We start from the raw sequence: 110,851 nt of genomic DNA, 5'->3' as shown, positions 1-110,851 counted from the left end.
CACCAGGGCTAATGGACACCCAGCACCAGGGCTAATGAACACCCAGCACCAGGGCTAATGGACACCCAGCACCAGGGCTAATGGACACCCAGCACTGGCTATGAACACCACACCAGGGCTAATGACACCCAGCACCAGGCAATGACACCACACCAGGGCTAATGAACACCCAGCACCAGGGCTAATGAACACCCAGCACCAGGGCTAATGAACACCCAGCACCAGGGCTAATGGACACCCAGTAACCAGGCTAATGAACATCCAGCACACACACACACACACACACACGCATATCTGCCTCTGACAAAATGCCTGTGCAGAACCAGCATTCACGATGGCAACCCCTTTCAGCACTTCAACACTCCCCTCCGGAGTACTGATTTGATAGTGTTCTGTATGTGCGTGTACGTGCCTGTATGTGCGTGCGTGCATGCGTGTGTGTGTGTGTGTGCACATACTTCAGTGTGTCAGAGAGTGCGAGGAGCCCATCGCCAGCACGCTACGCTCCGTGGGGTGAATGTGGGAGAGAGCGCGGATCGCATGTGTGCCGGTTCCCAGCCTGTCAGGCCGGCTGTCAGGCGGTGATTTATGGTTGTGAGACTCAGAGCAGTCTTCGCTGCCAGTTCACTATTGTTACAACTGACAGCTAATGAGGCTAGACGTGCTTCTGAGCAGAGCACTTAACAGGGACTTCGATCTCGCTCTCTCTCTCTCTCTCCCTCCCTCCCCCCCTCTCCCCCCTCTCTCTCTCTCTCTCTCCCTTCCCCCCTCTCCCCCCTCTATCCCTCTCTCTTTCTCCCTCTCGCTCTCTCTCTCTCCCCTCTTTCCCTTTCTTTCTCTCACTCTCTCTCTCTCTCTCTCCTCTGTGGTGGTAGCTATGAGTACTCACAGGCACGGAGGCAGAAAAGCCAAAATAGACACACATGGAAAAGAATCCATCCCTCCTTCTCTATTTCTCCCTGTTTTTCTCTCACTCCCTCTCTCTCTCGCTCTCCCTCTCTCTCTCTGACTTTCTTTCACTGTCAAAACCATACATATACATATACACACACACACAAACACACACACACACACAGCAGCCAGGCACTCGTGGCTCACACAGAGCAGAGACAGCAGGCCAAGCTCCGCACATCAGCGGCAGCTCAGTGAGGACACACGGCCCTGGAAATGGCGCCGCCGCACTTCACGAAAGCCGCACTCGACTGGTGCTGGGCCCCGCGCCGCGGTCCTTCGCCACCGGCAGGCTGCCGTCACGCCTGCGAGCCCCTGTCTATGAGGCACTGCTGAGCTTCAGTATTGCACGGCCATCCTCTCTGCATCCCAGGGAATGACAGCAGTAAAACTCAGGGAATGACAGGGGTAAAACTCAGGGAATGACAGGGGTAAAACTCAGGGAATAACAGCGGTAAAACTCAGGGAATGACAAAGATAAACTCAGGGAATGACAGCGGTAAACTCAGGGAATGACAGCGGTAAACTCAGGGAATGACAGCGGTAAACTCAGGAGTCCTCCGGTGACAAAGAAGAGCATTTGACAGCATTTGACTCTGCCTTGGGCACAGGGGGGACCTCTGAGGACCAGCACACAGTAGAGAAAGGCATGCGAATCGTTCCTTTTGGGAAGACTGACCAACGAAAACACCTCAGGTTCCCTCTGTCATCTGTATCTGGGATTATTACTGCGGGTTAAGTGTTATTATGACAAAGGGAGTGTGGCGTTTCTGAACTGTGGGCAGGTCTTTGCAAATATCTCTCTCTCTCTCACTCTCTCTCTCACTCTCCCTCGCTCTCTCCACCCCTCCCCATCTCCATGGGACCAGCCTTATAATCGCTAACAGAGTTGCTGGCAGTCCCCCCATCCCCCCCCCCCCCCCAACCCCCCCGTTCAACCCCACTTCCTTGTCAGCAATGATTAATGGCAGTGCGGTGTAGTGCGGGTAGCATTGCCAATTTCAGCGCTGTTCCCCCGATACATAATGAACTCTGACAGACTTCTTTTCCTCCTCTGTTTTTTGTTCATTCTTTTTTTTTTTTGTTCTTTTAGGTAACTGGGGGACTTAAACCTGCCACCACGGCTCCAGATGCTCAGGGAAGACTGAATTCATCAGGTAACCTGGTCAACCAGACCGCCCATGCTCCGTAGAAGGGAAAGCTTGAAGGTTCTTGTTACTTCCTTCTTAGTTGACCATCAGTCACTGATGAGTGCCTGTAAAGATACAGTGTGTGGTCAATGAGTTCTACACCACCCACTTCGAGAGTGAATTTTTTTTGACCAACCCCTCATTAAAATGTAGAATAACATCTGTTGAAATGTGGAATGGAACATGTATATATAGTATGTCCATAAAACTGAATTTTCAGGAATACACAGAATTCTTAGGAACAGCAAAAATCTGAAATGCTTCGTTTTCTTAGAGAAGACTAGAAATGGATACAATGTTTCTGCATTAGGCTGACAAAATGGGGAAAAAACTGAATATATGCAATAATAGTACTACAACAACAACAGCAATAATAATAATAATAATACACCTTATTATAAAGTACTTTTCATGCAACATCTGCAGCATCACGTTCTAAAGGTCCAGGAAACTGGATTTAAAATGTGCTTATATTCCCCAGAAGTGACAGTTGATTGTATTCTTAATACTTATCTCAAATTTTTCAATAATAACAATTAAATTGTAATTAAACTGTAGAAGGAATTATGTTGTTAATATATTTCTCAACTAAAAGATCCTAGTGCTCTGTTTGGGCTACCACACAACAAAAAACAAAAATGCAAATTTTTTATATATGTTGTTGGCGCAACATCATAAAACAATCTTAAATTTCTGGCCCTCGGGGAAAATACGGCTCATCGCTTACCCGCATGAATTGGTTAATATTATATTGTCTATGTCGCCCTCTGGTGGTTACATCTAAAACTGTATTACCACTGTTCAAATGGTGGACTAAAGTAAGGGCATTTAACCTTCATGGTGCGCTTTGATGACGTAAAACACAAAAATGCGTTTCCGGATTCTGTTCGGCCAGGTGTATTTTTTTCGTACATTGAACAGACCTCAAAGTGACAGCACAGGTAATTTAACACGTACAAAATGCAGCCACGATCTTAATTGTTTTTTCTAAAATTCGCCATGCGAAAATTACAGTAAAATGTCCAACTTAATTAGCAAGCTATATGTTCTGTTTCCTATAAGCCAGATAGCTGACCGGACATGATGTTCAATTTTGCTAGCTAACTATCGATACCAAGCATTAGCTAGGTAAACGTTTTGCTGGCTAGCCACCATCCCAAGTGATAATAGGCATTACGATTGTTTTACAAACTTACTCGCGATGTGTGCCACAGCGCTAGCTAGCATTTTCCAGCTAAATAGTTTGCATGCAATTATCTTAACATAGCACACAAACCACACACTCCGTTTAGCTAACTGAAATAACTGGGACTTGCTGGCTATACGGGACCAAGTGCAGTATCAATAACAGTATGTAGGCGGTCTATTTTGTTGAAGTTAGTATGATAACTGGAAGACGTAAGAAATGTTATTGGACGGGTATAAACTGTACAGCACTTTTGGCGCTTGTTTCTTGGCACTTTTTTCATTTAGCGTTAGCTAGCTTTCTGATATGATGTTACGGTTGGTGCGATTTGATTCCAAGAAGATGGCTTAGTCATGGCTTAATCCTCTTATTGCAGGGCGTCAAATGCTCTCCCTGCTCTGTTCTGTAATAAGAAACAGGTCACGGATGTGTTGCGTCAGGTGTCGTGATACTTTTTGCAGAATAGTGCAAAGGAGAGGGACTTAGCCATTGTCTATTTTTTTAATCGATGCGCTTAAGTTATGTTCTGTTTGCCGCTAACGGTACAGTCTTCTCGTGGTTATTTTTAACTGTGATGTCGGCTAAATCTACGAGCTGTGTGCATCAATCTTTCTCCGTCCCTCCCTCCATCTCTTCCCCTTAGGATGACACAACTGGGAGCCATTGCCTCAATTGTCTTGGCAATTGGGATAGCCGCTCTATTTTCTGCTGTCCACAAGATTGAAGAAGGGCACACCGGAGTCTACTACAGGTCAGCTAACTCCAAAGTTAACTGCATAAACACCTCCCTGTATTTAACAACACACCCGGCGTGCTATGCTGGAGTTTGTCCATTTATTAAGGATTAACTTGGTGGCTTATTATGCAGTTATTGGGAAAAGTACATGCCTTTGAAATCATGTTTTAAGTCTGCTTAACTGGATAGGGTTCACACAAAAGCAAACCATACTTTCTCTAGTGTAACCTTTATTTAACCAGGTAATTCCACTGAGAACTCTGTTCCCTTTTGCAGTTTTGATGAAGTTTAGGAATGCAGGAGGGGGTTGATTAACCAGTCCGATGTAGGCAGCCAGTTTTTTTAAATTTTATTATTAGTGTCCGTGTTATTTCAAAAGTGTCACAAGATCTTTAATGAGCACAGAGAGATGTGATTGAGTTTTACTGCCTTCTGCAGCACAGGGTCACCATCACTTTACTGGGGGTGTTGAATTTTCTGTTTTATCCAGAGGGAAGAGTGTCCTTTATTGGCCTAGCTTTAGCAGGGTACAGCTGATTAGCTTCAGCAGTTAACCTTTGGAAGGGTAGAAGGTGGTATGGCTGCTTAGCTTTAGCATTTAGCCAAGAGAACGGTACAGGATGGTATGGCTGCTTAGCTTTAGCATTTAGCCAAGAGAAGGGTAGAGGGCGGTATGGCGGCTTAGCTTTAGCAGTTAGCCAAGAGAAGGGTACAGGGTGATATGGCTGCTCAGATTTAGCAATTAGCCAAGAGAAGGGTAGAGGGTGTAGGTGCTTACTTAGCTTTAGCAAGGGTACAGGATGGTATGGCGTTAGATTTAGCATTTAGCCAGAGAAGGGTAGAGGGTGGTATGGCTGCTAGCTTTAGCATTTGCAGAGACAGTCAGGATGTAGGCTGCTAGCTAGCATTACCAGAGAAGGGTAGAGGTGGTATGGCTGCTTAGCTTTAGCATTTAGCCAAGAGAAGGGTACAGGGTGGTATGGTGGCTTAGCTTTAGCAGTTAGCCAAGAGAAGGGTACAGGGTGGTATGGCTGCTTAGCTTTATCAGTTAGCCAATAGAAGGGTACAGGGTGGTATGGTTGCTGTTGTACTGTATTTAATGCCACTGCTATATTGTCTGTTCACCAGAGGCGGCGCTCTTCTGACCACCACCAGTGGCCCAGGGTTCCACCTGATGTTGCCCTTCATCACCTCCTATAAGTCTGTGCAGGTGAGGAGAGAGAGTGCTGGGGAGTCCCAGCACGGACCATGACATCATGACTCTGATGCTCTACTTTTCTCAACGTAGACCCGGTACTACCATGTATGGGGTCCATCCACCATGTTTTATTTGCATGCAACGGGCTATTGATCCGCAATACGCCCCACACAAGGAGGTAGCATTACCCGGCTACCACCAAATCTAAAGGTCAGGTCTTAGGAGTGAGCAGGAAAACGAACTGCTTTGGAAATAAAACATTATTTTCAGCTGTATTGCACCACTTGTACTTGTGATTGCTCATTTTAATTGCCCCACAAAAAGCAGTGTGTGCTTTCTTTACTGCCGTGTCGGAGTTTCCAAAATAAGAGCGTTGATTTGAATCCTGTCTGGGCCGTGTGGGCAAGTGATTTTTTCAGGCAGAAATGTCAACACCACAGCAACCAGTGCAACTGGAAAGACCCGACCCTTAGCTTGCAGACTGTTTGTATTGTCCTCAAACAAGACTTTACTTCTGAAATGTGTGCAGTGATCTGAAATTTTTTTTTTTTCTTTGACTCAGTAGTTTCTGTTTGCAGGTGTATTTAGTAGATAAATGTTTATTTAACATGCCTGTGACATGTTTTCTTAACAGTATAGCATCACGAGTAACTGGTAAGTGGTTTTATGGAGGGTGTAAACCATACCTTTTTATGGATACTTTTTTCATGGAGCGATAGAACATTTACCGTCCAAGTCTTTTAGAACATGAGGTTAGAACAGGCCTTTCGGTGCATCTCGGCTCACAAAAATAAATATACAACTTATTCACAAAGCTAAGTTATAAAGAAAAAAGGGAAATAACGAGAACTTTGACACGCAAGAGTGTGACAACTAGTTGAACGAAAGGTCGAGGTTCGATTCCGTAGGACACTGGTTGTACCCTTGAGCAAGGTAAACAAATGCTCATATTATTCCAGCTGTATAAATGATACAAGAAACAGAAAGTGGTAACCCTGGATAAGAGCCTTAAGCTGTAAGAAGTAATGAATGTGATTAAGTAAGACATGATGGGTGCAACAGAGGCCAAGGTGGTGGGGAGATGGTTTGAGTCCTATGACCTTTCTCTTCCTCAGACGACCCTTCAGACAGACGAAGTTAAGAACGTGCCGTGTGGCACCAGGTAGGACTCCCATCTGCCTCCTGGTTTTATTAGATTATCCCTTTTTCTTTTTTTTTCTCCACACATTCATTCTCTCTCCTCTGCCATGGCTGCTTGGTTTTCTGGGGTTTTAGATAAAAAATTGTACCCACGGTGTTTGTGGGTTTTAGTCTGGGCTCTTTGGTCTTCGTAACTGTGTCGGTACTGTCTCGTTCCAGTGGAGGGGTGATGATCTACTTCGATCGCATAGAAGTCGTCAACTTCCTCGTGCCCTCGGCTGGTACGTTTGCCCTTCCTATTTGCACGCGTTCATGCTTGTGTGTGTGTGTTTGCGTCTGTGTGTGTGTATGTGTGTGTGTGTGCGTGAATGCATGCATACATTTGCGTGTGTGTTATTGCATGTGTGTGTGTTTGTGACAAAATTGCACATTCCCTTGTTAAGTTTCCTGGTTAGATCTGGGGCTTGTGTTGGGCCGGCGTTGTAAAAAGAAAAAAACAGGAAACGGCCTAACGTAACCCCATAGGCCGACTGAGACGGCCAGTAAATAATTAACGAGCTCACACACGGCCCTGTGTACAGATCAGTGGGGAAATGGGAGCGGTACTGCGGAACGGCTAGCGTTAGCCTCACGCTGCTGCTAGGACTGCTCTGGCACTGAGAGGGTTCTCTCTCTCTCTCTCTCTCTCTCTCTCTCTCTCTGCAGTGTATGACATCGTCAGGAACTTCACGGCCGACTACGACAAGGCCCTCATTTTCAACAAGGTCCACCACGAGCTGAACCAGTTCTGCAGCGTGCACACCCTGCAGGAGGTCTACATCGGCCTGTTCGGTGAGAGCCCAGCGGGTCCGTCTCCCCCGTTTCCTCCCGGAAGACGCGCTGCTGCGTGTGTCCACTGGAGGGCGCCGTTCAGCTGCTCGACACAAACTGCTGACTGCGCTGCGTACAGCGAGTCTGAACTGGTTCCAGCGCTGCTCTGTGTGACACTAAGGGATGTGCTTTTTTTTTTTTGTTCAATCTCAGATCAGATTGATGAGAACCTGAAGCTCACCTTACAGGAAGACCTGACCAGTATGGCACCTGGACTTATCATACAGGTGAGAAGGAGAGAGAGAGAGATGAAGGGGATCACGGTCACTGGTTTGGTAAATTCAACCTGGGGTGAATTATCAACCGTATTTTAAGCTGACAAAACGCTCGCCGTGAGGTGCTGTCAGTCATCCTAAGCCTTTGAAAGGGCCATCTAACGTTCAGATTGTGCATTCTGAAAAACTCTCAAATGGAACACAGCCAACCAGTGCTCGCAGGTCACGAGGTGATACTAATTTCCAAAAGAGCAGTGTGGTCTGTAATCCCCCCCAATCCCCCCCACCCCGAGAGTCCCCCCTGTTGACATTGTGGACTCATGCGATGACTGGATTTTACAATCTTAACGGGGGCTCGTTTATCCCACCCACTGCTTTCCTGTTTTCCAAGAACAGGAAATGCCGTAATCCTACTTCAAACACTGGGGATTTACTTTTATTTACTTTTATTTCTTATCTTGTGCTATTTTGTTTTTTATTAGATATTTTTATTAGATTAAAAAAAAAAAAATGAACGAATTTACTCATGTGAGAGCACGTAGAAATGAAACGATACGCAGGTCGTCCGATTCGATTTTTAGTGACCAAACAAAGGCCCGATTTGGTCTTCGAAGCAGCCGCGGGACACAAGCCTTAGGAAGGTGCGGTAAATCCAGCGGTCAAACTTGGGGAAGCCTTTTATGGGCTGGTTTATTTCCCTCACTTGCCAAGAGCGTTTTGGCAGGAGACGCAAAAACATTATTGGAGAAAAAGAGTTTAGACCTGGAGGCCGCGGCGAGGGTGCGGAGCGGTGCGTTTGGCGGTTGCTCTTCCCAAGCGAGACTCGCACATAAATTTGAGGTTCGTGTGATCGGGGTTCGGAGTGTCCAGAGGCAAACGCCGCAGGAGCGATCGTTTCATGTGCAGAGTTGACGGCAGACAGCATTACATTACATTACAGGCATTTGGCGGACGCTCTTATCCAGAGCGACGTACAACAAAAGTGTATAACCTTAACCAGGAACAACAGCGTTTCCAGGACAACGATGTTGCAAGGAGGTTGGGTGGGGGGGGGGGGGGGTCGGCTCTGCCCCGCCTCTCAACAGTGTAGCGTAAGGGTTAGGGAACTGGCTTTGTAAGTTCATCTTTTGTGGGTTTAAATCCCAGATGAGGCACATCTTTAGCACCATTGACCCGAATTGCTTTGGTGAACAAGGACACGCAGAGTCATTGGTTGCGAAGCTGCATGAGTTGCTGTGGATGAGGCATTCTGCTTTATGCCAGAAATGTTTAAATGTTTAGTTTTTAACTAAATTTGTGATCCCTTCTCGTCTGGCAGGCGGTTCGAGTCACCAAACCCAACATTCCAGAGTCCATTCGCAGGAACTACGAGCTTATGTAAGTCCCCGTTCCAGATGTTTGGAAGCAAGCTCTCCTTTTGCCAAAACTGAGGACTGGTGGAGAACACTGAGAAAGAAAAAAGAAATTGGCCCAAACTGATTTTCATAAATCCTTTTTTACAGTAAGCACTGTACATGTTCAGTTTGCGCTGTTGCCTTGAAGCATTTAATTATTTCATCCTGGGAATTCAGTGAAGAAATGGAGGAAATTCAGATTTGTACACATGGTGGTATTTTTCAGGTAAGGGTCGGTTTGAGAGTGAAGAGCACAGCAATGTGCGTGCGTGCGTGCGTGCGTGCGTGCGTGCGTGTGTGTGTGCACACGCGTGTTTAAGATTGCACGTCTGTCTTGTGCAGGGAGAGCGAGAAGACGAAGCTGCTAATTGCCGCACAGACCCAGAAGGTGGTGGAGAAGGAGGCGGAGACAGAGAGGAAGAGGGCCGTGATTGGTTAGTGATAACCCGGGAGCGGCTGCTGCCAGCCTTATGTAATCTAGGGGGGGAATAAAAGTTTCCATTTGTCATTTTCTACTTGAGTAACCGGATGATACAAAAATCCCCCCTCCCACACATTTTAGGAAGAGATTGTGCTTTTATGCATCATTTACGTGAGGCTGTCCCATGTTTATGCACCCCCCCCCCCCCCCTCGCCCCCCCATTCTCCAGAGGCGGAAAAACTGGCCCAGGTCGCAGAGATCAAATTTGGACAGAAAGTCATGGAGAAGGAAACGGAGAAGAGGATATCGGAGATTGAAGGTGTGTGTGTGCGTGCGTGCGCGCGCGCAGTTGTATGTTGGTGTGTCTCGCGGTGCCCTGGTCTCCAGTGAAGTGGGTAGTTTCTGAGAGGAGCGCTCGCGGTTTCGGGGAAATAGGAATGGCGCGAGGCCAAACCATCTGGATTCCTTGGGAGTCCTTGTGCCAGGGCTCTGCTGCACAGGCTGCGCTCTCTCTACTCTATTCATTTGGGTGCGCTCTTCCTTCCTTCCTCCCTGTCGGGTGCGTCTCGATCTGTTGACGCCGAGCATTTAGCAACAAACGATGAAAGAAAAGAAAAAAAAAAAAAAAGACGGACTTTCTGGATCACAGAGAGCTAGCGGACTGAGCTGGCCAGAGGATGGTGGCGTTTCGTTAAACCAAAGGTTTCTTCCTTACCTTCCTTTTGCAAGGCCTTTTTAAAAAAAAAAAAATAAACCCTCCTTTTTTTATATTGTGTATGCACTTGGAGTCCACAGGGTCGAAAATGACCCCCAGTGATAAAGCCTTCTCATAGAATTCTAAAGCCCAAATCAATATTTTTCATGTAGAAACAACCTGTCGCTCAGTGAATCGGCGAATACAAAATGGTTTCCTCCTTCGCGTTTCAGAGAGACGGTATTGATTGGGCCATTTCCCTGTCCCCTGTTCCCAACCCCGCTTGCCTCTTCCTCCTCTTCCTCCTCCGCTGTCATCCTCACGCTCTCCGACCTCCGCAGATGACGCCTTCCTGGCGCGGGAGAAGGCCAGGGCAGACGCCGAGTTCTACACCGCTCACCGGACGGCCGAGGCCAACAAGGCGAGTGTGCGTGCTCGACCACACACCGCGAGCGCTCTACCACACACCGCACGCACTCTACCACACACCGCGCGCGCTCTACCACACACCGCACGCACTCTACCACACACCGCGCGCGCTCGACCACACACCGCACGCTCGACCACACACCGCGCGCGCTTGAACACACACCACACGCGCCCTCGAACACACACCGCGCACGCTCGAACACACACCGCGCGCGCTCGAACACACACCGCACGCGCCCTCGACCACACACCGCACGCCCTCGAACACACACCGCACGCACTCGAACACACACCACGCGCGCTCGACCACACACCGTGCGCCCTCGAACACACACCGCGCGCGCCCTCGACCACACACCGTGCGCGCTCGAACACACACCGCGCGCGCCCTCGAACACACACCGCGCACACTCGACCGCACACCGCGCACGCGCCGAACACACACCGCACGCCCTCGACCACACACCGTGCGCGCTCGAACACACACCGCGCGCCCTCGAACACACACCGCGCACGCTCGACCACACACCGCGCACGCGCCGAACACGCGAAGGACACGCGACGAACACGCGAAGGACACGCGACGAACATGCGCGCTGCACACGCAGCGTCAAAGGCAAAGCGAAGGGTTTACTGACGAATTAGCTCTAAACTCATTCAGTTCAGTCCAATACAATTCACTTCAGCCCAAGTCAATACAGTGTTTCATTGGCAGCGGATATTGCCATGTAAATGACATACAGTGTTACACCAAGATAACTATGTCTAGACTGATAAATATATAGACATATATGTAATCACAAAACTCTTAATATTAACTTTCTCTCTTGCCCTTCCTCTCTCCATCTCTCTCTCTCTCCCTTCCTCTTTCCCTCTCACTCTCATGCATTCCCTTCTGTCCATCCCTCTTCCCCCTCTTTCCTCTGTTCGTCTCTTTCTCTCCCTCTCTTTCCCCCCTGCAGTTGAAGCTGACCCCAGAGTACCTCCAGCTGGTGAAGTTTAAGGCCATAGCCGCCAACAGTAAGATCTACTTCGGGAACGACATCCCCCACATGTTTGTGGACTCGGGCCGTGGGGGGGCCGCGGTCAAGGCCCCGCCCACCATGGACAGGGTTTCTGACAGCTCCTTTGACCGGGACTGAAGGACGGGTGTCCATACCCCCCCCCCTCCCCCTCCCCCCCCAGGTGTGTAATGTGGGGACCAGGGGTTGGCGAATGAAGGACTGAGCGATAAGACTACTGAGGAGACGAATGCAGGAAAAACAAGAGGAAGGATGTAGCATCTAGTCTTTTCCTTTTTAAAACACTGAAAGTGTGTGTAGGTATATATTTACAGTTTATAACCCCCCCACCCCATACCCTCATCTGATTCTTTGTTTGTGGTTAAGATTAAACCAGGGAACTTATAGACTTTATGCACTGTAAGCAGTCATGGGTCGTTTTCCCATGTCCCCATCTGTTGATTGTTCTGTGCGGTTTGGTCTGGAAGATGCTCAAGACAAACATCTGGACTGGTCCCTCCGTGAGCACGGGGGGCGGGGCGGGGGCGGGGGGGGGTAGGTCTCAGCCTGATAGGACAGCCAAAAAAACCAAAGAGCCAGCAGGGAAAGAATCATCCAGACTGGTTTGGGCTTGCAGCCTTACGGTTCTAAATCGCATTTCCAAAAAATGTGACACCCCCCCCCCCCCCATGCAGCTGGCTTCACAGACTAGACACAAAACACTCTATTGTGTAGGCCTTTGTAGGAAGAGTAAGTATGTATTTGCAGCCAGAGGTGCTCATTTGGCTGAGTTGTTTATTTTTTATTAGGAGCTTGGAAGATGTCTGTTTTGGTAGTAAGATGGCTGCCGCAGTGCAACATGGCAGAATAAAGACTTGTAGTGCTTTGCGGGAGAGCACGGCATAGACGAAGACCTTCAGGGATTTTTGCTTTGTAGCTGAACCATGTCTTCACTGTAGCAGTATTTCATGGTGGGGCTGTGTGGGGGGGATTTGTCATGCCACAGGGAAGGAAAAGCCCCTCGAAATGAGGGAGAATCACCCAGAGGGGATTTGTACAAGCGCATGCTCTTACAGGCATTGTGCCTGATTCCGGGACCCTGACCCTTTAAGCTCTCTTGTCATTGGTTCCCAGAATTCTGTTCAGATTGGGTGTAGACAATTTTTTTCTGGAATGAAGTTTTTTTCCAAAATTCATTATCCTCCTCGGTGTAAAACCATGACAGCTTGGTTCTTGGGGCCTGCGACTGGCAGAAATGGCACTGACAGCTAGCTTATGCAAAATGTCAATAGCCTGTTCTCTTAAGTGTATCATCTAATTTTTATATAGTTTGCCCTTTACCTCTTAGTCTTGTCTTTGCTTCAGAATCTAGGCCTGTTTATCGAATACGTTTTTTTAATATGGAGGGTGGTAGGGCTTACTGGGACCAAACAAGCTATGCCGTTCAACTATTCCTCCTTCGCTATGAAGTCATTTACTCATACCACAAACTGCATTTCCACCCCTGTAATTATTCTGCAGTGGTAGAGTCCTGTTTTTTTTGGGCGGAGGGGGCGGGGGGGGGGGGTCACTGTGACATTGGTGAACCGTTCAGCCCTCTTGAAGGCCTACCTATGCCTTCCTGTGATTGGTTGTCCGGCTGATATCGAGCGACACATTGTATCCTCAGTATCGGTTATGCAAGGTTTTGACCGCTACAGGCTAACCTGACGCGGACAATCCTCTCCATTGCAATGTTCCCCCAGTGTAACACAAGTGCTCGAAGGGGGTCCAGCAGAGTTACAGCAGCTCCACAGAATGCATTGGTCTTTTCACTATGGTGTAACAGCGAGCACACTATGAGGATGGGAATATTAAGTGTTATAAGCAAGGCGTGTTGATAGTTTTGTTTCCTCATCTGAAATTTGAAAGGATAACAAATCAGGAAATGCAGATCCAGCATTTTTTAAATTTTAATTTAGGGGCATATGTTGAAGCATTAGGATAGCCATTTTCACATTGTCAGTGTGTTACAGTCTGAACATAAGTGCGATATTGCGTTGATTTCTAGTGAAAAAGATTGTCAATTAAAACAATTTGATTTGAAAACAACTCCATACATTGTGTGTAAACATTATAAGCGTAATTAAGCACTTTCATTCCACTCTGTGGCAAGCCACAGAATAGCTCATTTCCCAAGTACTTTGAAACCCGTTTGAACACTGCATGACTCAAAAATGTCTGGAAGCTTGAGAAACACACACGGTACTTTCTGGAAATTCGCGTACTAACTTGCTACTAACATCTGGTCTTGTCACAGCAGCTTTTGGGAAAATTGTGACGTTTCTGGTTTTCACTCTGGCTGACTGGGTTAATATGACATACCGCATCAAGACATTACGGTGTACTACAAACGTGATTGTGGAATTAGTGTGTAACCACGGCTACTGAAATGAAGAAGCGGTGCGTGCTCTCAAATTTTCTGATTCAGGTAAGATTGTTGTTAGTCTTCCCCTTACCAAGATGTACTACTGCAGTGACACCGAATAGAGATTATTCGTTTGTCCAGTGTAACGGGCGGCAATATTTCATAAGGGCACGCATTTAGGTTTGTTGAAATGCAATACTATCATCAGGTTTGAATGTCTGTTCTCGGTTGTGTAACTGCAGGTGGTCAGCCACCTAGAGGACTAGTCAAGTTTTCATATCACTTTTATGTATGAAGTTTAAATTCCAGTATGCAAATACAGTATCATTTTATTTAGAGCACTGCGATGCTGTTCTTTCATTAGCTTGCTGGTGATGTGCACACTTTAATAAAAAAGAAAGATGTAATATTGTTCATAATGGCCTAGATATTTCATTTCTGTGACTACAAATCGTACTGTTTACTGGTCCACAGTGCATCCTCCATCACATTTCAGTTCTCTCTCTCTGTATACATACATACATACCTATATGTGTGTGAGTGTGAGAAAGATCATTTACCAAAAAAAAAAAAAAAAACCCAAAACATAATTTTGGCTGTGTCTGTTTTAACCGTCCAAGATCCAAAGAGCGAGACAGGAAGGGAACATCATTATCCATCAGTTCTGCTGGCCTTTGGGTCCTGTTCGTTTTCAGTTTGTGTGTTTCATTTGGAGGTATCAAAGGTGCTTATTTCTAGTTCAGTGCGGTGGTTATTAGTTATTATTACTAGGAATCCACTATCTAAGACTCAATACTTAGTCAAAAAGATCATGGCTTCCCTCAGTTTCTGTTCACCTCCAAACAATCAGGGCTTCTTTTTTTTTTATCACAGAAGCAGACCAGTACTTAATATATTTTTACATATTCTGTAAATACAAACGGCCTAATTTGACTTTATATAGATTTCCAAAGCATCTGGTTCCTTTGTAGAACACAACATCCCTCCTTCTCGGTAACTCCATTTTTTTTTAGTCCACCTATGTAGTGTGTTCTTACTTAACACGGTTTTTTAAATGAGTGAATACTAAATGGGGTGTTGCTTCAGTCGTGCTCAGGTAGACTTAACTGAATGTTACCTGAAGGGAACCATTTTTATTTTGTAATATAACTGTAATAAGATGCACTGTGTGAAGATGGACTAATTGCGGGAGATCTAATCGTTAATTGTGTCATTTACAATAAAGATATTTGAAGGATTGGTTTGAGGCAGTATTTTTTCTTTCTTTGCGCTGAGTATGTATTTGCTTAATGCTTCGGGGCTTGAAAGATCACTATTTAGGCGTAGGCTCCCATTCACTTACGGAATGAGAAAAACGCCGTTGCTACAGAAACTCACATGGTCTATCACGGGAAAGGGTAAACCGACAATATTTTCATTGAAGGATTATTCACTGGAATTACTGGAAGTCGTCCACGTGTCAGTAAATTCGCGATAAAAAAGATAACTGGCGTGATTCATCACGATTCCCTCCGCAATACACACGCTATTAAAAGGAGAGGAAAAGGGCATGCTTTCAAGCATTTCAAGGAAAGCATAACCCCTCCAATGTTTTATGCGTATTTTGTGCTAAATGCCTGTAATGTAATGATTAACTGCAGGAAGTGGAGCACTAAACAAACGAAACTTTTAAAAACAATTACATTTCCTCTCTAGAATTTCATGAGAACTTGATTTAAAAATATATCGATATAGCACAAGATCTGCTATAAATGCTTGGTTGTATGATGACTCAAATTGGGCTGCAGGGCAGGGGCGCATAAGGCCCGATCCATATCAGGAATTTGTGCCAACTTCTGTTCTTAATTATTTAATTAGCTCAATCGTATCTGTGGAAATTTATAAGCATCAACCAACATGTGTCCCGTAAAATTCCACTGTGCTGAAGTACAGGAGTGAACCAGCATAGTTTTAGTCTGATAAGTGTATAAACTAAGGTAAATGGTTAAATAAATAAAAAACCAGCTCGCAACCTTACTCCCAAGGTCCAGAATTGTGCACCCCTAATTTTGCGTCATCCTGGATGATTTCGATACCGCAAAATCTCTTCACCAGTTCAGGTTGTTAAAAACGAGTTCAGGCGAGTTGTGGAGAGCCACAGTGCCTGCAGATATCTGTGATTTACAACGACTTAAATGAATCACCGAATTGGAGGGCTGGATTTCAGCACTGAATTAACTGTGGAACAGAATTATTATTCTTTTTATTATTAAAGGTTATTATTAATTTACTTAGAACATCCACCACACAACAGACAGTTACAAAAAATATACAATCTTTATTAAATATTCTCATTTAAATACATATGTATTGGGCTTGGTTAGAAGGTCCCGTGGGGTTGCTGCACTAGGGACAAAAAGCATGGAATCCCTATCTTATGCACCAGGTGCACCCCACTACAAACAGGCTATAGCTCTCCACAGCGCACTTCACCTAGAGGACTAATACACTGGTCAAATCCACTCCACTACAACTAGGCTTTTGTTCCACACAGCACACGTAAAATAGATGCCGAGAAGTACACTAGTCAAATACACTTCACTCGCCTTTAAACACTTTTACATGCCTACAAAGCAAAAAGGTATAGAACATGATTCCTTACAATTAGCCCCCTTAGAGTTCCTCTCCACTGAACCTCCCCACTCCGCCCTACTTCAAACGTAAACACTATACACAAAAGGACTAGGACAGAAAATGAAACAAGGCTATCCACAATAATAAACACTAAACACAGAGTAATAGAACTTAAAAACTAAACTCGCCCGGTTGGCGAGACCCTCCCCCGGAGTCTGCGTTTTTGGCACCGTCCGACTCCCCGGGTCAAGCGTTCTTTGAGGTCGGCAGTGCGGACAGCACGCGGCAGCGGGCCGAGCGCTGATACACAAAACTGGAGAACCGGAAAGGGCTCATACACTCCTAAATGCCCAGCCCGTGCTACCTAAAGGAGGCTACTAACCTCCCCTCCTGGCGCTGGAACAGCTCCCCTGTCTGACTGTCAATTCCTCCCATCAATCTACCCAAGCAGTCCACCACCCACAATTGCGCTCCCAGTTCCGCCTCTCACCTGTGTGCCCACTTGCCGTCAATTCACACCACAGTACTACCTTCGTTTGAAATCAATACTCTTCACAAACCAGAATCATTTCAAATTACGGGAAACACAATAGCCAATCTCGCCTACGCAAGGCATAGTCAGGAACTGGAATGCGTCCGAATTTTTTTCCTTTCATTAAAAAGTAGGTCTCGGGGCGGAAAGCACCAGAACAAAAAAAAAAAAACAAGGAGTTCTGTCAACGAGGATTGCGCTCAATAACTGGGAGCAACATGACAGTGCTTCAACATTCACGTCGTGAAAATTAAAATAGACAAGTGCGCGCGATTTGGCGAGGAATAAACCTTCACGCCAAAAAGAAAAGTTTCGCGAACTTCAGCTGGATATTAACTGATGCCATGTATTTTACTCAATTGCGTGTCATGAACAATACATGTGGATTATCGCATCAACACGGCGGGCTCCTGCTCCAGCCGGTCTGGGACTATTTTCTTCATCGCAGAGAGTGGCTCTTGTCACCTTACCTTGCCGCGGGTGTCGCTTTCTTCAGCCACTTACTTATATGCGCACCTTTCCTGGCGTTGGACGTCGTGCGCTGCCGCTGGTTGGCACTAAACCGTTACAAGATCTCCGGCAACAGCGAGTTAGCCGTATGCGTGCGTCTTTGGTTTAACTCTGTCCTAAGGATATTTTGGAACTACCTGATCTGCATCCTTCCAGCAACGGTTATTCTGCATCGACTTCGAAGTTCGAAGATGCCTGCCCTGGCTCCAACCTGCTGGCAGGCGCTGTGGCAGATAGCTTCGAGCTTATTCCTGTTCGACGCTCTGTTCTACTTCTGGCACGTCGTGATGCATAGGTAACTCACCTGTGGGGACAGCAGTCATACATGTAACAATTTTTTGGATTTTGCTGATTTACTCAGAAAATATTTTGCCAAGCACTATGAAATTTTACTTTCAAATAGCTTTGACATGTCTGTAGTCATTAGCCGTTTCAATTACATGCACAACACAATTCATACAGGTAAAACCAAAGTACACGCAGCCCGATGTTACAGTCAGTCATACCATCTAGCAGTAGCTGGTATGATTGTAACAGAGGTGAGGTATGATTGTAACGGTAAATGAAATCGCCCTATAGTGTGGATAAAAAGTCAATCAAGGAAACACATTTCCAATGGTAATGTGAGACCAAACATAACCTCAGATTATGAAGTATGGGGCTTTAAGTGATGTAAATTGTGATAGCGTCCAGATTGATGAGGAAAGCTGCTTTTGGTTTTTTTATTCAACACCCAGGTAAGCTTTTACAAAGCAAATATTCTACCGTACAGACCAATTTGGGGCATGCTTATTATAAATGCCTGAGAGCAGGTGGCTGTTTATTTTCCATTAATGACTTAAAGGAATACAAATGATCAACACAGCAAGAAAATTAGCTGAAAACATTTAACATAAACACTTAACTAACTTTAAAATCACACACGTTGATGAGTAAAAAATGTATTTAATATAACTATAATATATTTAATTTATTAATATTAATAAATCTTTCGATGACATATAACATCAAAAAGCACGTTGTTTGTTATAGAAACTCAGAGGCGACATAACTGTAAGAGCTGTTACAGTTATATAGACGTGGATCTCGTTTTTTATTTATTTTTTGGTCACCAAGCATCCAATTTCCGCTAGAATACACTCCTTTGTGAGGCGGTAGAGGACTGAATTGCACATGTACAAACCTGAAATTATGACATTCGTAGGCTACATTAAGCTATTGATCGTCTTACATTTATAAAACGTCACATTTATGGCGACTCTCCCCTACAACACTTACCACAATAAAACACGCTTAGGCACGTGCACAGATAGACCTCAAGGGGGGGCTTGAGCCCCTGCCCTTTTGCCCTCTCACTCGACAAGTGCCCTTTTGGTCGGTGGTATTTATCATTTGTATTTTATATAAAGTACAAATTATAAATACCACCAACCAAAATAAAATTATAATCTATTATATACTATTGATAATTATATTATATTAATTATATATATTATAATATATGCACATGTCCGCAGTTTTAGCGTCATGAGTAAATCGCAACCCCTCAGCTGCAGTACCGGGCGCTGCTATTTTGTCTTGATCGGCACAGTTGCCCACTTGTTATGGATGCCCGCTGCTGTACTGACATCCGTAGATAACAGGTAACAATACTGTGAATTTTCTACTGTGTACTATTTTGCAATGTCATAAAACAAAACCACAGTTGAAACAACAACACTTACGATGCTCAAAATAGAATAAACCGGTTTATATCGGATGTGTCCATTTTAGACTAGGTTAAGTTATCCTATAGGCTACTAGCCCACAAGCAAGCTAGTCTAGCTAATTATGGTTAACGATAATTAATGAAAATAGCCCCTTTGTCAAGCAAGACAACTTACAAATAGGCAATGTTTGAAACATTTCGCTAAGATGAGTGATGTTGTAAGTGTCCCCTTTTCTTTAGTAATGCCACGGACAGTAGTCCGTTTGTTTAGCCGGCTGTTTCAAATGGGTGGTAGTGGCACGCTGCTAATTTTAATAATGCAACAACAAAAAAATGCAGTAGCCTGCTTTTGCTTGTTATTGATTACTCAGAACGTAAAAAGGGAAATAGGACATGAGAAGAAACACTGAAAAAATGATTGGTTAATGTTTAATTGTTTTCCTTAGTAATGTTTACTTAATTGCTGTTAAAACCAAACATATTTGAATAATGAAAACCTTTATTGCCCCGAAGGGAATTTTGCTAGCACAATGAGCGATACACTAAACATATAACAAAGTAACAATAACAGACAGTAATCATAAACAAGTCATACATTTCAAAAGTGTTTCCACTATATTTCTGGGTTTACATAGGTTACTTCAGAGAAAAAAATGTTTATCATTTCAGTTTACCATTAGATCTGATATTTATTTATTAATGTTTATTAATTAGTGGACTTGCTTCGGCAAGCCCACTCTCGCTACCTTTCATATTTTTTTTATTATCTGCACTTTCCGGCCAATTTTTCTAGCTCTAACTAGTCCTACAGTTTTTGCACTACATTCAAACATTTTACACCAAAATGACCAGCTAGTTCCAGACATTGTTGCTTGTATTCAGATTTTTTGAAATATTAAAAACTTTTTGTGAGCAATTTTTGTGGTCACTCCATAGAGGTCACTCGTGGACGTTTAGTGGGACACACTTCCAACTGCACAAGATTTTTAACCACAGCTTTATAGCTTAACGTTACTTTAGCTAACCCTAACATGTTAGCCTTTCGCCTACGTTAGTTAACCTAGTTAGCGCATACAGATGCTATCCTGCACACATGAGTAGGAGCTACGGACACACAGCTACCACCCGCGTACGGATGCTATCCTGCACATGCGAGTAGGAGCTAATGACACACAGGTACACCACTGATATAGGTGTATGGACACACGGACGCTACAACCACCGATACAGATGGAAGACAACAAATAACATTGCAGAGATGAGGACATGCCATAGCTAGCTATCTATATAGTTAGCCAAGTTTTACTCCTGACACTTTTAGGATATGACTAATCCCTGGAACATAATCGCTACTTGCTGATCCTCGGCTGTATATGTAACGCTACGGTGCGCCATGGGTCTGGACGGTTTCGTGCTTCTTCTGAGCTATGCGCCCTCATTGAAATGCACTGAGGCTTGAGGACAGTGCCAGTTGGAATTTGAAGCAAGCCCACACAATTCCTTCAGGAATTGTAACCTTTTTAGTTTTATTTATTTGTTTATAATATTGCATGTGCTTTGTGACAGTGTTTTGTGTTTAGTTATTCCTGTTCCTGTAATAAAGGTTAAAAAAAACAAAACAATGTGAGGTCTGTGTGAAATGCTGTTGTAGTGTTGTGGGGAATACTATCTGTAGAGCATGAACATGTCTGGATAAGGTTATTGGGTCCAAAAATGAATGACATATTACTTTAGGGAATTATGTTTCAGAAGACCCAAAACAGGGCCCATATTATGAACATAGTGTGTGATTATGAATGCGGTGTCGTGTGGCAATATCAGGATGAAAATAGTGGGGATGGTGCGTGGGGGGTGGAGGGTGCCCTTTTTTTCAATTGAGCCCCTGCCCCCCAAAATGTCTGTGCACGGCCCCAAATGCTGTTCTATGTTCACGTGAATTTTCAACAATACTCAGGAAAAAAATACAACCTTTATGTCATTTGATTTTATATTTGGTTCGTTCAGCATCCTCAGGATTTGAATGGCATCTGAAGAGTTTCCAATAATTATTGACTCATGTCGATGCCGTGGATGTGTGTTTTTTTATGAATTGAAAGGCGCTTTTTTTCCCCAATCATTGTCACGCACTGACCCGCGACTCTTGTTTGACCGCCAGGGTTCCTTGGCTATACCGGCGCGTGCACCAAGCGCATCACCAGAACCCGGACGTGTTTGCGCTGACTGCCCAAGACGCCAGCGCAGTCGAGCTGCTGTGCCTCCAAACGATTGCCCTGTGCAGCGCCACGCTGGTCGGCTGCCACCCTCTAAGCGAGATTATCTTCCACCTGCTCAACATGTGGCTGGCCGCGGAGGACCACTGCGGATACGACCTACCCTGGGCCCTCCACAAGATCCTGCCGTTCTTCGGCGGGGCTCCCTTCCATCAGTTGCACCACCGGAAGTTCCGCGGAAATTACGCTCCCTACTTCAAGCACTGGGACCGGTTGTTCGGCACAGAGTTGACAGAGGAAACGCCGTGAAAACAGAATGAATGTATTATTATTATTATTATTATTATTATTATTATTAACAACAAAAACAACAGCGGTTGGACCCATGATCTTGCAGTCATAAGCCGCGTTTCCACCGCAGGAACTTTACCCCGGAACTAGGAACCTTTTGAGGAACTCAGTGCTTTTCCACCGCAGGAACTAGGGTCTAAATTTAGTTCCTAAAAGTTCCGGGTTTGGTGGAAACGCGGCTTTAGTTCCTTGAAAAGTAGTTCCTGGGACTAAAAGTTCCGGGTAATTTTGGTGGAAACGCGGCTATAGTAATGTTGTTCACAGCCACAAGGACAATTACTGATATAAAGAAGTAGAGTATAGTGCATTTATCTACAGCTTTTTATCTCATGATCTCAAATGACTTTACAGAGAGTAAAGAAAACTGCAGACAATGTGTCATCCACTGACAAGGTTGCCCGCTTGGTGTTAGAGCCAGATTGGGATTTTTTAAATCTGGCCACTGGAATCCTTCGTAGTCTCTGGGACAGGCAGCATGGGATCTTCAGTCAACACAGAGTTACAAGAACTCCCAAGAAGTTTGATATCCCATCAGAAAGCCGCTAATTCCTGGCGCACAGCATCAGCTCGCTACGTCTTCCAGCAGAACTTTGGCTTTCCCCGGAGTCCTCCTGTCCAAGTGCCAGGACCCCATCTCCAAACCCGTTAGCAAGCTACAGCACCACATACGTGGATCTATGTCATCGATGTATAGCTATGTTAGAGTATTGGGTGTGGACATATTTAACAGACTGGCAGGTGAGGTGGCTCTTGGTTGGTGACAGATAAACTGAAATTACTGCCTTTGTGTGAATGAGAGACAACCTGGTTTTCGTTCTTAAATCTTACAATTGTGAGGATGTGGCAATGAAGGCAAAGCAAGATTTTTTGGAATATTGCAGACCTCAGTGCAGTAAGTGTGTTCAGTTTGGTTTGCAACAGGTTCTGAATAATTTAAGTAGGTTGGGTTACATGTTATGACTAGATTACTGGCTTGAAGCCAGCAGGTAGCTGTGATTACATTTGTAAGGGGAAGCTGCTTAGCATACCACGGCGACAGAAAAAAACCACGAGCGATGTGCTTGCATTGATGTGACGTGCCAACAGTAGGCCTAAATGTTCTTTTGGGGTTTTAATTAAGCGATATGCATGTTAATGACATTTATTTTGGCTTTCGTGAATGGGATGTGTTCATTTAAGTTTTTAAAATTCATTTTAACATAAAATGTTTTTTAAAGGATTTTCCACACGGCACACCTGACCTTGCCTGATGGCGCACCAGAGCGCCGCGGCACAGCGGTTGGGAAACGCTGCTCTATGGAGTCATTTAGGGTCACGACCATGGGTGGCTCACACAGTTTTAAATGCGCTCTATTTTTTTGGTGCAGTATTCGAAGGCGGCGTGAATAGCTTTTCTGGTGCTAATTTCTATTGTTTTTGCCTCCAGGCCGCAACTGCCCCCCCCGAAACCCCCGCACCCCCCCCCCCACACCCCCACCCCCAGTCGGGACTGCTTTGCTACCACCTGCTCCCCTCATCAATTGTAAAGCGCTTTGGATAAAAGCGCTATATAAATGCAGTCCATTTACCATTTACCATTTTGTAACGGTCTCCTGATTTCTGGCTTTCCATATCTCCAGTTTTTATGCTTTGGTACAGGTATTTGTTTTTGTACAGTATTTGCTGACCGATTTTGCATAATGATGACTTCTACCCATAGCTATCAGTTAAAATAACTTTCTTGAAATTATGACAACATACTTTTCATGAACTGTTGTGTAAAGAAACTTGTCTAATCAAATGAAGTGTATTTTTTGTTCTTAAATAAAGCGAAGGTGTGTTTATTTTTGACGCTTTTCTATACTGTGCAAGAGCTGTGTGCTTGGTGCGAGCAGTCGTGTTTGCAGGGGCTCCAGTACATGGTAAGAGAGCGTTGGAAACTACATTTGATTTTATTAACACTTTCTTATTAGCTTCACCCCATTTACAGGGGCAACCTTAGCACCCATACTTTCATGTTGTAGGAAACGAAAGGAACCGATGTTACACAATCGTGACCTTTTGACAGAGTGTTGAGAGGACTTGCAGACCTGGAGGGCTTTTTTACATTTGACAAACATTTTTTGCACTGACGCATTGACGTTGGGATTTGGGTTGTTTTTTTTCCCCCGATTAGAGTTCCTTTGAGAATTTCCATCAGAGTTATTTTGAGTATTTCCTCTGCGCAATGAAAAAAAAAAAACCCATAGAGTAATGAAACATGAATTAAACAAGATGCATTGCATACAATGTACAAAAACACTCATTTATTAGGGACCGTTTGTGTGCTGGTGGCGCCAAACCCAAGTAGAAATCTTTGTGGGACACCATACTAACCGGGCGTAAATGGTGAGCTTAGCTGCAAAAATCATTTGCTAAATATACAGTGTCACTCAACCCTGTACCATTGATGCATTGTTTTTATAAGCATGAGATAAGATAAAGAATATACATGGGGAGAACATGCAAGCTGTAGACAGGGAGGAGGCGGCTTGCTGGTACTCGAATCTGGAATCTCTTTCTTGGGAGGCAAGGGTGCTAATCATTTTCTGGATATTGCATTCTTAATAAATATGAAAATGATCTTTTCCCATATTTCATTGGCTATTTATAGTTGTTCTTTTTGCGGTTTATGTCAATTATCACTTCAGACTGACATACATCTTACAGATGGATGAATGTATTTTAGAATAGATTTTTTAAAATTCTGTGGGCAAGAACAGAAGATTTGCTGACGACCACCACGTTGCAGCTAGACAGCCTTTGTCAGGGTTATGACACACAGAAAATGACATGCACTTATAGATGGTGGACAGGTGTACTCAATAAGCAGTCATAATTAGTCATAACTTTTCACAATTGTTTATTGAATACACCTGTCGACCACATCTATAAGTACGTGTCATTTGCTACCCTGATGAAGGCTATCTAACACATAGCCGAAACACATTGGTCGTCTTATGCTTCTGGCAAGTGAATGAAGCCTTTTTAATCCACAAGTGCCTTGGAATTTTTCTTCATTGTGTTAAATGATATTCAGCTTTTATAGATAGGGAAGTTCACAATTCAGTATTTCACATTCAATATTAACACCCTTCTCTCCACCCTTTTAGTAATTCCCGTGTGGGTACTGAACACTACTCCCGTACTCCAATTCAAACAAATCCAGTTTGTGTTCTCAATCAAACATCCCGTCCTGGTGTATGTGGCCCACTTTAAAACCAAACCAGCTGTTTGGGGGGGGGGGGGGGTATTAAAGCCCACAAAAAAAAATAAGGCTGAACTCTTCTGGAAACCTAATGCTTGGCCAGTTTGCAGAAGAGAGCTCCTCATCGTGCTCTCTTTCAGTTTGTCGGAAATCAGCCCTGCATGTTCCTGGAAGTGCCAACACGGGAGTCTCGCAGTGTAGTAATGGGAGGTTATGATCTCATGCAAAAAATCCCCCATGGAGTGAAACTGTATAGTCGCGCTTTCCTGGAAACTCCAGACAGTCCCTTCTTTGCTCTGATGCGACTTATCGAAGTCATTCCTTTTCCTGCTTTTTTTTGTTTTGTTTTTTTAATCTTAATGTTGCACCAGGGTCTGCGTTGTGTAAACATCACTTGGCTACACAAATCCAGAGCATACGCGACGAGGGCATGTGGTCTGAAAGGAATGGTAAATGGTAAATGGACTGCATTTATATAGCGCTTTTATCCAAAGCGCTTTACAACTGATACCTCGCATTCACCAGAGCAGTTAGGGGTTAGGTGTCTTGCTCAGGGGACACTTCGACACACCCAGGGCAGGGATCGAACCGGCAACCCTCCGACTGCCAGACTTACCTCCTGAGCTATGTCGCCCATAGGTAAGGAATGCCGGTGAGACTTGCCCCTAAAGTTCTGTGCCTTTCCACAACAGCGTTTGGTCTGGGATCTTCTGCAGCAGCAGCCGCCCAATATATATAAATTCCTCTCACTAAATTTAAGGCCATAAATAAATAAGGGGAATTTGCATGATGCCATCAAAGCGCACGAAACCCTGGGGCGTGCAAAGAGGCCAAACTATTTTACGGTTTTATTGCCAACTCTTGCTCTTAATTATTTAATTAGCCCCAATCACTCGCTTGACTCACCACACTTGACAGTTGCGAGCTACGACAACCTTGGTGGAAATGTGAATTTAATGTGATCCGACTTTAAAGCTGTACCAGCACCCATATACGCAGCTTTTTAGAAGATTAAGAAATAAAAATCAGTGGGGGGGGGGGTAGAATACCTCCACCCCGGGGATTTTGGGCCTCAAGTTCAGTCAGACACGCAGGCAGACATGCGAGTAAAAATGAAACCAAAATAATACAGGATAGCACTATTTTTTCTTCACGTCATTTCCCTTGGGCCTAGTAATGTTTCACTTTCCATGTCCTAGCAGTTGCTTTATTTTCAGAGACTAAATGAAAAGCATGGGCAATGTTATTTAAACTTTAATTGCTCAATGGGAAAAAGGCCGTAACTTTCCCAGGCAACACCTTCTCTGGGTCTGTCCTCCTCCACCATTTTTCTGCTGTGGAATGGGGGTTCCCATGTGGAAAGGTGTGTGCGAGAGAGAGAGAGAGAGAGAGTGAATGGGAAAGAGTGAGAGTGCCATGCTTTGGCAATACAAATGAAAATTTTGTCATGCCAATAAAGCACTTTGAATTTGAATTTGACAGTGAAATGGAGAGTGAGAGAGAAAGAGAGAGACACACACATTCAGCACCCAAAGCACACTGATGCTTTGGCGAAAGACCATTACGGTTAGCAAACCAGCTTGCACAATGTTTTATATCTTTGATCACTTTGAGCTGTGATTCTGTGCAAATACTACTAAACCAGCAGGAAAAGTATCCCTCAATTTAATAAATTATTGAAACTCAACCAAAAAACCCTGTCTAGAAAGTTTTTTTTAAATCAGAATGATGTCAGTCATTCATTATTAATTATTAATTATTTTAATTATGAGACTTTACCACACTTTCCATGTGGAGGTTTGTTAACTGGCCACCCAAGTTATCAATCTTCCAGTTTGTTTTCTACAAAAAGCATCTTAAATGTCCACAAGATGTCTCTGTTGAACCAACACTGTCACTTAGTGTTGTTGAAGACATTAACACTAATTTCAAAACAAAACAGAAAAAAATATGCATTTTCATGAAGAGGCTTTGTGTAACAATATTGTGCCATGCCTTGTCAGACAGGTTCTGCAAAACTCTCCCTGATAGGGAAATGTTTTTTTTATTTTTATTTTTTTACAATTGTTGAAACACAGCCAGTATATAAATACCTATTTTTTTCTGAAAGAGAATTTCACTTTCACACACAGTTGATCATGCATGTTTTGAATTTGACTGGAAAAAATTGGTGCTTGGCTTGGTTTGAAGCAGGTATACGCTTAACAAAATCTTCCTCTGGCCATGCTCAATGGAAAATGTTCATGGAGTAACTGGCTAGTTAGGGGTTAGGGGGGCTAGTTAGAGGGTGATTGTGTGGTGCACAGATTGAGCAACTGGGACACCAATGTGGTCGCCTGAAGGTTGCAGGTTTGATTCCCAGGTTGAACACTGTTGTTGTACCATCAATCAAGGCACTTAACCTGTATTGCTTCAGCGTACAAATATCCAGCTGTTATAATGGGTACTCTGAAAAAATTTAACAGGCTGTGTCAGATGCTTTGGATATGGACATCTGCCAAATGCCTGCAATGTAATGTTTTCGGGCCACGGACGTACCCGAGCTATTTACAAAGAACACTGTGTACATTCAGAGGAGGTTTTGGTTTTGAATGACTCTCAAGTTTTGCCCCTGCGTCTTGAGGATTTTTTTTTTTGCTGTTGTTTGTTCCTGCCTAGGCGCGGTCGCTGCTGTAATGGCCGCCGTTTCGGGGGTCACGAGGAGAGTGCCGAGGCACACGTAGAGCGCGACCGAGCGCGCCGCCCCGCGGGACGGAATTCCCTCCGTGCCGCCCGTGTCCTCGGGAAAAAAAAAAAAAAGTTTTCCCAAACATCCCGGTCTCGGCGTGCCAGTTATCGGCTCCATCGGCAGCGCTCGGAGCACCGGAACACAGACCCGCGGATTCGACCCTCGGCCAGACCTCTCCTGTCCCCATTACAGGCAATTAGGGCATTTCCTCCATGTAAATAATCACGTTCGACCGCCTTGCGCATCTCTCTCTCTCTCTCTCTCTCTCTCTCTCTGTCTGTCCATCTCTTTTTGTCTTTCACCAATCTCTTCCTATCTCTTGAGCTCCAGTGCACAGTCATGTAATTGCATTCACTCGTAGAGTACATGTGGTAGGAACATACATGCACACACACACGCACATGCACACACACACGCACACGCACACACACATGCACACACACACACACCACACCTGAAATGCATTTGATGCTCTCATAGATGCAGAGGGACTTATAATATGCATCTGTGACTATTCCAACATTCATTTAACCTTACGCTGTATATTGTTGACCTGTTCCTGCAGGGCCAAGCAAAGTATTTTATCAGTTACTCTCAGAGGAGGCCCCATGTAAAACATGCATGAACCCTTATCCCTGGAAGACTGAAGTCACCCCGCTGCATCTGTACAGCATCTGTTGGGCATTAACTCTGGGAATGTGCTCTCTTTTTCTCACACACACACACACACACACACACATGCACACTGTGATTCATTTTTTTTTTTGAGAGAGCAAAAGTCCTTTTCATACATATGCCATAAAGGTGCAGCAATCTCCAGACATGTCATTGCAACCCACGCCACCTAAATAATTCCTTTAATTTGTTTTTTTTTTTTATTGAAGTTTGTCAGAAAATTTGAATGAATCTGTGTAGAATATGTGCCGCTGTAAATCAGTGTAGCACAGATAAGTGTTTGACTTGTCTTGGATCCCAGACACTGAAAGTTACCGTCATTGGAGGCAAACCACACTTAGTTTGCTTATCTATTCCAATCCAAATATTTCCCGTAGAAAAGTCTTGCTTTTACATGGAAGTGGAACTTTCATTGCTCTTATTGCTACAACTTCATTACTGTTGAGCGAGCTTTTTATTACCCATATGAAAAAGTACTTTGTCAAAATATCTCATAAAAAAGTTAATTGTCAGTTAAGTATGCTTATAATTTGTAATAAATCAAAACACAGGATTTGAGATCAAAATATAATTATGAGACAACAGTACAGACAATCAGTTTTTATTTCATGGTATTTACATTCATATATGTTTTACCATTGTACAGAAATGGTTGTTTGAGGGTTGAGTCCCCCAATGTTCAGCTGTGCAAAGTTAATGGATGAACTTAAAAGTAAATCAAAGTAATGAAATTTCATATTTGGTTTCGTAGCCCTTAAATGCAATACAGTAACTGCATCAAGACTGTGTCCTTTGGCTTCACGAAATGTTTGGTATCTTCACTGCAGCCAGTTTCAGTCGATCTTTGTTTTGGGGGGTTTCTGTCTTCAGTCTCGTTTTCAGCAAGTGAACTACATGCTGGTTTGAAATTTAGTCACGTGACTAACTTGGCCAGTCCAAAACTTTCTATTTTTTCCCATTTATGAAAGCGTCGGTTGTGTAGACAGCGTGTTTGGGGTCATTGTCTAGCACCAGCCCGATCAGGCTGGAGGAATTTCTTTGTACATAGCCGGGCAAAACGCGACGCGCCCATACATTTCTGAATTCATACTACTGCTGCCATCCTCCATTACAAATTCAATGAAGATGAGTAAGCCTGTTCCAGAAGCAGCCATGCACGCCCGAGCAATGACACTACTTCCTCCGTACGTCAAACCTTCCCTTTTTCGAGCTTTTGGCTTTCCATCGCTTTGGTAAACATTTATTTTGGTCCCATCTGTCCATAAAGCTTTGTTCCAGAGCTCTTCTGGCTCATCTTCTGTATTTTTTGGCAAATTTTAATCTGACCTTTCGATTCTTGCTGATGAGAGGTTTGCATCTCGCAGTGTAACTTTTGACACACTCAACGTCGACTGTGTACGGTGGCTTGTGATACTGTACTTTTCTCTCCTGCCCTCTGGAGACTGCTCTCTCCTCAGCATGCCTCCACCCCAACATCTGTCCTCCTTCACTGCAGATGACTTCACAGTATTCTTTGATGAGAAGATTGCAGACATCAGCAGCTCCTTTGTCCCCTCTACGCCCTCTGCGCCCTCTGTGCCCTCCGCCCCCTCTGCGCCCTCTGCCCCCTTCGCCCCCTCTGCGCCCTCCCCCTGTTTCTCCACAATCTCTCCCCTCACAGACTCTGATGTTTCCCAGCTCCTGCTCTCCCACCACCCTACCACCTGTGCTCTCGACCCTATCCCCTCATCTCTTCTCCAGGCAATCGCACCAAATATCCTCCCATTTGTCACCTCCCGTGTGAACTCCTTCCTATCTTTTGGATGTTTCCCCTCATCCTTCAAGAGGGCCCGCATCACCCCGCTGCTGAAGAAGTCCACTCTGTCATCCAGAACTACCGGCCGGTATCTCTCCTTCCTTTTCTATCCAAAACGCTTTTCAAACGAGCTGCATCAAACCAAGTTTCTGCTTTCTTCTCTCAGAATAACCTGCTCGACCACCACCAGTCCAGTTTCAGGCCTGGCCACTCGACAGAGACCGCACTCCTCTCTGTCAGTGAGTCACTTCATGCCGCATGAGCAGCCTTCCTCTCTGTCCTGATTCTGCTAGATCTCTCAGCTGCTTTCTACACTGTTGAGCACTCCATCTTCCTGTCCTCCCTGGCAGCAACAGGGATCTGCAGCACAGACCTTGACTGGATTGAGTCCTATCTCTCCGATCGCTCCTTCCAGGTTGCCTGGGCTGGTAGAGTATCGCCACCCTGCCCCCTTGCCACGGGAGTTCCCCAGGGCTCAGTCCTCAGTCCCCTTCTCTTCTCCTTATACACCAGATCCCTTGGCCCTGTAATCTCTGCCCATGGCTTGTCTTATCACTGCTGTGCTGACGACACACAACTCTTTCTCTCCTTCTCCCCATCGGACACACAGGTCCCTGCCTGCATCTCTGCTTGCCTGAGGAACATCCAGAGCTGGATGGACAATCGCCACCTGAAGCTCAAACCAGGTAAGACGGAGCTAATCTTTATTCCTGCTCTAACCTCTCCCCTCCTTGATTTTTCCATTTCCCTAGGGGACACCTTAATGAAGTCATCACCCTGTGCCAAGAATCTCGGAGTGGTGATGGACAACAGGCTATCCCTCTCCAAGAACATCGCAGCGGTAAGCCGGGCGTGTAGATTCTTCATGTACAACATCCGGAGAATCCGCCCCTTTCTCACCACCTACTCAACCCAGCTCCTGGTCCAAGCAATGGTACTATCCCGCCTGGACAATTGCAACTCTCTTCTGGCTGGCCTACCGGCATCTGCCATCAGACCCCTGCAACTCATTCAGAATGCAGCAGCTCATCTGGTCTTCAACTTCCCCAGACACTCCTACGTCACCCCCCTGCTCACTACCCTCCACTGGCTGCCCGTTATGGCTCGCATAAAATTCAAAACATTGGTCCTAGCATACCAGGCAGTCAAGGGATCAGCCCCAGCATACCACCACAAGATCTTCAAACCCTACATGCCAGCCAGACCCCTCCGTTCTGCTACCTCAGGACACCTGGCACCTCCCCCTCTTCGCAATTGTGCTTCCCGGTCACGTCTCCAGTCTCCACGATGGTGGAATGACCTTCCTGTGGAGGTCAGAACAGCTGAGACCCTGACCACCTTCAAGCGTCAACTGAAGACTCACCTCTTCAGGCTGCAACTCTCCCCATCCCTCCCTCCCTCCCTGTAGTCTCTAGTTGACTATGTAATCTTAGGGCTGTAGGTAGGTAAGCTGTTTATCTTAGTTGACTTAGTTATTGCACACGTGCCTACTGAACTATTGCTTGTATTATTTGCATAGACTGCTTTGTTGCTGTTTTTGTTTGTGTTAATCAGATTAACCTACAGGGTCCAAGTTAAACTACATGGTCGTTCTCTGCACTTTTGCTGTCTGAAGTACAAAGACAGCAGTGCTGGACTTGTCAATCGCCGTCCATTGGCGTATTTCTTTTGTTTACATGTCACTAATATCACTGAATAAGTGGTTGGTTAACGTGGAACTGTACTTCCCTCTAGGGTTTTCAACAGACTTGTTCCTGGTTAAGGTTATACACTTTGTTGTACGTCGCTCTTGATAAGAGCGTCTGCCAAATGCCTGTAATGTAAAATGTACTGGTGATGTCTTCGGATTTGTCTGACTGTCATAAACCAGTCCACCAGTGGTTTCTTTCTTTTTCAAAACTTTCCAAGCTCCTGTACTTGGATATACCAAGTTTCTGTGCTATTCTTCTTAATGAACCCTTCTGTTCTCTTAGCTTGCAGATTAGTTGTTTTTCAGGCATGGTCATTTCTCTGGTCCTGGTCATGATGGTGTATGCCTCTGACTCCAAATGCAATTTCCAGTGGAGGTTGTTATAGCAGCAAAGGGTGGACAAACTCCATATTAATGCTTATAATTTTGGATTAGATGTTGGATGTTGGGTGTCCACATACTTTTGGCCATGTAGTGTGCATAGCAAAAGTAACAAAGTGCATTCTGGAGTGCACCGTATATTATATTGTACATATTATATAGTCACATATTGTAAAAATATTGCTTACATTTGTAGCGGTGATATTTTTTCTGAAGGACTAAATGCACACAAACTTTTCAGCACAAGAAACAGAAAAACAGGTAATGTGATACATTTGAGTGGAGTAATGCAGAGGACGTGGGACATCTTACACTGTATTCAGAGGATAAAAAGGAACCTTTTGTTATATTTATGGTCCATAACCACAGGAATTTTTCATTTTTGTCTCTAGCACTAGGGGAATAGAATTTTTCCACATGGAGAGAATCAAAAAGGGGCCTCATTGGCCCGTGTGCGAGGGTTAGAGATACAATGCGTGCGGAAGTTCAAACGCTGTTCGCTTGCATGGAGGGAGAGCACTGGCTGCATGTGCACCTGGTAGACTGTACGGAACAGCGAATGCGAGGCTCAGATATGTGATCACATCACTGAGTGTTCTCTCTCAGGACCTGTGCAGGCAGGCCCAGGAGGTGGGGATGCGGGGGCGGGGGCGGGGGTGAGGGGCTGGGTGGGGGCACTGCTGAGATTATGGAGTGATAAAGAGTCTTGTGATGCCATGGGTGCGGCTAAGGGGTTCATTACAGACTCACGTCAGAGCAGGAGGGCATTGGGGTGGGGGGGTGGCAGCCCTCCTGCTCTGACGTGGGTCTCCAATTAACATGTGCACACACACATACACACACCTTCAGAAACACACGTGCACATACACACACATTCTTGCACACACACATGCACACACACAAACATTCAGAAACACACGTGCACATACACACACATTCTTGCTCAGACACACGCACACACACACGCATTCATTGTGCACATACACACAAAAACACCCACACACACACACATACTATGTGCACTAAATGATTTATTGCACTTTTGAATGCTTCTCAAAAGTAAGTGCTGCTTGGTTGTATTTATTTTTTTGCACAAACACCAGAGGCCTAAAAACACTGAATGATTCAAAAGGGATATTATCACAACATGAATGCAGTGTTGCCACTGGAGAATGAGTAATGAGAAGACAAACAAACGCAAGCCCCCGCTGGCCGGGCTGGAAGTATTTTGCTTCGGATCATAACAAATACTGTAATAACTTCCCTTTTCAACATCGCTGGTGGACATTAGGGCAGACTGACAATGGCCAGACATTTCAATGGTTGTGTAAATATTCAATTAGCGAGCCTCAGTTCTGAGTCTCGTACGACGGCCTTCTGACCTTCTGCAGTTGGCGGAGGTCCTTGCACCCAGTCCGTGTCCACATATAGTAACGGCCGGTCGCCCTCAGTGACAGAACACTGGGATAGGCAGCTAACGGATTTCCTGACTGCATTTATTACGCCGAACATTTTTGTTTCCTCGTTTTCGGAAATGTCAACGGTTCCGACAGGTCAGCAAGTGAACATAAACAAGTACATTATTATCCCACACGGTCAGATGAGACGTTAAACCGAAGTCCGGACTCACTGCGGTCATTAAAGACCCCATGACACTCACTGCAGAGAGTAGGGGGTTCCCCAATGTCCTGGCTAACTTGTATTGTAAACGTAAGTATACCTGATAAAAGTAAACTTCGCTTCCTAGTTTCTTGTGAGGGGAGTCAAAAAGGAAATTATCTAAACTCAATGATAAACATTTAACAAGACAAACTCATCATAGCTAATGCACTGGAATGACTGTCGTGAGTGTCTGACCCAAGCCACTGACTGCACATTCACTCTTCATGTGCCCTCCAACAAGGTAATGCGGGTTGTAGCAACATTATGTTTTATTCCTTTATTGAGTCCACGCAAACTTATGTTAACCAGCTAGCTAATGTTACTTGAGATTGCCAGGTGTCGTCGCAACCTTTAGCTAGTCAATTTTTGCGCTACTGTTACTAGTTTAAAAAACCTTTCGGTCATCAATGCATGTGCGGCACGTTAAAGGCAATCACTAGACTAACTTTAATTCTAATGAGTTTAATAATGTTTTGTAGCAAATCCAAAGGAAATCTCAATTCAACAATATTTTCATGGCTACAGATAGAGATAGCAGCAGTAAACACTTTCCTGCTTGGCTAATAATAACAGCAAACGAGCTAGCTAAGTTCATCTTGGTTTGAAAAGCAGTTGCTGTAGCCAGTGTTATTTAGCTTACCTCGATGTGCTTCCTCAGATTTGACGGCACTTATTTCCCTGGGTTGTGGCAAACAAATTAACCTCTACATCTTGTTTGAGTCGTTTTGCACGCCAACAAAGGTAAACATTTCTTTTAAATAAGGCCATTGGTGGTCGTCAGTACACTGGCATTGGAAATGGTAGGTTCGTCGTCGCTCCTAGCGGCCATTTCCGCTTCTGCCATTTCTAAGTCTCTGGCTACTGACTTTAGCATATAGCTACAGTGACTTTTAGCTGCTAAACTGGCACAGAATGAGATTCGCTAGCAAAATTGGCGCTGTGCCGCGTACATGCCATGCAAGTCAAGTCAGTGTACACCATATACAGTTGGTGCACATGATGGCACACGATCTCAATTAAGTCCTACCGGAACTACTTCTCGTCTAATAATACAATTCCCTGTAGATGGCGGTATCACCCTTTATCAGTCACCAAATAATTTTTCAAGGGGGTGGGTGGGGGGAATGACCGTCCATGTTTTCACCACGTTATACATTCGGCTGACGATTAGACGTAGGAAATGTAACAAGTAACGACAGTTGTCAATAGAAATGTATTTCAGTAAAAAGTACATTATTTATTTATCGATGTAGTGGAGTAGAATGGGGGCGACATAGCTCAGGAGGTAAGACTGATTGTCTCGCAGTCGGAGGGTTGTCGGTTCAAACCAAACCCCGCCCTGGGCGTGTCGAAGTGTCCTTGAGCAAGGCACCTAATCCCCAACTGCTCTGGCGAATGAGAGGCATCAATTGTAAAGCGCTTTGGATAAAAGCGCTATATGAATGCAGTCCATTTACCATTTACCAGTAGAAAGTGAAAGTTGCTAATATTGTTTATACTCAGCAAAAGTACAAAGTCGCCTAGGTCCTACTAAAGTATAGTGTAAATGTACTTTTTTACTTACCATCACTGGAATATAATGGCCGGATTGCCATTAAATTTGCTGTGCACCTTCATGTTCCCAAGAGAAAGAATCCTCCTGATTTTGGTGACCACACAATCTTCCCTCTAGCGCCACCACCAGGCCAAATATATAGCAAAATGTAATGCCTCGTCTGAGTGTATTCTTCCTAGTTTGGTATTGCAGTTTGGCTACGTACTGCAATGAAGATGGGTAGTTCTCACATCTTTGCCTCCAAAAAAGGAAAAGCCACTGGTTCAGAGACCATTCCGTAAGTGTAATTGGGCTACATTCATTTATCCATTGTATCGGTATGTCCTGGTTCGACATATCAATTTTTGGTCTGCACATTCCACCTTTGACGAACAGTCTGGACTGTGGGCATCGCTGTTTATTTTTTATTTACCTGACAGCGCGTTGCTATTGGCGTGCTGTTGGGCGAGAAATGTCCCTGCCCAAGTCTTACCAGTGGCATACTGCCCGGCAGAGCAAATAGCTTTCTCGTGTTCCTGCTTCTCAACAAGTGGCCCTCCTTGACGCGGGCGTCAAGAGCGTCTGCTCGAAGAGGGTGCCGACACCGACACGGATCACTCTCACACTTGATCGCCCCGTGTCTGGCAGCGTATTTGCCAATCTGTTGTGCTTGGCATGGTCTCCATGGCGACAGCCGGACTGAGCCGGCTCGCAGTTCCTTTCGCACCATCAGTTAGATTGTGGCGATGATGACGGCCAAGATAGCCTAGCCTAATTGTCTTGTTTTTACAAAGTAGCCCCTTATATTTTATATTATATATTTTTCCAAATTGTGAGTCCTGCCTTCTTTTCTGTCTATATGTACCATCGGTCCGAGAAATCAGAAAAGTTTCAGAAGTGCTATATCAGCAAATATTAGTGTAGCTAAATTAGTGCGTACACCCAGGTTCTTACAGGAGCTAACGTTAGCTAGAGTGCCTGTTTGAACCCTTTGTCATTGCATTTTTGGATTTCCCATATAGTTAAGCCCAAAATACTTCTCCAGGACTATTTCTGAGAAAACCTATTTAGAGAAAACCTGGGAAGCTGCTGAATTAACAATGAAGTCTGACCGTTAAACTAAATTAGATGAAACTGCTACAGCTAGGGCCTACTTGAATGTCTCCCTAGAACAGGGGTCTCCAATTCTAGAGGGCCACAGGGCCCGTTGGCTTCTGTTGTCCCCCATCACTTAATTGTTCAATTTTATGAATTTAAGTCACATGATTTATTGGGTCTCAAATGCTTGTGGGTTGTGTGGCTCTCCAGGTCCATGGCTGGGCATCCCTGATCTCTCTGCTCTTGCTATTTATGAAAAAATCAGCTGTGATTTAAAAACTCCTAAAATAAATCATTAATGATGATAATAATAATAATAATAATAATAATAATAATACTCCTACTCCTACTCCTCCTACTACTACTACTACTACTACTAATAATAATAATAATAATAATAATAATACTCCTACTCCTCCTACTACTACTACTACTACTAATAATAATAATAATAATAATATTGACACAAAGATTGGAGCGCATTCCCTTTATTTAAATGTACACTGTGCATTATAGAAAGGAGCTGGTGTTTATGACATCACACACCTATCAACAATTGGCTTGATAGAACGCTTTGGAGGCCTGCTGTCCCTATACCAATAATTTGGCATGTGGTACGTTTTTTTTTAAGTTAAGCTTGTGGAAGTGTGCGGGAAGGCAGAGGGGGTCAGCCGGAGCAGCTGTCGAACCGCGCGCCTGTAGTCCGTCAGCCAGGGAGGCAGATTGCCCACCGTCTTCATTAGCTTCCAGTAAGTTTCCCATGGTTTTCTGTTCGTCTGACATGTGTAAACTGCAGCCTGTGAGCTGTTAGTTCTCAATAATCACTTAAAGCTTTGCATTCTGACCCACCCACACATCCACCCCCCCTCCCCCAGCGTAAACACACACACACGCGCGCACACACGCACACACCCGACCCCTCTGTTCTGAAGTGATTTGACAAGAAATTTTTAAATGTAAGCATCTGTGGAGCTTGCAAGCTTGAATACAAATTCTCTTTCCCCAATTTTGTTGATTTTCTGTTACCAACAAAAAATAAAAAAGTTGTTTAAGGTATGAGAATAAACCATGTGCATGACTTGCTGACTGATTATTGCTCCAAACAAAAAACAAAACAAAAACCAAAACAATCACCAGAACAATGCATGAAAACATTTTTTATAAATAAAAGAAACAATTCCATTGTGTTTTTTTTTCTAAAGTATAATTTTGGTATGTATACACAATATATATTGTTTTACATCATCACCTCTTTGGAACAACAAAATCAATAAATTAATCAAATAAATAGGAGTTCTATAAACGGAAGCAGCACAGACGGGTTGGCGGCTCAGTTTGAGTATTTGTGGAGTACAGATTTTTGGGAAAGGCAAGGCTCACGGGTGACTGTGTCCCTAAGAAAGTTCCAGACTGGTCAGACACATCGGCGAAGGAATTCTGACAGTTATTTGTCCTTGAGTCTCCAAACAGGGCTGGGGGTGGAAGGGGGGGGGGGGTTGGTGGGATTTTTTTTCCACCACTTATCCTCTTAGCTGAGCATCGATAAGGGCTGGAGGGGCGCTATTCCAAAACAGTGAAGGATACAGAGAGAGTGGGGAGGGAGAGAGAAGTAAAGGTAGAGAGGGAGGGATAGAGGAGAGAGGTAGACAGAGAGAGAGTGAGAGAGCCAGAGAGAGAGATAGAGAGAGAGTACAGTAGAATATAGTTTGGGATTGATGGGGAAAAGGGACAAGGGACAGGGAGGTGGAGAGTTAGAGGCACTTGTGTTCGGGGGCCCCAGAAGGTTGAGGGCAGGGTCAATGTGCCAGTGAGTGGAGCCAGTAGTACAGTCGGTGGCTGTTCAAACCCAGGAATCTTGACAGCCTTTCTCTCCCACTCTGCACCCCCACCCCAGCCCTCCTCAACCCCTCACTCTCACCCCATCACACACGCACAAGCCCTCCCCCTCCGTCCCCCATCCCTTTTCGGGAATGGCGTCCGTTCCGGGGCCGACGGTGCGCATGTTTCTCAGTCTCAACACCTCCTTATCGGTCCCGCGTGAAGGAGAGGGGGGAGGAGGTCGCACGGCATGTGACTCCCCAGGGAGGCTCGGAGGAAGATAACCCCCCCCCCCCCCACAAGAGGGGAGAGGAGGAGAGGGGGCATCGAGGACTCAGCCGGAGAGAAGCGGTGCAGTCCAGCTTGGGGAGGTTTTTGTCTTTGTCAGCCCCCCCCCCCCCCCCTCGCTGGACCGTCGGGAGGGCGGGAGGCGAGCGAAGGAGCGATGATAAGAGGAGAGGAAGAAATGAATCAAGCAATCAGTGTCAGTGGAGGAGAGCCAATCTGTCGCTCCACTGGGCTCTGCAGCCCCTGGCCCGGCAGCAGCGTTCGGCCCTCCGGGACCCTGTGAAAGCTTATTATCGCGGAGGCTTGTGGAAACGCGCAGGTCGTCCAGCTCGGACGTGTCCGGTGAAAACTTTTAACGCTGCCATGTTTTGTGTCCTGGCAGAGTTTTTGTGCGATGAGATGTCCGTTTCAGCGTGTCAGGAAATTCCTGTCTCATGAGGAGATTTGGCGAGTGGAAATTCACACTTTTGGTGGAGGGCGACAGCTCTCTTTCCACAGCTGTTCCTGTAGTTTTCCAGGGAATGCAACACTAAAGTCACAGGGCAAAGTCACAGTCTTGTAGATGCAGGAACCAAAGTATTTAACCCGCCCCTGGTGGACTTTGAGGCAGGAGGTGGACGTTGCCTATTTGAAGGTGGACATCTACTCTAAAGCAATGGCCTCTCTCTTAAAGGGGTTCCTGTACTTCTGTTCTCACCCTCATCGTAGGAGGCCACAGTAACCTGGCGAGCACAGCCAGAATTCTCTCGCCCCGAAAACTCACTTTCCGTTACAGTTCAGGAAAAGAGACACCACAGCCCACAGAGTCAGTCTCCTGATCCAATCAGATATCAGTCCTTAAAACCGCAAACTTTCTCCAGTCCCTCTGATTCACCAACTTAACACATTGGCTGTGGTCTGTAGATAACCCAGACAGAGGCCTACTAGCTCTGTACATTGCATGTGCAGTACTGGCTCTGTCAAGACAATAAATACATACATAAAAAAAACTGAAGAGAAAATGACAATTGGATATCACAAGCTATTCATGTTCCTCAGTCTGTTTCTCCCTATACTGCTGATGTAACATTTGGATCTGACCAACTATGCATGTATATCACATGCATGGTCACTACATTCTGGACCTCCGTGCTGAAATTATGCCTGTAACGCAGGGGTGCACAACTCCCGATTCCTGGAGGGAGAGTTCGGTGCTGATTTTTGCTCCAGCCACAGAACAAAATGTTTTACTCTGACCACAGAAAAATGTTTTACCAAAGGGTACATTTGCAGTCAGCAGCCATGGCATACAACTTTGTCAGGTCAAGTAGATCATTTAGCTAATTCACATAATTGAGAGCAGTTGGCAGTTGAGTTGGCATAAAAACCTGAAATGGATTAGCCCTTTTTGAGCACCCCTGCTATAGAGTAAGCCGATATTTCACTCAGGAGCTAGATGGCTTTTTATTTTTTAAACATTTCGTTGGGTGTGTTCTGAGTGTGTGAGAGAGAAAATGTTACTACACGTCATTGATTCTGATTTCCTGTTTTGTTTTTTTTTTTGTTTTTTTTTTTCATTTCACAGATCACAGATTTATATTAATTATATTGTACTGTACATCATAATTAAATATTCTCTTTCCTGAAATACAAAATATACACATTTACAAGCAGTAAGAACCTACAGCAACTTTACATAAATACACATGGACTCGCACCCTCACCCACTGGCATACATTCCCCACTCTCCTGCCTCCACCTTTCCTGCTATACCAGAGAAACACATTTCTCAAATCGATTCCCAGTCTCTCATTACCACTTTCTACCCCTTAGGCCCAGTTTAGACGTTGGAGCTGGACGAAAGTAATACTTTGACCGTGATATTCTATGGTAATTATGTTATTTTTATAGCCTTCTGATTGGCGCAAATTATTTTAATTTTTTTAAAACTTGTGAAGTGGTGGCTTTCTTTCAGCAAGGTGTTCATCAAATTATAGTCCATTTTGTGTATTTTGTTTTCTGATACTACTTTAAAAAAAAAAAAAACTCCCAATGTCCTCCTCATCACTGTTTCAAGAGTCTAAGCTCCTCCCCCTCCGGAGGGCGGGACTATCGACAGCCGCATTCCGCGACCACCATGCCGTCGTACTTGTACTTGTAGGTGACCACGCCGGTCTCGTCCATGTACAGGAGGGAGATGGGGTCCAGTTTGGTGGGGACGCAGCAGGCCTGGGAGACCCTCTGTGGACTCTTCATGCTGACCAGGGTCTGGATGATGGCGTGCTTGGTGGGCGTGACGTGTTTGGTCAGCGGGAAGTTGCAGACGCCGTTGCACTCGAAGGCCTCGTAGCCGGTGGGCGCCAGGATCCACGAGTCCCAGCCGATGTCCTTGAACTCCACGTAGAGGGACGTCTTCTTGCACTGGTTGGCCTTGGCGTTGCGGCGAATCCTGGAGGCCGTGTCGTAGATCAGGTTGGAGCGCATCTGAATGAGCGCCTCTTCGTCCTCCTCCGCCTCGCCCTCCCGCTTTCCCCTGCCCTCCCCGTCGCCCCAGAGCCCGTTGAGGTCCAGGTCCAGGTTGTCCTGGAGCCCCGCGCCCACGGTCTCGTGCCCGATCATCTCGTTGATCTCCCGCTTGTCGCCGCGGTGGTCGCTGCTCTGGTCGTCGGAGAACACGATCATCAGGGGCTTGTGTTTGGCCTCGGGGCTCACGTCGATCTCCATGTCGCCCCCCAAGGCCCCGGCCGCGGCCCCGGCCCCGCCCTCTGCCTCTGACTCCTCCTCCTCGCCGGTGAGGCTGGCGATGTGGACCTCCAGCCTGTGGGTGGTGCCGTACTCTGACTTGCGCCAACGGTGGACGGCGGCGGTCAGGTCGAAGGACTCCCAGCCGTTGTCCGTGCCGTAGACCCGCCGCGAGGCCAGCTCCAGCAGCCTGGCCTCCCCCCCTCCTCCGCCCTCCTCTCCTCCTTCGCCTCCTCTCATCCTGTCGCTCTCGTCTCTCATCTCGTCCCCCGTTCTCCCGGCGCTCTGCCCCCCCTGGACCTCGAACACGGTCACCCTGCGGTCCACGCCGGCGTAGATGTGCCGGTCTCGCTGGACCAGGGTGTACAGGCGCAGCTCGGCGGAGGTGACTCGCTCGTGGTGCGGGATCGACACGTTGAACAGCAGCGGGTGCTTCCTCACACCACCGCTGCCGACGCTGTCAGGAGAAGTGTCTGCAGGAGAAGCAACCGACCAATCATACGTTACTTTACTGCATGGTCTCCATAGCAACCAAGCAATCACACGTTACCTTACTGCATGGTCTCCACTTGCATGGATTATACATAGTAACCAACCCATCACACGTTACTGTTCTGCATGGTCTTTACTTGCATGGATTATACATAGTAACCAACCCATCACACGTTACCATTCTGCATGGTCTTTACTTTCAGTGCATACTTGCATGTAATTGGGTGGTCTGTATTTGCATACTGTATTTGTGCACAATTACACTTCATACACACGCTGGTATGTGTGCCCAGTATTTAAGTATGATTATGGGCATATTACAGTAATGATCAGGGTCCAACCAGGTTCACTGAAACTTTTTCTAAGCTTTCATTTTCTAAGCTTCAGTACATGCAGTTGGCAAATGCTGCACCTCTTGGTATTTCATGGCAAATGATAATTTACATGGGAGGAGCCCAATTTCATGAGAATAAGCTGATTTCATGGTCCATAACATTTTCACTGCCTTAAATTTCATAGGGCCCTAGTTAGAAAGTATTTATTATTCCTGATAATTATAAATAATAAAATATAACATACAGACAGTCTGGCGTAGACTTTGGTTAGGTGTTGCAAGTTGTGAGCACTTGCGCTAATTATTTGTATTTCAGTATTAACAGCATTTAAAACATTATTGTTAATAAAGTGTCTAAAAATGCAGATCTGAGGTTAGAAAACTATTCTTTTGGTATGAATTAGTATAACTGGATAAGAAAATAGCCTGGATAATGGTGTTTAAAAAAAAAGAAAAATTTATTCCTGGATAAGAAAATCATTTGTGGATGAAGGATTTTTAAGATGCCGTAGAAGTCTAATAAGTGATAAATACAGAAGAATCATAATAATTTGTTGGCTTTTGTTTTTCAAAATTTCAGTCAATTTGATTTATTTAAATTCACTCAGTTAATTGATACAATTCCCATAGATCATTATTAATTCATTTCATTTATTGAATTGACTGAAGTGGAATGGAATGGGTCTATTGTATGGTGCATACTTCTGCACCACCTGCATGGCAAACTAACCCTCCGCCATTTTCATTGTAGTTTCTACATTTAATTGGGAGGTATTTTATATTTGCGACAAGCTGTATTCTAGTATATTCTTGCTCATCGCTGCAATAATTCACCCTCCAGAATATCTGAAGCAATTGAACAATGCAGTGGATTTTGAAGTCCTCACAAAGCATTATGAAATTACGAGAACTTTGTGAAAGAAAATTGCGTTGCTTTAAAGGTGAAAAGATAAAACCAGCATGCCCATTGGCTCCCTAGGACCAGGGTGGAAGACCCCTGCAAGAGCACAGTAAGGAACATGAAGTGGACGGTCGTGGGTGGGTCTGGCGGGGTTACCTTCATTCTTGAAGCTCCGGACGATGTTGGCGGCCGGCATGGCGGTGTGGTCGTTGGCGAAACGGTTGTAGAGCTCCATCATGTACTCGGGCGGCTCCGCCCGGGGACCCCCGTTGGGCTGCGGAGGGGGCCCCAGACCCGTCAGGTTGAAGGTGCGGAGGAACTGGCCTCGCAGGGTTTCCAGAAGGTTCTGCATGTCCAGCTCGCCGTCCTGCTCCAGGAGCGAGGGGTCCACGAAGCCCCCGTGCCCGTTCCCCAGGCCCGGGGCGAGACGGGGCTCCTCCGGGGACAGAATGGGGCTCCCCTGGCCCGAACGGGGCCACAGCAGGAGAAGAGGGAGAAGGGGGATGAAGGTCATCACCGTGGCAACAGCCATTGTCATGAGGAAAGAGTTGGGTTCCTGGGTCCTTTTCGGCAATATGCACTGTAATCTGCAGGCACAGGTATCCAACCAATGGAAATGATATTTGTTAAAATAATAGACGCACAAAAAATCATATAAATTTTCCACGCAAAAAAAGACAAAAAAATATCTTCAATCTCCTCTCCTGGGCTCCTCTCTTTCGCTTCTCCTTCTTGTGGTTTGTTGTGAAATGTTTTATTTTTTTTTAAAAAGCAAGGTGAGTCCTTGTGGGTCTTGTGACAGGGTACGAGAGGCTGGCGGGATTTGTCAACCCCTCCGTACTGACAGGTTTGTCAGTGCTGCTGCCCTCCTCTCGCTCGTGTTGTGACTTGTGACTGTCCCCAACCTTTGGCTCGGCCCTTTTATCGGACCCTTTTTGTCCGACGCACGCTTCTCGTCCGCTTTTTTCCCCTCAAAGTTTACGTCCGCGGCGCGAGTGCGGCTCGATCCGGTCCCACTGCGGCATCTCTTTACTCCTGTTTTGACTTTTTTCTTTCTCTCTCTCTCCTTCTCTCTTTCTTTCTTTTGCTCCCTTATCTGTGAAATGGGAAGCTCTGCATTTTTTTCTGTGTGTGTGTGTGTGTGTGTGTGGTGTCCCTATGTGTGTTCTTATCAGGACCCTTTCCCTAATGAGGTCTTTGTAAACATCGTTGCGATTCGGGGTTCTGCAGTTTTCTTGAGAGTTTGGCGGTTTTTATAGTACTTTATGGGTGGGATAGGAAGAGAATAACATGTTGGCCTGTTCATTTATTTCATAAACTGCGTATTTAGGAGGATGAGTTCCTGCTTCATTGACCGTTTCTCAGATAACCTCCTCAGTCTCTCTCACTTGCTGGGTCCTGAATGCAGATTGCGCTGGGATGTGCGTTTGGTGCATACAGAATCCTAATAATAAAATGGAAATGAAATGAGGTGTGGTGAAAGATGAACTGAGGCGGAGTACTGATAGATTAAAAAGCTGGAGTGTATCACTTTGTCATTTTGTGCCATTTGAGGGAAGACATTGGAACAACTTTTTAACAATTTTGGTGAAAAGCTTAAAGAATGATATATTTGTTTTCAGTATGCTCATAAAACAATTTTTTGAAGGGATTATAATGTTAATTTAGATTAATAACCCCTTCAAATGTATTTTCCAATATGAAGTAAAAATAAATGTTCTCGTTCTCTGCAAAGATTAAGAAAAAAATACACTTTAGAAATTTAGAAAAGTAAACTGCTTGTTGCAGAGAACTTTAGATTTCAAGCGCCTGAAAACTACACGTGCGGCAGGATCAGGTACATAAACTGCAACAGAGCCAACAGTCGGAAACTGCTTTATCACTTTTTCGTGTCACTTAAAAGCTCGGACAATGTGTCACCTCGGCCCTCAATTGAACCCCGTTTCAAACGCACGGTCCGAAGCGGCGGCTTCCGAGGAGATGCTCTTGAATTGTCCTACCGTCCCGTGGGCGAGGGGTTCCTCCATCCCCGGAATTCTTCTCGCCGGCGATAGCGGTGGCGCACCATGTCGAGTGCCCTAATATGGCGGCGTAGCTCCGGAAAAGATTGGAATGCCCGCGCGGAAATTTTCAGCGGGGGGGGCTGCTGTTGGAACTGGGCGATTGGCCGGCGCTCGGCAACGGTCGACTTGTGAGACTCGCGCACGCGTCTCCGCAGGGTGTCGAAAAGCCAATTAGCCGGCCGGGACTGAGGCCAGAGCCGCAGCGAGAGGCGGCCGCGCGGACGGAAAGAGGCGGTCGCGTAGCGCTCTCTCTCATCTCATCCCTGCCCGTCTCCCGCCCCGTTTCTCGCCCTCTCTCCTTCCATTGACGCCCGACTAGTTCTTATTTGACGGCCCTGACTGTTCATCGATGCGTTTGACGCATAAATTCCATAGTTCCACTGTGACTCGCCAGTCGTTTAGTAATGATCTGAGGCACGGGCCCAGGCCAGGGGACCACAGAGCCGCAGGGCCTGCAGGTTTGTGTTGTTCTTCCACCGGTAACCGAAGCGTTCGAAGCGGCCGACTCACCTCGTCTGGCTTCTTGGATCTAAACTGTTAGCAGAATTTAGGGTGCAAGCAAAGACCGGCTGGCCTAGCAGCTGTATGGGAACCAGGACTGGGGGGGCACTCCTGGTCTGAGGGCTCGATAGCATTGGCGCAGGCTTGTACCGAACTGTCCGCCGTGACCTGACCTCACCGGGCACACCCTGAAGGCTGAGAAACGGATGACGCGGGAATCCATCCCTCCCCTGTCACTCAGCCCAGGGTTTGAAGCTCGACAGGCTTGCTGATATCTCTCCCACAGGAGCTTACGCAACGGCTCTTTCTAACAAGCCACCTCACACACCGCTGGAATCCGCGATAATGCCTCCGTCCCCACACACACGCGCGCGCACACACACACACAACCAAAAATGCACACACACACGCACGCACACACATATACACAAACATACATGCACACACACACACACATACGCACGCACGCACAAATACACACACACACACATGCATGCACACACACGCACATACACACACGCACACAGGGGCCCCCAGCAATCTAAAGGCATTCCTGCCATCGTTCTGGTGCCCTGAATGACCCCATATCAGCTGTAACCCACTGTCTCAGCTCTGACCCCTGAAACCCCCCCCCCCCCCCAGAGACCCTAACTCCCTCTGCCTCCCGGTCATATTAAGATACCCTCTTTTGATCGGTACAGATATGTGTACCCAGTAAAATGTCCAGCGTTAATTTGACTCTAACAGAGTGTATATAACAGGGACCATCTGTACTCTGTAAGAGTTGATTTAACACTGAACATTTTACTGTTTAAGCAGTGCAGCTTGGAACTATAACTTTCAGAGGTTCACATCGAGCATGACCTACATTTAGGCCTTTAGCCTTTAGACACGCTTATCCAGAATGACTTACAGAGCTTATACACTTTACTTATGATCCTTTCATGCAGCTGAATATTTCACTGAAGCATTTCAGCTTCAGAACCTTGCTACAACCGTACAATAGCAGTGCCCCAACTCTGAATCAAACCAGCAAACCCCATGCTATAAGCCCAGTCCCCTAACCATTACACTGTAAGAACAGGCTGTAAGAAAGGGGGGGGGGTGTTGGCGTTTCTTTTTGTAGGTGAGGCTTACTAAGTGAGGCTACTGCCAATGCACTCTCTCTGTAACCACACTTCAGACAGGAAGCAGGTGGCTGTCTGGAATTCACTGTATTTTGTGAGTTTATGGCAGCTAAACAATGTGCTAAATCAATGTGGCAGACGAAGCAAAAACAAACAAACAAAAAAACGTAAATTACGATGAAAATAACTCAATTTTTCCATCACCCCATCAGTCCCATGATGTTTACAGTAAGCTGACAGAAGGAATTTGGAAGACTCAGCTACTGATTCAGGAGAAACGGATTCACGTGTTTATTTTTTGGGCACACATCACCAAATACAGAACAAGATGCAGTTATTTGAAAAATAATTACGTTCCATGGCAGTTTTCACTCTGCGGGCTATTTAGCTAAAAACCTGTTTCTGGCAAATTAGAACAGATTTACTTCATCCTCTACCAATGATGCATTTGTCATTATCATTTCCAGGGATTACAGAACATACAAGTTAATACCTTACATAAGCAATGTCTTTAATTCACCACTGAGTCATCATTCTAATTTATTTTACCGTTAAATCATTTCAAAATGTAATGGCTTTGTAGAATAGCCTCCTTGTGGATGTGAGCACATCTTTTAAGTCCTGCTTTTACTTTTGTACCCGTTTGCAATATTACTGTTCTTATTTTATTTCATTTTAGCAGTATACATTTTATATATATATATATATATATATACACAGTACTGTGCAAAAGTCTTAGGCACCTGTAAAAAAAATGCTGTACAGCTAAGATGCTTTCAAAAATAATGAAATGAAAAGTTATAAATATCAAAAAAAATAATATAAAGAGCAGTAAATAGTTAAAAACTAAATAAAATCAATGTTTGGTGTGACCACCCTTCGCCTTTAAAACTACATCAATTCTCTTAGGTACACTGTCCGGCAGTTTTATAAGAAAATCGGCTGGTAGGTTGTTCCAAGCATTTTGGAGAACTTGCCACAGTTCTTCTGCAGATTTTGGCTGTTTCGCTTGCTTCTGGCTCTTGATCAAGTTTTTATCTGAAAAGTAGTCTATTACTTAAAATATTACTTTATTTAACAAAATACAGAAACGTATCTATAAAATTTCATCTTTTGGAAAATTCATGTTTGGAAATCTCAAATTTGCTCTTTTCTACTGACACACTAATGCAGAAAACAAAAAATAAACATCTAAGACCAAATATATACTATATATTATATTTAAAAATCTAGGGTGCCTAAGACTTTTGCACAGTACGATATATATATATATATTAAAAAAATTCTATCATATTCTGACTCTCATTTTATTGATTCTCCTTTCTTGTAAAGGACATTGCATTGCACTGTGCTGTGCTGTATAAAACGTACTATATAAATACAGTTTATTATTATTGTAACAGTGGCTGTGGTTTTGAGCCCTGGTCTTGGGGTGTCCTGTTTATTATTCAGCGGCGATAGAGTTGTTTTGACTTGGGACCTGACAGGAAAGAGCGTGAGCGTGCAGCGACGGACGGGCTCGCTATCAGTGTGGGAAACGGCAGCCAGGGATGTGTGCGCATGATATCCCCTGGACAACTCAAGACACAAAATGGCCGAACAGCGCGGGGCTGCTGTTTACTGCGGTTCGGCTCACTGGCAGGTACAGCCGACACAGACTGGAGTCCTGACCGGAGGTCAGCTGCCTTCAGCAGCACAAGAGCCCGTCTCAAAAACACGTTCTTATAAAGCGCACGTTTTTAAAAAAACGATGTCCGTCTGCCCACAGAACCCGCATCCCCAGGGCACGCGTTCAGTTAACCAATCGGCAGTCTGAGTTTCGGGAGGGTGGGGGTGAAAGGTCAGGGGTCTTAGGGAGTGTTGGCCCCGGATTAGGGCCGGATTGGGTAGGGGTGGGCGGTTCTGGTTGTTCTGGGTTCCGGGGTGCTTGCGTGAGCGTGACGGTCCCACGGCGGCTCTACGGCGGCCCCACGGCGGTCCGGCGGGACAGGAAGCTCTGGATCTCCCGGTCCAGCTCCTGGTTGCGCTGCTCCGCCTGGTCGCGGCTGCGCTCGGCGTTCCTCAGCCGGATCTCCAGCGACGTCACCAGCCGCTTCTCCGCGTCCAGCGCAGACTGCAGCTCCGTCACCCGGGCAACCAGCTCCTCGTTCCTCCGCTGTAGACTGGGGGAGGGGGCAGAAGTGTAAACATTTAAGGGCGGGTGGGCAAATAGTTTAGATGCCTGTAAAATTCCTGCAAATTGATAATGGTTTAAAAAGAAACTTTCACAAATATTAATACAAATACAAAATATTGTGTTTATAATTATGTTTCCTTGACTATTCAAAGGGATCTTCAGGAGTGGTTTAAAAAATTTTTAATTATCGTAAGAGGTTAAGTATTTGACCTTAAGGTAACGGGATGTTCTTCCAGAGACTGGAACATAACGCAAGACACACGTATGCACTTGGCTTCAGTTGGAACCACTGAGCTAAAGTGGAGCCACTTCCAGCTTCGTACACCGTTTGTATGTCTGAGGTTCAACTGCCAGTAAGTCCATTAGTATCAGTGCCTGTTTGTAAATAATTAAAAAAGTATGTTAGTATGTTAGTATGTCGCCCCGTGCCACACACACCTGGTAACGAGGCTCTCGGGCGTGTCCTGTGTGTTCTTCTGGGGTCCTGTTTTGGCCTCCGAGCTGGGTGTGGAAACCACACTCCTCGCCGTCTCCGCCCTCCCCTCTGCCCTCTCCTCCTGGGGGGGCCGGGTTTGGGGCCGGGTTTGGGGCTGGGCGGGGCCGCTGCTGGGTTTGGGCGGGTCGGGCTTGGTGGCGATCGCGGCGCCCCTCTCCGTGGATCCCCCGCTCCTGGCCGCGTGGTCCCCCTTGCTGGTCGCCGTGAACAGCGAGACCCTCTGCAGGTCCAGGATTTTGAAGATGTCCTCGGACAGGGTCCCCTTCTCCTCGGGGAGGCCCCCCTTTGCGTCGTCCTCCAGAGCAGGAAGGGTGGGGCCCGCCATCGTCCCCCGGAGACTGCCCTTGTGGAGCCCCGCGTGCCCCACCCCCTCTCTGGCCCCCAGGGAGGGGAGGGTCTGCGTCCGCTTGCGGGGGCTCCCAGTCCAGGGGTCTGCCATTAAGGAAGAGGAGGAGGAGGAGGAGGAGGAGAGGGAGGAAGGGCAGGGTGGCTGTGCAGGGGTGGTGACCTCTGACCCCTCGTCATCTCCCGCCTCACCTCCCAGCGTCCCAGGACCGTCCTCCTCTGGGGACTCAGACAGAGTTTCGCTCTGGAGAAAGGACACCAGCACAGTGAAATCAGGAGCGGTCTTGAAGTTAATAACTGGTTGCATCACCTTTAACGACAATAACCGCAACCAAGCACTTCCTATAATATAATAACCAGTCTTTCACATTGGTGCGGAGGGCTATTAGCCCACTCTTCAATGCAGAAATGCTTTCATTCAGACAGGCTTTTCGAACCATGAACTGCTCATTTCAGGTCCTGCCACAGCATCTTTATCGGGTTCAAGTCAGGACTTTGACTAGGCCATGCCAAAACTTAAATTTTGTTTATTTTCAGCCATTCAGATGTGGACTTGCTTTTGTGTTTTGGATTATTTTCTTTCTGCATATGTTCTTACTGTGAAAGGCTGTATTGTGCCAAACACAATGGGACCCGTGTCATCCATCGGTCCATATAACATTATCCCAAAAGGCTTGGGGATCATCCATGTATTTTGGATGTTTTTCTTTTTGCAAATGTGAGATGAGCATTGATCTTTCTCTTGGTCAGCGGTGGCTCCTGCATTGCTACTGCTCCAAACAATCCCATTTTTGTCTCTTTCTCATTGTGGAGTCATGAACAGTGACCTTAGCGGAGAGGCTTAGCTAGAGAGGCCTGCAATTCTTTGGATGCTATTATGGGATCTTTTGTGACTTCCAGGAGTTTTAGCAGCGTACTTGGAGAAATTTTGGCAGGCCACCCCGGGGAAGATTCCCCACTGTTCCAAGCGTTTATTTGAAGACAATGGCTCTCATTATGGTTTACCGGAGCCCCAGAGCCTTAGAAATGGCTTTGTTTTCACATCTCTACTGGAATTTTCTTTGATCATTGAATAAACAAAATAATAATTTTGAAATGAGTTTTGAGTTTTCTCAGGTTCCCCTTGTCTAACATTACATTTTGTCCGAAGATCTGAAACCATTCAGTGTGTGTCTGTGTGTGCGCGCTCGCATGTGTGTGCGCGCGTGCGTATCTGTGCGTGTGTGAGTGTGCGCGCGCCTGTGTGTGTGTGTGTAGAAGCCGTTATCCACACACACCTCGGCAGCGTCCCATCCCACGAAGCTGCGGGGCACGCTGTGCTTCTTGCGGGCCGTTTTTTTGGAGGGGGGCGAAGGCGGCACGTCCTTGGAGGGGGGAAAGAGGCTCTCGTGCTGCCGGATCATCACCGTCATCAGCTTCTGGATCTGCGACGTACCTGCGCCGTAACCAGGGAGATGGAGTGGGCACAGGGCACACAGCCTCCTCAGTCCTGGGGCAGATCCCAGGTTATTTCCAACAAAACACCGCCAAGCAAAACACACACTCATATGGAAATACTCAGAAAATAGACTGCCAGTGATCTCCAGGTTTTCACTGGTGAAAAGTGTTTCTTTTTTTTTTAATCAATGTTGTTTTTGTGAAAAATGTTCTTTTCTAAAAGGACTTTTTTGTGTTACCACTTCTGTGTTACTTCCCACATTTTGCGTCAAAGCTACTGCTTTTGTGTTACAAATGCACAATTTATGTGTTACAGTGGGAGACTTTTTAATGCGGACTGTGTTGAATGCAGCACAAAATGTTCTGCCCTTAGGCAGACATGGAGGAAAACTGACACGTTATATGTTTTGTTTTTTCCATATATATCCAATATATCCTGTTTTGAGAGTGGTAGAGGCCCTCTGGGTTTTCTTCCCCTCCTTGCACTACACTACATACTGCTTACTCTTTCCCTTAGGTATTTTCTTTGTTTTTTTGACTAAACTTCCTGAAGCGCGTGACACAGGTCTGGAACACATGCCAGTGTGAGTGACAGCACAAAGCATGCAGTGACAGACTGAGACAAACATTTTGTCTGCGGGCAGTATCTATGCGTTAAAGCGTCTTTCCCACTGTTTTATAATGACAGCGATTTCATAACCTGTGTACCAGCTATTACAACGCTCGGCACTGGCTCAATACACTGGCTCAATACATCCAAATGCTTTAACAATCATCTGACAGCCACCTGAGCGGCATTTGTGCAGGCTGGATAGAGAGGGGTAAACCAACGGACCCATATGCGAGTCCCCTGGGGGAGTGCATGCTACCTGTGGCTACCTGCAGCATAGAGGTCAGGGGTCGTGAGGCAGTGTAGTATAATGGCTAAGGAGTTGGTCTTGTAACCTAAAGGTCACAGGTTCGATTCCCCGGTAGGACACTGCCGTTGTACCCTTGACCAAGGTACTTAACCTGCATTGCTCCAGTATATATCCAGCTGTATAATTGGATACAATTCTCTGCTCTGGATAAGAGCGTCTGCTAAATGCCTGTCAGGGGTCAGGGGTCAGGGGTCAGGTGACTCACCTTTCATCATGGTGACGGGGTCCTCTATCTGCGGCTTCAGCAGGTTCACCCCGATGACCGTGGCCAGGTTCTCCACGCTCATTTTATTCACCTTGGAGTTCTGCTGAACTTTGTACAAGAACCTGCCGCAGAACAGAACCACCGCTGCTTATCGTCCAGGCCCAGACGTTCAGGCCCACCTGCTTTATTTGGGACGCTAACATTCCCGTAGATTTGCGCCAATATTCAGAATGTTCTCATCAGTACTCAGGGCTAAGATTCCTCACGTATATGCGTGTACAAATCTGGCGAGAAACATGCAGAGGTGGAAAATCCAGGTTCGGAAAGTAAAATTCCACCCCAGTACTTTGTTCCAATCGCCTGGATTTGCTAATTAAGCACAATTCTTCAGTCAGGAGCTAGAGCTAACTGGTGAAATCAGTTGGCTGAATCCATGGGGGACAGAAACACACGGCGGGACTTTTACTTTGTGACTCCCCGGACTTTCCACCTCTGGAAACGAGTTTCACTGAGAAGCGTGAGGGGGGTCTGCCAGAGAGCGCCTTTAAAATGCTGCTGCCATTGAAGTTCTTTCAATCACGCGTTCGAACCGGGTCTGGTCAGGCAAGACGAAGTCATAATTGCTGAAGCGGAGATAAAAACCCGAAGGTAAACATGAAGCGGCTCGGTAAAGGGAGGCTCGGAGTCCGTCTCAGTGCTATGACTGCGCGCAGCAGGGCTGGGAAACACCCCCCGATCCTGGACGGCTGCATCCGGTCCGGGATTTCACGCCAGCTTCTTGCTTTTAATTATTTAATTAGCCCCAATCGCACACGTGATCTGGCATCAGAGAAACATTCACTGACTGGCGCAAGAATGACAGCAGCCGATGCCAACGGTGCCATCTCCTGAGCCTGACCGAGTTTCTGTTAACCGGCGGAAACAGAGACGTGCGTATCCCCCCCCCGGGGAACAGGGTAGCCCACCCTTGGTGAACAGAATGCCTGCGTCCGCACGAGTCCGTTTTTCATTCAGGGAAAAGGTGGGAGTTACCTGCAGATGTAGCTGAGCAGGTTGTAACTCAGTTTTTTTTTTGGGGAAAAGGTGCGAGTTACCTGCAGATGTAGCTGAGCAGGTTGTAACTCAGTTTTTTTTTTGGGGAAAAGGTGCGAGTTACCTGCAGATGTAGCTGAGCAGGTTGTAACTCTGTTTTTTTTCTGGGAAAAGGTGCGGGTTACCTGCAGATGTAGCTGAGCAGGTTGTAATTGGCTCTCGGGAGGAGGGAGATCTGCTTCTCCAGCTTTTCACGACCCTGAAAGTATGTGGTAGAAACATCACTGAGTGGACATCGGAACCCTGACCGGGCCTGTTTCATTTCTGAAATAACAAATGATGCATCTTCTCCTGTGCTTGATGCACCGCACAGAATAAAAGATGATTGGAATTATAATTCAATACAATCAATGGGATGATGCAATCATGATGAATCACAAGCTCATAATTCTTAAGCACACAAAATTCCACAAGTTGCGTGTGTTTGTGTGTGTTTTCATGCGTGTGTGTGTGTGAGTGGCTTGAAATGCAGCTTATGACACAAGCAGCTCTATTTTACTGTCAAATTTGTCAAAAACTAACATCATTTACTAGTCCCTAACTTGCTTTAGTGTTATGTTGTGTTCAGTCCACTGGACAAGCGCCTTTATCTTTCGGGAGATCACAGGCTATGCGAGGACAAACAAGCGCACGTCAGCAATCAGCTGTCACTCTAAAGCCTTTCTCTAAAGAACCAAACTTTTTTTCGCAAAAGGAAAAGGAATCCCTGAGGAAAAAGGAAATGTTCCCCAAACTGAGGCTGGGCCAGTTTGAAAGATGCCAGCAGCCAGGCTCACACATCTGTTATTCTAATATTAATACAATGTCATAATAATATAAAATTAATGACAACAAGATTCACTAGGAAGGCTCGTTTCCCACATGGGCCGCTGCCATTGCTACTCTTGAGTAATGTACTTAAGCTGAATTGCCTCAGTAATATATCCTGCTGTACGAATGGATTGCACGAGCTCTATTAGGTTGCGCTGGTTTAGGGCATCTGCTAAATGCACTTAAGTGTTTAAGTATCGACAACATCGGTACAACTTACGTTCCTAGCCACTGGTATTAGTATATTGGTTTAAGTGATAGATTTAGATCTATTATTAAAATATACTGATGCTTTCTAAAAGCCTAAGAAACTGTGTGTATGCTGTACAGTAAGACATAAATTAACAGTTAGCTTTTGAAGGTATGGGCGGAGGAGGTTTCCATGACAATATTCAGACAGTTTAAACGATAACCGAAATGTGTGTATCTGCCATGAAGATCACACGGTTGGTAGCGGTTGTCACGGTGACAGCGTGGCACCAGAGCGAGCTCCTACCAGGTTGCCGTTTGGGTTCAGCAGGTGACTGCAGTCCAGGAAGTCCTGGTATTGGGACCAGGGAATCACGGGCTCAGGCAACTCCCGCAGGTACAGCTTGAACAAGGACGCCACCGTGTGGACATCTGTGTCACTGCAGGGCATAAATTACACGCTGTCATTTTCTTCATTCCTGAGGGCGAGCCTGACACATTTCTATTAAATATTTCAGTAATATTTCATAAAATATTCCAGTAAATGATCATCAGGCTTCTAAAGTCTGGTGAGCTCTATTTGATGGCATGTATTTGCAGTGCATTACCAAAAAAAAAATGCATTCACACTAGGTATTGGCAGAGACAGTCAAAAAGTGACTGTTGTATAACAGCTCAGAAACTCAGAGGCTGCAGGTCTTATTCCCTGCTTAGGCACAACTGTTGGGCCTTAAGCAAAGTACCCAAGCTGATCTGCTTCAGTGAAATAACCATCTGTATAGAAAAGTTGTACAAAAATGTATCTGCATAAGTCACTCTGGATAAGGGCATCTGCTAACTATTAAAGACAACTGCGATTATTTACTTTCGTGTTTAGCTATTTCCTTCTGCATTTAAAACGCTCCTTATGCCCCAAGATAAAGATAATACTTCTGACTGGCAGCCCACCAAACAGGCTCACTGCTGACTAGTGACAATGTAAATTGCCATAGCACTGCATAAGCATTTTGGTCTCAAAAGGTCATTACCAAATAATCCTCTAGTGGGCAGTATAAGAGCTCCGTCACTTTTATTAGAACTTTCAGGATTAAGAAACAAAATTAACTCATTTTAAAATACAACTGAATGAAACGGGTTCACAGTGCAAGTGTTCTATCATAGCATGTCATAATATCATAGTAATTGTTGTCTTCGGTTCTTTATATAAAGCACACGCGTAAAGATGCTTTTGAAGGGTAACTGTGGTGAATGTATAATGAAGGTGACTGCGCCAGGCGGGCGTTCAGCAGTGTCTGCTCAGCGCATCTGAAGCAACTCTCTGCTCTCTGCATCGTTCTCAGACAGGAAGTGGTTTCAGCTGCAGGGCTGGCGAGGAGAAACTGAACACGGTTCATCTGTAAAAATCTGCCCCTTCTGCATCTCTCTCTCCTCCCCCCTCTCACTCTCAATCTCTCTCTCCCTCCCTCTCTCTCTCTCACAATCTCTTCTCCCCCTCCCTCTCTCTCTCCATTTCTGTCATTCTCTCTCTCAAATTCAAATTCTAAATGCTATACTGGCATGACCGATTTTGAAATACATATTGCCAATGTTCAGTGACAATAATAACAACGATAAAAGTACTAACAACAACATTAAATTTCAAAATTAAAATATTAGCTCTCTCTCTCTATTACTCTCTTACTCGCTCTCTCACTCCCTCTCTGTCTCTGTCTCTGTCTCTCTCTCTCTCTCTCTCTCTCCATCTCAGTAACCATGCCAACAGACACGCATGTAACGGATGCCTTGAGAGTGACCCTTATCTTTTAAGCTTTGAACATGTGCGGACATTTTCCAGAGGGAATCAAACAGAAAGAAAAAGGGCCAGTTTGAGCCTCGCCATGGCCGCCATGTCCGCCATGGCCGCGAGTTCGATCCCCCCATCTGAAGCAAGTGGGAAAAATGCACAAGCAGCACAGGCTATCTGCCCTCCTTCCAAAGGAAAAAAGAAACTGAGCACAAGCTTTACAAGGAAAAGTAGGCCACCAGGGCTTATACGGGTGACAGGGTGTCATGGGCCCTACCACACAAAGCTCTATACACCACACTTCCTGTGCGCTACGCTGTTATCTAGCTCCCTTAAAAATGACCAGAGTTCTCAGATGACAAAGCCAGCGTCCCGGGACAAGTTGCTTACTTTAACACACTTCAGCACCCTTTAGACACCGAGAACAATTCTCATAGATGTCTGACAAATTTTTAAAGAAATATCGTCTTTTCAAAAAAGCTTATAGCCTATGTTTTGAAATTCTACTGCCATTGAAAGAGTTAAAGTATTTAGAATATGTATTTGACCCAGGTCTGGTTCAGTGCTGTTGTATCTTAAGGACTGGTGTCCTCTAATTCAGCGGTCCTGAAACCGTTCCTTGGGTACCTGCAGCCAGATCCAGGTATTTCAGGTGGTCCATCTGAAGCACACCTGATGTGACCAATCAAGAGCTTTGAGGTGGAACACTCCGAAAACCTGGATCCGGCTGGGGGTAACCGAGGAGGGGTCTGGGAACCACTGCTGCAATGAGAACAGTCGGCTGGTCTGAGATCAGCGGGGGGGGGAAAGGGGAGGCGTCCCGCGCGGCTCACCTGGGAAAGGAGGGCCTCTCCCCCGCGTCGAAGGCGTCCCGGAACTGCTTGACCTGGTTGTCCTGCCCCGGCAGGCGGAAGATGCCCTCCTCGCTCAGCCCGTGCTCCAGGATGAACTCCGCGCACTCCTGCACCAGGATGGGCACCAGGTGGGGGCCGAACCGCCGCTCGTACGCCACCGTGTCGCCCAGGCTCTTCCCAAACACTGCTGGAGGGGAGGGGAGGGGGGGGGGTGGAAGCACGGGAGGCGTGAGGGATTTGGGCACTTACTGGAGACAGGAGAGTGCAAAGCAGCATAAACTGGCTTTATGAATGCTACCACTACTGCTACTACTACCACTGCTACCACTGCAACTGCTACCCACACCACTACTGCTACCACTGCTACTACTACCACTGCTACCACTGCAACTGCTACCCACACCACTACTGCTACCACTGCTACTACTACCACCACCAATGCTACTACAGCTGTATATTTTTACTTAATTAAATTCAGATTAAGTAGCTACCATACTCAAGGTTACAATGGCACCGCCCCATCCGGGAATTACAAGCCTACTTCCCTAAGCACTACGCTACACATCCACTCCTCTACTACTATTTCTACTAAAACATAAAAATAATAATTATTATTATAAAGTGCCGGTTGTCCATGCTACTCAAAATACTTTCTAGATAAAACAAAAAAAGAACAGAAAAGCAGGGGGTGATGCCTGTTTGGACACGTTTGAATCGTTTAATGATTCATTAAATGAATCGTCAGACTTTCATATCCGTTTGGCATTCAAGTACACACTGTCTCTCAAGTTCCTTGTTACATACTGTTCAAATCATTTTCTCAGTTCAAACAGGTAAGTAACTCCCACAGCCAACACTTACGACTGCTCCCTCTCATAAGTTTTTAATGCAGCGGCACAAATCACATGCGTTTGATGCAGGAGTTAATGATTCATTTATACTGTGTCAATCTTTGGTTTCATCCCTGCTCCACAGTCAAAATTTATTCATGAGCACATCGGCTACACTGCTGGAGTAATTCTCCCAGAAAACCCTAATGCAAATGTCAGGCTCTAATTAGACATTTATATAGACCAGACCTGGGTCAAATACGTATTTGTTTTGGATTCAAATGCTATTCTACCCTTTACTGATCGTGCCGGGATGTATTGGAACCAACGAAATGCTCTCAAAAAGTGCAAACCCCGCCTTCTGCTCATATTGGCAGGCTCAATTACACCAGGCAAGATCAACAGAGCACAGACAAGTATTTGAATCTAAAACAAATATTTGACCCAGGTCTGATAAAGACTGGTGGGTGTATGGGGATCTGCTGATCGTCTTTCAGCAGTAACTACAGGTTCCCATGCCGTAGATATTGCATCCCAACTGTGTAAAGACGGCACCATTTTTCACGGAGAACTCAGGTCCAGTATGTCCGTCTGTAGGCGAGGGGGTCTGTACCTCCGCTGGAGGGTACTCCAATCACCCTGCGGAGGGTGCGGACCCACTCCTCCATCTCGTTCTGGGAATTGGCCATCAGGACGTAGGGGTCCCGCTCACGATCCCCGGAGCTGCCTGGGTACAACCAAGAACAAGTAGGGCGTCTGAGACCAGCCGAAATTCCCCTACTGGGGACCTGATAAAGCTCTTCCAGTGCTTAGCATTACAGCCTTCTAACAGCAGACAGTTGGAGATTCACATATCAAGATTTTTCGAGCCCCACGTCAGGGTTTTGGACTAAATGTACATGAAGCAGACACTCTCCAGAGCACGCTACACAATCTGCATTTGTTATTGTTTTCAAAGAATATAATCAATTCATAAATCTGGATTAAACATCCACTTAATTAAATGGTAAAGAGCCTTTACTGCAGGAATCAAGATTAACTGCTTTGCCCAAGGGTACAATGGTACAAGTTATGGACACAGTTTCCGAACCATTGTATTACATGCTCAACCCATAAACAGCATGTACTGTTTTCAGAGACATTTACTGCATTTTCCATAAATGTATTTACTGCACCGTGTGTGAGTTTTGAACATATTTCAAAAAAGGTGGATTCAGGTATTTTATCTGTTGCATAAAAACAATAATTCATCTGTGATAGCCATACAGAAGACTATAAATTCTAAACTGTCAAATTGCCAACAGCAACAGAAAAATGGAAATATGTAACTGGCATGCAAGAATAGTACAAGCACGCAAGAACAGAGAGGGAGTTAGAAAGAGAAAAAGAAGTGAGAGGAAGGGGGTTAGATAGAAAGAGAAAAAGGAGAGAAAGAAAGGGAGGGAGAGAGAGTTAGAAAGAGAAAAAGGAGAGAGAGAAAGGGGGGAGAGTTAGAAAGAGAAGGGGGCAGAGATAGAAAGAGAAAAATGAGAGAGAAAGAGGGAGAGATGGAGAAAGAGACAGAAAGAGACACTGGGGTCGATCTCACCTGGGATAATTTCGAAGAGGAACTTCCCGGGATCATCTGTACTGGACGGCAGCTCGTTCACTTGGCTTGGCCTCAGGTTGATGTGGCCCTGCAAACAGGAGGGAAGCAGCACATATGAAGAGGAAAAGGGGATGAGATTAAAGATCCAGGGAAGAAGTGACCGGGAGTGCAAACAGAAAAACATCCTCCACAGCACGTACTATCAAATTTAGCCTTCCCTTTGGGGTGGAAGTGATGAGAAGAGCGTTTGGCTATTGCCTTTTACATTACTCCCATCCCAGTGCAATTTACACAACTCTTAGCATTTTTACAGAGTATCTACTTATACAGCTGGATGTACCCTGGATTCATTCAGGTTAAGCACGTCGCTCAAGGGTTAAAAAAAAAAAAGCAGTGCCCCAGCTGGGAATCAAGCCTGCAACCTTCGGGTTACAAGCCCAGTTCCCTACTTATGACACTGCCATGATACTAGTCATGATACTCATGATCAACGGTGTGACAAGACGCATGGCAGGCGGGTGACATGACACAAGCTGAGATTTCTGGGCCGAGTCATTCCTCCTAACCAGGCGCTGCTTTGTGCGCTTCGATAAGGTCGTCAATTAGATGTGTGCATCCCACTGGCGTCAGACCTGGGCCAAATACGTATTTGTTTTGGATTCAAATGCTTCTCTACGCTTTACTGACCTTGCCTGGTGTATGGGAACCAATTATATACGCTCACCTTCTGGTCATACTGACAAGCTCAATTACACCAGGCAAGATCAATGGAGCGCAGAAAAGTATTTGAATCCAAAACAAATACGTATTTGACACAGGTTTGACTGGCGTAGGCATGGGCGAGCCAGGGTGGCCCACAGCCCCTTCCACAGTGTCCTGGCCGACACACTTATCTTGGCTGAACCACCACACCACACCCAAATGTAAATGCCCAGCTAGGTACTGTAGCCCTGGCCCACCAAGTTCTATGCAAGTCCAACTGTATTAATATTTCTGCCCGCGCTGCTGGTGCATTCACACGCTTTTATTTTGACCCGTCTTTTGTCACCGCCTCCTCAACTTGAACTTTAAGCCTTTTTGGAGGGTGGGTGAAGGTGTGAAACACTTTAAGCAACACTAAAAGAAGAACCTGATTACCCATATTACTTCTTAACTTAACTTTTGAAATCCTAACATATTAGTAGATTTTCCTTTCCAATGTCAATTTTTTAAATATATATTTCTGACCTGCTGAAAGGAAACTGAAAATGTTTATCTTTCTACAGTTAATTAAAGGATAATATGCAAAACGCTGAGTCTGAACTTGAAAGTAGCAAGTGACAAACTTGAAAAGCACGCCAGAACGGTCGCATGCGTCATGATAAATCTGTGCACCAGAGTCTTGCATTAAAGTAACCACTCGAATGTGCTTAAAATAAAGTATTTGGTCTTCATACGCTTATGCTATACGCTAAAAATGTAGATGGTACAGTAAAACTGCGGTGAAATGACAAGCTATTTATCATTACAAAATAAGCTGGCTTTATGTCACTGTCGAGAGAACTAGTAAGTCACCCAGAACCTATGTGGTGTCCCCCTCCATATCTCACCTGAAAGGCATTATCCTTATCGTCCTTGTAGTAGTACAGGGTATACCCTCTCAGCACGAAGTAGCGTAGCTGCCAGTTCTTCACGATGGACCGTTGCTTCTTTAGCCACCCGGTCTTCAGCGGTCGCTCGGAGGATTTAGGCGAACCCGGCCGGCACGCCCCCGCGCCGCCTTCCCCTGGCATGACGCTCTTGGACCGCGCTGCAGGTAAGAAACCGGGGTTTTCCACACGAATACGAAGGTGGTAGACAGATGGGTACAAACGAAAAAGCAAGCGAGGAGAACGAGGCGGGCTGTTAGAAAAACCTAAAATACCCTAGCCCGAAGTTCAATGCACAGCGAACAGAGCAGCCAATAAATCTTTGTCAATTTCGACGGATAAAGTAATAAATAGAATTATTGTGACGTTAGCGTGTATGTGTCTATTTTTGTACCGTCGCGATCGAATAAGCACACGAGGCTGTTTGTGTCAGTGCGTGTGGTGTCAAAGAGGAAGCGCACTGCCACAGCTTGACCCCAGACGCTTCCTGATGAACACAATGAGTTTGGCCTAACTGATTGTTCTGCTGTTCAGCGACTGTAGGAAAGGCTTGCTTTCCTCGGGACCGTTTACACACGAGCGAGTGGGCGCGCGGACCACTGAAAGAAAAGAATAAGAGGTTAAAATTCCTTCGAATAAAGATAAAACTGATTTCACTTTGCTCAATGCGTGGCAAGTCAAAACCGAACTCCATATATGGACGTGTACGGCGTTGAAACGAGATGCGGAACACTAGCGCTAGGGCCATTACCCCAGTGCACTGTGACGGAGAGCCCTTATTATTGATGATACGTGCGCCCTGCTTGCGCGAGTTTCACTAGCTAGGCGGCTCGTGGATTTACTCAAGTTCGTCCACATATTGCCTATGATTATTCAGTGGGACACTCACCCACCCCTTGTGCCACAACTGAAGACAACGCGCTAAACTCAGAAGCACGCGGCGAGGTCAGCATGTCCTGGGAACGACGCAGAAAAAACCTGACACATTTCAGTTGTCATTTATGCTTGTAACGTAAGCGACCAATCGATGTGTCTGTTGGCGTTTTATGTAAACCAACAACATTTATGTTTAATCTGTCGGTCATGGAGAGGCCACAGTTACTCCATTTTAAGAATTGCCCCCTTGTGAAACTGGGTTGGAGGAAAAACTGGGCAGATAAGTATAGGAAGGAGAGCAAACAGAAACAAATGAATGGTGAAGTATAGGTTTAAAGGGAGGCATGGAAGTGACTAGCGAGATAACTATTAAGTCCTCAGCTGTTGTCGATTCACTGTGAAGCAGGAGCAGATGAGAGACGTTCCAGAGGGCTAAACAAACAGGAAGAGGCAGCGCGAGCCACTGCACGCTGAGGCTTTTGAAGGCCACCATCAGAACCACAGCCTCTGTGGTCTGTTTTGAGAGCCCTGTCCCTGGCGAGCGCAGACAGTTCGAAACCCATGCACACACACCACCACATCGCATGTACCACACCCTCGCAAGTAAAAGGCTGTGATGCAGCTCCAATCAGGTTTTTTTCTAATCAAAAAAGAGATCGGGTATACTTATACTGTCTGCTTTAGCAACGTGGGAAAAACAAACAAATGCTATATCAAGCAATCCCTATTATGTTTATAACAGAAGAGGCGGGAATAATCATTTTGACTGTGACAGGACTTCTGGTATTCTACCTGCCATACGCGACTGCACCAGATAGAGGTTAACTGTGCAATTGAATGCTTTAATTGATCAATTAAGTGCCGAGTGACAACAAAAATCAGCAGAGAGCCTGCCAGGACCAGGAATGAAGATCACTCCTATAAAGGGTGGTCCAATCCCACGTTGTTCCCCTGAATCCGGGAATATCATGTTCATACATCTGGAATGAGCAGTAAGGCTGAGCTGTCCAGTTCGGGAGAATTACTCATGGTTTTTACTATGAAATGACTGCAAAGCCTCCAGCTACATTCGGATACTGTTAACAGAATTCGTAGCTGCGAATTCCAGTCATGAATGACATTCGACTGGCTAATTTCCTGTCATCCTCCGTGCTTGCGTAGAATGTACCCTTTTCACACTAGTAAAGAATTCCCTTTCCGGGAAGGGATGTCAACTTCCCACCCTGGATGTATATAGTGTCTGCTGGACTTTGGTGCACCAAGAAATTTTCTGCTAATAGAGAAATGCTGCTCGATTGAAAGGAAGCTACAAAAAAATAGCAGATGGCACAGCCCTCGGGAACACTGCTGCCGTAGAGGGAGAATGTGTCACTAGTCTGAAAACATTACGCTTGACCACCCCCCATTGCTTTGGTCAGCCTTGCCTCATTGGCTAGCCAAGGATCTCAGTTCTGACTGCAGTGTACTCTCACACCACCACTTTTCTCTGGTATCCGGGTGGAAACCTGGTGCAATGCCATAAATTCGTAGCGCCGCTGCAAAAGTATCCTGCGGTTGGGAAGACGCGTGTAATTATCCCGCGCTCATCATTACTGTTGTCTGACTATGACACCTGAGACCCACTGGTATTTAAACACAGTGAGGGAGACCGTGGGCCTACAGAGCACTCACATGCAGAGATTAGACCTGGGTAATGTACAGACACAAGGCAGTGAGGTCACTACGCTCTCTGTAAGCAAAGGAAGCTTTACTATTTATGGTTCTGCTATAACACAGGCAATCAGGTACTGTAAAACGTCTCTCATTGCATCAGTTTCCGGCTGTCAAAACCCAGGGACAGACAGAGAAAGAGTGGGAGAGTGATACAAAGTAACAGAGCGGAAGTAATGTGTGTGTGTGTTCGGGGGGGGGGACTTCCAATGTTGCAAAACATTTTTCAATGCGTTTCCATCTTCGGTGAAAAATGTTTTGATGAGAAGCAGGGGACTTCGATAACTTTGCTTCTCAGTGTTACGTGTCAGTGCCCCCCCCCCCCCCCCCGTTTTGTTTTCAACAGAACCGTTTACCAGAAGCCCTTTGCCATGTGGAGCCCATTACAGTATGTCTTTGTGCGTCTTACATTGGACAAGACTTGTGCGTCGGCCAAGTGCGTCCAGTCTGAGCTGATGTAAGAACAGCAAGTGCATTTCATTAAGAAGGCGCTTTAAGACCCTAGGAATTTTGACGAGCTTTAACACAATGCACATTTTAAATCAATCATGCAGACGGTTAAAGCTGCTGACTAGAACGAAATGGAGGACAAGATCCTCCTGTGCTATGTACAAATCACAAGGGGCCATGGCTCATCATCTTACTAAAAATAAATGAATGCAAAAGGGTAGACAAAGGTTTAAAAAGAAAAACAAATGAAATGAATGACTAATTGGGTCTTGGCCCAACTCACTTTGAGGATTTAAAAATGAGTTTTGCACAGTTTTTGTCACCCTGTTCCAAAGCGCAAGACTCAAAATGGTTCTCGTGAACCAAAACTGGCCATACTTTCCTGGAGATCAAATTAAAGGGAATTCAATTGGTTTTAATGATAAAAGGGAAGATGTGTGAAATGTACAGGGGACTTTTTGTTCCTGGGCTAAGTTTAGTGAGAGAGCACAATATCAGCTCTGGATGTGTGAAATGCACAGGGGACTTTTTGTTCCTGGGCGAAGTTTAGTGAGAGAGCACAATATCAGCTCTGAAACTGACCAAGGGCACGGACGGTGATACTAGTATGTTACCATAACCGAGATGAACACTGGCCTTCCAATGCCAAAGCCCAGGCGATGATGTCAGAATCCACAGATCATGACAGCATCATAGGCTTTTCACACACACACACACACACACACACTCAAACTCCTGGACGTTCATGTGCACATCCATTTCAGAGCTAACCCCATCCTCATATCTCCTAATTGCTCAAATTAGCTAACCAGCACGTGCAGTGTACTTAAACCCAACCACTCCTCTCGCATAGCAAACACGACACTAAATGCTTATTGAGCAACACGGCACTTGTGCTGCCTCCAGGTATGGTTTATCACTTGTAAAAAATGTTTGAGGATATCCAACCAAGAGATTGGGAAAATGAACTAAAAGCACAATACTGGGCAGTGTTAACTAGAAGAGTCCCTTAATGAAGTCATTAGTCAGGATTACTCAGGAGCCTAACACCCCGGCCGCAGGTTCTCGACCAACGTAAGCTTCTAAACAATCAGTTCTCTTGGCATGTAGCACGAGCAAGTAGTTTCCATGAAAAACACCTAAATTAAACTACAATTTTTTTCAGAGAGGGTATTTTCAGAACTCCTAACTGTGCCACAGGTAAGCCTCAGATCACACATATGGTCTTTCCACTTGTGAATTTGTAAGGTGCAAACCCACCCAACCCCACAAACACACACACACACACACCAAAGCCATAAACCAGAGATGCTAAAATAAGTAGCCCGCCCCTGTGGAGGGACTCTTACCTATCTTGTTGGTCTCAGCTCTGAAGGTGCTGAAGTCCCAGTTGCGAGGCAGCTTGAGAGACATTGTCCTTTACGTGAAAGGGCAGTTTGCACACACACACATACAGACAGACATACACACACACACACGCGTGCGCTCACACACTCTGCGAGCTGTACACATGCAGCCTCTCCGTCCGCCACATACATGCAGAAAACCTCGCGCTCTACCTCACTTCCTCCTTCCTGCGGACTGACATTTCTCTTTTCTGAACTTCCGAACATGTTCTTACTTGTCCCTACGAGAATCATTTCTCGAGTTATTTTTCTAAAAAAAAAAAAAACATAAGTGTGTATTGTGCTTGTGCGCATGTGTGAGGACTCTCCTCTTTATTATTTTTGTGACTGTTCTTAATTCTGATTAATTTACTCATAACATAGTGTCAATATTGCCTAAAGCTATTTTTTCAGATCTCTCTCTCTCTCAAAGGAGGAAGTGGGTTTGACTTCTCATTCACTCCTACTCAAACGGATGCACAGAAACACCCAGCCCCAGGCTGCAGAAACGGGCGTCTTCGGCGTTAGGAGAAAACGCACTCAGCCCTGAACTTCAGTATGAAATGCAGTATTGCTTCTATTAGCATTCCCGACTTCCATCTGCCTCCACATGTCGAAACATAAATTACAAACGGGTACAACACATGGTTCTGACTACGGTTATGTGACCGCTACAACACCTAGTGTTACCCAACATACTATTGACTTTACCACAGGCTAGTGTTGCATTTTTATTTGTTTTTCAACTAGCCAATTAGCAGGTTTTATTTTCCCCACAAATGTGGTCAGACGAGGCTTGCTGTCCCTTCTGACATCACAATAGCCATGGCTCACTGAGCATGTGGTTACTAGTGTGACAAACTCATAGTCTTGTGTAAAACCTAGATCTCCTGCTCATTTCAGCTACAGTCCAGTGGATGATGCCTATCAAGTTCACTGATGCATATACATATTTTGGAGTGGCAAATTCTCTTGGAATTGTGGGAAACGGTGTCCCCCCTCAAGGGAATGTCTTTTTAAGTGCCTCCATTTTCCATTTTGACAGTAAGCTTCCACAGTCAATCAGAGGCCACAACGTCACACTGTTCTCAAATATCATAACTGCACAAGCAGAAATAAACAGGTTATGATGAGGAAAGAGAAGTTGGCCTGAGTTCAGAGAGGAAGAAAAATAAATTTAAAAAAAAAACAAGAAAGAAAACCCATGTCAGTCAGTTATTCCACTTTCCTTTTTTAATACCATAACACAATTTAAACACAGTGCTTACCACGAGGGAAAGCAAATTTTTACCAATGTTTTCTGAAATGTACAACTTCAAAACTTTCCCAAAAGAAATACAATAAAACACAAAGCAATACAGTATATCTATAATAGTAATTATAATCATAGTAATGACGCTGATGATGATGAAGTAGAAACATTGACATGAGCTCTCAGAGGCAAACAGGTAACAGTTGTGTTCTGAAGATTCCAAGGATTCCACAGAGTAACCCTTTCATTTAGTGCAACACCATGTCAGTGGCAGGAATGCAAGCAGTTCAAACGTCTGACAGAAACTTTTGGTGCCACATATTCACCTTTAATCGTGAAAATAAATAGCACCCCATCCAGACCTATATCTCCCAGGAAGTGACTCTATTTTGAAGGGAAGTTGAACAAGCAGTACTCTGACCAATGGCACAGGTGTGGCCATTATCAGTTTAAAGTAGGCGTGTGCAACCGCCTTCATGAATAAACATGAGTTTCAACTTTGCACCTCACGAAGACCAGACCATGGTCAGAGCATTATGTATGGCAATATTAATAAAATTACATAACGCATGAATTTACACATTAGGCTGTACATTACAGTGTCTACTGCCACGGTATTGCCTATTTATTATTTTTGCCTTTCACCATTAACTAAGCAGCTGAAAGATCATTAAACGCGTGGGTTTCTAAGCAACACGTTTCCATTATTCACCTCAAGCTGGTCCGATTACTCTTATCACTTTTCTAAACGACAATATGTAGTCATTATTGTGGCAAAACGCAATTCACATAAAACACACCTGTTACTGCATCAGCTGATAATCAAAACTAGAGTTCAATACCAAGCTTTGAAGAGAACAAGAAGCCTTAAGAATAATCCATGTACTCAGAAAAGCTCACTTTGAAGTGGACTAGCCAAAAGGATTTTCATCACAACTGAAATTATCTGACTCTTTACTCCCTCTGGTGGTCAACTGTCAGAGTTGCAGCCGATTGTTAAAGAAGTTCTCTACTCATCCTAATCTCGCCACATAGGTCATCTTCCATGTTGCCAGGTGACAGCTTATGTCAAAGTATCCATCTTGCAGCTACCTAGTTGTTTTTTCACACATCACAATAACGCAATTCTAGATCGGTGGGGCTTTTTATGGTCAGAAAAAGCACTTCAACGTTTCCGAAGACACAAAGCACAGAAGAGAAAATCCTGGGCCAAAAACAATCCACCAAACACCACAGCAATATCATAAAATGGCTGTTATTTTTATTGATCTACTCACCATAACATACCTTAAATACCATATGGCTTCTACATTTTTCCTTAAATAAAACATGGAATTATAATTATGATATTATTCAAAAAGCGGTATTAATGAAATGTGCACCTAAGTAGCTGGATCTTAATATGACTTCATAGAACCAAAATAACAGAAATAAAGGTACATTTAATATATATACTGTACAAATCAACTTATATATATAGAACGAATGTAAAAAAAAAAAAAGAAGAGGTTTACACAACTGACGGATGGACAAATGGGACACTCACAAAAGTGAATAGACAGGGCGCAGTGGACGTAAGGACATTGAAGGGGACGCTGTTCTGGAATTAAAAGACCAGCGTGCAATGGGCCCTGTTCTGCACAGGGACCATCCGAATCGTTTCACAACGGCATTGAAAACAGATCAGGAAAGGGCGAGGGGGAGGGGGAGGGGTGCGCCCATTAACAAATTCCACCCGGGGGGTGCGTCCCAGCTCGTGCCAGTGCTCGTGGCTCATATACAGTAGCATCTGCAAGTAACAATCAGGCAGGAAGAGAAATGTTTAAAAGCATTTTACGAACGTAGACAGCACCCCAAGAAACTAAAAAACAAAACAAAAAAAAAAAAAATACATATCTGCACAAAGGTTGCTTGAGCCTCGCCCTGTGAGGAGCCGAATCGGCCATCTTGAGTAGACATTTCTACGAGACTTTGGTACAGTTGTAACCTCAGATTTCATTTGTAATTGGCAGTTTTCAGGACAATCTTACGGACCTCTGTTCTAGATTTAATGGCGTTGGGAAGGTTAAAATGTGGCAGAAGATGAAATAAGAATTTCAATGTTCAAGGTATGAAGGCATCACCTTTAATGCACAATCAACCTGCAGCCGATTGTTAGTACAACAGAAGCAGAGCCACTCTGTATGGAATCTCAAAATGGGGCAAAGCAGTACAAAAATCCGCATCAGTTTTATGGAATTTGTCTTAAAACAGGTTTGCGCACAAGTATAATCTAGCGGGAAAGAGATTCACAATCAATTTTGCCAATCAATAAAACATAGAAGTACATCACATCAGAATCATATTCCACTACTAGTGTAGTGTGGTCCAAGTGTGCACTTGTTGCGATGAAACCAGGGTTGGACTTAAATCAAGCCCTGCCCATCACTCCTGGTTGCAGCATATCAGAATAACCTGCTTTGGCAGTAAACAGCTGATTGGACAGTTATTTGCCAGTCATTTTCAGTATCTCTTTTGTGTGTCATAGGTTCTCAATTCTTTACTGAGAAAAGAGGCCTTTTGAGTCCAAGTCAAGGTCCAATTTACAGTAGGAGCTGAAACAATTCTTGAGCACTACTGACAAGAAACAAACATTGAGCAAATTTAAACAGTGCTTTATACTTTAGTGCTGGACGCAAACCAACAATTTAAGGTGACCATTTTGATCCCACAACAATAAAAAACAAACAAAAAAGAAAATCTCTGAAAACAATCTAAAATTTTATTTTTAATTTAAAACTAATTCATTCATTCTGCAAGTGTGATTATAAATATTTCTCATTACTTGTATCTGAAAGGTTTGATTGTACTATCAAACAGATAGGCATGTGAACTGTAGACTCAAAAATATTGACTGTCCTGACTCCTGACCAAAAAAAAAAGTTGAAGACTTTATTGAGGGGGACTGCTGGGAGGAGCTATGCTGTGACATCTCATGGACCTGGGAGGAGCTATACTATGATGTCACACTGACCTGAGAAGAAGCTATACTGTGATGTCATATAGACCTGGGACGAGCTATGATGTGACATCACACAGACTCTGAAACAGTCTGTGGAGTCTGTGGTCTGTGGCCATTCAAGGAGAGGGGAACAATCATGCAGCAAACTGCATTAGATCTCAAGCACTATGAAGCCAATTTCCTCCTTATCATAAACCAGTGTATAAAAGGGCCTAGCATCTTCATCCCCATAGCCCAGGGGACTCTGGGAAGCGTCAGTACAGAGACCAGCCTGACCCCTCGGGATTCTGGGAAGTGTAGGTAGAGACCAGCCTGACTACTGGGGATTCTGGGAAGTGTAGGCACAGAGACCAACCTGACTATACTGGGGATTCTGGGATGTGTAGGCAAAGAGACCAGCCTGACTACAAGGCAGTGAAAGAAAACTCCAAGTTTCACCAGCACAGGGAAAACAGCGATTACGCTGACGATTGCGGACGTAGCCTTCCAAGCTGTCATGGACGCGTGTAAACAAACTTTTCAAGCAACTTTCCTCCCGAGGACAAACCTCAACAGCAAAACTGAACATGCATCAGTCCACCTGACCTGAACACAAGTTAAATATACGTGATTAATCATTAAAACAAATAATACTTCTTTTTCCCCAGTCACGGCTAGTTTTACAAAATATTGGCAGTGTTTTAATATCAACGGATGAGACCACAGACTTTCTGCACCAGCCAGTCAGACATGCTCATTAGTAGACAGGAGCACTTTAGCACGCTTCTCACATACATGCTTAGAATAACAGAGTAGCCAATATGCTGGAAATCACTGAAACTGACATCTCTAGGAGCACAGTAGTGGCTACAGTTCATCCACACCCCAAAGTTGTATGCCTCAGGGTTAAAGCTCAAATCGCATTCCCATTTCAAGCATTATCCGTAATACTGCAATAAACTGTAGAGAATTTTTAACGTTTAAGGTGTGACATCACAGATATATGATTAGAATGTTCTTAACGGGACATTCTATTGCTGATGTAACAAACACTACTGGTAATTGAAAGCAATGGACTTTTGGAAAAAAAAACATTTTTTTAAAAACTAGTCTTCAAAGGGTTAAAAAAGAGAACTGTTACAGACATATTTTCATGCTCCTGGCAACAAATATCTGCCACCAATGACTTACTTCCTGGATCAGCTTTAGGGTTTAAAAGGACTGTCAAACGCTCTCACTGACAGAGCGAGACCTGACGATGAACTTACAAGCTTATAAACTAACAGCAGATGTGTGTATTGCTCTCTGTGAAAGCTGGACACGTTTTTATAGCACTCTGTTATTTTTCCACCATTACCATCCCGGAAAAAAATATATTCAAGGGTTTTCCAGGACAGCTGAAATGTAATAAACAAACATTCATAATCCCAGTTTACACAAACAAACATTCATAATCCCAGAAATGCCTCAGGGGGGGAATTCCCCACTGGTTAACATCAATTTAACCTGTCTGGAGCCAAATGACTTTGTCTTAGACAAACACTACATGCAAGCCTCTACTTGTCTCTGACATTACACTGCCAGGCTAACAGCAGTGCTAACCCCGGGCTACAATCGCTCTGAACTGGCTGGCACAAAATGAACTCAGTCTGTGGCACAGAACTGTGGCATCAGTCACATGAAATACATTACACTATTATAAGACCCATAAATATATATATATATATATATATATATATATATATATATATATATATATTTGCATGGCAAAGTGATTGGCTTTCACAGATAAGACAGAATATAGATAAATAGACATCTGTAGGTTTAAATAAATGTTCAGCTGACATTTAGCATGATGCAATATTATTCTGCAGCGAACTCCACCAATATACGAACATATGATGCAATAAATGCTGACTGACGAAAGCCACTCTGACTGTGAATTTATAGAGGAGTTACCTTGTGAATGTGTGGTTAACACAGTGCATTAAAATAAGGTCAAATAAAATATGTACCATAAAATATTCACACACGTTTTTTATATATAATGCAGTCTACTGTATGTAAGAGGAAATGTGCAGCTGACCTCATGATCACTCGAGACTGAACGTGTCATCACTGCATTTGTAAATAGACGAGCTAACACAACTAAAACTAAATGACGCAGAACTGTAACACACAAACGTAACCGTAAAGAGATACACAGAAACAGTGGTACACACACACACACGTACACACATGCATACACGCATGCACGCACGCATACACGCACGCACACACACACACACACACGGAACGGAATGATCCAAGGTTTAGCTGTAGTCTGTTCGGTTGCGTTCTTGCTCAGATAAGCACCATTCAATAATCCCACTTCCTCAAAAAGCATCAGACTGCCTGCTGCTACAAGGCTGACCTTCTCCCTCCCCTTCATCCTCCTCCTCCTCCTACTCCTGCTGCTATTCGTCCTCCTCATCCTTAGGCCCGCCTACGCCGCCTCCTCAATGGCCGAGAGCAGCCCTTTCTCCGTGAGGTGTGCCTTTAGGGAGTTAAAGATGTGGAGCTGCTGGTCCAATCGCAGGGCTAGCAGCTGCTGGATCACTTTGCTGGGGTTCGGTCCCCTGTGGGGTGGGGAAACGATCATTTAAAAATCAAAAAATAGTACTTCTCTTGCCTGCCTGACGGACTGCACCTTATTGCACAGAGTACCTATTATATCATCACATTATCTGTGTGGTAAGAACAGAATGACCTCAGCTACCTGCTGTGATGTGTAGTGGCCAAGTGGGAGGTGGGAGTTACACCCATACTATTAAATTAGGAAATTTACATTTGAAATTTGAATTCACTATTGATTACCTGTACGCACACTGTAAATTGTATATTATTGTGTAGATCTCATGTGACACTCGGCAAAACAGATTTCCCCACTGGAAAATCTAAAGCCAGTCTACGTGTATACAGGTGGGCGATGCTGTTGGGGGGGGGGGGCTAGAGCAGGGGGGTCACCTGATAAAGCTGGCGATGTAGACGTTGACAAAGGTGGCCATGAGATACTGGCAGTCGAAGCGGTCCATAATCCCGCCGTGCCCGGGGATGGTGTCCGCAAAGTCCTGAAAAAAAAAAGGCAATAAAATAATGCACTGTGAGAATAGAGCAGCCCCATTAGAACACTCCCTCCCTCCTCAGCCGTCCAATCAGCACGCAGCCTCCTCTGGTCTGAGGCGATTCCAGCCAATCAGAGGGACCCAGGCTCACCTTAATCTTGAAGGCCCTCTTGAAGCCGCTGGCGAAGAAGCCCCCAAAGGGCCCCATGATGGAGGCGAAGCTGGACAGCGCGATGCTGTGGATCTGGAACGGGTACATCCGCACCGTCGTCTGCAGGGACGGGACCGAGCGCTGACCTCAGAACAGTGTGTGCACAGGGGGAGTCTCTGTCTCACACTCATACAACTGACCTCAGATCAGTGGGTGAAGAGGAGTTAGCACCATCATGCAGAGTGGAAAACACTACAGTTTTAAAACTCTGAAACCCCACTGCAGAGTACTGGAGAGGGGACTGACCTTGCAACTCCAGAGTTTGCAAGTTCAAATCCCAGCTGGGGTACAGTCACTGCAACTGAGCATGGCTCCTAAACTGAGCCGCTTCAGTAAAGAAGCGGCTGTATAATTAGGACATTGTGTAAAAATGTGAGCTGGGATTTGGGACATGAACTGTCAGTTACAAGCTCAGTAAGTTGCTCTGGACAAGAGGGCCTGCTTAGCTCATAAGCAGAACTAAAGCAAACAATGCAACAGGTGCAGATGCAAATCTAGCCAACCGGACACTGAGGGGCACAGGAAGAGCGAAAAACAAATTAGACAGACAAACAGAGACAGCTGAACATACAGGCAGACAGACAAACAGAAAGACAGAAACAGACAGACAGATACAGAGAGACAAACAGATACAGATAGGCAGACAGACAGATGGGGGTTGGACAGACAAACAGAAAGACAGAGACAGACTGGCAGGCACAGACAGACAAACAGATATAGATAGGCAGACAGGCAGACAGACACTGACAGAAATAGAAAGCAAGACATAGACAGATAGGCAGGGAGACAGACAGACAGACAGGCTGACAGACACAGAGACAGACAGATGGGTGTTTGAGAGGCAGACAGACAGACAGACAGGCTGACAGATACAGAGACAGACAGATGTGTGTTTGAGAGGCAGGCAGGCAGGCAGTACAAGACAGAAGATGCGACAGAGGGCCTGCTAGATAGCAGAACAGCAACAATGTGGTGAGATGTCAGCACGCACAGACAGGACAGACAAGACAGACAGACAACAGACAGGCTGACACATACAGAGACAGACAAGGGGTGAAGAGGCAGACAGACAGACAGGTACAGAGAGACAAACAGACAGATGGGTGTTTGAGAGGCAGACAGACAGACAGACAGACGGAGGGGCGTGGTCCGTACCCAGCCGGTGAGGGACTCCAGCACAGAGGGCAGGACGTACTCCTGAAGCTGAAAGAGCTCAGACGGCTCGCAGTCCACAGTGAACCTGTTGGAGTCGTTGTTGAACTCGACCGGACAGACAAAGTACCGGTACCCGCTCATCACGTAGGACAGCTGGGGGGGGGAGAGAACATTGGTACTGCTGGACCTCACAATTTTGAGACATGACTGTAAACTTGTAAAATAAAGAGTAAGGCCTCATTCACAGATGACACACTCCAAAGAAAGTGCACTGCTTTCTACGGTTCCATGCGCAAAAACATGTCTGTGTCATTATTTTTAATAACGAAATAGCATGTTGTGTGTGTGTGTGTGTGTGTGTGTGTGTGTGTGTGTGTGCGCTGCTGAGGTGGCGTGTGTACACGTCAGCGGTATTAATTACCAGGATTCCAAACACAATGGTGGCAAAAAACCCTCCAATAAATCCTTCCCAGGTCTTCTTAGGGGACAGCTGCAGGTGACATCACAAAAAAAAGCCTGTCACCACTTCAAAACTAATAAGACAAAAGCTATAACCAAGGCTTTCATTTTTCTGTAAATATGTAAATATAGAGCATGCAGAACTTTAATCCAGAACTCTAGCCAGTAAAATAAACGAAAAACAATTTGTTTGCAGTTTCTCTTTTAAATAAAATGGCGCTTGGACAAGCGAACGGTCGAACCTTGATGAGGGGGGTGCGGCCGAAGAAGAAGCCAAACATGTAGGCCATGATGTCGTTGCAGATGACGCAGGAGATGGGCACGATGAACCTGGGGGGGGGGGGGGATCAGAGAGGGAGGCCGTCAGCTTCAGCTGCCGAGGACGAGCGGAAGCGCGGGGGGGGGGGGGCAGATTACTCCCCCCAGGGGGCACGCCGATGAGGAGTCGCTCCTCACTTAAAATGACACCAAAACCCTCCAGTCCACTGAACTTCCAGGAATGTGCATTTCTTAATAAACCAATCAGAGCCATGCTAGCAGAGCGGTAAGCCAGTGATGTCACCTGAATCATGAGCTTGTGTAGCTGTGGCTAAACGGTACCACTCGCCAATTAACCCTGGCTAAAATTTGAGAGAACCAATCATATTGCAGGAAACCGGACTCCTGGTGAGGACTTGTTTCTCGTACGTTTCTGCGGGAGTGAAAGAGACAGACGGACAGACGGACAGACGGACCGTGTCTTACCAGATCATTCCTTCAAAGAGGTTGTGGATGATGAGGTGGGACTGAGTCACCACTATCAGGAGAGTGACATGGGTCCAGCCGAACTGAGAGAGAGAGAGAGAAAGAGGAGGAAGAGAAAGGGAGAGATGGAGGGAGAGAAGGGGGGAGTCAGAGAGGGGGAGAGTGAGTGAGGGGCAGAGAAAGAGGAGGGAAGAGAGAGAGAGAGGCAGGGGGGGAAGGAGGGCGGGAGGGAGGGAGGGGAGAGAGCTTTGTCCATTAAAAAATGGCATTTTCCAACAGAATCTAAATCCTCTGGACAACAGTACAACATATTTTAATGAAAGCTTCACGAAAACATGAATACAGTGGGGGGGGGAGGGGGTGACACCGACATCAACAGATGACACAGAAGTGGTGTCTGGCTTCCTAAAAGGTTTTAGCAGCGAATGTGTGGTTCACAGTTAATGACCAATCAGTGCCCACAGTCTCCCAGTTCCAGTGTTTACACCGCACTGCGGTCCTATGGGCCAGACAGACCGGCCCCAGTATGGGGGGTGGAGGGGGGGGGGGGCAGTAATACAGCAGAGGGGGGCGGAGCCTCCACACTCACCATGTAGAACTGCAGGCGGTAGTGCTTCTTCACCAGGCTCAGCACGAACATGCAGAACCCTGGGCGGTACCACGTAGAACCCGCAATTAACCCGTGTGGAACCCACGCAGAACCCGCAAGGAACAGGAAGAGCATGGAAACACAAACACAAAGAACAACACTCAGGGAATGAGGAAGTCATAATAATGATACTTCTAATCATACTAATAACAACAATACTAATACTACTACTAATAATACTAAAAAGACGCTTCTTTAATTTTGTATGTTTCTGGGGGTTTGCACAGAAAAAAAAAAGCTTCACTGCTTCATCGCTACAAAAATTCACCTTCGGAACACACAATAAGAGCTTTGCTTCAGCGTAGTTCGAACTGGTTAATAATAAATAATAAAATGGGAGATGTGTTCAGGTGCTGATCCCTTAGGGCTTATCGTATTGTCTTCCCTGTCTCTGGTCATTGGTACGGTCGGCCCTGTGATGTGTTAAGGCAGGAAACACCGCCATCTTTCATCTTCAAAGCCTGGGGGGGGGGGTGGCGGTACGTTAAAGGATAAAGCGAAGAGAAAAATGAGCAAAGAACAGGAGGAGGAGGAGGAGGGAGAGAGAGAGAGAAAGAGAGAGAGAGAGAGGGAGAGAGAAGCGCGCGAGCAGAGAGCAGAGCTATCTTTCCAGGCGGGTTTGGTAATTACTTAGCAGCTGTAGGACACACCTCGAGCTGCAACACTTCACCTCCTTATTAAAAACATATTTCATCCCAAATCTTATTGAACACCATCGTATGTCAAAAGCCTGGCAGTGTGGGGGCGGGACAGTCCTGGGGGAGGCGGGGGGTTTTAATCACCCAACAACACATTAACTACAATCTGCCAGAGGAAAGCATGTCTGTTTCCACAAAATTCAACCCAAACCACTCGTGGTAAAACATATTATTATCAGCACAAAAACACACCATAACCTAGCTTTGGCTCACAAAAATTTGCATACTGACCACAATTTCTTCTATATATGAGTATTTTGTAGTAGGCCAGGGCCAGATGCATATCAGAACTAGTTCAGCTACTTTCGATACTAGTAACATGAGAATTTTCCATGAAACCAGTTATGTAACCAAACCATACTATCATGCAGAAGCAGAACTCTGTTCTCTAGAGTATTTTCAATATGCATTTGACCCAGATTTAACATGGCACATGGGAAAGCATACTATTGTCACTCTTAAGTAATTGGGGCTTACAGAACCTAGCCAAAGCTTGCCCTTGGAGAAGGATCTAGATGCACACGGTACGCAGCTGTACATGCAGAGGTACGCAGCTGAACGTGCAGAGGTACGCAGCTGTACATGCAGAGGTACGCAGCTGAACGTGCAGAGGTACGCAGCTGTACATGCAGAGGTACGCAGCTGTACATGCAGAGGTACGCAGCTGAACGTGCAGAGGTACGCAGCTGTACATGCAGAGGTACGCAGCTGTACGTGCAGCATCACGGGGACGCCTCGTTCATGCAAGGTAATCGCGCTGACAGTGCGAGGTACGAGCTGTAACTGCAGCAAGCTACATCAGTGTGGAATTAGCATTCAGGCAGCAGCTGTCTCGTAGCAGCTGTACGTGCAGAGGCGAAGGCCGACGTGTGGTGAGAGGTTCACCACATCCCGCTCAGAGAAGGCCCAGATCCGGCAGCTTCTTCGCCGCGCGGATTCCCACGCACGACACCCCCGGCAGCCAATCACCGCGCGAACGTCCCTCGCTTCAAACGACGCCAAATAGGGCGAAAGCTCGCGCCTGAAAGTGGCGCCTTTTCAAGCTCTGCGGTAAGCTGTAACGCTGCAGCCACAGTCCTACAATCAGTGTGGAAAATTAGCATTTTCCACAGCAAAGCCACCTTTGTGCATTAAAACCGTATGATTCTTAGACAAAAAGGCTCCTGGTTTATATAAGGCTAATGCGGGTTTTCCAAAGTTATTCTTCAGTGATGGTTTTGAACAGGACAGCCTGCTAGCGACTACGAAAAAAAAAACAACCATATATGGTAATTAAATTCAGCCAGAACTCAAAGCAAAAAGCCAGTTCTGATCTGGTTTTGACCCACTGACGAAAAATAGCATAAATATACAGTTAGACTTGCCTTGTCCTCAGTGATCTTATGTACCACATCTGGAGTAGAGAATGGGGACTGAAAAAAGGAATAGGAAATCCAGAGTCTCTGTACTGAGAGACTGAACTGGTAGCCCAACCTTAGGGTGTGGTCTCATCAGAAAGGTACAGATCTGTACACTAGTGTATGCAATACACACTGGTACACAAGGTACAGGCTGGTACACTAGGGTAGTGTAGGGTAGGTACCTCTTGTAGGATCTCACCTATGAGGCAAAGGCTGGTACACTGGGGGAGGTAACACCTGTATGCTCACATATGTAGGTTAGGTACCACCTGTAGGGTCTCACCTGTGAGGTACAGGCCTGTACACTACGGTAAGTAGCACCTGTATGGTCACACCTGCAGGTGCCACCCGTAGGGTCTCACCTGTGAGGTACAGGCCCGTACACTACGGTAAGTAGCACCTGTATGGTCACACCTGCAGGTGCCACCCGTAGGGTCTCACCTGTGAGGTACAGGGCGAAGGAGATGAAGCGATGGTATTTGCTGAGAATGCGCAGCGGCTCCTCCCTCTGCACCAGAGTGAAGAAGTAATCGGTGACCGTCTCTCCGTAGAAGAAGTAGTTCACACACAGCAGGAAGTACCTGCAGGGGAGGGGGAGGGTGAGGGGGAGGGGCAGAGCACAACTCGGTCGCCATGGAAATCCAGCCAGCTCAGCTATCACACCTACTGACGTTGCGCAAACCGCAAAATCTAGTGGAAAGGTTGTGCTCACGATGTGAGCAGTCACTTAAAAGACCCCGGACACAAAATTCGGCCACATTTTAACGACTCAAAAATGTGAACGGGGAAGCAGCTTACACAACAGATCACACTAGATTTTATGGTAACGTTATAAATTACAACATCAGCAAAACACTACATTTACTGCAATATACATTACCAACAGCAAGACAGCACTATGTAAATTAACACTACCTATAGGCATCTTACTGATCTACTTGTCTAACAAACTACCGTATTACCAAATCAGACCAACCTCAGGAAGTCTGTAATGAAATACAATACAAAATGGCTCATGATTAACAAGTCAAAATAAGCGCAGTTAGTTAGCACACTGTAATGCACACACCCATATCGGACAAACAACACAAGGTAAATATGCAAATGGACTACAGTGTCTGCATGTTTGCAGTCTTGGAGGGCTGCAGTGGCTGTAGGTTTAACTCCAGTCCTGGAGGGCCGCAGGGACTGCATGTTTAACTCCAGTCCTGGAGGGCCGCAGTGCCTGCAGGTTTAACTCCAGTCCTGGAGGGCTACAGTGCCTGCAGGTTTAATTCCAGTCCTGGAGGGCTGCAGTGCCTGCAGGTTTAACTCCAGTCCTGGAGGGCTACAGTGCCTGCAGGTTTAACTCCAGTCCTGGAGGGCTACAGTGCCTGCAGGTTTAACTCCAGTCCTGGAGGGCTACAGTGCCTGCAGGTTTAATTGCAGTCCTGGAGGGCCGCAGTGTCTGCATGTTTAACTCCAGTCCTGGAGGGCTACAGTGCCTGCAGGTTTAACTCCAGTCCTGGAGGGCTGCAGTGGCTGCAGGTTTAACTCCAGTCCTGGAGGGCCGCAGGGACTGCAGGTTTAACTCCAGTCCTGGAGGGCCGCAGGGACTGCAGGTTTAACTCCAGTCCTGGAGGGCCACAGTGTCTCCATGTTTAAATCGGTTACCGGAGCATGGAGGAGACAATGTGGTAGTGGAGGAAAGGAGGATATATTTTTCGAGTATTGGGACGCACGCATTGATGGAAAAGACTACATTCCCTGGCTGATGGCAGTGGACAACGCAAAGCTCATTAAACGCAACGCTCAATGGGCTCTGTGGAGCAGGTCCATTAGAGATCAAACGACATAAACACACAGGAGGGAAGGACCAGAGGGTGCCACTCAGGCCGTTTCCACGGCGACGGGCTCTCACCAGCTCAGCGTTCTGAACCAGGGCAGGTGGTAGGAGTGGTAGACGCTGTAGCCGATGGTGATGATCTCCTGGAAGCATTTGATCTGCACACACAGCACCTGGGGAGGAGGGAGAGAGTCTGTCACGCACGCATGCACACACACACACACACGTGCACATACACACAAACACACACAAAAGCACACACAAACCCACACCACTAGACCCTACCTACCAACAGTAAACTGCCTCAGCTAATCAGGTCACCAGTGAAGGACTCCGCCTATGAAAATATCTAAAATTTCTGTTTTGTTTAATGAACAATAGTACTGTCAGTTGGAGGGACAATTTTAAGGCGCTTATACAAGCAGATTAGACCAGTGTTGGTGCTGGAATTCTGGGTAAAGGGTGCTTCTATAAGCAGAGAAGACCAGTGTTGGTGCTGGAATTATGGGTAAAGGGCACTTCCATAAGCAGAGAAGACCAGTGTTGGTGTTGGAATTATGGGTAAAAGGGGCTTCTATAAGCAGACGATTCCAGGTCAGTACACCACTGCGAGGGGAACACTATCAACACAAAGACATGAAGTAGGCCACGTCATCAAATCCATCACCGACTACGTCGCTATGAAGCCTTAAAGGACGCGCTGACCTCAGAACGCAGACCTGGCGCTCGAACGACACCGCGTGACCTTTCTCTCGCAGGAATCAAGATTCGATTCAGCATCGTTACTCGACACAGGCTAAGTGAATTTCTTTCAAAAAAAAACCAAAAAACAAAAGAGAAACAATCCAACACACATTGAGGCACATTTAGCCCTGAATGGTGCAATTCAGTCCGTTCTACTCTTAACTCAATAACGGACATCGCAAATTCACTTAGGGAACACAATGAGAAATAATGTCAGGAATGGGGCTTTGCTGTAACGCGATTAACGAAAGTAGAATGCGCCTTGCGTGCCGCTCAGACTGAATGCAAAACTGAACGCAACGCAGCCGGGGCTGTGATTGCTCCCCTTGTTTTTCCTGATTAATCAGAAAATACTGGTTTTCAGACTGAAGTAGAGGGTCTGGGTGCGTCATGAACACTCCGACAGTTGATAAGGAGGGAGCAAAACATTCAGCAATAAAGCCACTTATAAATGATTTAATTTGGGAGAAATGCACTCAAGGCTTAAAACATGCCTCTAGTCTGCCTCCTACCATCATCTCCTGATTCTTTCTCATTTTCCTCTGGACTGTGGAAAGATGGACAAAACAAAATGGTGTATATATTTTTTTGTTTGTTTTTTTTCTTTGCAAAGCTGGCTTTTAATTATGGATTTTTATGACCCTCAAAAGTCACAGTACAAATTCTAGATGAAGCATACCCCAGGGTTCAGCCCCAAAGCCTGTCCTAACCTCCCATACATAACAGCGTTCCACCTCATCAAACAGCCTTATCCTTGTTTCAGGATGAAAGACAGCTGTTGATCTGCAGTAGCCCAGAGGCCTCCAGAACAGCACAAATCAGCACGGTGCTGTCATGTACTGAGCTGTGAGGTGAATGGCAGTGAGTTGCATCAGATACCATCGCCTTCAGTCCTCTGCTTTGGGGTGCGGCGAACCTTAAACCGTGGCTAGCTTAAACCATCAGTATCAATGGCCAAATGCTTTAATGCAGTGTTTTTTTTTTGCTGAACAAGGACATTTTTAAAAAGTAATAAAACCAAAAAGAAAGCCTAGGAGCGTCATTTTCCGTGGGTAAAACAAAATTCATGATACCGGTCAACAATGAGGATGATATGAAATAAGCATCACACAAAAGTGACATTTTAACATGACTGCCTCCAGAACAACTTCTCACTCACTTAGCGAGCTGTTCGGCCTGTCACGAAACACAAAGGGAAAAAAACGCTCGGAAAACAAAAACAGACAGCTTGCCATATGGCCATTAGACGTTCACACATTACGAGCCTCTGCCCACGCCCTCCCTCCATTCAGAAGAGAGCGAGAGAGAGAGGGAAGGGGAGACAGACAGAAAGATGTGAGGAGGAGAGAGAAAAGGAGAGTGTGAACAAGGATGAGAAAGGGAGAGAGGGAGAGGGAGAGAGAGTAGGAGGAAGTGGAGAGGTAGAGGGAGAGAGAGAGATGTGGGGACGCTATGGAAAAACTCACGATCATCATGAGCACCATGGGGCCCAGGTAGATAATGATGAAGAAGAAGGAGATCATAGCCAGAGTGAGGATTCCTCGCACCCACCAGTTCCTCCATCTGAAGAGAACACATGCCGTATTAGTCTAATAACCACACACACACAGCATTACTGGGAGAGAACCTCCACACTACAGGTAAAGTCTCACAGAAATATACACACACACACACACACACACATCATGGGAGAGGACCTCCAAGCTGCAGGTAAAATCTAATAATGCACACTGCTCAAACATACATAAGGATTTTAAGTTCAGACAATGTGCAGACCAATGTACACATTATTTTACTTCCCAAACAGATATTTTTAAAAAGTGCAAAAATCTGGCTCTGAGAAAATCTGCAGCCATATGTAAAGGCAGAGGTTACCGTGACGACAGCCCGGACAGGGCTTTGTTCAGGACCACCGGGGTGTCGTCGGCCGGGGCGGGAACCTCCGGCTTGGCCTCGTTGTCCGAGGCGGCGTCGCCATCGGCCCGCGTCTCCCCCTCCGAGCCCTGGAAGAGAGACAGGAAGTGAGCCGCCACCCTTCTGGAGAACCGGCGAGGGCGCATGGAACCCGGGCCTGCAGACGCACGCGGAGTGTTCCCGGCTCCAGGCTCCGGAACGCGAGTGGAATGGAATCCGCCTGACAGCCAGCCTAGTGTTCCATAGGCCCCACCCCTGGAGGACAAGAACAAGCAGTGTGTTTTTTTATGGACAGGGCCACTTAGGCGGGTAAAAATGACCCGATTGTAGGCAGAGGACGGGCTGGCAAACAGCTCCGTGATGTTCTGCAGCCCGACCACAGAAGGAACGAGGAAAAGCTCCCCATGTCTCCGTGTGACAGGAGTTACACAAGCGGCCAATCCGCACATCACAGTAAGTCAGAGCAACACATTTACCTAAACTATTTAATTCTAGCCAAATGCATTTACTGTGCCGTGCTAAAATAAACTTTTCTATGCACGGAAAAACACTCTCATGGCTACACATGGGCGGCAGTGTAGTATAATAGGCAAGGAGTTGGTCTTGTAACCTAAAGGTTGCAGGTTCGATTCCTCAGCAGCACACTGAATTGTACCCTTCAGCAAGGTACTTAACCTGCATTGTTCCAGTATATATCCAGCTGTATAAGTGGATACAATGTAAATGCCATGTAAAAGTTGTGTAAGTCGCTCTAGATAAGAGCGTCTGCTAAATGCTTGTAATATAAGGTACTGTAATGTACCTATAGGATTTAAGATTTTAAAAAAATGAATAAATATAACACCACTGAATTTGAAAAGTACTGATATGTTGTGAGCTGGTCCTGATAAGGAATGAATGACTGAAGGACTTTCATTAGCTAGGGTAAAGCTACACGTATATGTCCATAAAGTGCATTAATAATGGCTGACTTCCACAGCCCTCCCAACCAAGGTGGCCTCATCACGACCACAGCCTTCTGAAACTCCCAGACGGTTTACTGTATACTGAACTAGGAATGTATACTTGGCTTTCCCCTGAGTTGTGGGCAGATGACATCATGAATGATTAATTCATTCCCAACACATTGTTTTTTGTGTGTGTGTGTGTGTGTGTGTGTGTGTTAAGTTAAGCATTTTATTTATAAACCATATGGCATTGATGGGCTGTGTGTTCTATGTATTTTAACTATGAAAATTTTCAAAATTATTTTAAATAACAAATATGTAAATAACAAATATATTGTGTGTGTGTGTGTGTACAGTTTTAGCCTGTTGCTGTATTGCGAGAGTTACAGAATTCTGGCAGTCAGGTGACCCTGTTCTCCGTGGCAACAGCCCGCAGTGTTTGTCATGAAGCCTCGAATGCCAGCTGCACTGTGCTAAGCTGCGAACACGCCACTGCCCCGCCCCCGCCCCTCCCCTTCTCTCTCTACGACAGGACTAGCACTCACAAAAACAGCAGAAAAACCTCATACTAAATATATATTTTTAAACAATTTTACAGACTAATTCCACTATTTCTGAAGAATTGTGCTAATATTAAACCTTAAAATACTCAGACTTACAAACACGCAGCCAAAGTCTTGTCTTTTCTCTTGCGTTCTCCCTACCTCTCTCTACCACACACACACACACACACACAATCCAGCTGATGGAACTCGTCGGCCAAGACACTAAGGTCGCCATGGTAACTACATCCTGTCATTCAGGATGCGGGGACTAAAAATAAACAAACCAAAAAAAAAAACAAGATGCTCCTGGAATTGAGAGGAAACCCCAGCACACTTCCTGCAGAGGGAGAATATAACAGGAAGAGTGGCACCATGTTTTAACGCTCTATATATGACTGCTCAGTGGCATTTGCATTTATAATTTGCTGCGAGACACTACTATCTTTATGGGAGGAAATTTATCCCCGTCCCACACGTACAAACAGGCACAATTTGCACATTCATATTTCTATTGATTTTCACTTCCAATTTTCCATCTGTAATGCAGAAAACAAAATTCTTCTGAAAAGCACAGTTAGACACCCAGCTCACCCTGACAGCGAAATAGAGGGCAATTAGTGTGCCACACATCACATGGGCTAATCATTAACCACAGAGGAAAAAACCAGTACTGCCACACAGCAGAACACAGGGGAGCCTTCCTGAATCCAAGGCACTAAAGAATTACCGAGGAAGCAGAATTCAACAGACAAAACCAATGCACTGCACTTAGCTAAAGGACTTGTTCACTTCAGAGACATTAATGCATGCCATTTCCAGGTGCTGTGGTTAAGACAGATTGCCTGGGGCGATATGCTCTCAAATTTGCTAGGCAAAAAAATAAAAATGAAAATGCAAATAAGCTGTGAATTGACCGAGAGAGACTTTGGCTGATGTTCAGTCAAGGACTGCTGTAATACAGGAGCACACAGGAGACAGGACCCAGAATTTGATTATCCTCTACGTGATGCAAACATCTTTGGTTAGCTCACAGGCTCAGTCTTCCTCAGAAGCAGATGCTCAAACTGGGCACAGATCTTCCGCTACAGGCTGCATTTCATACCTTTTCCTTTCTTTGACGGTTGTACGTTGTGCGGGTGGGCCTGCTACGAACGGAGCCAGCGCACAAGCTTAAATTAGCCAGCAGCTATACCGCCCCGTGGCCCTGAAGCACCCGCAAACTGGGTCTGGATTCTGGTTGGGGCCTGGATGGGAAAGCAGGTCACTGCTGGAAGTGTGCTGCACGTGGTCCAAAAAGATTTTAATAACAGCATTTAAATATTCTCATGACTTAATGCGACACATTCATTGTTTTTTTTTTTTAATGCACAACTAATCCGGAACATAGGCCATAGCATGTGTAACTGAATTGCTTATAAGTATGGTACATGCGATTATTAAAGTTCAAAACTCCTTTCTAATTTCTGAGTATGTTAAACATTGATATACTCTTCCCTCAGTCACACAGAAACCTGTTCGCTGTGCAGTGATGAAGAACCTTTCAGATGAAATGGTCTCTTCTTTAAAGTCCTGTCCAGATTACCCATCCACAAAGGGCTGATACCACTGTCTGCAGTTTACCTGCCAAAAGGAAATCCTTGCCTCTCTACCACACTTCTTTGTGCCAAATGCTTTTTCGCGGTAAGATGGTTGTTCAGGAGGTTTAACGGCTCTTCCTAAAGTGCTTTGTGGTTGTTGAAAGGAATGCGTTAAAATAATGAAAATAATTATCATTATTAACGTCTTAGCTGCCATATTTCCAAAAGTACATAAAGAGAAAGGCACCACAAGAAATCCAAGACGAGGACACAAATTGAATGTAATGCATAAAACACTTCCTGAATATACAAATGTTATTTTACCAGCGAGCCTTCAATTTGATGAGATCGAACATAAACAACACATTTACAGGCTTGATAGGACACTGCACCCTACACTGGGGGTCCCTCTTCACCTCTGACCTCCACCTGGACCCAGTATGGCCTGTTCTGCTCCTTCCACTGCCTGATGCACAAAACACAGCTCTCGGAAATAAAACAAACCAAAGATTCTTTAGACACACCAGATACTCACCTCCTGCATTCCTTTCATCCTATTTGATTCTTAACTACAAGAAGTCCCAGGTTGATAAGAGATAACAGCATGTGTTCAGAAGTGTTTGGTGAATTGGCAATTGGTATTTACAAACCTCCTACAAACAATGGCTGTTGGTATTTCAGGATTTAAATTTGGGTGTCTTCTTGCTCCGATCATGCGTGGGTGCACAGCTGATCTACACTGCATACCCCTCCTCATGCTCATCCTAAAAACACTTTTTTCAAAGCTAAAGAACACTTAGTCTTCTTGACAGTGTTTAACACAGACTATAAATTATTTTTTTAATCCAGCTTTTATAACTGAGTCAGGTGGGGGAATTGATAACTTAAGGCCCCAGAAGACACTGACTTTTTCGTGAAAAGGGAGTTGAAAAGATAAGATGTTCAGTCCACATTTAAGTGGAATATAGGAGAACATTATTTCGGGTTTGCTGCCAAGCTCGTCATTCCAACTGAAAATCAATTAAGCTCAATCAAGAGTCTTCTGTACTCTGAATTCAAAGTAAGACAGCTCCATAAGTTAGATCATAGCCTATTCTGCAGCTCGTACACTACAACTACATTCACTATTACCTGTGTTTGTTTCTACATTCCCCATTGTTCACGGCCATGTTAATCAGTAGCTACTTTCCATAAATCGATTTATTTGATGACAGCTATTCAGTTAATGTTTGTCTACCTTGTTAGCTAGCTGTAGCTGTTCACCGGCAACACGGTAGTCTAAACCGTATATATGTCTATGGTCTAAACGCCAGAAAAATCCCAATGGGAAATGCGCCACCGGAGGCATGACAACTCACAAGCCGATGCAATGTTTAATTTAGCCAGCTACATCACTCGAGTTCATATAGAAAACCCCAGCACTTGAATGCAGTGTGCAACGCTTGCACATCAACGTCACTGAAAACAGTGAATGGCCAATCTACAGATAAAAGTCAGCAAGCTAGCTAGATAAGGCAAGGAATAGCTGACATTAGCAAGCAGTTAACTACCTAGCTAGCTAAGGGTAACATTATATTGTAGAGTCGGCTTTCTAAGTGGAACGTAGCTATCTAGTCGCCTACTACATTGTTAGTCTAGTCATAAAGCCTAGGTTTAACATAGTCGTAACGTAGCAAACGTTAGCCACTTAAGTATAACGTTAGCTAGCTAGCTTGCTAGTCGTTAGCTTTTAAAACGGTGGCTAGTGCTAGTTAGCCGTCTTCTAGTTGGTAATGTTGCTAACAGGCTAGGTATCAATAACAGAATATAGCTAAGGAGAGAAAGCCACGAGAAGTTAACCTAACGTTGGGTAATTTCATTCAGCCTTAATAACTCGCTACCTGATGGTGGCTAATCGACTAGCTAGACATTTTAAAAAGCTCATTTTGAATTGGAAATAAAACATTCTGAAATAACCTTGTCATCTGCTGACTGTTGTTGCAAGTCGTTCTCTGCTGCGCCGCGGTGCCGAAGCTCTGTCATGATTATGGGGATCAACCGTTTCCTCGGTCGCTGTAGCGGAGTTCTGTTATTTTAAAAATTGTTATCACTATTAGCTAATGCGGATATTAACTACAGTGTGTAGCTTGCCCGCTAGTTGGCTATTTTGGTCGTCACGCAGTACGACGATCAATCCGACCCTGGAGAGTGTACCTCACATCCGCGCTGCTGTAACCCTTCATCCGCCGTTTGTCAAACTGCTTCTCCACAGAGAGATCGTCAAAGAGAAAGATGCTCCACTTCCACCCTCCAGTTCTGAAAGAGTTAACTCCCACATCTCGGAGGGTAGCTCCGTACATAACAGAGCAGTGAACGGAGCTTCTAATAATTTATCCCAGGACCAGGTTTGATGGTTGGTCAACCGGTGGTTGATGGCCAAAAATTGTCCTCTTCCTATTCATTAAACAGTTTACCATTAGGCAGTAGATTAATGTGATAAGCAATGTAAACTGGTCGATTTAGAACATGTAAGTATCTAGCAAAACAAATGTTAAAAGTTTGTTTCTTAGTAGACATGCCCAACAGTTTTGGCTAAGCAATGGAAAGCCATGTTTGAATGGAACAACCTGCTCAAGAGCTTCTATCAATCTTTGCGACATGGATTCATTCCACATTGTAGTGGAAACATTCATCAGGGATTTTGTCCATGCTGACTCAATACCATCACACTGTCCCTGCACATTTTTTGGCCACACATTGATGCTCACCTCATCTCAAAAGTGCTCTGTATTTAGATCTGGGGATTGATCATTGGAGGTCATTGAAGTACACTGAAGTCACTGTCCGGTTTGTGGAACCAGCTTGACATGATGCGTGCTTTGGGGCATGGCACAATATCCTGCTGGAAGTATGCATTTGAAAAGGGGTAGACTGCAGCTAAAAAGGATACACATAGTCAGCAACAATGCTTAGGTATGATTTGGGATTCAAATGATGCTCAGTTGATACTAAAGGGCCTAACGTGCCACAAAAACATTTCCCGCAACATTACACCCTCACCACCAGGTGTTATCTTAAGGCAGGATGGATTCATGGATTTTGCTATTTACACCAAATTCTGACCCTACCACCTGTAGGTCGCAACAAAAATTGAGATTTGTCAGGCCAGGTAACATTTTTTTTCCAATCTTCAATCATCCAGTTTTTGTGACCACATGTCCACTGTACCCTCATCTTCCTGTTCTTAGCTGTCAGGAGTGTAATCTGGCATGGTCTTCTGCTGCTGTAGCCCATCTGCTTCAAGGTTTGAGACGTGCAGTCGGAGACCCCCTTCTGCCCATTGTTGTAAACAACAGTTATTTGAGCATTTGTGGCCTTTCTGTTAACTTGAACATCTGACCTCGCACAAGATGTTTTCACCCACAAAACTGTTGCTCACTGGGTGTTTTTTTTTTTTTTTTTTGGTTATTATCATCATTCTCTGTAAACTCTAGAAACTGTAGTGAATCAAAATACCAAGAAGGCAGCTGTTTTTAAGATGGAGGAACCACCAATCATACCTTACTCAAAGTTGCTTAGATCACATGTCTGTTCCCATTCTAATATTAGGTCAAACAACCTATTCACCATGTCTGCATACTTTGCATATTGAGTTGCACTCACAGTTAAAAAAAACATATATATATATATATATATATATATATATATATATATATATACACACTCCTTCCAAAAATATGGCAACACTTAAGTGAAATCATATACTTAAGGCATTTGGATTTGAGATTAAAAGATGAACATGAGACAGAAATACAGACAATGAGCTTTTATTTCATGGTATTTGCATGCATATATGCTTTACCACTTTACAGAAACAGCTGTTTTGTGTGAGTGGCTCTCTCTCTCTCTCATATATATATATATGAGAGAGAGTACCAAAGGGAATTCCTTGTTTTTCAAATTCTTAGTGATGCACATAAGTCATGTGCACACGTATTGTCCAATCAACTACCATTTTTTACTGAAAAAGATGGCTGTGTCCTAATGTAAACTCTTTACGTTTTCAGGTCCACACACCAGCTCCAGCTAATACTGGGCCAGTATGTCCAGACAAACAGCGGTTCTGGAGAAGCACGTAGCGCAGCTGCACGATTCTGCCTGCAGTCCCGCGACTTTTTAGGTTTGACTGTTTGTATGAATAACACGTAGGAGTAGCCTAGCATCATTGGGATGGGCTGCTGTTCTGTACGGCAACTACTGATTTGTAGCGCAGCAAGGGAATGTTGGCTTTCGCACAGCTTTCTCGGCACATCGTAACAGAACAGAATAAGGAAGGGCTGTTGAATGTCACGGTAGCCGACCGCAACCACCGCCTACTGACTTTGGCGAGACACCACCACGGTGTGCCATCTGTACGCTTTGTCGGTCTTAAAGCAATACCGAATATTAACAGCAGACGCAGCTGTTAGCGACATGTCAATATGTTTATTTTGTTTCGATACTTGTAACAAGCGTTGTTTCATACCCACTGTGGGTGGTAGCCTAAACTGCTGCAGGTTAAATGCAGAGGAATTACATGTAGGTTATGCGTTTTGTATTTTCTTGTTTCTATGCAATACATTTCTTGGACGCCTGATGGCAGCAAGTACAAACAAATATGTTTTGCTTACGGTATTTCAGGGCTCAACATGCAGTATCTCTATAACAAAAATTCTACATACAGGCTGCAGGTGAATGAATAATGTTATTGTTTTACTGACTAAGGACATATGTACATTATAACTAAAAGCATAAGATCTTGATAGATAAAGACATTTTGTGGACTACATTTTGAAGGATAAGGATAGAAATGTCGACATAACACAAACTGGAGAGCCACTGTTTAACATCTCTTTTTCATGTAAACATGGATATTATTGCTACTACACAAGACAGATCCATTTTGTGTGTGAATAAAGAGAAGATTGTGTGCAAGGGGAGAAAAAGAGGTATGACTGTGTTTATGCTTGTGTGTATGTGTGTATGCCTGTGTGTGTGTGTGTGCGCGCATATGTACGTGTATGAGAGTAACAGATATTTCTTTTCTCAGCTGCAGTGTGGGCTGGTTCAGCATGACAGAGGGCAGCAGTACTCAAACTTTATTCACCCTGCTGTCGACAGGCTAAGGGCGGGGAACATTGCAGACAAAATTTCGGAAGATGTCTCTACTCCTAAAATGGTATGACCCTCCTGATTTAATGTTTAAAAACGTTTTTAAAAAACAATGCAAATTGCAAATGTGAGTCCCTTGAATTTTTGTTTGCTTCTGTTTTTTCACCCTGGTGGTTAATTTTTCAGACAGCAACAGCACTGACAGGACATTTATTTGCTAATAGTAGCTGAGACTAATAATAATAATAATAATAATAGGTTTTTATTTATATTGCACATTTCATTTTACAGAAAAAATCTCAATGTGCATTGCATGGGCAATTAGGTGAGTTAAAACTTATACAAACCTTATATTGTGCAATAACATAAACTGTATAAAGAACAAGCCTGTATTGCATATAAACATGTACTGTATAAAGAAGCAAGCCTGTGTCATATAAACAGTATAAAGGAACAAATATATAACACTTCCACACATCCTGCATAAACTATGAAGGGAAAAGAACAGAAAACAAAAAAATCCCAATAAAACAGAAATTTACAACAACAAAAAAGAATGAAATGGTGCAGGATGATGCAGGCATAACAAACACGATGGGAGGATTTAATTAAAGCTGTGTGGGAAGGCAGTGTATTGGAAATGCAAGTCTTGAAGGTGCTGGGTTATTGGCCAGGGAGACAGTGGATTTTTCCAGAGACACGGAGACCAGTCTGCATCTCTCATTCATCTTGTTTTGCATGGCATTTGGTGCATTATCTCATGGGCTTGCACTCACCCACTTACTGGCTCTTAAAAACTGCGGAGAGGAATCCGAGGCGCTCCTTCGTGTGTGTCCTGGTACCCCCCCCCGCTCACACGCCCACCTGCTTCCTATTCAGAGGTGAAATGGATTTCCCCGCAATGCATCCTGGGAGTGATCAATAAGCTTATTTAAGCAAAACTACTTATTTGTCAGTGCACATTTGTCATGGTTTATTTTGTGTATCTTGTGGATAGAATTATACAAGATGACTTCATATAGCCCGAGACCTACCGGACAGTCGGATAGCACATAAAGTTATCAAACTAAAAGCAGGCCGTTCCACAGTCTGAGGGGACTCGGTATTTAAGGGTTTCGGTGAATGGCGAAACATGCAGAGATCAGACTAGCTCAGGTTTGATTGAACACTTAGCAATAGAGGTACAATGGAGGTGCATTTTTGTTCTTTAAGGTACAAAAAATTCCACATGTACCCACCCAGAAGCGTACAATAATGTTCTTTGTGTATAATAAGTAACAAGCAAAAAAGGTACAAGTGAATTATTAAACTCATGGATATGGGTACAAATTGTGAATACAAACTGGCTTATAGGGTCCCACCCCAGTGACAAGAGTTATACCTTTTTAGGCACTTTTTTCTACCCTTTGTTTTGAGGGTGATATTACAGGTTGTCCTCCTTGCTGTTCTGTAAATGCACTTCTAAAGGGTCTGCAGAAAGCACTTCCTGTCCAGGTGTCCATCTCATAGATCTGTGGTTTCTGACTCATTCAGCATTACAAGTGTCTTCACTTCTAACTGTCTTTGCAGTGTGCATTGATCGGTGAATACAGATGAGCTTGGAGTTTGTCCTTGAGAATGTTAGTGAGCAATTTTTTTTTGTTTTTTTGGATGGGGTGCGTGCACATTGATGCATTGATTGGCTTGTTTCCCACTCAGAAAAGATGGTCCAGTGCATTCATAGACAAATTTATCATGCATATATATTATATATATTTATAAATGAATATATATATATATTTTTTTTAAATGTCACACAGCAACCCCCCTCACACACACACACACACACACACACATGCACAAGCATGCACAGACACACACACACACACACACACATGCGCAAGCATGCACACACACGCACGCTCCCCTGGTCGTCTCTCTTTACCACACCGTAGCACTCTTATTTCACGGTCCTCTAGGTCACATGCGAACACCATGCCACCATTGCACTGGTAATGTGTGGGTCTCATGCTGTGCACTGGACATGTAACAGGGTCGAGATCCAGCAGCATCCCAGTACTGTAGGGCTCCGGGCTCTGGGACATCTGCAATGCAGAAGTCTATATATAGCAGTAGGTGAGGGGTGCCAGAGAGAGAGAGAGAGAGAGAGAGGGGGGGAGAGAGACAGGGAGAGGGAGAGCGACAGAGAGAGAGAGAGAGAGACAGAGAGACTGATCAAAGACTGATGTAATGTAAGAAATTCATGGTTTGAGATGGACGAGTGAAAGGAGAGAGAGTGCGCTGAACCCGGTGACATGTTGGGCAGAATTACGGGAGGGGAACTGAAGCCATGGTAACAGCACCCCGCCGTCCAGACAGGCTAATGGAGAGCGCCGGAGCGCAATCTGTCTGCCGCAGCTCTCGCCGTGGTGTGGAGCCTACCCTGATTTTCTTTGCCCGAATGGGGAGATTTTACGTCAGCATATTTGTTTCATGTATGCATAATTGAACAGGTTTCTCTCTCTCTCTCTCTCTCTCTCTCTCTCCTTCCCCTCTCTCTCTCTCTCTCTCTGCACCCCCGAGCCTCTCAGTAATGAAACGATAAATCTGTTTTTGGCCACCCTGATCAATAAACAAATCTCACATCTTGATGGCCTTCATTAGCCAGGTACTAAATTAAGCTCTTAAAAGAGAATTAATAACAAGTGCTACAACCCCTATCTGTCCTTGTCAAGGCTTCTCTGCCAGCTCGTGTGCTGGTGGCCTTCAGGGCAAACGCCCATTTTCCTGCGTGCAGTGGTGGGGACATCAAGCGAATGAGAATCCTTTTCTCTTAAGAGGTGCTGCCACTCATCTGCGGCCTTGATCATTTAGGCGGGAAACATAGGCAGGTTAGTCCTGAATTATACTACAGCCAGTAAGTCCCTTGCTCTTCTCCTTTTCCACGTGTTTTACAGTAAGAAATTGACAAAAAATTTTCCCACTGGAGTTACACAATGAACATTCAACCCATTCAGGCTTTGTGTTGTGTAAATTGCTTATATTCACAATTCTTTCTATTGTATCCAGGTGCTTGGAGAATTGTAATATGGGGGGAAAACTGAACAATGAATTATAAAAAGACTGTACGGTTACTTGCTGTTCCTTGTTCTTGGTTAACTTGCACCGGTTCAGGATGTCTTGCTGTCACGGTGGGGTATCAGTAAGAATACACAGAATCCAGACATCCAGTTTATATTTTAATGACACAAGCTAGCAAGCAACCACAACTGTATTTCAGTTATTTATTTACAAGCAGATGAAATGCGAGCGGGTGTAATTTGAGCTGAGAAAGGCCAGCTCTATACATGCTGTGTTGCCAGCAGTACATCAGCAGGTGAGGCTTGATGGCAGTTGGAATTGAGTCTGTCGTACGTGTTCAAATGGAAACAAGACTTTGCAACCTTGGCTCACCTGTTGATTGCAGGTTAGACAACCTCTCTTGTAATATGCCTATTGGCTTTGATTTGTCCCAGGGATCTCTTGGCTCTTGCTTTTGGAGGAACTCATTTTCTTTCAGGATGAGGTCTGAAATTTATTACGTGCAGGGAAGAGAGAGAGAGTGAGAGGATGAAGATTTTATCTTGTGCTGATTTCCTGTTATCCATTGTTTCCAAGTTAAGTCAAACAAGCACGTAACCGTCCAGACCCACGGCGCAACTCACTTGCACAGACACATTTGAGCTGGCACCACTGGTGCATGCGTCTCACAAAACGTCCCTCAAAGGTCGTCCGTGAGTGAGTGAGTGAGTGACCACAATTTGCCATGCATATACCACGGCGGCAGTTCCTGCGCGCCAGGGGGAATAGAGAGTTAATCGAAGGCTTCCTTACACAGTGTGAGCTCCTGTGAGTGGGGGTGTAATTGTGGCTCAGGGATTTGGTCACTGCGTGTAATTGATCGGCTCTTGTTGTATGGCGCAAGATTATAGATCGATCTGCCCATCATCGCCGCGGTGATCTTTCTCTGAGGGTTATCGAGCGGGATTGTGGGCTGGGATTGTGGGGCACAAGTGAAGGACAAGTAGAGAGAGACAGAGAGACTGAGAGGGAGAGAGAGGCAGAGGGAGAGAGAGAGACAGAAAAACTGAGAGGGAGAGAGAGAAATGAACAGGCAAAGATTTTACAGTGGAGGTGGCCATTCTTTACCTTCATGCTCAGATGAGTTTATTCTAGCAGTTTTTATTTTGTACATAGACCTTCTTTCTTATTTGTCATTTTATTATGGTTTATACTGATTGTAATACACAAATCATTTGTGTGTAAAATTTGTGGATGATATTATTATTAAATTACAATCACTTGACAGACCCTATTTTCCAGAGTAATGTTCAGTAGTGAAGAACATCTGGGTTTTTCTTAGAAAGAGAATAATGCAGCATCACAGATGACACAGAGGCCTATTATGTCAGTAAGTGATCAGTAAGTGTAATGTTGTAATCAAGAAGTGCAACTTTATAGAGTAATAACTTGAAGAGTAATGACTTATAATAAACACATCATGACACTGAGGGTGAGTGTTTGGTTAATAAATGGCTTTATTTGGCTTTTGGGGGAATATCACTGCGTGAGTTTTTGCAGCACAAACGGTCACAGTAGTTGGACAGGAAGTGTCAGTAGTCCTGCCACACCCCTGGACATGTGAGAATGTGAGTGAAGCTTGCTTCTTCCTTTATTTGTTATGTTCACGGTTAAGGCAATAACATTTTATAACACCCAACAAGCACTTTCCATTCAAACACCTTCCTGTGGTTTTTACATTTTTTTTAAGCTCCAAGAATCAGGCCATGCAAATGGCCGCCCATGGATTGATTCGCTCGCCCGCTGATGAAGATGAAGGTCGGAGGAAGAGCAGCAGAGTCTGGCCAAAGCCACTAGTTTTTTTTCCAATAATTCCAGCGATAAACCCTTTCCTGTCCCTTCCTCATGCAATACAGAACCAATAAAAAGGCCAATGGAACAAAACAACTGACTTCTAGGATTCTATAGTTTATTGGCCAAATCCTATAGCCACTTGGTCTGTCCAGTGCCCTCCATTTTGGCTCAAGTGCAATCACTCTTTCTGCCGATATCCCTTTAGCCAATTTCCACACAGCCCAAGTCTAATTCTTTCCTTGCTTACATTAAAGTAAAATCACATTTCTGAGCTCCCTCTTCTTTCTTTCCAGTGTCCAATCACAGAACAGAATACTGAAGCCATTTCACGCAGAGACTTGCCATGCCTGCCATTTGGGGGGCAGCGAGAGTGAGCCCTTATCTGCTATACTGTACCATCTGTCTATTACATCACAGCGTCTGTACGCCTGTCACCTGCAGTACTCCTGGAGAGCTGTCAGTGTCAGACTCAGCTGGGTAGCCTCAGGTGACCTTTACTCTGCCCTTAGAGGACTTCAATGAACAAAAAAAATCCCCCCACCTATCGCAAGGTCCCTCACTTCAGCTGGAAAGGCCTAACTCTGGATCCTGAGCCTCAGCTTCCCTTGGACTGATCTGGGATCAGCCATGGGTAGTGATGGGAGAATGAGGTTCTTGAACAATGATAATGGGCTGAGCTACAACAATCTGTCAGCGACAGACTTGTTTGAACCAATGAAATCATTTTGCTCTCAGAAGCTCCGCCCATTTTTGATTTTCTGGAGCCTCGCTCTCTCCCAATCACCAGTGATGGGCATTTCTCTTTGGCCACGCCCTCTGCTACCATGGTTGCGAGATTGATCTATGAAAACTCTGCCCTCCGTGTTATACGTGAGGCGAAGAAGTCAGTGATATCAATCCCGCCCTCCATCTTTCCAGCTGGGAGAGTAAAATTGGTCAAGTCGACGAACAGGAAAGCTGTGCGTCTACCCAGAGGCGGGCGAATCAATCGAAAGGCGGCTGTGTTCTCAAACAAACACAAACGAACAAACAAACAAAAAAGAACAGTACATTAAATAGCAGCAGACTTTAATTAGTTTCTATATTTTCATTCCCGGAAGAGTTCCTTTTTCAGAGCAAAAACAGACATCTTTGCCGCCTCTAACGCTACCTACAGAGCTCTCCCCTAATGCTCAAATCTGTTACGGTTCTACTCATCCGTCGTGCTGGGACCATCGCATTTAAATAGAGGAAGAGAAAGACAGATGGAACATTCTGCATCGTTTAAATAACAACTTAGCCATGGTCATCGTGCTTTTGATAGAAGTGAAGAGAGATGGAAAGAAAGAGGAAAGAAGATAGAAAATTCGGCGGGGTATACTGTTCATTTCTAGTTTCTCTGGGTCAATGATAAAGAGACAGAGAGAGATACAGAGAGAGAGAGAGAGAGAAAGAGAAGTAAAGAACACATATTTTCAGTGTGTTCAGAGAAGCAAAGAACACACACTTTCATTGTCCCCTGCATTTAATTTGTGTAAGGTGTAATCCATAGGAACATAACCCAAAGCAACCCACAGAAAGAGCATTTGCTAGCATTTGCCATATCAATGCCTGCTTCTGTTATTTGCACCATTCTTGGCAATTTATCTAAAGCCAGTGTAAAGCACAGACTATTCACAGTTGATGTTTATTACCATAAGGATACGCTATGACATTGGTTTGTACGAGTATCATTTCCAATACTTTCCAAACCAGTTTTTTTTTCTTCTTGTTATCAAATAGCACCTTAAAATGGACCAGGTCTGGTTGGTCACTTCTGTAGTAATCTGCATGCATTCTGCCATTTCAGAAGATATCATAAATCTACTTCACATTTCTTGGGTTTCAATCATACAGCAGCAAAACAGTACAAAAATAAGGGAGGTTTTTGTTTGACCACCCACGCATCCCTGTCTGACTTATAACCTGACAAGCTTTTCCTGACTGCTAAACCGGCCGGATCTACATACATTCTTCCATATCCTTCTCTGAATTCTGCCACTGCTGTACATGGCCTACTGTTCAGAGATGGACTCTCTGTGTGCTGTGTGTTCAAGTAAAATCACCTTTATATTTTGTGTCAGTGTGCTACGACAATAAAGTGCCTCTTCCTAAACCTGCGAAATATACGGAGGGCTGTAGAATGGATCCTTCCTTTCCCACGGTAGATTTGCTTTCGTAAATGTACATTGTGTGTCCTGGTTTCGGAATATGGACTGCTTTAAGATCAACATTGCGCAGAAGAAATACAAAGGGAAAAGGACTGTGCTTGTGTGTGTGTGTGTGTGTGTTCCTGTGTGTCTGTGTGTGCGTGCGAGAGAGAGAGAGAAAGAGATGGAATGAGGGAGCCCATATGAGTGAATGGGTTTGCTGAAAGTGATGAAAGAAAGGATGACGTGAGCAGTTTAGCTCTTGCTGGTCTTGCTGGGAGCAGCCTCCTTCTTCTTGTCCTTCTCGTCTTCCTTCTTCTTCTGTGGCTTCTCCTCCTCTTCCTCCTCCTCGCCTTCCTCATCCTCTTCGTCCTCCTCTCCGTCTTCTTGGTCATCTCCCTCTTCTCCCTCCTCTCCTGCTTCTTCTTCTCCCTCTTCTTCCTCTTCTTCCTTCTCCTCTTCCTCCTCGTCTCCCTCCTCGGCCTCCTCGGGCTTTGCGCCGGCCCTCCTGTAGGGGGAGCTGGCGCTCAGGTGGTACGAGCGCCCGGAAGCATAGGAATAGCTAGAGTAACCCGCCTGGAGCATAGCCCCGCCCACTGTGCTCAAACGACACTCCTCCCCCTCCAGTAGCTTCCTGAAGAGAGAGAAAGCGAGAGAGAGAGAGAGAAACTGATCAAAGACTGAAGGGAAAATTGGAATAAATGTCGAAAGACAGTTAGGGACTGGACATTTTCTGAATGAGAAGTTTTGGGGGAGAGAAAAAAAAGACAGAAAGAAAAGGAGGGAGAGAGAGATCTAAGTACATGTAGAAGGCGTGGAAATGATTGTGATAATCTTCTACATCAGCCACATTCCTTGGAATCACTTACTGTAAGTATAAGAGTACTGAAAGAGAAGAACTGACTAACTGACCAGTAACACATTAAATATCAAATTGCCCGTTTGTGATATCGATGCGATTGGCAATTCACACATGCACATGCACGTGCAGCTGTTCAAAACACGAATAATTGAAATGCTAATGCATCGGACCATGTCTGCGCCTTCCCCCCTCATCCCCCTGCCCACCCGCTCACATACATATGCCCTCTCTGACCTGTAGGCGGCGATCTCGATGTCCAGAGCCATCTTGACGTTGAGCAGGTCCTGATACTCGCGCAGGTGGCGAGACATCTCCCCCTTAGTGCTGCGCAGGGCGCCCTCCAGCTGCTGGATGGCGTCCTGCAGGAGAGACCCGTCCGTCACCGACGCGGATGCGCAGAGACCACGCGCGCGCAAGTACCACGTGCATCCCCCATACACGCACGCTCGGTGATCACACATCACAACGCACTCACACGCAAATCACAAACCACCCCTGGTCGCACGCACGTACATAGAACACGTACATCCCCCATTGACACAAGTATGATGGCCACACATCATGACATGCACACACACATAGAAGACACAAATCACCCATGATCATATGTACCATACACAGATGACATATATCACACACTCTCGCATGTAATGATCATGCACCACCAAGCCGCCCCTCAACGGCTGGGATGAAAGCTTTTGTTTTAGCCAGCGCTGTGACCTGATTCTGTTTAATAAGGTCTTGATTGAAGGCCATGATTAGTTCATTAGTTGAATCAGGTGTCGCAGTACTGGGCTAAAACAAAAGCCTTCACCCACACTGCTCCTTTATGGAATATGATTGGACACCCTTGACCTGAGCTTATCAATTGTGAACTAAAAAGCAAAACTTATCCTAGAACGGCACTCTATGATACTTTATGAATCTGGGCTCTAATCTAGAATCAGGGTTTCCCTCTCCATAAGCTTATCTATTGTGAATTGAAGGGTTAACGCCTATGAAAAGGAAGTTTTTTGGAATGTTTTTTTCCCCAAAAGTGTTCTAGAACTCCGTTGCTTTCAATTACCAGCAGTGATTGTTACACCAGCATTGGAATGTTCAGTTAAGACCCATCTGTGATGTCACGCCCTAAATGGTCAAACTGATCCCAGGTCAGCGTCCTCAGCCGACCCTCGGCGCCACCGACCTGCAGGTCCGCGACCTCCGCGCCGTGGCGGTCCTCCATCTCGGCCAGCTGGCGCTCCAGGGCCTCGTTCTGGCCCCTGAGGGACTCGATCTCCAGGGTGCGGGCCTGCACCTGGCGCCGGTACTCGCTCAGCTCCTCCTTGGTCTGCTTGACGGCGTCGGAGTTGCGGGCGGCCGCCTCGGTGACGCTGGCGAACTTGGAGCGGTACCACTCCTCGGCCTGCTGCTGGTTCTTGGCGGACAGCGTCTCGTACTGCGCCCGGATGTCCTTCAGCGCCACCGACAGGTCCGGCTTGGTCATGTCCATCTCCACCTGGATCTGGAGGGGAGGAGGAGGAGCAAGCAAGCAAGCATCGGAGGGGGGGGGGGGGGGTCAGGGGAGGGGGGGAGAGGCAGAAGAGAGAGAGATTGAGAGAGAGAGCGACAGAGAGAGAGGCGGTATTGGCCATACATTTAATCTGTAATTCATCTCATATATTATTATATGCAGTAACTAACTTAATGAGTTGGAAAGAGAAGTGGGGAGGTGGACCATCAGAGGGAGGAATTACACAGTAAAATGTTGGGTGTAAATTCAACTTTAACAGAGTAAATTAATCCAATTGGGACCATATGTGCTCTGTAAGAGTTGATTTAACACTGAACATTTTACTGTGGAGAAAAGGTTCAGGAAGCTTAGGAAAGTTGGAGGGAAGAAGGAATTAGCTTCTGTAGCTTCTAACCTCGTTCTCAAAACATTATTATGATATAATTGTTAAACTGATTCCCACTATATTGATGCAACGTTTTAAACCAGAAAATGCATACTTTATTTTACTTGGCTTAACAGTTCCCAATAAAAACGTGTTTTAATTAAACACAGCTTAACTGGTTTTAAATTACACTAATGACAAAATGTCTACATGGATGAATCTGTATGGCAGGTAGCCTAGAGATGTGTTTACGGGGCAGTATCAATGGCCTGTGTGCAACTCTTAATGAAGTTGAGCCACAGAAAATTGCTGAGGCGATATCCATCGATTGCTGAGTCAGCATCCAGCGCGCGGAAGACGGGAAGATGATGCTGACTGTCAATATGCTTGCACTTTCCATCGCTTCCACCGTCTCAGCAAACATGGAAATGCCGCGTTCTCCTAAAAAGCGTCCGCATAGATCAATGACTTCAAATATGCTTATTTATATATTGCCTTTAAATGTATTGTATTGGCTACCAAAACACTTGTTTATTTCATTTTTCTTGGAAATAATTTAATCAGTTCTACATAATACGACTTACACATTTCACCGGCTTCACTGTGTAGCCTATAAATAATTACTTTTACGCTATCGAACTACATGAATAGATCTTAATTTGCTATATTAGGAAGGTATCTGGAGTCCATGAGTGTAATGTTCTACTTAAGAAACTTGATTTATATTCAATGTGCAAGCCTATGCGACTTCTGAAATGTTTAATTTAATCAGCGTCGATTGCGCTCAGACGCTTTCAATGAACAGCATTTACTGATCTGCTTCAACTGATTTAAGAATTCCGGAGTTCTTCGTGCAACATTCAACCGGCTGGTGCTGAACGCTGAAGGACACTGCGTGTGCCTTACCCCACTCCCCCCTCCCCCCTTTTTTTGAGCCACACCTAAAATAATGCGCTTCTGTTTGTCTGCAACACGAAAGCTTTATTACCCCACTAGCGCAAAACTTAACATACCCGCACCCGCACTGGCCAGTCACGGTTTCCATTCCTCGACTACGCCGATCAATACAAGTTTGTATTTCAATTATAGTTTTACCGATTGCTTGTTTTCCTAGACTAATTCGCAATACATCTGCAGGTAACTACGTTTGTTCAAAAGAAGAAAAAACTAGGAAGGACATGAGCTATGCTATGGCACTGCGGAGTTCTCCACTGAGTGGGTGGGTCAGGGTGATGGCACCATATTACGCATTTCAGTAAACCGCAGTGCCCGTAAATTAAAGCGACTGTTTCCAGCTGATGTCACGATGCGCAATTTGTACTCTAGTAATATTAAAAGTCCGATATTTACCGAAACGCGGTGCTAAGCCAGTAGGCTACTGACCGACTACTAACTGGGCTTAAAAGTTAAGGGGGAAAGAGCAGTGCGTCACGGGTTGACGGACAATTCTGAAGCTGAATGAAATTATCAAGTGACAATATGTCAGCTGTGGGAAGTTTCAGTTTTCTCAATATTTTCACGCAATCTTTATAAAATGCTATTGGGACAGAGACTTTGTGTTGTCGGTCACGATTCATTCTCTTTTCAGGGCAATGTTAAGTTAGTTAACCCTCGATTAATTGTACCCGTTGGTATTATAACTGTACGTTGTATTTCCTTTTTGGTCTACGTTTCTTTTTTACGAATGCCCTCGTGCCCAATAATGTTTGTGGCATGTCAGGTGATATTAATGGTGATGATATTAAAGGCATGATAACTGATATGAAGGTGAAGTCTCGCACCTGTGTGGCTTGCAAAGACGCCTGCAACTCTTGCAGCTCCTCCTCGTGAACTTTCCTGAGGAAAGCGATCTCATCCAGCAGCGATTCAACTTTCTTCTCGAGCTCGAGTCGCGAGAGAGTCGCGTCGTCCACGTCCTTGCGGTACCCCTTCAGGGTGTTCTCCGCCTCCTCGCGGAGTCGTGTCTCCTCCTCCAGCTTCTCCTTCAGGCGGTCCAGCGTCTCGTTCATCTGGACGCAGTCCAAGTGCATCTGGCTCTTCTCATGGGTCAGCTCCTCCACGCGAGCCCGGAGCTCGCGGATCTCCTGCTCGTACAGATCGTGCAGGCGAGAGGGCTCGGAGTGTCGCTGACGCAGCAAGGTAACCTCCGCTTCGAGCACCTTGTTCTGCTGCTCCAGATTGTGCACCTTCTCGATGAAAGTGACGAAGCGGTCGTTGAGGCCTTGCAATTGCTCCTTTTCATTGGTGCGGATGATTTTCAGCTCGTTGGTGACGGCAGTGGATTGCGACAGGTCAATGCTGGTGTCGGGAAAGGACGAGTAGCTGCGACCGGCACCCACCTTGCTGCGGTAGCTGGAAGTCAGCACGGACGATGGCCCATAGCTGCGGTGCTGTGAGCGGTACCCGGCCGAAAGACGAGACGGGCTACTGCTCGCTGAGATACGCCCCGAGACCCGTGGCGCGTCTCCAAAAATCTTCCGATACGAACTACTGGAGTACATGTCGCCGGAGTAACTCATCTTGTAGGAGGAGGACCGCAGACGTGCCGCTCTTTACTTGTCGCAGAGTGCTCAGTTCTCACTGCCTGCGAGTGAGTGAAAGTGAGGGTGCGTGTGTGAGAGAGGGGGTGTGAGAGACAGAGAGAGACAGAGAGAGAGAGAGAGCAAGAGAGACAGAGAAAGAGAGAGAAAGGGAGAGATGCGAGTACAGTGCTGCCAGGACAGGTGTTTATATAGCCGGAGAGCTGTGGCATCATTTGACGCAGAGGCGTCAGGCGAGAGGGGTGAACCTGCAAGCTGCTGCAGAAAACTCTGGGTCCCCGGGGAGAACGAGTTCTCTCGCGCCGATGCTTTAACGCCTGTCTAACATCTAACGAACCTGTCCCCTTTCATGTAAATGTAGGCCTACTTTGTAGGGCTGGGGCACAGAGGAAAGAACGATTAATCTGCTGTTCAAAGAAATTTAATTATTGTGATAGATTTTTTCTTTTTAAGCATCAATAAATAACTGCTGATACGTGACTAATAACATAATAACAATAACAGCAACAACAACAATAATAATAATAATAATAATAATAATATGAAGCCAAATGAAAACGACATTGTTGTCATGGTAGTGGTTATGATGATAATGATGAAGATGGCAGTCATGATGATGATGATGATGATTATGAATACGATGATGGTGATTATCATTATTATATTCTTTATTACAATTTTGAATAGAGCAGCAACTAATATAGTTAATATGGTTTATTGCCCAAAAGTTGCACAATCACTCTGTATTGCTGGCTGTGATGTAGGAATACTGGCGTATGGGTTTCTCATTACAGATTGCCACATTAGTGGCAACCAGATTTAAATTGGGTGGATTTATTTCCTCACGTGACAGATAGGTCTACATAATGATATATACAGTATATATGTACATGTATATGTGTGAAGAAGGTGTTAATTTTAGGGAATTGCTTAGATGGTGCCATTCAAATGGAAGTGTGTGTGTGCAAATGTGTGTGTGTGTGTGTGGGTGTGTGTTTGTGCGTGTGTGTGTGTGTGTGTGGGCGTGTGTGTGGGGGGGCATGTGTTTGTGCATTGGTGTGTGTGTTTGTGTGTGTGTGTGTGTGTGTGTGTTTGTGCATGGGTGTGTGTGTTTGTGTGTGTGTGTGTGTGTTTGTGCATGGGTTTGTGCTTGTGTGTGCGTGTGTGTGTGTGAGTGTGAGTGTGTGGGGGGGCATGTGTTTGTGCATGTGTGTGTTTGTGTGTGTGGGTGTGTGTTTGTGTGTGTGTGTATGTGCGTGTGTGTGTGTGTGCGTGTGTTTGTGCATGTGTGTGTGTGTGTTTGTGCATGTGTGTGTGTGTATGTGTGTGTTTGTGCATGGGTGTGTGTGTGTGTGTGTGAGTGTGTGTTTGTGTGCGTTTGTGCATGGGTGTGTGTGAGTGTGTGTGTGTGTTTGTGTGTGTGTGTGCGTATGTGTTTGTGCAGTGTGTGTGTGTGTGTGTGTATGTTTGTGTGTGTGTGTGTGGGGGGGGGGCATGTGTTTGTGCATGCATGTGTGTGTGTGTGTGTGTGTGTGTTTGTGCATGTGTGTGTGTGTGTGTGTGTGTGTGTGTGTGTGTGTGTGTGAGGGCAGGTGGGGGGTGGGGCTGTTGCAGTTGCAGTTCACAGGCCCGCGGGTGGGATCGATATGGAGAGGGCTGTGCGTCACTCAGACGAGTGTGGCTGTGCTGTAATGCGGTCTGTAGCTGCTTTCACACCCGGACTCCGCATCGCCTGAATATGAAATGAGGCTGGAGCCCTGGGCTCCGTGACCTCGCGCAGGTCTCACGCACGCGACCGCGCCTCTCCGCGTTCTGTACGCTTAACTCGCCAGGAGTCGCGCTTAATTACCTCTTTAAGCAAGAGCAGGCCCGTCACACAGCCTACCGAATGAGAGAAATAAGGCTGGAAGAAGTGTGTGATAAATGAAAACAGTAGGGAGTAAACCGCTGTCTCCTTCATGTTCGGAGTGATTCAGCAACAATGGGGGCGTCCGGCAGCTTACCTCTCTCGACCCAAAGCTTTTCCATCGTCAGCTGCGCCGATGCTCGAGCCAGAACTGTGACCACGCCCTCTCGTGAAGGGTAAATCCTTAACCTTTTCATGGTGTAAGAGCTCAAATATGTGATTAGAATGTTAACTTAGCTGAACATTCTAATGCTGATGTAACAACCACTACTGGCAATTGCAAGCAGTGGAGTTCTGGAACACTAAACTTTAATAAAATTTAAAAAAACATTCCAGAAAACCTACTCTTCGAAGGGTTAATGCAGCCTCAGTCCTGGCTGGGTTACACGTCTTTTCCACCCTTTCACAGAAAGAAGAGGCATCCAGGTGGGGCGTAATTTTAGTGTTATCTCGACTGCTGGTTTTTAATGGGCAGGGCTGCCTGACATTGAATCTTTCAATGACTTGGCAAAAGCATTTATTTATTGATTTACAGTCAAGTATCTGATGAGAGAATGTGGACTAGCTTTCTAGACACACGTACGTGCACGTATTTATGCACACACATACATGCACGTACTTAGTCATGCACATGCACACACAGCTGCAAGCATAAATTGACCTTTAATATAATTTGCACTGATATATAAACATTACTATTACAGTACACCTAGCCTTTTCCATTGTTTTCTTTCTATATAAAATTTGGTGCAGAAATAGATCACATCTTTTTTTTGTTTTTTTTTCTTGGGTGGGGTAGGGGACAGGACATTTGTGCAGAGTGAATTCATCACTGCATCACTGTGAGTATAGCACTGCAGGCTGTCGTATTTATTTATTTATTTTTTAAATTCTGAGCCAATATTTGTTATCTTTATCAATATTTAGATTCATTGTTTTTCATTATGGAGGAAAAATGGTTTAATACCGGAACAAAAGTGGAGTTATTTTGAAATTAGTCAGCAGTTTCAAAACTAATAACAACCATTAAGGTATGTTGCAAGGGCTCTATTCCCTCAATACTCTTGGAATAATGTGGCCTATTGGAGATATCCCCGCGATTGAAAATTCAGTGAAGCACATTACAAAGGTAAATGAAGAGGAATGCATTTAATAAATGACCAGTGATTTTTGCACACCCTGGAGGCACTCACAAGCCTTCCACTTTAAAATGTAAAAAGCTTAAACCGAGCAAGTTGGCCAAGGATTATAGCTGCCCATGTGTGCCAGTGGGAAGCGTGGAACAGACTAAGCCTAAACCACAGACAAGCTACCAGACACAGCCAGCCAGCTGCATCCGATGGTACTGGGAGGAGGCAGATGGGTATAATTTCACTGTTTGTTTTTAATTTCATGCTACAAATGACTGTGGTGCAATGTCAGGGGGTGTTGGAAGGAAGCAGGGGACAAGGGGACAGGGGGACAGGTGGGACCCCCCCCCCTTCCCCCCCATTGTTAGAAGCAGGGAAAATAGTCTCCTTCCATATTCACAATGTGTTCCCCCAATGTCACATCCTTGTGTAGTGTTAACTTGTCTTGGACAACAGAGGTGCACAAATATGATGACAGAGAACATTGAAGTGCATAGCAGTGTTAACATAAAATGACTTGCAGAATGATTGGAGTTACTATTTTTTTTTTTTTAAATAATTGAGTCATTGGTCTGGGCAGTCTAAGTTCCTGGTGCCAATGTAATAGATATGCGGATACAAAGTTTGGTGAATTAGACTATAGCACCATCTATTCGCACAATTTAATGGCAAAGCTTAACGTTTCAAAATCAGAGCAGCTCTGGCAGTACAGGAATATGATGAGTCACAGTTTTCTTTTCAAGATTATTTAGAACAGCTACAGGACATGGCAATCAACTGAAATGTGGCAACTAAAAGTCATATCTAACGAGGTGGTGCATTAAATGAAGGGATATTTTCGGACACGTTTGTTATTTTAAAACGAGCATTTAAATCATTTTAAATGTTACCGCAGGATACTTTGCTTTTAATGCGTCGCGGTAGGCCTCAGCTGACTGAATGCCTTCAGTCGCAAGAACGGCTGCAGCGAGGCTCTTTGGCACAGGAGGGCGGTACAATTCTTATTTGGGAATTAACGCTTCACAAGAGGTGCTGCTGATCTCCGCCTTGATACTAAAATGTCTTTGCCTTAAATGACTTCATGATCAGCTTCAATAAATAGCTTATTAATAAATAGCTGCCTATAATTTTCTTTCGTTTTTTTAAAATAAATGTTAACACACTCACTGTAATCCCGCCCCGTTTTAGTGTAATTTATCGTTTTCATCATGTTTTGAATCAGCAGTTCTAGGAAAATGTATTTTGAAAAATGGCAACATCAGTGACGTTTACTGCTTAGATGTAATTTGCTGCTGTGTGCTTTTCTTGTTGCAGAGTTTACCACAAGAGGGCGCTACATAATAAGTAATATATGTTATCTCTGGTCTGATCACAAGCAATATCATCAAAGTTACTTGCATATGTTGTCCACCAGGTGACAGTGTTTTCCACATAGCCTTCTCAGGACATCCTAGATCTGTGTGCGATAATAAGATGTATGTTCGGCGAAGTGCCAGTGTTTACTGAAATGGCTTCCGATTTAATTCCCTGGCGAAACATTTCCTTTAAAGTGTACCAACGAACAAGGTACTCACCCTGAATGCGAAATGGGGGTTGCCCTGCAAGCCAATAAATTTAATAAATAAATAAAAAAATAAATTTAAACCTGGCTTGCCAATATGTGAAAATGAATGCTACATTTTTCTGAATAAGGGCTTAAACCAAGTCCTAGATATTAATAATAGGCTTTCCTAATATAAAATATGTAATGGAATGGAATTGACACATTTTAGGCATTTAACAAAATAAAAAAAATAAAGATGAGGTTGGTGTCATTCATTACAAAGCATGGGCAGCTATAATGAATGACTGAATGAATTACTCTGTTCTTAAGAACGTACACCTTCCCTGCATCTCCAAAAATTTACAAAAAATGAACAAGATTTCGATACACGGGTGTGTGTTTCTGTCTGTCTTTCGATTAAAAAAAACACACCTCCAAACAGTGTTTGACGATGCCCGTCACTCAGCGGTGAACCACGAGTTTCTTCACATTGCGCCCCCTGCTGTTACGTCATCGCGCTTTTGTTTCGTTGTTGTGTCGAGCGTTCACGCCAATAGCAACAGAAGACCGCTCTCTCACTCACAAGGTGTCGCTGCAACTTGCGAGTGTTGCTAAGGGAGACAAATTAGGGAGGTGGCAAAATAAAATTAAAAAAAAAAAAAATCTCTTTCAGCCACAGGTATTTTACCTGTAATCCAGAGTAATAAGCTCCACATACCCAAAAACAAGAATGTGCATGTGACACACCCCAAACACACACACACACCCAGGCGATCTTTTAAGTCCCAGTGATGAGGAATCATGCTAGCCTATGAGGCGACAAACAGCTTCATCTTCTGGAAATCACACTCTTTCCACATGTCACTCAGGCAAAAAAAAAAAAAAAACAAGCAACTGCAGGTGGTAAATAAATTAAAAAATAATTTTAAAAAAACCTGACAGCATTCCAGCAGGTCAGGTGCTTCGCAGCGACGTGGGTGCATTTTCCTGGCCTGCTTCAGACGTGCTTGTGATCTTCTTGGCCTGGTTCAGAGTTGCTCGTAATTTTCTTGGCCTGGTTCGGGCGTGCTTGCAATCGAGTCACGGTCAATGTCAGTCGTGTCTTACTTTCACTGAGCGATTGTCCTCTCGCCCTCGAGTTAAAGCAATGCTTTCTGTGGTGTCTCTCAGGATGACCCCGCACCTGTGTTCAGAGCAGGAGCCGCTGCCCAGCGGTTAGGGCAGCGTGAACTCCGCTGTCATCCACTTGTCACAGCCTGCTCAGTCATCAGGTCCCAAACCGTTTGAGCGTTTATGTGCTATTCCAGGCTGACTCCAGTACTTCCTCTTTTTCCCGGGCATTTATTCTTTTGGGGCCGAAAATATCCGTCTGGGTATTGGTGGCCCGGCACCTTGTTAAATGACCGTACGTTGGGATTTGTTTCACTTCCTGTATTAAAGCCACTTCGCAGCAATAAAAAAAAAGCAGAGGCAGTGAAGGGGGTGTTTGAGTGGGAGAGAGGCGAGGGGTCGGCTGTTAAATCACGACTTCCTGTAGGCGGACGTCCAGCTGGAGGCGTCAATTCAAGCCAGCTCAGCCATCGACCTTTAACCTTTAACATAACCAATCAGAATTCGGGAAAGCCAACCTCACTGACTGTGACCTGCCTGCTCTGGGCGTCTGCAGTGATACTGCAGTGGAGGGCCTGGGTTCCAGTGGCTCAGGAATGCGACTCGACGGGCTGGCAGTGCAGGTAGGGCCGTGTCCATCTTTTAGGGCGTGGTCAACGTTTTGTCCCACAATGCATTAGTATCAGTGTGAGTTAAAAGCAGATTTTTAAAATGAAACTGGGACTGGGAAATACTTAAAAGACATAGGAGGCTAATCACTTGGCTCATCTGTGCACTATGTGCGTAAGAGAGTGCACAGTATGTGTGTGTGGTACGGGTGTATGCAGTTGTGCACGTGTAGTCTACGTGCTTTTGCGTGGTACATGTGTTCGTGGTTGTTTGTGTGTGTAACAGAGGGCTGTCAGGTCAGAGCAGCCCTGCTAGTGGAGGTTACTGAGGGTCCTGCTGGCTGGATCTGCTTGGCCAGGATAAGATGGTAGATTTGGCTAATCTCGGAGGGGGGGGGTCAACGAGACTCTGACCTCTGACACTGACACCCTGCCTGCATGCGAGGACACACTGCACACACTCACACACACGCTGCACACACTCACACACACACCTTCACACACCATTCCACACACGCAACGCATGGCTGACAGGTTACACTGCACCAGTCCCAGGTCAAATGCTTTTACTCACTGCACATACTTTAACCCTTTAACCACCAATTATAAAAAAGGGATCATTCCTGCAGATTGCTGACAATTAAGAAATTAATTCAGTATTTTCACACAATGTTCAGAGTTCTTTCATATTGATTGTACGTTTTTAACATATAATTGTTGAAATGTTACAGGAATTCTGCTGGACTGTTTTTAAGCATTTTTGCAGGCATCTAAAGAGTTAAAAGTGTTCTGGATACGTCTTTGACCTTTGACCCAGGTGTGCTGCACTCTGACCTCTCTCCGCCATCGCTCTTTCTCAACTGTCACGAGTTCAGGCACTTAAACCCAGAGCAGAAACCCAGAGCAGCAAATGTTTCACCAGGAGCCACAATCAATGCGAGGATTCTCCTAACACAGACTCAGTGGCAACAATGACTTAGTCATGAGAAGGTACTGATCCAGGTCCAGGTTCCCCCTGCCCTAACCGTATCCATTATTAGCTAAACGGCCAATCGGATCCCAGATCAGGGCCAATATTCATAAAAATGCCCCAGAGTAGGAGCGCTGATCTAGGATCAGATTTGCTTCGTCCATATCCGCAGCTTGTCCATTAGAAGGCGACAGGCCAAACTGATCCCAGCACAGAGTCTGTATTCACGAAGAACATGTCAGTGGCTTCTCGGCAGGTGAACACGTACAGATGAGAGCTTGCATACAGTATGGTAGAGAGCCCTATAATACAGAGGCTATTGTGTCCATATGAAATACAGCAAACA

General features: G+C 45.2%; 6 protein-coding genes and 1 long non-coding RNA gene across 15 annotated transcripts; 3 read left to right on the top strand and 4 right to left on the bottom strand.

Annotated features, from left to right (window-relative positions):
* The first annotated feature begins 2,982 nt into the window (after positions 1 to 2,982).
* On the top strand, positions 2,983 to 15,069 carry erlin2 (ER lipid raft associated 2). 4 transcript variants are annotated; one of them, XM_064353787.1, is made up of 12 exons: positions 2,983 to 3,082; positions 3,971 to 4,078; positions 5,192 to 5,273; positions 6,377 to 6,423; positions 6,621 to 6,682; positions 7,107 to 7,232; positions 7,425 to 7,498; positions 8,805 to 8,863; positions 9,223 to 9,314; positions 9,531 to 9,620; positions 10,337 to 10,416; positions 11,387 to 15,069. In XM_064353787.1, the coding sequence occupies exons 2-12, from the start codon at positions 3,972 to 3,974 to the stop codon at positions 11,564 to 11,566; spliced, it is 999 nt and encodes a 332-aa protein (XP_064209857.1). In that variant the 5' UTR covers positions 2,983 to 3,082; position 3,971; the 3' UTR covers positions 11,567 to 15,069. The 4 variants fall into 4 exon arrangements, with proteins under 4 accessions (XP_064209857.1, XP_064209858.1, XP_064209860.1 ...); XM_064353788.1 differs by having other exon boundaries at positions 10,337 to 10,422; positions 11,393 to 15,069; XM_064353790.1 differs by lacking the exon at positions 2,983 to 3,082 and adding an exon at positions 3,150 to 3,269.
* A 2,193-nt stretch (positions 15,070 to 17,262) lies between these two features.
* Positions 17,263 to 23,193, top strand: ch25hl3 (cholesterol 25-hydroxylase like 3). Its single transcript, XM_064353785.1, has 2 exons — positions 17,263 to 17,782; positions 21,351 to 23,193. Exons 1-2 carry the CDS (start codon positions 17,322 to 17,324, stop codon positions 21,712 to 21,714), a joined length of 825 nt encoding a protein of 274 aa, XP_064209855.1. The 5' UTR covers positions 17,263 to 17,321; the 3' UTR covers positions 21,715 to 23,193.
* Positions 23,194 to 37,687: 14,494 nt separating this feature from the next.
* Positions 37,688 to 46,248, bottom strand: bmp10 (bone morphogenetic protein 10). The gene is made up of 2 exons (XM_064353783.1): positions 43,256 to 46,248; positions 37,688 to 41,845 (listed from the first exon to the last, which is right to left on the bottom strand). Exons 1-2 carry the CDS (start codon positions 43,635 to 43,637, stop codon positions 40,740 to 40,742), a joined length of 1,488 nt encoding a protein of 495 aa, XP_064209853.1. The 5' UTR covers positions 43,638 to 46,248; the 3' UTR covers positions 37,688 to 40,739.
* An 809-nt stretch (positions 46,249 to 47,057) lies between these two features.
* On the bottom strand, positions 47,058 to 65,765 carry arhgap25 (Rho GTPase activating protein 25). Of its 5 annotated transcripts, none has more exons than XM_064353780.1 (11): positions 65,529 to 65,765; positions 61,105 to 61,304; positions 59,516 to 59,603; positions 58,541 to 58,654; positions 57,077 to 57,281; positions 54,768 to 54,900; positions 53,587 to 53,660; positions 52,370 to 52,491; positions 51,085 to 51,242; positions 49,405 to 50,051; positions 47,058 to 48,952 (listed from the first exon to the last, which is right to left on the bottom strand). In XM_064353780.1, the coding sequence occupies exons 1-11, from the start codon at positions 65,590 to 65,592 to the stop codon at positions 48,748 to 48,750; spliced, it is 2,010 nt and encodes a 669-aa protein (XP_064209850.1). In that variant the 5' UTR covers positions 65,593 to 65,765; the 3' UTR covers positions 47,058 to 48,747. The 5 variants fall into 5 exon arrangements, with proteins under 5 accessions (XP_064209850.1, XP_064209848.1, XP_064209849.1 ...); XM_064353778.1 differs by having other exon boundaries at positions 57,077 to 57,284; positions 65,529 to 65,762; XM_064353779.1 differs by lacking the exon at positions 65,529 to 65,765 and adding an exon at positions 62,033 to 62,154 and having other exon boundaries at positions 57,077 to 57,284.
* Positions 65,766 to 66,779: 1,014 nt separating this feature from the next.
* On the bottom strand, positions 66,780 to 87,955 carry cds2 (CDP-diacylglycerol synthase (phosphatidate cytidylyltransferase) 2). Its single transcript, XM_064353784.1, has 13 exons — positions 87,725 to 87,955; positions 82,661 to 82,788; positions 82,252 to 82,348; positions 80,117 to 80,214; positions 78,658 to 78,797; positions 76,059 to 76,117; positions 75,470 to 75,552; positions 74,968 to 75,055; positions 74,688 to 74,756; positions 74,267 to 74,419; positions 73,052 to 73,171; positions 72,803 to 72,906; positions 66,780 to 72,414 (listed from the first exon to the last, which is right to left on the bottom strand). The coding sequence occupies exons 1-13, from the start codon at positions 87,788 to 87,790 to the stop codon at positions 72,282 to 72,284; spliced, it is 1,338 nt and encodes a 445-aa protein (XP_064209854.1). The 5' UTR covers positions 87,791 to 87,955; the 3' UTR covers positions 66,780 to 72,281.
* Positions 87,956 to 89,776: 1,821 nt separating this feature from the next.
* Positions 89,777 to 99,187, top strand: LOC135264853 (uncharacterized). Of its 2 annotated transcripts, none has more exons than XR_010332812.1 (3): positions 89,777 to 89,927; positions 90,837 to 90,965; positions 99,062 to 99,187. It is a non-coding gene; the product is annotated as an uncharacterized LOC135264853 (long non-coding RNA). The 2 variants fall into 2 exon arrangements; XR_010332813.1 differs by lacking the exon at positions 99,062 to 99,187 and adding an exon at positions 91,190 to 91,729.
* neff1 (neuronal intermediate filament family member 1) lies at positions 98,082 to 103,389 on the bottom strand. Its single transcript, XM_064353776.1, has 4 exons — positions 102,480 to 103,389; positions 100,008 to 100,325; positions 99,056 to 99,180; positions 98,082 to 98,593 (listed from the first exon to the last, which is right to left on the bottom strand). Exons 1-4 carry the CDS (start codon positions 103,215 to 103,217, stop codon positions 98,215 to 98,217), a joined length of 1,560 nt encoding a protein of 519 aa, XP_064209846.1. The 5' UTR covers positions 103,218 to 103,389; the 3' UTR covers positions 98,082 to 98,214.
* Between the last annotated feature and the right edge of the window lie 7,462 nt (positions 103,390 to 110,851).

The sequence above is a fragment of the Anguilla rostrata genome, chromosome 10, assembly GCF_018555375.3.
Source record: "Anguilla rostrata isolate EN2019 chromosome 10, ASM1855537v3, whole genome shotgun sequence".
Lineage (NCBI taxonomy): Eukaryota > Metazoa > Chordata > Actinopteri > Anguilliformes > Anguillidae > Anguilla > Anguilla rostrata.
This window is presented reverse-complemented; position numbering and strand designations above follow the sequence as displayed.

What these genes read in the sequence shown, in the direction of transcription:
- erlin2 (XM_064353787.1), top strand. Translation starts at nt 3,972, where the DNA reads ATGACACAACTGGGAGCCATTGCCTCAATTGTCTTGGCAATTGGGATA. An exon ending in GAGGATATCGGAGATTGAAG is followed by an intron (nt 9,621 to 10,336) that starts GTGTGTGTGTGC and finishes CGACCTCCGCAG; the next exon opens with ATGACGCCTTCCTGGCGCGG. An exon ending in GGACGGCCGAGGCCAACAAG is followed by an intron (nt 10,417 to 11,386) that starts GCGAGTGTGCGT and finishes TCCCCCCTGCAG; the next exon opens with TTGAAGCTGACCCCAGAGTA.
- cds2 (XM_064353784.1), bottom strand. Translation starts at nt 87,790, where the DNA reads ATGACAGAGCTTCGGCACCGCGGCGCAGCAGAGAACGACTTGCAACAA. An exon ending in AACAGTCAGCAGATGACAAG is followed by an intron (nt 82,789 to 87,724) that starts GTTATTTCAGAA and finishes TCTCTCTTCCAG; the next exon opens with GGCTCGGAGGGGGAGACGCG. An exon ending in CTTCGCCCTGTACCTCACAG is followed by an intron (nt 76,118 to 78,657) that starts GTGAGACCCTAC and finishes GGTACCGCCCAG; the next exon opens with GGTTCTGCATGTTCGTGCTG.
- neff1 (XM_064353776.1), bottom strand. Translation starts at nt 103,217, where the DNA reads ATGAGTTACTCCGGCGACATGTACTCCAGTAGTTCGTATCGGAAGATT. An exon ending in CGTCTTTGCAAGCCACACAG is followed by an intron (nt 100,326 to 102,479) that starts GTGCGAGACTTC and finishes CCTCCCCTCCAG; the next exon opens with ATCCAGGTGGAGATGGACAT. An exon ending in ATCGAGATCGCCGCCTACAG is followed by an intron (nt 98,594 to 99,055) that starts GTCAGAGAGGGC and finishes CTCTCTCTTCAG; the next exon opens with GAAGCTACTGGAGGGGGAGG.
- arhgap25 (XM_064353778.1), bottom strand. Translation starts at nt 65,592, where the DNA reads ATGTCTCTCAAGCTGCCTCGCAACTGGGACTTCAGCACCTTCAGAGCT. An exon ending in TGGAGTACCCTCCAGCGGAG is followed by an intron (nt 57,285 to 58,540) that starts GTACAGACCCCC and finishes CCTCCCCTCCAG; the next exon opens with CAGTGTTTGGGAAGAGCCTG. An exon ending in CCCGAGAGCCTCGTTACCAG is followed by an intron (nt 48,953 to 49,404) that starts GTGTGTGTGGCA and finishes CCCCTCCCCCAG; the next exon opens with TCTACAGCGGAGGAACGAGG.
- bmp10 (XM_064353783.1), bottom strand. Translation starts at nt 43,637, where the DNA reads ATGACAATGGCTGTTGCCACGGTGATGACCTTCATCCCCCTTCTCCCT. An exon ending in CCGGAGCTTCAAGAATGAAG is followed by an intron (nt 41,846 to 43,255) that starts GTAACCCCGCCA and finishes CTTCTCCTGCAG; the next exon opens with ACACTTCTCCTGACAGCGTC.
- ch25hl3 (XM_064353785.1), top strand. Translation starts at nt 17,322, where the DNA reads ATGTATTTTACTCAATTGCGTGTCATGAACAATACATGTGGATTATCG. An exon ending in TGGCACGTCGTGATGCATAG is followed by an intron (nt 17,783 to 21,350) that starts GTAACTCACCTG and finishes TTTGACCGCCAG; the next exon opens with GGTTCCTTGGCTATACCGGC.